This window comes from Photinus pyralis, unplaced genomic scaffold (genome assembly GCF_008802855.1).
Source record: "Photinus pyralis isolate 1611_PpyrPB1 unplaced genomic scaffold, Ppyr1.3 Ppyr1.4_LG3a, whole genome shotgun sequence".
NCBI lineage: Eukaryota > Metazoa > Arthropoda > Insecta > Coleoptera > Lampyridae > Photinus > Photinus pyralis.
In genome coordinates this window covers 4,848,651-4,992,829 of record NW_022170509.1, presented here as the reverse complement: position 1 = coordinate 4,992,829, position 144,179 = coordinate 4,848,651, and the positions used below count along the sequence as shown (strand labels likewise).

The window sequence follows — 144,179 nt, the reverse complement described above, 5'->3', positions numbered from 1 at the left end:
GCATACATACTATAAACTCTTTAAGTAGTACATAATGAAACTATATCAAATAAAGACCAAAATAAATAATAAAATAAATAAAATACGACATAATTACGACTGATTTTAAAACCTGAGCAAAAAATAGTATAAATTGTACTAAACATACCCTTTAATCTCCCAACGTTCTTTTTCGAATCCTTTGTGAATAGACTGCGCAATTGATGATTCCATTAGATCCACATATCTAACGACTAAAGGTGCAAATGTGTCTCGCAGATGTTGATGAAACCGGCCGTTTTTTAAATTATCTGAAATTCAAATTGCAATATCATCTTACGCATATAATTTGGTTTACCATCAGCTCTTAAATAGTCATTCAAAATTTGAAACAAAGGAAACGAGTCCCATGTATCAGGTGGCTGTTCTGCTAATACTCTGTCCATATCCACGGCGAATAATGACCAGAAGATTTCAGCGTGTTCCACCAACAAGTCGCTGAACCATGCAAATGCCTGTATGAAAGTATATATAAGAGCTGGGAAATGTCATAGCCAAGTCTATGTTGTAAGTTAATTTGCCGGTATGAATTTCGTCTGATAGTATCCGCGAAGTTAAAAAATTAAGTAAGGATCTGACGAGAGCCTCAGAATACCAATTTTAAAGATCCAGGTACAACAATAACCATGCACAGAATTTTCAGGCGCTGACTGAAAGACAACACAAATACGTATAGCTGAAAATGCAATGGCATAGTCATACCATTCAAGCCAATAGAAAGATAATATAGAGTGGTCGCAGACTAGACACCAATTCAAGCAGAAGTGCGATTCCATACACTAAAATTTGTGTGGAATCGCACCTACGGAGGAAAGTGTAAATGTAGCAAAATACAAACACACATCAAACTAAATACATCTATGTGTTTCAGACAATTTTGTAAATGTGTCTTTCGTTTCTATAATTTGGTTATGTAGAGGTTCGTGTACATTGATGTGTTAATCAGTCGGCACCTGTTATTGTTATTTAAATTTGTCATCAACAGTTTTCTATGAACAGGAGGCAAATAGTACGCAAGAACGAGAGTTTTAAAGGCTAACAATGCTTCAATGTCTACGGTATAAGTATTTAAGAAAAGCATAGAAAGCTGCTGACTTAATGCATTTTTCGTACGAAATCTGAATTTTTACAGTCTGAATTTCGCGAAATTACGCACATTCACTTCAAGGACAGATATTACAGCTTATTTCTTGGATGTATATTTGTAATACATTTGTAAAGTCCAAGAGCTGGTTTTGAAATGTATTGTGTTTAGTTTTCAACAAATGGCACGTGAAAGTGTGGCTAGTATAGTTTCTTTTCAGTTAGACTGCGATTGTGTTCTCTAATGCCGACAATGTATGTGCAAATTGGATAATGGTCACATTCAAAAACACAAATTGAGTAGATACAAAGAGATAAACTTACCTTCTAATGGATTTCTGAAAAAGAATAATGACAAATTTAAGTCGCAAAATTATGCCTAAGATATATTGTAACATACACAGGGCTTAAATTATAATACCAAATTCTATGCTAAAAGTGCACGTGATTGTTGAAAAATTAAAGTCTGTAGTGAACAGTTTCAGAATATGATAGAGAGGACGATACCTAAGTGAAACAATAATAAAAGCTTTGAGGTAATACAAATGAAATAAACCATTAGATTTGAACGCGCGATTACAAAACTTTTGGACAAAAATATTCAAGGGGTTGCAAATTCTTGCCATTTTCTATTAAAATATTCTATATTCACATATTCTGTACGTAAATGATCTAATCGTACGAAAAATGCACACCAGTAGAAAAATTAGAAAGAAGAGACATGAAGATGTACGTGCCGTGGGGTCTGGTGGGGTGTAAGTGGCATGCGGTGGCATGCAATAGCGCAACACAGAGCTTTGCTGCTTGGCGTCACGACTCTGAGAACCCACATTTGTTTTCGCACATGCGTTTGCATCGGTAGGTTGGGGTGACGGTCGCCGTTCAGCCGTACGCAGCTGCTATACACATTACACACAACAGTGAAAAGTTTTATATAACATATATACGTATATCATTATGATAAGCAGTCACATTCATAATAAACATCACATTTTGATTGGGTATCTTTAGAAGAAACCAAAATTGTCTCCACTCGACAAAAGCTGCTTATTTAGATGTGAGCTGATAATTTTAATTAGGCAACTGGAGACTTTCAAAGAAGTGTTCAATTGTTTTAATTTGCGGTAAATCGGACACACTACTTAACACATTCACTGCAATTAACATTAGTGTAGCCTTTTTGTGAGTTTTCACTTGGAACACGATTTGTACTGTTACAAAGGACCTATTCATACCTATCACTGAGTAGTAAAAAGTGAGAATAGGCAGAACTGTAGAAGCTACCATTATCATTTGACACCCCTGTTAAAGAAGTGGCGATAGATGACAAAAATGGGGAAGGTCAACCATTTTCATTACTGCGTGAAATAAATATGGACACATAAGATTCACACATAGACCACTGTTTGTTACACTTGCAGTGAATGCCTTAACAAGGTAGTGAGGTGTAACAAAGTGTGAAGAAAGTTCATGGTAAATCACACTGCGTAAGGAAAAGGATATTTACACAGAGAAATGTTGCATTGTTTTCTAACGACTGCTGAGTCAGAAAAAATTGCATTCTCACCTCCGCGTAATGTTCCTCATTTTGCTGCAGAAGGTCAACGCAAAGTTCTGCAAGATGTATTAAATCGTCCAGTTTCTTATTGGGTGGTACAATTGTTTCTCCCCTTAAATCTTCTAAAAGTTGTAACGTAACATGGTTTGTAATATATAAACATTTTGAACAAAAGAGAATAGTAACAATAGCAAACCTTCTACTTTAGCTTCAGTGGACAGTCTGGAATAATTAACTAGCGCGGCAGTTTCTAAACTTTTTTTAATCATTCCACGAACTTCCTCAGGAGGCACAGGTGTGACGATATCTTTCATAAGTACCCTTTCTAATAACGAAAGAGTAGCCTTCAAGGCCCCTTCAGGCCGCCCAAATGGGAAACAATACCTAAAACACTATTTATTGTAACACGCCTATTTGATGATTTATTGGACGAATGTCAATTTAAAAAATGACGGTCAGCATTAATTTTTTCTTGTAGACATACCTGAAATTGGTTATCTGGTGCTCTAGAAGGACGCGAAGTTTCTCTTTTACGTCCTGAAACTTATCCTTTTCTTCGTGAGTTACACTCCCAACACCATCAGGCCTAAGTTCGTTACTTTTATAATCTACTAATTAGGAGTTTCTAAATCTAATGTTAATATGATACACACCTATTGCCATGAACGTGACTGGCGCAAAACGCGAAACTGTAATGAATTAATGTGGGGTCGATCATAATATTCTTTTCCGCGCGATCTAAAAGATCCGAAAGGTAACAAAGATGTCTATAGCAACCTCTAACGCCGTATCTCGCGCAATATTCGTCCAAGACAAAAACTTGCCCTGGACTGAACCAGCCCTATAAAATAACTTTGTTATTATCACAATGGTCCAATTAAACTTACCAAAGAACAATATGGATCATTTAAACGATACTCGAGCGTAAGATTTTGTAACAACTTAAATAATGAGGCGTGATCAAACTGACAAGGATCTGCAGAAATGAAGTCTTCCATTCCGTGTTTTCGAGCCCTATCAGCATCTAAAAATACTATTGGCTTGGTCTGCTTATCCATACATCATATACCTCCTTGAATTTTCGATATCGTTGAGTTCTTATCTTGGAGAGTTAGAGGAGGAGTTGGTTTATGGGATTGTCCTGTTGCGCGATACATGGCCATTACCCATATGTGGCACTCACTTTCATCATCACTAGCGTATAATATGCTATCTCCCTCTTTGACCGCGTTAAAAAAGTATCGCCCTCCTTCAAGATCTAAAAATAATTGATTTTAGTGGAGTAACAATATACAATTATTATAAAACAGAGCGCCACTTACGCTTACCCATCCCAACCATCAAGTTTGCTTAAAAATTCGTAAGGATTAAAATGCAAATGGCCAGACAAAATTAGGTTGCGAAGACTTACCACTCGATGCTTCAATGTAGTCTACAGTGTATCCATCAAGCTGCATCATTTCCGACGGTTCAGATTTCTTTTCCTTGTAACTACACATTGCAAATGTGTACTGTGAAACCTGCACTAATACGTAATAGCGTTTTTTCCATTTTTTCCAAACCGTTTTTCCTAAAGCATATAAATAACCGCAATGTTTCATATTTAAAGGTTTATCCATGCGACACGCTATTTTTATTCTAAGGTCTTGATCTGGAAGATTTTTCGTTACATTCATTTTGTGCCATTCTGGGGCCTAAATTAGTACATCGTTAATCGCACCGCTATTTTACTAGTAGATATTTAATACTTTTGAGGATAAAGGTGTTGGTTTCAGAACAACTTTTCCTAATTCCTTATCTTCCAAGGCTAACATGCCTGGATTTTCAGTGTATAATTTTACTTTAACAGCTGGTAGTGGATGTGTTGTGCAAAAATCGCCTTGCGTATCCCACATCGGTTTCGATGCTTCTGCTTGATCCGTTTGTAGTTTCTCACCCCCTTCAACTTCCATCGTACAGTAAACTATTCTATTAGGGGCTAGAGACTTTAAACCTTTTACTTCCATTACTACTACCTGAATATAATTGTTAGAAACAGTAATATGCCAAATCATAATACCTCTAATTGAAAAGTTAGGACTACATCTAGCTTCGTAAGTTGTGTATCACTGTCTGCGGAATCACCTTCCAGTTTTGCTAAAGATCCTTGGGATCTAAAATAAGTAACATAAGAGATCAAAAGATGCTTCATAGTATATGGTTTATTGTGGTTGTGCAACCTGTGGTTATAGCGTTTAAGCTTTTGCAAGCCATATTTAGAGTCCATAGATCCCTTTGAAACCGGTAACGATTCTAAATTCGCCATTAACAAGTTTATGGAGGATTTCAACTCTTCGACATACAAAGATTCCATCTCTTTTAATACAAATTTTGGCATTAATTTCCTATTCTAGAAACACTGACAAATAGAAATATGTCTGCAGTGTACCTACGCAGTAACCTTTTCCATTTCTGCAACTTTCTGCATTCTTCCATCTAGCTCTCTTCTTATTGCAGCTGCCTGCTCATCGGCAGAATCGAGCTACAACACTTGTATGTTAAATTGCACTTGCTTAAACTAGAGTAAGTACCATTAGGGCATTAAATAATAATTGGTGTTCGAACTTCTTTACTCCTAGGATTTGTTGAAACATATCATAGAGCTGTTCTTTTGATAAAATTAATTCAGAGTTTAAAGACTGTTGTTGCATACGGGACGGCCTCTTTGAATCTTCGTCTCCTAAGCCTGCGAATATTATTTTCTTACTATAATCTCATCTAGAAAACAGTTTACAACCTTTTAGGATGCAGTCAAATTTGGCCATCCACGAGGTGAACACTGTCTCTTTACTCAGTCCTTCCATTTCAGGCAGAGACCTAACGGACGAAAAATGGAATAGTCAAACAAATTTATAATTAAAAACAGAATGCTTCTAATACCTAACCCTTTTTTCTATGTTATTCCTGAACACCTCCCTAAAATCATATTGCGAACAGGCACCAGACTGTACCATTTTGATAACGCGCTCAGATTTTAGAAATACGTCATAATAACTTTGAACTGCGTTTTGAAAAGCTTCGTCTGCCATTATTTGCGTTTCACCCTTTAAAAAGCTCTGTAATGTGCACACGGTCAGAAGGAGTATTGATTACGGGACACAGTGGTACCTGAAATCTGTTGCCTATTGTTTCTAGTTGGTGTTTTGTGATCTTCGTCTGTCGCCTCGTCATATCCGTAGGTTGTTTTGCATTAAACGGATATGCTATGCATCTTGAAATAAATACGTAGAGCTGTATTCTCCTTTTCCTTTCTTCCTCTTCTCTTTCTTGTTTTTCTTGTAAATCGACTTCGGTCTTTTCAGAAGCTACTGATGGTGAGGGACTAGTAGGTCTTGGTAATGAGTTTGCGCGGGATGAACCAATACTATGACTAAGTGTTTCTGCTGAAACAGCACTTGATGGCGACAATGACCTTGACAGTCCTGCAGAGTTGTTCGGAACATCTAAGCTACCACTTCCCGTATCGGCGGGATGTGCATGATGATATGGTGAGCCTTCAGTCTGCTAAGTTATACAAGTATATATATATATATACCTTCCGAAAACTCGTAAAGGCTGCTAAATTAAAAGAATGAAAGCTGTATAGGTATATTTAAATAAGTAAATGAGTTCTCAGTTGATATTATTTTTCTGTATTTTTATTCTTGCTTTGCCATTGTATTGAAGGTTATTGGAAAATAAATGGTTTTATAATCCATTGGTATAAATGAACAAGTTATTTATATAACTGATACTTCAAGTAACTTGAAAATAGAGATGTAATTTGATTGAGGTAGAATGATGTACTGAAAATAAATGCAGCGGATTTTGAAGTGACATTTCCGTACAAATATATGTAGCTAATACTCTAATTACTAGGTCCGGCTGACTCTTTGTGTTTCACTGTGATATATTTAATTAATTTGATCTTCATTTATAACGCTACTATAACAATGACGACGAGTTTTCCGAACATCAAGTAGGTAACTAAAAAATTTCAATATCATTCTCAATAACGGAGATTAATCATAGATTTCTATTATTCCCATCCTGTGGAAAATGTGACACAATTTGTGAGATAAAATTTATTTGCACGCTTAAGAATGAAAAACGACAAGTCGGTCGTAGTTCATCTATGGCTAGACAATCCACATGTAAAAGGGATTCTATAAATGAAAATGCCTATACAAATTACAAAGTTACGCATTACGCATAATATTGTGAATAATATCTACCCTTCCAACTGGATGATGGGCCCCATGATGGGTGTGTGTTCCATGATGGGGCCCAGAGTGTGGAGGACCATGATCTTCATCACTGTCTTCTTCTGATGAAGATGGATCAATCATCTTGGTTCTTCCTCGCTAAGCTCTTCCAATCTAAAATTAAAAAAATGTATTAATACAAGAGTAATAATGGGCACCTTTACCTAATGTGCGGTATTAGATAGTAATTTTATTTAGGGTGCTGTTAAATTAAGGTATGTCTCGGTTAACAACGTATTATTACTTTTATGATGAATGAATATTTCGTATATTAGTCATTGGTAAACGACTGATGCGTAGGGAAGTTTTTATCAGTTGACTCATCGAGTTACTGTCTAGTGTAAATCAATATAGCGGAATTACAGTATTGATAGGGCAGTTGCCAGCGTTTATTTTTGTCTTTTCAATTTTCATGCAAAACAACTATAGACAGAATATGGTAAATGACATTCAATAATCACGAAATATAATTTCTGTGCATTACAAACTTGAAGCAAAACTTTCGCTCTGTGAAAATAACTATTAAAACGAGTACATTAAATTCGCTACGTACATTGTTTCATTTCAGCGAATACACACATTCCACTAATTAAATTAGAGTTACATTGGTAGATACTCGTAATTAGTAAAATATGGTAAAATGCGTAAGTGAAAAATGTAGCGGAGCTGTTTTGGTGAATGCAAAGTGCATTTATAGAAATCGATCGGACTTGAGCGAATTCATTCTCATTTTATATTGGCGATCACTAGCCTTGTGGCATAGTGTAAATACTATTCTTTACACTATGGTTGTGGTTAGCACCTAACCATAACGCAGAGAGGTTTAGGTCCTATATTGGTCTCATCCCTTCCCTACCAAAAAAAAGGAGATATGTTAAAAACAAGTAGAGTATCCAATGTAAAGAAGCTTTTAATGAACCTTGGACTCTTACTAGTTATCACCATCTAAGTTGAGTATTGTATCGTGAATTTAATTACGTATTTTAGTTTGTTTACACTTAACTAACAATAAACTTATAATCCTCGTAAAATGGATTCATTTTTAATAGTAATTACTACTTATCACTTACAATTTGTAACATAACACACGCGCATCGAAGTTGGGACTGAACTGAAATGCGCTACAATTTGCTAATATAGTAAACGATAATTGTTCTAGAATGTACATTTCAGAATGCTGTCGAATAAACACGTTATTTTTCACGGAAGGATTGAGCTGAGCACATCCGCCTTCGCCATTTATCTTCGAAATATGAGTGAAGATGCATCTTTCAAATACGGATCGCCCACTCTAACACTGCAAACTCGGTGCCATTATACTAATATTTTTGAGTTTTCGTTAATAGGGTTTTCACCGTTGAAGAAGTACCTGTGATCGGTTTATATCGTTTGTTTAGCCATGAAATTGAAAAAGTCGTGAATACGAAGAAGAAAATAGAGCCGCTAGTGATTGCTGAAAAAAAAGGGCAATGGCTGGTGAAACTATTTGAGAATTGATTAAGAGACACAATATGTTTATTGTGAAGAAAAACTGAAATTGAGTTACAAATCGAAGAATGGCCGTTATTGTTTACACATACCAACTTCCAGCTACGTCAACCATCCAATCCAATTCCAGTTCTAATAAATCGCTACAATGATCTGTTCACACGCGACGATAAATTGTAGCATCTCGATAGTTACGATAAATTGCTATTTGCTAGCATACATCGTAGCGTGTAAACCAGGCTTTAGATCAAAAAATCAATGAGCACCTACGGCGTCTCTCGCGATAAAACTATTCCACCTAATTTACAAGATGCAAATGAAACTGTTAACAGCATGTGTGAAAATATTAACATTGTAAATTATTATAATAAAAAATTTTTTCTTATAGAATGTGGCTTGTAAAATCCATAATTTCAAACAGTTCCAAGATTTGGCTACTAGTTCAAAAGTTACAGCCCTTTGAATTTTCTTTCGAAATTGGTTTTTAGTCTATAACTTTTGATTGAGAAGTCTGATCGAAAAAGTACGAATTGTTTTGGATTCTACGCACCAAAATTAATAAGAAAAATTGTTTTCCCGAGAAATTTTGGTGCAGTCGATTTTTGGTAAAAAAGGAAGGTTACTACGAACCTACGATAGACTTCCATCTAGGTTCTCATTTTCTTTAATAGATGCGACACTATAATTGAAAAGATCTTATATAAAATTACCGCAAAAGCAAGAGGTTGTGACGGAATAAAGATTGACGTTGTGTTACCCGCATTTATTGTCTCACATAGTGCATACAGTAAATTATTGCATTGAATTTTCAAAATTTCCTACCGTGTAGAAAGAAGTATGGGTCACGCATATTCCAAAAAAACCCATATTGACAATTAATCAAGATCTACAACTAATCACCCACTTTGTCTAAAGGTGTTGGAAAGCCAATTACGACAATTTTTAAATTCCTCCGTAAAGAAGGTATCGAAATTTATTTTTATTGGATTAAAGCTCACATTGGGATAAGCCACAACGAATCAGTGGACAAATTAGCGAAAGGAGCTATGGAGTCGAGAATCATTTTAAAGATCCCTCAGTCTAAACAGGATGAAACGGCATTCGTGAAGCAGCAAATTCTTCGAACGCAATGGGTAGCCGAGTGGAGGAGAGAGCGATGCGTTAGAAGATCCACGCAGTATAGCCGTATAATGCCCTCAATAACAATCAACCCGTGTTACTTTAATCACAAATCCAATAGATTATATCAATCAAGCATAGTCAGGCTAAAACAAGCGCACGGGATATTTCCAGCACATTTGCACAGAATAAATTTGATTCCCTCGGCACAGTGCACGTTTTGTAATCATGGCTCATGAGGTATCCGCAGAATACAAATTATATGAATATCATGACGGAAGGCTTACTCAAGCTGGGTTTGACACACTCTTTCGATGTACCAACAATTCTAAGTACCAACGATAAGGGAGATTATCACATTTAAGTCCGTTTTGTAGCTGCAAGTAAAGTACCGTTGTAACCCGTATTATGTCATCCTTATGTGCTACCAACCTTCCGTGGCCTACCTATGTTTTGTGTGAAGTCGCTTTGATCGTCCCCAACGCGTGAAACGTATAAATCCTTGTTTAGTCCTCTGGTTTCTCTGTAGGCTAAAATGGGCAAGATCCCGAAAGCCTTAAAAAAACCTCAGAGCTCCTTTTCTAAATCCATAGCACTTATTAGTTGTTACTTACAAGTCTAATTTTTTTGTTTTAACAAGAGGTGCGGTCGATTTTTTATATTTTCAGTTTTGAAAAAGTTGGGGTTTGTGTGTAACAAAATGGTTATAAGAAATATTTAAACATTCATTGCTCATCGAGAAAGATAAAATTGCCTGTTTTCCGCGCTACATCTAACTTTAGAGCCTCGTAAGAAAAATGCCTGACCATATGTCATAAAATTGTGGTAGATTTACAACCAAATCTTAATTTTTTCTGCTGCTTGAGTTGATTTTGTCAAACATTGTAATTTTCTAAATGAAATTATTCAACTATTATAATTGGTGTCTATATAACTGCTTTATGATGCCTTCATAGTTCACATTAGCATTGAATAATTCAGATTTATTATTCAATGACATTAGTGAAAAATACAACAACTAAAGAGTTTTCTTGAAGAAAATTGTTTCGATGAAATTGTTACACTGTTGCATTTAACAGAAGTTAAAAACTTGCTATTACATTTTTTGGGAGCTGCAACTTGAAGTTGACCAAGACTTTCATTGTCATTTCTTGCATCGCTTACCTAAGAAACATAAATGACGCCTACGAACCTTTTTGTACATAAATTCGCCGAGCGTCGAGTTGTACCAAGCAGTTGCGAACTGAAAGCATACTTTTTGCAGTTTAGATGAAATAGGTATATCGTTTTCTGAGTAGCAGTCGTTAACTGGCGGATATTTCGTGCTTATACATTATTATGTCAAGGGAGAAATTTAAATTCATGTTGAGTTTCTATTATTTATACATTTTATCGCATGCTTTGATGAAACTACTATTAGGAATCAATTTAAACCAAGTATTGATCGGTGTAAATTTGCTATGCGTTTTTAATTCATACGAAAAAAACAAGCAAAGGCATTCTACTAGTAGACTGAGCTCCATCCCTCCTAGGGTTTAAATGTATAATCATTAATCAACTATCGAGTATTACAGTTTATTACTAAACTATCTTGAAATGCAGTGATTTTTGTGCTCAGTGACTTAACTGCTGTACCCCGCAGCGCAGAAATATCTCATGAAAGCAAAGAGTAAAAAATCTCTATACATGACCAAAATATACTGAGAATGAAATGAAAATATAGAGATATGCATTTGTAGGTATATTACATTAGGGAAAAAACTAGAGAAAGAAGCCACGTCGTGTGACTGGTTCATTTTAATACAACTATATCTAAAACTAATACGAATCTTAGAACCAATTTTAAGTTTATCGTCTAATTTATAACATAATCGGAAACCAAAAATCCTACACAACGTAAGAGTAGCATAAAACATATTTTGTTTTTCATCACCGCATCTTTTAATCTGTAGAAAGATATGTATCTATTGGGCCGACGGGTCTTTATGCATAGATTTCGAGGGAATGTGTGAGCCTGGTTAGAAAACACTAGCAATTTACACTTTCAATTTGAAATATGACCTTTTCGCGAATAGCTCTGGTTTAAAACGTGGCAAATAGAAATACGCACTGTGTCTGGGAAAGAGTATTTCTACGGCAGAGAGGTACTGCATGCGGTAAAAGTCCGGCCACACTTCGTGGTTGTAGCCTGTGTAGAAGAGGACACTTTACCGGATTTGACTTTATTACGATTTTATATTTCTCGATTTGGAGTTTTATGAGTGGTGGGTATTGTAGTGCAACTTCTGTCAACTCAAGGCAAACTAGGAGATAGTCTTGTCCCAAACCCGCCAGTGGTTGGATCGTGGTTGGAATAGACCGTAATTGTTCCATGGATGTATTTTTTGAAACTCTGACAGGTGATCCCTTCGCATTGATAGGTGGTTGATTGGTTCATGAATTAGATAGTTAGATAGTTCGGAACTGAAACTCCTTAAGTATGGTAATCACTTGGTTCTTTTCTTTGACAGTACAGGTAAATTCTCATATGTAAAAATAGTTTAGGATATGGATGATTCAACAGTTTCTTTCGCAAACAGTTATCTTCACATTAAATTCGAATTTTACACAATCCAAAATTGATAAACTGGAGTTTTTTGTCTGAAAATTGCATCAACGCGAAGTTTGACCAAACTTTTTTTTTCTAACGCGCGCTCTTGAACGACTTCTCTGGTCCAACCGCAAAACATGATTTTTAAACTTTATTTTTCTGACGTCCCCTCTTTGACAATCTCCCTGGTCCAGCCGCAAGGCACGATTTTTCATATTCTTTTTTCTAACGCGCGCTTTTGTACAACTTAACTGGTCCAACCGCCAACACGGAATTCCCTTTAAACTTTACTTTCCTCAGGCGCGCTCTTGGACAATCTCCCTGATCCAGTCTCCCGCACAGTCTTCCAACACGAGACGCAATATTAAGTTGCATATCCAAAAATGTTTTTATCTGTTTATAAAATAATCATATTGTTTGAGCATCGAGAAAGGGTGGTTGATGCTATTTCCAATCAAACTGCAGAATGAATAACGATTTAGTAAATGTTGTGGAGAACGTTTTTCATAGTATATCTAGCCATATTAGAGCTTTACTTAAAGTTTTCGCTAGTGAATAAACATGACTATATTCTATTCTGATTAGAGAGATAGGTCTCTATACCTACAACACATGCAATCACATTGTAAAGCCTGTATCGTAAATTCGTAACTCGTTCGAAATTCGCTTAGTGCAACTTCTGCCCATCTCTGCTTGCACGGGCAGAAAGTGCTTACAAACTTTCGGTGCATGCAAGTGCACCACCACCAAAATGCTGGAACGCGACTTTAAATCCGAGAAGTAATCCAAGCAAACCAAGCAATACAATTTATTAAAATTGTTGAAACTATTAGTTGTAGACAACATTTTTATTCTAATTAAACGGCTCATTCAGCCAATCGAGTAAACGCTCGGTTTTTTAAAATTATATTTTCGTAAGGACAGATCTACTGCAGAAATCCAAAATTGCATACGCTAGTAAAAGATAAGCATCCCAAAAGATGCCGAAGATCCGTAATTTTGTAAAGTGAAATGAAAAGAAATATATCAAGAGCATGTGTTACGTCGTGGAAAGATTAAAAACCGGCGTCCAAATGGTAAAATGCCTGTCGCATTTTTGAAGATACGTAGCTCAAATTTGGAATAGAGTACCTACCTTCAAATGTTGAGGTACAATATGTCTGAATTAGAATATTAAAAATCGCGAGTGTTTTTGCAAAAATCTACTCTTGAAGTATGACTTTAAAGCGAAATGTTTGAGATACTTTTTAAGGGGATAAAATAATAAAAGTGGATAAACAATTCAGTCATAATGGAGTTTAAACTGCTATTTACCTTTACAAAAAAATTGCGAGTCAGAGAATCAAATACTTCTGGGATCGGGTAAAAGTATGTTTTCGTTGCAATTTTTGCGTGATCAAGTATTAGTTGTTAGTAAGAGGTTTGATGTCTACAGGGACTGGGTTACCATTCCCAATTTTTACTTTCCTCTAAAAATGCGGCGGGAGAAGAAGGTTCGAGAATTTCTCCTTTAGAGTCTGCCAGCCGACTTCACCGGTAACGTTACTTTTGGTTGCATAATGAATGTGCATTTTTTCCTCGAAAATTTTGATGTAGCGTTCCAGCTGAGCACAGAACAACCTTACACATGCAACACCTGCCTTCAGGCAATATTTACCGGACAACAGTGAATTTCAATTTAGGTACTGACAAATCCACGACCGAGAACAGTCCCGACATACCGTTACGTAGACAAGACAAACAGAACAGCACTGTCTATTTATTAACGTAGCGCACCCCAACGGCTATAACACACATACAAAGCCGAATAGGACAAAATGAAATGAAAAAAACAGGGTATGTTAGAAAAGCTTTTCAACCCTGCCTGCTGATTTTCCTGTGGAGCAAATCGTCCCAAGTTGTATAATTAAATAAAAGCCATAAATAGTCTGTAACTATTCGCTGGCAGACACATATGCATAAATAGCTGTCTGTCTCTTTGCTTTTTTCTGCTTGTCCATGCAGTGGTTGTATTTTTTGATTTTGTTTTGTTTTGCAGCTAATTAAGAAATCATTGAAAATTCTAAATTAGCGCGTTCAGGATTGAAACGGTTATTGAAAAAAGTCGATATTCTATTCTAATCTAAAATATATTGGCTCCTATATAAGGTGATTTGTCCGGTATACTGCGGTGAAGCTACAGGGCGTGACATTCCATAACACCTGTTTAGTTACATATGAAACGTACTTATACAGTTACATCACTGTTTGTTGACTGCCACTACTGTATATTTTTAGATTATACTCATTGCACGAGTGGTGCATGGCACATTAATCTGATATTTACAATATGCGATACGTTCGCTTTTACTAAAAGCTCTGGTTAAAATTTCAAAGAAATATCTCCGTAAATGAGAAAATTGGCATTGCCCAGTGTGGTTTTCACTATATGCGATGTGTTTGCCTTTACTAGAAGTACCTGTGGTTAAAATTTCAATAAAATATATTAATAAATAAGAAAGTTGATATTGCGCAACCTACGCATGCGCAAATTAATCGTTAAGATTTTTATTGGCTCAGGTGCCAGAACTCTAAGCTACCGAATTCAAAAAGAACGAACTAAATATTCTGAAAACTGTGGGAGTAGTTAAGGGCTCAGACGGACGGACGGATGGACAGAGAAAGTGACTCCAATAGCGCACCCAACTTCGTTGGAAATGCCTTCCTCACATTTAATCGACGAAAATCAGAACAAACTAGCACTTACATATGTGACCTAAATATATCAGCCCATTGTCACGGCTGGTATACGACTAATAATGAAGGAAATACATGCATAGGTAATTGAAAGTGAAGATTGTTACATTACACTATTGATTAAAACTTGTAAAACATGGGTATTAAACAATTTTGGGCTTCAATCCCCATTCCACGTGTTATTCACGTTTTAATCAATGTTGCAATTAATGTCAATTTCGAGTATTCCCTTCGTTATTAGTTATAAGTTGATGAAAATGTTTTTGTCGTAGTCACCTTTGAGAATTGTCTGCTATATTTAGCTATATAAGGCAACCAAGGATTCTAAAAATCATTAACTTCAAACAGCCTACTCATTTACCTGGTGAAGCTTGACTTACCTCGTTAATATAATAATCATTCCAGTTCACCAGCATTGTTGCAAAGCTGAGAACCGAGAAACAAAAATCAAATCAACGGAAGTTGAAGGCAAAAAAATTAAGCTCACTTTCGCATAAAGGAAAATATTTTCAGTGTTATTTGCAAAGGGCAACAGGTGTCAGTTTCCTGGAGGTCCTGAATGTTAGTGTATCCATTGATTGGTTTCAACCGTTTACCGTTACGAGAAAACCTTGATGAGTTGAGTAGGGTTATGCTCCACTCTCGAATACTAGACGTCTAACTAGGTGTCAAAACATAGTGCCAAGTGTATAAAATAAGTGTTTTAGTGCAATGTATAAGTAGCAAAATTGCACTCTTTGAAATAGTGCAGAAGGATACCAAAATGGGTTAAAATGCTAAGGACGAATTATATTGATTTATTTGACATATAAATGGCAGGTGCATGCCTAGTCGAACTATGCACACACAGATATTCAGTTGGTGCTTCTATAAAAAGCCGATATTAGCGAAGTTATTTCAAAAGTACCTGATACTTAATTACTTCACGGGAAACCCCCATTTCGATAGTTTGAAACACACAATTGAATGAAATAGAAAGTACTTCCTAATTTGCGAATAATAAGACTAGGATTCTAACGGCAGATTTGAGTTATTCATTTTCAGATTGAAATCATGTCAATGCATATTAATTTCATGATCTCCAAAGGGAATTAAAAACGCAATTTGCCAAATTTGATTTGTTCCAGTATTAAAAGATTGTATATGAGCGGAATAAAAAGTATACGGAATTTGTCATTTCCGTCACCCCATTTCTACAATATTCTAATGGAAGAATGCTGAAACTTTTAGAATAAAGTTGGTCGACACAATGTAATTAATCACGATTAAAATTATGAGCAGCAAAAAGTTCCGTATAATGTCACTAACATTATTTCGATTGATAGAACTTTTTAAATTTTACTTGCAACTGTCAACAACAACACCCCTAAATTAATTAACCAAGGCAAAACCAACAGTTTTATAGTACGATAACAAGATAAGTACTTACTGAGTTTTATTTTAAAACATATCTGAATGGGGTTTATAGTCGAACTGCTCAATGAGTTCGGTGGGAAGGTTTTTTTGATAACTGTGTTCGCGCGCGAGGGTTAAACGCACGCCAATATTTAACTCATAAATAAAAATAAGTGTGAATGTGGGGGAAATAATCAATGTAGTACTTTTAACAACACATACACAACTTGCACTAAATTATAAACCTCCACAGATTTACAATCTAGCGTGTGCGCAATGGCATCCAGAGTGGGATACATCTATATCCCACGCGAATACCGCATTAAGTTCAAAATGGAATAGAATAAATGTTTCTTCCAAGAGAATTTTAAGAGTGCGAAATAACCAAAGAGCAGCGTCATTATACTTGAAAATTATCGATTCCCATTTTTGTGTTCAATCTGAATTCTTAATTCAAACACATTTAGAGCAGAAATTGAGTTTAAGGGTACATCTAATTAGCAAATCAGGAACGTCATTCAAAAACTGAAAGCTTTCCATTCAACGGTAAACTCGTTTAAAGTCACTCGTTTAGAAGTGGAGGTAGGAAATTATGAAAACATGTTTTCGGTTTTTACCTATAGTCACTATAACGAGACACTGCAATTGCAGACACGATTTAGAAAACCGCACAGTCCAAAATCGTAGATAGGTAGGTATCTACGATTTTCGATTTTCGTGTGATTTTCTTTCTATAAGATAGTCGTAGCGTAATGGCTTGTGTTCTGAGTGTTTTTTTTTTAATTTTAATTTTTTTGTTATGTGTGACTTTAGCATATCTTTATTTTTGAGTGTATGTATAAGTAAGTAGACCTAGTGAATATAATTGCCAGAAATCTACTTAATTTAGTTGTTGAAAGTAATCACTTAGGGTTTGTGCTATTGTGTCATTATTATGCAACCGAATGCAGAGTTATTTTCTAGGTTATTTTTCTAAGTTTATATGTTTTCCTTCAAGTGAACTACTCAGTGGCCAGTGCTATATTTATTTCGACAAATATGATATAAGCAATCCCCCCGTTACATTTGGACATTAAACCACATCCCTATCACCTTTTTGTGGTTAAAAATGTATTTCTTATATAGCATATTAATAACTGTCCTTAATTCTTAATTAATTAATTCTGTTGGGCAATAATCGTATTACCAGTACTGCATTGTTCAGGTGTGTATGGACCCTGAGATCAAAATTTACGATATGTGGCATACATGAATAATTCCCAATTTCACCATATTGAATGGTGATATATATAAACTACAATTGCTGTACTGTCATTTTTTGAAGATACTTGATATACACAACTATACATGGTTTGAACACTCAAAAGTGAAATGTGTCAAATTTATTTATCTTGTATTGGATCATCAAAATTTGAGTTTGGTGACATTTCCGTTGTATGGCCTTTGTATGGCCCTTGTTTAACTGTAGAAATAGAGCAGAGCGATTTTTGGTATACGCAAGTTTAATCATATATCGTACAAACTAGCTGATGATATACTGGCTAAATATTTCACTTTAGTTCGTCATAATAAAGCAAAGAATTGATACGCGGACCACCGTTCTAGCCTAGTTCAGTGGATCTTAGGTATATAAATACTGCTACAATTAAAAGGTCTGCAGCTTTAATGCAGCAATATGTATAAATAAGTTTTTGATATTTCCCTTTTAATATACCTTATTTTGTTATTCACAAAGTTTAGTTGGCTTTAAACACGGCTCATTACCACGAATTGTCTTTTTTTTTAAGTATAGGGTTTAACATCTTAGGTCATATCCCCTTTATACAAGTTCATTATTATTATTATTTGACTTAAGTAAATTGCTAAGTGTGTAGGGAATGTTTATATAAATTTAAAAAGTAGGACCAGACAAAACTTCACCAGACGAACGACATACAGACAGACACTATTCGTTATTTGATTTTAATCCCTGCGATTAGTTAACCGGCTAGTCCTACCATACTAATAATAATAATAATAATAATAAGTATGTTGGTAAGTACGAATTACATTATCCCTAGATGTCCAATGTACGTGTGTGATTTTTTTTTTTTTTTTTTTTTTTTTTTTTTAATGACCCTACATAACTTCACCAGACACAGACACAGACACTAATCGTTACTTGATTTTAATCCGTGCGATTAGTTAACCAGGCTAGACCTGAGTTCTCACAAGAAACACCGATAATAATACTATACAAACCAACAACCAACCAACAAATGCATTTAGAATTACGTAGGTATGTATACATTAATAGGTTTTGTTCGTCATACATTTGTACACCAAGAACGATAGGAGAGTTCGCGATTAGTTTTCTTTTAAAAGTTGGGATTTTAAGGTCATTATTACGTAAACTATAACTAAAATTAGTTTATGGGAATAAGTGAAGATTACTTTACAATTTTCAAAAATGTATAAATTATGAACCGTTAGATTTTTAAAACTTTAAACAGGCCTCTGCAAGAATAAAATTTTGACACGTTTGCATTTGTTTTAATAATGCGCTTTTAAGCAGGGAAAATAACATGCCAATGAATAGACGAACTCCACATACCCCATTTCGTAGCCTTTCGTCCTCCACAAACAAATGCTACATATTAACTAATTTAATGATTGATGCGCGTCTAAGAATTCTGATTATGAAATTGGTTTTGCTTGCCTTTAAAAGCTTTCTTAAACCATTGTTTAAATAAAGTTGTTGCTTAAACCAAGCTATGTACTTACTAAGTTTGTGAGTGATTTCTCGACCGTATACCAGCGATGATGTATCATCCGCATATGGAAAGGGGGGTTTCTGTCCCGACTAGATTATTATTTGTTTTATAATCAATATATAATATAATATAAACTATATATAAAATGCAAACGTATATCCTGCAATAAAGATAAGTTTTCGGAAATTCCACTAATTTAAAGGTGTATTACTTTCCTGAAATGTGTAAAGACATTAGATTTAATTTTATGATCGCAAGTTGGAATAGCGTAGTCGTTATACGTAGGTAGTCAATAAAGCTCAACGAAATCGAAATCAAATTTCATTTCGAAGATCATTTTAAACGGAGATCATGCAGGACTTCAAGTTAAATTAGGTAACAGCATTGAATAAAAACCACATTCAATGGTAAGAGTGAAAAACATTGTGAAGTTATTTAATTATTTTTGTTAAAACCGAGTAAGCAAGCATACGAACTAAGATCGTAAAAACGAGGATAATAGGCGTAGTTTCAGCTTGGGGTACTTACGAAGTACCAATCAATGTTACTTGCCTTTCGTCAAGTTTGATATTTCAAAACTTGTGAAAATAACAAAAGCAAATGCAGGGGTTGCGTGCTAATTCAGAATAATGAAAGGCAATTTCACGATGAAAACATTATTAGACTGGTAAACTATTTAAAGACTGTTCGCTGTTACAAGCTTAAAAAATAGAAGCGAGTATAAGTTTGTAAAATGTCGTTTTAGTTAACGATCGATAAAGCCTGAAAGTGTTTTCTTGCAACTGTCAAGTTTGGTAACTTTCTGTGGTTAATATTGGCCATTCTACACTTTAAAGGTATGTATTGCTCAAAAGCGTTAATTTGAAACTATAAAGAATATACTTTGGCTCGTAACTTAAAGCTAGAGCTGAAAGTTTAAATCAATGTGTGCAACTGTACATACGTGCATTGTTGTGTATAATTATTGCTAATGAGCGTTACGATAATGGCGTTATCTAATTAGTCTGACTTAAATTTAAACTTCGAGTGGGTTAGAAGCTGATATGTGCAGCAGGATGGGCTTTATCAGTGATGCCAAGGAAATATTTGTCCCTGTTTGTTGTTTAGTTGGGTATGAAACCAACCTGTTATTAAGCTCTTATAACGCGAATTCTTGAAAGAAATTAAAAATGAAAATGTGTGTTTAAATATTTCCCATAGCACGATCAAAAAATAAAGGTTCGATTACCACATTGGTGCACCAAATGTCAAAATTTTTATTTACCTATGGTTCAACAGAATTAACTGGTTTTAATTTTTGACTTTACATCCAGTATATACGACCCGGTACTCGACAGTCGATCGCTTATTTGTAATATACCTAACTGATTAGGCGAATGCCGCGAATGTGGTGTTTAACTAACCTTGGGGGTAATTTTTTATGGTAATTTAAAAAAATCTTTTATCTTTATGTAATTTTTCACTTGCAAACATATTATACAGAGGCATGTCTGTTTTAGGTCTCTTAAGATTTAAATTTTTGTTTTTGGGTTCAAGGTTCTAGAGCCAGATGGTGGACTTTATGGCATGGTTGCATGTAGTAGCTGTGGATTGAAAGATGGTGATGTGATAAATGTTGATATTAGGGAATGCAATCCCGCAGCAAAATCTCAATCCCGGTATTTGCGGGATTGTTAAATGTTAATCCCGCGGGATCCCGGAATTTGCGGGATCTGTTTTGGATTCTACGCACCAAAATTAATCAGGAAACGTGTTTTCTCGAGATATTTTGGTGCAGTCGATTTTTGGTAAAAAAGGAAGGTTGTACAACGCCTTTTTTTTAGGCCCTCAAAAAAAATTGTCTCAGATCGACCCGGAAAAAAATTTTCTTATAGAATGTGGCCTGTAGAATCCATAATTTCAAACAGTTCCAAGATTGGGCTACTAGTTCAAAAGTTACAGCCCTTTGAATTTTCTTTCGAAATTGGTTTCTAGTCTATAACTTTTTATTGAGAAGTCTGATCGAAAAAGTACGAATTGTTTTGGATTCTACGCACCAAATTAATAAGAAAAAGTGTTTTCCCGAGAAATTTTGGTGCAGTCGATTTTTGGTAAAAAAGGAAGGTTATACACTGCCTTTTTTTGAGGCCCTAAAAAAAATTGTCTCAGATCGACCGGAAAAAAATTTTCTTATAGAATGTGGCCTGGTAGAATCCATAATTTCAAACAGTTCCAAGATTGGGCTACTAGTTCAAAAGTTACAGCCCTTTGAATTTTCTTTCGAAATTGGTTTCTTTTCTAGTCTATAACTTTTTATTGAGAAGTCTGATCGAAAAAGTACGAATTGTTTTGGATTCTACGCACCAAATTTAATAAGAAAAAATATTTTCTCGAGAAATTTTGGTGCAGTCGATTTTTGGTAAAAAAGGAAGGTTTGTACACTGCCTTTTTTTGAGGCCCTAAAAAAAATTGTCTCAGATCGACCCGGAAAAAAAATTTCTTATAGAATGTGGCCTGTAGAATCCATAATTTCAAACAGTTCCAAGATTGGGCTACTAGTCCAAAAGTTACAGCCCTTTGAATTTTCTTTCGAAATTGGTTTCTTTTCTAGTCTATAACTTTTTATTGAGAAGTCTATCGAAAAAGTACGAATTGTTTTGGATTCTACGCACCAAATTTAATAAGAAAAAATATTTTCCCGAGAAATTTTGGTGCAGTGCATAATTCAAACAGTTCCAAGATTGGGCTACTAGTTCAAGAGTTACAGCCCTTCGAATTTTCTTTTGAAATTGGTTTCTTAGGGAATGCAATCCCGCAGAAAAATCTCAATCCCGGTATTTACGGGATTGTTAGATGTTAATCCCGCGGGATTCCGGAATTTGCGGGATCTCGCAAAACTTTAAATAAATTGGCAGATAAAAAAGTTTAACAATTATTTAAAAAATAATTCGCCGTTATCAGTTTCATTAACAAAGTAAACAGAGTCGTCCCCTTGGTCGACAAATTCCTCAGTCCCGCAAATCCCGCGGGATCCCGCTCCATTTATATGCGGGATTAATCTCGCAAAAATGCTGCGGGATCCCGGTATTTCGGGATCCCGCAATCCCGGTACTGCATACCCTAGTTGATATAATAGGCCAGTCAAGCCCCCAACTTGTTAGTAGAAACATTGCCTTATTTGTTCCTGCTGATAGTGTGTTGCAAGTTGCCTTTTAAACCTTTCTTAGTGAGGAGCCGAAATGACAACATTTCTCGGTATGCCGAATCCTCATGGCGTCAAAATTGGCGTATAAATAACATTGTATGCAAAAGTGGTGTTCTTCCGCTTACGATGGTCGATTTTGACTTTGGAATATTGCACCCTCTGGAAGGTAAGGAACAGCGCAGTCTTATATGCTTGGATGGGAAATCAATACTAGCTTGTAAAATTTTTTCGACTGCAATGTCCACACAATGTTTTAGTTCAGGAATGTGTACCTAAGTCGTTAAAATTGGATGGCCACAACAAACTGTCAAGGAAGTAGAGGAAAATATATCAATGCAAACCCATAAAGTTACCGAAGGTCACAAGATGCCGCATGTGGTCCTAAATTTATTGGCGTATCCACGTGGTAGTTAACGCTAATTCATAATCGATTGTTGCCTGTGGTTATTAGCTTGGAAGAAGGATTTTGGCATTATGATTAACTGAGATTTCTCATGCTAAATTCGTGACTTTTGCGTTCTTTTCCGAATACATTGTAACTCATTCATTGCCACCAAATTCAGATCGTGCACAACAAACAGAACAAAAGTGGCACATGAAGCCTTCAAACTTAGTGCAATAATTAACAAACTCGTACATACACTGGATATCTGTATCACACATTAATTACTTGGTGTAAAATACTAATACTAAATATCTTCGTGCCAACGGGAAATTCCTGGGTGTCGAGGTTGAGCGAAATTTAATATAAAGTAACATTTATCCGCTTGTATACAAGAGCCGATGCCTTGCGCGCTGTGAAATGAACACGTCAATAAATAATGCCAAAAACGGAAAACCCATATTATTATACGTACCTTATTATAACAAAATACGATTTTCCGTTACAAATTTCTAGCAAAATTTGCGTGAGATATTAGAAACAAGCGTGAGCAGCTAAATGTCCCTGGGCATTATACCGAACACGTTAATACTAAATTTACTAAAATAATAAAAAAACAGAGTTAAAACAAAATTCATATATATAAATACGTTCATATTCTGAAAATTCTAAATGCAAGGCGCAAGCTTTTAAACAATCATAATCCAAAATGTAACAAAATGTAAGCAGTAGCAATGTCGTCCTTTACCTTTGCTGAGAAATACATACTAGGACTGATTTACATGTTTGTCTAACATGTATAATCCACAAACCAAACTGAGGTCATTTCCCCAAAAGAGATTTTATTCAGCATCACCTTCTATACGAAATTTACCCCTAAATGGGACGATTTACTCAAAATTGTTTTAAAAGTACACTATTGTCACACGAAATAAAATTTAGAATGTACGTTAAGAAAGGTTCAATTGACAACTTGGTTGTGTATTGTTCATAAGGCTGTAGCATGGAAAACTTCGGAAACACAGAAGGTCCCCACAAGTTATTTTTTTACTAATTTACAGATACACCTGTAATTGTCCACATTTACTTGAATATTCGAAGCAGTTACCAGATCTTTCTGGAATTTACAAATCAATCTGGTAATAAAGGTAGATGTACAACTTTCGCTTATATCGGAAATTGACTTACACTTTGTTATTTTAACTGAAGTACCTAGTTCTATTAGTTTGTTTTAATCTACGCAAAATTTGAATTCAATTTGACACAAAGGACCAAATGAAATTGAAAGGTTTCTGAACGAATTAAAAATTATTACAAAATTTTCGAAAAAGAAATTCTTCCAAAAATAAATGACCTTTTATAAAGCAAACAGGACAGATCCATTCTTTTCATACTCCATAAAATTATGCTTATGAATACATGTCATATTTCCGAGTTTTGAAAATTCGAAAGAATGTTTTTAATAAACACATTTTTAATATATAATTGACGTTTAATAAAATAAAGAAAGAAATGCTGTAATCTCATAAAACAAGACACAAATCAATTGCACGCTTAAAGACACGTTATAAAGTAAGAGGTTTTCAGACAAACGGTAAGCTTGGGCGCAATGTATCGTACTTCCATTAGTGTAATCTTAAGGAGTTTTCTTATGAAAATTACGATAGGCATATATATAGTGGAAGTCGCCTCGAAGAACTCTGTGTATATTCAAGCTTTTTGGACTCTTTATTATTGCAGAAAACATATTTACTTACTTCTAACATATACAAACTCGGAAGAGGCAGAATTTGTAGGTGTGAGAACATTGGTCTGCAAGACTGTGTAGGTTTTGCTTTAAAAATGCATCTTATGATACGTTTTGTATTATAAAGACGTGTTACAGGAACCCCAGAAACACAGCCCGTACCTTAACCGCGATTCAACGCATGCCTGATACGTTTTTAGTTGCCTCAATTCGAGATCAGAACGAAGATACCTAATTTAGTAACAACAGGAGATTAATATCTTTATTAAGTGTTGATTCTGTTGTTTCCAACTCAGTGTGTCATCAAAAATAATTCCATGTTGCAGAATAAGTTGCCATATGTCAGCTACTTTAACAACTTACTGCAACATCTGTAACTACTACAGCAGAAATATAAATTTCATTGGGGAAAACAACATCTTGTGTTATCAAATAATTTTTGTTGGATAACTCTTCTACAAATGCCCCTCTATCTTTCGTTCTATAGAGTGCTGCTTAAAACCATTCGATATTTCCACTATCAGGTTACCAATTTGTCGGCGTTGAACCAATCTTACAGCACCTGGAAATTATAATTTATAAAAGTATTATAAAATTGCACAAGCCAGCCTTCCTATAGACCTCTAGTGAACACAATTTTGGAAAACTGCTTAAAATGAAAACTAACGTAAATTTTACTACAAATAAAGAAATTGTAAAACGATTTATGTTCGAAATTCTATTCACCAGTTTTCTGTAAATAGCCCCCTCCCCATTAATCATCTACCAAGAACGTAAACTACGATATGACATGCTACTACCTTATAACCAAACCATTTATTGAGCTATTTCGGCTGAAAAATGCGCTTTATCGGCACAGGAGTTTGCCCAATTTGTATTTGTTTATTTTACATTTTAAATACTCCTTCAATGCATTGTGTGTTTTCTACATTACATTCATTTTTAAATGTATTTTACCCACCTCTGCCAATCGCATCAGAGTTTATAAATGATCGAAATCGGGAAGTGAATGGTTGCTCGGTAGCATAGGTAAATTCCCGTAAAGTGTTTAAAACACTTTGAAAGGTTTAGACATTCCTAGATATTATCAGCAAACAACCAGAAAGATATAGCGGCTTTTACGCTTTTTCGAATTCCCAGATAAACGCGTAAATTTACAGTTGGATCTGTAAATTAATAAAAAACAACCATCTCATTCGCCTCCAAAATTTGGTATTCAAATAGCGTTTAATCAGTTTTCGGGCCTTCATTTAATATCATTTCAAATTCTTACTTTTCTTCTGTGTTCGTGTTTCAGTTACTGCGCGCCGATACTTGTCTAAACTGAACACTGCACTGCTTGGAACTATCGAATGCATAAATTGCTTACAGCAGGTATGCAAATCAGTTTCTGAGGTTTCCTATTACAAACATAGAGCTTTTCTGTTAGTAAGTACAATTAAGTTAGTGCACTTCGCGTCTCAAGAATTCCATCGGGAACAGCTTCCAAACCACTGCATTGTTCTTAAACGAACAGCCTACAGTATGTTAATTGATTCCTTGCCGCACGTTTGTTGGATCTTTATTTGCCAAATGTGCATCTCCTATCAACGAGCTAAAAGTAAAGGTAAATCACAACCTAATTGAAATATTGTTTTGATGTACCAGGAATGTCGCCTGAGTGAACTGTTCTGACCAGAATACTAGGTCAGATGCAAAATCACTAGTTGGATGTATCTCTCCTAATATGTGGGATCCAGTCATAACATAACATTGGGTTAGTTTAAATATGGGAGGTGGTAAAAGAAGTCTTCAGATATGATGCCTACGTGCGTGTTCCTTAGGGTGCTTTTAAATCACAATCTCAAATATGCTTAAATAAAGCAAACATGGTTTAAATTTCAATTTTTAGAAGTGTACAATCATGGGTAAATTATATTCTTTCTTAATTCCAACCGTTTATCATTCGCTCTCTCAAGCATCCCCTCTCCAAATTCTAACAAAGAACCAACTTTGATAAATGGAGCTCGGGTTTATTGGTGTGTTAGAGAGGCTAATGTTCGTAGGGTTGCCAAAGACATAATTATGTTATATTATCCGTAAGCTATTTATCTACCAACAATTTAGAATACCATAAAAAAGTTGTCTATTAACTTTCCACCGATTTATTTATACTAGTTGGCAAATAGCCACTTCGAAACATAATAACAAATAATGTAAAGTTAATCCTATAATCACTTCCATATGCTGAGCGGGATGATTATTCACATGTCACGAATTCAGATAAATTACACTAGCTGGAAAAAAGTTCGTTGCACTTGCAGGGATTCTAACGCATAAAAGGATGCACCGGCCCATATAAAATTGGACCTATCGTCTGATATTGATAAATACAGAGGTGCGCCGGAACGATCGAATATTTGGGTTATCTATGAAAAGATTTTTTTCAACTTAGAGTAACAGCCTAAAGTAAAAAGCAAAGAATTCATTGGTAAATAATAAAAGTTTTTTGAATTCCGGTTTAGCATCATTTTACCAAGTAACAATACCTCCAAACGTCGATCTAATTAAAATTAGTTAAAAATCCGATACAACTGAATACCGAACGATCCTCGAGATCTTCACACATACATCATTTTTACAACACACCTCAAGGGATTGATTCTGTCCCACCCGATTAGCATAGCTTGTAAAACAAATTTTTGAATCGGCATTAGTTTTCCTTTTATTTCAGGTGCCAACGTACAAAATTTCATTTAAATATCTGAACATATAAAAAAATTGGGATTGCGCAAATACAAAAGTTGGGTAGCGCATGCGCAATTTTGTTTTATTCATATTTACTAACATAGAAAACCGTACATTCATATGTTCTTCTATGTAACAAGAATTATAAAAGAAACCCTTTTTTTGAAGTTTGGGCAGTTTCTGGGCTGTAACTTTTTGGCCCGTTAGTCTACGTAGCCGAGAAACAATAGCGACCTTTCTTATATCCTTAAGAACCTGTGTATCAATTTTCAAAGCGATCGGACGTTTCTACGCAAAGTTATCGTGCACACGGACAGACAGACAGCATTACACAATTATAAACGACCTCGAAGATTGTTAATAATTTCTTTTTACATGGTGGATAAGAATGTTTGTCACAAGTGTCTTAAAGCGGCCCATAAAGCTAAACCTCGAGCTAAACTTGAAATAGCCTTTAGCTAGTATGTTAGCTGTGCGGTCCGAATTAAATCTGGAACGTTCGTTAATGAGGACATATTTGATTGTTGCTCTAGTGCTGATGTAAAGTTGCTTATCACCTGATCTGCAGTACATACAAGTGATCTCTCCCTTCACTGTAGTGTAAATAAACTAACTAGAGCAGATAGTTTCTACCCTGGTGGCAGTTCAGTTATTGAATTTATTATCAAATATCTGCGATACTAAATAACCTAAATTTAATTAGAGCTACTCTAAAGCACTAGATCCATTGTATTTTTGAAAGGAAGATGCCTCCTTCCAATCTTCCAATGCAATTCTAAAGCTTAATTTACACGCTACGATAAATCGTAACGATGCGATTGCCAAATTTATTGTTCAAATACATCGAAAGAGCGAGTACTGTTCACATAGGCACAGATTAATCTGTGACATAGGTAACACTTTCTTCTTCCAATATTCGCTGTCGATCGCGGTATAGTCCAGTTTTCGTTAAAACGGTTTTCGCCATGGAGGAATTACCTGTACTGTTTTGGTCGGTTTATACCGTTTGATTAGCCATGAAATGGGTGAAATGGGGTAAGTTAGTGATATTCCCATCTTTCATTCTCACCTGGTTAATAGCGTGGGACTTTGTACCCGTCGCTACTGCCTTTATCTTCTCCCATACCTGAGATATGGAAGTGTTTGGTATAATTGTCGAAAGGAACCTGTGCCAAGATGCTCGTTTGCGTTCCAGTGAGACAGGTCATCATCAAGATACATGTCCGCAGGTAATTCCTCCTCAAACACAGGCCATTCTGCCCTTTCCAGGTTCTATCGGGCTTTCTAGGAGTGTCTGTTTCAAAGGCGATAGGGCTGTGTGAAATGGCGACTCCTCCTGCAGCTCTAACATTTTCCTCATCGTCCTTTCTTACAGTCTTGTAATTTCTCAACCCGTGTTTTAAATGCGTTTCCTGCATACACACACACACACACCCTCACCCTCTCACACACACACGCATACAGGTTCATGTTTCTTCAGTACCATCTTGAGGTCACAGTACTTTTGCGCGACTCCGTTGCAATTCCATTGGATAATCGAGTTCATTGTTGTTGATTAAATAAATGAATTAATTTATACAGTTTAATAAATAATGACGATTAAACTTTAAATTGAAACCAAAGACAAATTGTCAAATATCAAAAATAAACTGGGTTTTCTGAAGGCGTTCTATGTGTTTTAAATTTGAAAAACAGCATCAAAAATACGGAGGTTCTAACTTCAAAAAATTGGATAATCGTGACCATTTGTTTACGATTTATTATCCAAAATAAAATAAAATATGTAATAACCAGTAGAAACTGTTGTCACTGTGCCTATTACTCTTACTAATTAATTATAACTATTCTTACCCATATGATTATGTTGACTGAATGCGCGTTCGGTCATGATTACCTGGAATCAAAAACATTATCACAGTAAAGATTCATGTTGCAGACTAATGTGAATGAGATAAATCAATATATTGGTTTAATTAATAATGTAACGCAAATACAAATAGATATTGTTTATTGATAATGTGATGATATTGAAAGGATTTCTCGAAAAACATCGTAGCTAATTTTCCTTAGAACATACTCGTATATGGTCGTGTGTTTTGAGCAAATTTTCCTCAAAGTGAAAAATCGCTATTGGCTGCACTTTATCGTATTGTGTCATAGTTAGAATCCACAGTTTATGTAAACGCTCTGTAGAGTAGAATATGTAATTGGGTTGTAGATATTGCATTAATTACCTATCATTGCGGAAATTGTCAACTATGCATCCTACTTAGGTACATGACTTGGAATGTAATGACGAGGGATATGACTATGAACCTTCAAGCATTTTAGGTAAATTACAGTAGGATTGTTATCCAAAATGGGTACGACACAATCGAAAAGGAAATACAATAACGGAGAAATCGTAAATACCATTGTAATGAAAATCCAAATATATCACAATTCGGGAAACGGGCAAAACCCAGAGCCGCACCCTCTGGGAAACAAATAAACCAATACAGAGGTGTTAATATTTTTCACATGAAATTATCTTATTCTGATTATGTCATTATTTACTCTCCGCAATGTCATTCGAATTTAAGTTTTGTAGTAGATACTCAGGCAGATATATCAGTTATTAATCAGTTATTAAAGGTGGATCTATAACGGATAATAATTCAGTTAATAAGGAAAATTACGTAAATATAAAAGGAATAACAGAGAACACTGTTACATCAATTGGTTCGATAATCTCACCACGTTCAGTTAATTCTCATGATTTTGAACATACATTTCAGGTAGTAGAGGAAACTTTCCTAATCCTAGCGGACGGAATTTTAGGTAAAGATTTTATAAAGAAATAGTATTGGAACCTTGTTTATGAAACAATGATTTTTACAATAAAATTTCCATATTTTGAAGTTAGCTTACCGTTACATCAAGGTCCAGATCAGGATGCAATAGTAATTCCACCCAGATCTGAAGTATTTGGAGTTTTAAACTTAAAGGTACTGATAAAGTTATAGAATCACAAGAATTAGCTCCATGTGTTTTTATTGCGAGAACTATTACTTCATCTAAAACTCCAATTTTGAGAGTTCTAAATATTACTGATAAACTCGTAATTTTAAATAATAACATAAGATTAATTACAGAAGATATATCCAAATTTGATATTTATTATGTTAGTGAAGAAACATCCAATAGAAAAGAGAAAGTTTGGTCAAAATTATCACAAGCAAATAACAATTATAATTTGGGTAAAGTTTATGTGTGAATTTGCAGATATATCTGCATTAGAGGAGGATACAGCTTCAGTCAATAATTTTTATGAGCAAAAACTACGCCTTAATGATAATTCCCCAGTGATTTTAATACCTAAGAAATCCATAAACGGTGAGTGGAAATGGAGGATGTGTATTGGTTTTAGATTAATTAATAAAAAATTAATTCCAGATAAATTCCCATTACCACGCGTCGATGACATTTTAGATAACTTGGGTAGAGGGATTTCATCAAGTCACACAAGTTACATACAGATTCTCGAAATATTACTTCATTTAGTACAGATCAAGGTAGTTTTCAGTATACAGTTTTGCAATTTTGACTTAATGTTGCTCCAAATTCTTTTCAGAGAATGATGTCAATTGCTTTTTCTGGTTTATCACCATGATCTTGTTTTTTATATCTAGATGATTTAATAGTGCTATAGGATCTTCCGAAAATCATCATTTGAAAAATTTTAAAGAAGGTTTTGAAACTTGTAGGAAATTCTTAAATTAAATCCTATAAATGCCAATTCTTTAAAAATGAAGTTACTTATTTAAGGGACAATAACCCTTCCGTCGTCCGTCCGTCCGTCACATGTACTCTTCCTACGCCACTGAACCGATTTGGGCGATATAGGGCTCATTTGAAAGGGTTCTCCCTTAGGTATGAACCTAATTACATGAAATTTTTTATGTACGCACCTCGAATAAAAGTAAAACTAAAGCCGATTCCAAAATTTGTTTTACATATGCTGATCTGATGGGACAGAATCAATCCCTTAAGGTGTGTTGAAAAAATGATGTATGTGCGAAGATCTCGAGGGTCGTTCGGTATTCAGTTGTATGGGATTTGTTATGAAGGTATTCAATGAAATTTCTAATGTAGACAATGCGCAATGCTATTTACGAAAGCATTTAAAAAAAGTTTCATATGTAGACACGTCGAATAAAAGTAAAATAATGCCCATTTAAAAATTTGTTTATATTTGTATACGCTCCACTGTTTTTCAATAAACTGTATAGACTTCGACGATAGGCGGCTCATTTGAAAAAGAATGGGGTAACGTCTCGTGCCTACCGGTATTTTTTCCTGGTCCTAGCATTAATATTATTAGGAGGAAAATACGCTCTCGTCATTTATGTTTGCACATAATGAGTTTTTAAACTTGTATTAACGTTTCCTTGGCCTTATCCTTTAATATCAGACAACACATCTTGACAGACAGTAGTCTCAAATGTTTAGATAGTAATGAATAATGGTTAATCTTTGGAAACGCCATTTTCTGTAAAATGAAAGTGTACAAAGACATACTACAGCTAAATTACCCGAAATGTCAAATTAAGTCACAATTGTATGTGTATAACGGAGCGTGCATTAAACAAGAAAACGGAAAATACTTTTTAGAAAAATTAAAAAAATTTTTGTGGATAAACTGATACTTGCAAAAAAGTAATAAACATTGTCTTAGTGTGAAAGATATTAGTGATAAGTAAATTGTTCTTGAATGGAAGTGTTTATCAATATTTTTTATGTCCGATCGATACATGCGCCAAGTCACTTGCGTCGTACCGTGTCGATGCGTTTACATTTTTACATTCTGGTGGATGCGTTTCCGTTATATATGTTACCGGCAAACTGCGAAATCCGGCATTTTGCAAAATCCCTAGGCATTTCGCGAAATGACCAATGCAGCAGGCAAAGTGAGAAATGGAGCTCGAGTTCGCAGTTTGCCTGCCTCTCTTCAGGGATTTCGCGAAATGCCCATACATGCAGGCAAAGTGCAAACGCTTCGTCATTTCCCACAGATGGCGCGTACAGCGTTGCCATTTGATTGTACGACGATTGTGATTTTATATAAGTACATACGAATTTCTTCTCGATCAAACATCAATATGGTTGAAAAACAAATATTGTAATTACACTAACGTATTGGGTGTTTGAATGCAATTACAATCTGTACTCCTTCTCTTAAGGCTAACCGGTGCGTGGTAAAAGAAATAGAATTAATACTAAAGATAATATAATTTTCCACTTAGTATGTTTGCTGGTTTCAAAAATAAAGTCATGCGTGGAGAATATCTCAGATGGGGGAAGGTATACTAACGCCACAGGTTTACGTTTGACACCGCTGTACCCGCAGTCTGTGGAAAATGGCAGAGCATTCTCACTTTTCCTGAATGTTTGGGCATTTTGCGAAATCCCTAAAGAAGAGCAGGCAAAGTACGAACTCGATCTCCATTTCTCACTTTGCCTGAGGCATTAGTTATTTCGCAAAATGCCTAGGGATTTTGCAAAATGCTGGATTTCGCAGTTTACCGGTAACATATATATACCCGTCAATATCGAGCGTGTGAAGTCGCAGGGGAACATCTATTTTAATATAAAAGTGTTTCAAGACTTAGATCAATAATCAAGACGCAAACCAAATCAGTGTATCGTAGGTACATTTTTTAGGGAAATCCTTTGTTCGTCAACGGAAGGGCAACACTAAAATACCTGGTAAAATGCACCATAACATGTGTTAATGAGTTTATGACTGTTATGAGTGTTATGACGACAGATATGGAAAAAAGCTCGAGTATCTCCTGTTTTGAAAACATGCGACTCGAACTCAATAATCAACTATCGGTCGTTTAGTATATACTTTCCACTTTTGAAAACAATTTTAAATGGTAATATACGCAAGTATCCAGTCACAAAATAAAGGAAAAAATTATGATTAATTTATGTAATCAGCAAATAATAAATTCACACTTTTCACCCACTTTCCCAAATAAATAATGTCAGGAAATGAATTTTAAAGAGGTAAATGCAATTTGGAAATTCTATAAAATAAAGGCAGAAGCCTGAAACAACGAAACGATGTAAGCGAGGGTGACCATAAATTACAAACCGAGGCAATTGTGGCAAATGTATTCAAAAGACATCTACAATGAGTATCACGATATGCATTGACGCTTTGTGCTGTGAGCTCTGCTTTGGTGGTGGTGCAGTACTTAAAGTGAGGTGATGGCGAATGATAATCCTTGGTGGTTAAATTAAACGACCGTTCAGCATAATTCGATCATTTTTTATGTAGCATTACATTTGGAAAACAATGATGACTTGTGTAGGCGTAAGCATTATGACCAGACTGTTCAGTCTAAACGTGCAAAAATACGAAACAAACAGTAAGGATTGGGTTTCCATGAAGTAATTGATTTCGACATGTCCCGTGCAGAACTACATTTATCGCTTGCATCAAACATGAAGTTCAGTTTCCACGTCAAATTTAAGCGATAGTAATCGATTGGATAGCCTGTACATTCACAGGAAAAGCACTGTAGGGTTGAAACGAGGTAATAGAGGGTTTGAACTGGGAGTTCTACTTTTACAATTATATATTTTAATTGACCGCACAAGTTCCGACTCTTTATTCTCATCGTTACGCCCAGTAATTGTCTGAATTTATCTGCACTGCGTCTCTGGCTTTTAAATTTATACAGCCCCCTGTCAATGGAACAACAGAGGTCTCGTTGACTGCGGACAATGAATAGAGTCCAAATATTAAATATACACCCAAAAACTATATCTGGTCGAATACTCACGTCAGAGAATACTTAATAATTAGTTACTCTTTACTCACGTAATAAAAATTTAGGTACAATATAAAGACAATGAATCACGCGGAATAGAGTTTCGACAGCATTCTCTCCTTCACAATGGGCTTTGCTTTGTTTAATCTTTGTTTAATGGAAATTTTGATTTATTAAGTTGAAACGTAATATATTTCGACCTTCGTTTTACAACGCTCCATGGTCACGTTTACAATTTATTAAAACACGAAGCAAACATTATTTCAAAAACTGGAGCATTTAAACACAAGAGACCACTCTTTTTAAAATCATGCTTTTATTTTCCCGTTTCGTAATTATTATTCATAAATTCTTATTCATTTTCATTAATGTTTTACAGAGAAACTTAACTGGCGACGTATAATTATTCTGGGCTATCTAGAATGTTACAAACCGATGGTAAAGGTTCTTAGCAAATTTTTCTTTTGAATAAATGAGCTTTTGCGGTTCGCCGTCTGCCAAACTCTATTTCAGTGTAATAATTTCCACCTTGTGGTGGTGTTTAAGACAGCCCACAGTCGAAACCATTCGGTATTGAAATACTGACACAATTTTCCAGTCGAATTCACTTAGGTACTTTGAGAATGATATGATTTTTATGAATTGTCTGATGTGAGATGAATTAGGTAAATAGATAAGTACCTAACAGCTACAATTTTCTCAGAATAAACTTTTTGACAGATATGGCTGGCAACCTGATTACCTATTGTTTATTTCCATAGTAACAACCCACTTGATTAAACATTTTTTTTTAAATGGGGCCTAATTTTATGTGAATAGAAGCCTACTTGATTAGAATGTAAAAACCGTTGATATAGCTAGTATCTTTTGTTCAATCTTATATTCTATCATAGGTCGTTGAAAAGAGAATTAAAAATTCTATTTAGTAATTATGGCGCCTATTTAACTTTAGGAAGTTGGTAAATGTTCCTCAAAAGTAGCCATCTTGATTTTTTTTACATCAATTCTAAATTAAGCGTATCAAAGGTAGTAACTTTTATATAAAACTTTTTATTTTATCTCTTATACATACTTTCGATGATATATGACATTCAAGGAAATGACCAATTTTAGTTGTTTTGAAATTACGTCCAACCTCTTCGACATTTTGAACTGTCACAAGCAAATTTTAAATAAGCATCTAAAACTGCAAAACATTGCGCATTTAACCAACTCTCTATCTTTAATGATAAGAAAGTTACCCATACAATCCCACACACTGTATATGTATAATTGACCAAGACCAGAAAGTAGGTGCTGCCTTAATATATGTGTAATTTACGAAAGGCAGCAAAGGATACCATCAAACATGCGCGGCAATCTTTTCCAAAAAACAACGTGATTCTCAGAGTCTCAATGCCTAGATATAAGAGGATTCGCTTTGTAAGGCGTACTCTTTACAATTTAAGAAAATGATTATAAACGAACATCATTTATATGTAAATATGCCTTACATTCGTAATTTCCGCCGAGGATCTTAACAAGGTAATTGTATGGACTATAGCTTAATAGCATAGAATATGTAGGAAGTTAGGATATCTAATCTTATGTGTAAACAATAGTTAAAACTACATAAACTCGGCGACTGAAAAGGAGTGTCGAAAACTACATTACACTTAACAGCGTCCCAGATTACGAAAGGCTAAGTGCAAATCCATTGCAGGCAAACGCAAATAGCCTCGAATCCGACATCGTAACTGGAAACCGCGGTCACAAACGGAAGAGTGCTTGAAACAGCGAGAAAGGTATGGTATCTGAACAATTTCAATTATTTTATGAAACCGTTTCGAAAATAATCATTTTAGACAAACAAGTAACGACCTATCAAAAATATGACGAACTATAGAGCTAAAATACTTGTACTTATGACCTCTGTGCCACAGGTTAATTTGTGCCTGTACTTATCATAAGAGCATCCACAATCAATTTCGTTCGAGAACTTGAGACTGATTGGATTAAATTTCGGTATAAGTACGAGTACATACGGTTGCAAGTGATTTATCCGGAATCTATCCTCAAACGCTTCCACGCAAAACGGCAGCGGAAAAGCTTGATAGAAGGTGTCTATAAACGCAGTGTAGCACCGGGAAACCGCGAAATTTCCCGATATTAGCACAAGTGCCCCTTGAGTTCAAATTATTACGTTACTTACGTAGGAAAACAGATATAACGAAAACAAGCTTCACCTCAACAAGTCTAATATGCAACAAGTAGCTACATTTTAAAACTTACCACTCCCAATATTTCATCATTTAATTTATTTATTCGTTGTTACTTTACCTTATAGTAGGTGGCAACACCGTGTCCCTAATACATACAAACAATATACTTAGCATAAATACTAAAATTACAAAATGAATAACATATTAAAACAAACCGACACATTAAAAAAACACATTAAAATATCCCATTCTAAAATTGTGACGAACATACAATAAATATTTTAAAAGGTTTCAAATGTTTAGGTATTCATTTAGGTGCTTTTTCTACTAGAAATTGTTTTAATGCAAATCTAAATTTTTTATAGGTTTTAATGGCCTTAATATTTGGCGGTAGTGCATTAAAAATTTGACACGTTCGAAACGATAAATTTTTTTGAAACAATGATGATCTGTGTTTGCCAGGGTTGAAGTACATCTTCTGTCGAGTGTTGTAAACTTGTTCAGGATTAAAACAAACGATTTCTTTCTAAACGCTAAGCAACATCTCTCCAGAATGTAGGTGTCTATTACCGTCAATATCGTTAATCCAATCGAAAACTGAAATGTATATGTAAAGACAAATAAATCTTGTTTTCGAACCGACATTTTTGTACGGTTTTTTTCTATCAATTTCTCTAGTCGAGTTGAAAACCAAATTTACATGGAAAAGGGGTATATATGCGCTTTGACACATGTTTAAGAAGAAGAACAATTTAAGAGAAGTGAAGTAGGAAACTCGAATAATCTGAGGTATCAACTTATCAAGTATTCCGAAATATACCTATAATAAAAAATTATAAATAATTCTTTTTTTCATTTTTTATATCAGTTAGTTAATTACAAACACAGCATCAAGATTTTGAAGATTTGAAACACTACATGGAAGCAAATCTGCAGTTAAAAGAAGATGTGGTCGCTAGAGGTCCTATAGCTAACATCAGACCAGATCAGATGATGCATTCTAAATAAATTATCGTCTATTTTTAATCAGTAAAGGAACATTTAATTTAACTATAAAACTAACTTTTTAACAAACCTCAGTCTTATTCCATACTTGCACTATGCAGAGCCCTTCAAAATGCTTTTCCCGATGGGCAGATCTCTTCATTCACAAGGTGCATTATATCGAAAAATAGCTGCGTGGAAAACCATGAAGAACATTTCCTCATTCTGTGACGATAAGAAATGTAAATCTATTGCAAAGATAGACGATACATAATGTCTTTAGTAAAATAATTTGATTAAAACCAGTTATGGTTAGGTTTTAAACGTGTTCAATGTGTATAAAAAAACCCAAATTAATTAAATTGATGAGTTTGTAGGTAATATTGATACAAATTATAAAAAAAGGTAGATACTAATCGTTAAGTGATTTTAAGAGAAATTTACCAAAGAACTGATATGGAATTCAAAATTAGTAATTGAAAGCTAGTGTACATAAGAAAAGGAACATATGATACCAATCTGATCTGTAAATTCCCGTTTGAAAAAATGAGTATTGTGGGGAGGCACATGTAGCATTCTCCTATGGCGCAGATATTTTAAAGTATGCAAGTCAGTTCTAAATCTTAACCTCGTGAGTAGTATTGCGGCAATGGGATCTTGTATAATTACGAAGAATGAATGTGTCTGCGGTTATTTATATTCAACCACCCTGTCGCCTTAACTGTTGTATCTGGGAAGATTGGGCAGTAAACTCCAGCATTAATCGGTTTTTTTCACACGACAAATTAATGAATGAAAGGGTAGAACCATACAGTGCCTCATATTTTTATACTGTAGTGTCTCTATCAAGCCGAAGAGTAAGTAACTGTATACATTTGAATAAAATTTTTATTTTATTTAATTACTGCGATTTTCAACGTATACTGACAAAATTGCGAATAATCTGTAGACAATGTGCAGAATTTGATACGTAACATTTCAGCGTAGCTTTAATTGCATCTTGCATCCCTCTTTGATATTTAACCGGTTTTTAATTCCACATATCAGTGATCATGATCTGGCATGCTGTTCAGTTGGGTTGCCACATAAAGAATCGTCCGTCCCTAAAGGCGCGTATACATATGAGCATTGGGTCCGAATGAGCAAGGCGAGCGCGAATGAGCATTCAAATGTGGACGACTGAGCAACGTGCGCCGAGCACGCTCGACCCGATCCAAATTTTGTCGGTAGATTAAAGCGAGCGCTTGCGGCGAACACGCTCATACGTGCTCAGTGTGGACATCGACAGGGAACGGAAAGGACATACCATATTGAAACGCGCACTACGAGCATTCATTGAGCGAAGCTCATGTGTCTCGATCGCGTGTCCCATTCAGATGTGTACTCAGCCCCCTTTCCAAATGCTCATTCGCGCTCGCCTTGCTCATTCGACCCAATGCTCAGATGTATACGCGCCTTAAGGTTTAATATTAGCAGGAATGTTCGTAGATTTGATTATGATAAATCTAATGCAAACCTTCAGTATATACCCTGGAATTTGATTTATGATTATCATGACATTAGCGAATAAGTATATTTCTTAAACCGACAACGTCTTTTTTTTTCAAAAACGAGTGCAGTGTCGTGTGCATTATCAAGACGTAAAATTAATTCTTTAATTCCCGCTTAATTTCATTTCCCGTAATTCCCGGAATACTTGCCACTGTTTTACTCACACTGCTTAGGTCTCGGCCTAGGGAGATTGTGGCTCGATCTTGTTTCTTTGCCCCGTCCCGGGCCGTCCACTTTTCGTGCTACCTACCTATACACCAATTCCAAAACCGAACATAGGGAATTAACATGGGAAAAACGTTTTTTGCAGATCGTTGCTCCCCATGTTAACTTAAGGGGTTTATAATGACATCAATCAAAAGAAAATTTTTGATATACGAATTAGTTTATTTTCAGGTGTATTTTTCATTATTTTATCAAAAATTCGGCAATAAATTCAATTAGCAAAATCATGTTAAGCCATGAAAATTTCCTAAAGAATTGAAATAGGTTTTCACACAGACGAAATGGGACGCTCATTAAAATGCACGGAAAACAAATATCGCGTACTAGAGTAAATATTTCCCGATATTTCCGCTGTATACGTTGTTTCCTACAAATACTTTTTCCTCAGTGAACCGCAATCTGCTTTTTGTCTTACTAGTCATGGCTTAACATGATTTTGGTAAGTGGATTTATTGCCGAATTTTTGATAAAATAATGAAAAATACACCTGAAAATAAACTAATTCGTATATCATTAGACGAGCAAAAATCTTCTTTCGATTGGTGTCATTATAAACCCTCTAAGTTAACATGGGGAGCAACTATCTACAAAAAACCTTTTTTCCCCTGTTAATTCCCTATGTTCGGTTCGGGAAAATTTACCCGGTTTGTAATTTGGAGTTACAAGATACCTGAGATGAACTGTTTTAGAAAAATCAATCTTGTTTACATTTAGATCGTACCTCTATTTCGTAAAATGAAATTTAGTAAAATCTGGTTCAGTGCCAAGTAAGCATCAAACTAAAAGATATGTCCTCAATATTTCTATGGAATGTCGCGTATGTGCTCATTTAGTGTGGATGAAAATATCAGAACTAAACAAATTATTATTTAAGTTGTGTTTAAAGGAATTTATTTAATATCTAATCTAGAACACACCTCCCCTACTTCAACCGCCTGCCTATGTATTGCTCGAAATAAGGATTTTTATTCCGTTGAAATTATACTCTGGGACTCTTGAAAAAAATTAAGAATTATTAAATTCTACTTCAAAGGTATTTCATCTCATTCCAATATGCCGAGTCAAACATGTGGTTACGCTACAATTTGTTGTTAACGGTCCTTGAGACCGTTTATTTGTGTGCAGTATAGAAGTATCCTAACTTGATTAAAAGTTCTAAACGGAAAATTACTATTGATCTATGCATGCCATTAAACACGAGTTCAAAGGCAGTCGCCTACAAAAGGCACGTGTTCATATCATGAAGTACTTTTTTAAAAAGGAACGAAGTCTAAAACTGTTACCCAGACTTTAATAAGTACTACAGTACCTAGTTCATGCTCTTCGAGGAACTAGTTTTCATCATTCCTTCCAGTTTGTAAATAAAATTTACAACCGAAAAAAGTGAGCTGCTGTGTAAATGTGAAACAAGATTCACGAAGGTAACCGATTTTTTTGTCTAAGTCCTTCCAATAAGAAGCTGGCTGAAAGCATGGGGATTACTATTATTATAAACCGTACCAAAATTGTAATTTGCATAAATTTAAAAAGGAGCAGTTGGATGGGCAAGTTGTCCGCAGTAGTAATGCACACATGTTTCCGGTTTAAAAACGGTGGGCCTTTTTTTTGAGATATTTGCGTGATATATATGTAGGTACTTGAATGAATGTTACGAAGTGTAATTTTCATTAGGCACACAACTGCCGAAAATTCACTCTCTGTAAAACCAATGAAAGAGAAACGGAAATGATACCTTACCATTTACGAGTTTTTATATAGTCGTAAACGTGAACTTTCCCTATTAATTAGAAGGCCGCAGCAAATTACTAACAAGCACGAGATATACTGATTTATAACGGCGGTACCTAATTCTGTAAATAAGTAGGCAATTTGATACCATCAAACCAATTGTGCCTGTATGCGTATTAAATAAATCGATTTGTTTTTTCTTCGGAGCCTTTATTGAAAGCACACACACACACACACACACCCCTCACACATACCCTCACACCCTCACACACAATTTAATATTGCTCAGTTATTTCGACTCGATTCTCATGTAGAGATGTTTTGCGATCGATCGATCGAATACATAGGTAGATATATTCTATTATTTGTATCTATTATATAAAACCTCTCTTGCCGTTTACTAGAATACGTATTATTTGACAAAATAAAATTCAATTTAAAAGCGTTTCTCCTTAATAGGCAATTCACGTAAAAATGTCAAAAGGTCATACTAAATCCCAAAATAATTGCATTTGATATACTGGAAAACATTTAACTGCGTAGAACTTATATTTGAATTTCAGTAAATGTATAGAAATATTCTCCCGTGTTTTCGAGGTACTTATGCTATAGCATATGTTTTACTATTTAGATCCCGTAAGACCGCACGAAACGTTAGATTAAAACCTCTCTTCGAAATGCGCTTAGTCGAAAGAAGACGTGGTTTATCTTGTATGTGCTTTCTTCTTTTGGATACCTCGATGGTGAGGTATCTTTTTTTGAATATTTCCGATATTTGCTGATCCTAATTGGTCAGGTTCCATTAGAATGCACTTGAATACACATAATCACGTATTGTAAGTATTGTAAGCACGATTGGATCGTGATTGTAAGTAAAATAATGAAGTTTGTTAACTGGTCACAGCCAAACTCCGCCCGATTTGGTGTGGTTTCGACTTCCATGCTTGCTTCCGTTGATTGGTTTTTGGCAAATGAAATCTTTTGAACTCTAGAAAAATACAAAGTGCAAGGGACAGCTAGATCAAAAACATTACTTACTTATTTAACCCAAAGGAACGATACTGGCGAAGAGATATTATTGTAATGGTTCCTAATTGAATCGTTTGATATTCCCTATAACTATAAATAAACCCAGATCTGTCAGAAATAATTATATAAAGAGGCGCAATCCACCCGCCCTTTAAATTTGGTTTTCTTTAGTCCTAAAGCTGTATGAGGGCAGTACTGAATCCAATAATCGTAACAGAATTATCCAAATAGAATACATTTATGTAACTAACAAAGATAAACTCAATATTATTTTAGCGTTTGTACTTGTTGGGGTAACCACACCAAGTTCAGAAATTCAAATTCGATGCAATTAGCCAATTTTTGTTGGTATTTAATTATAGTTGCATTTGCATTATCAATTCTGTGGTAGCCTATGACTGGATGGAATTTATGTTATACAAAGATCGAATTATTAATTAATGTTAAAAACAACATTGATGTAATTACAATCCTCTAGTTCGTTTAACTACGTTCATTTAGTTACGCGAGCAATCCCCGTCGCGTATTGCCAATGTACATTGTACAACACAGAGCGGTCCATTTTCTGCAGTGCTCTATGCTTTGGCAATGGTATACGCAATATGGCAATCCATCGTTCGCTACAGATCACATTATAATGACGTTACTCTGAAATGCACATTATTTTGTAATAGGCGGAATCGCCTGGTGTATAATAATAATAATAACTTTATAGTCATAATAAATTTATAGTCATTTAAGAACAGTGTAAACAGTTAACGCTAAAGTACATGTTACAATTAAAAATCACTTATTGAATAAAAACAACGTTCGACTAGGTATTTTTTTAGGTTCATTCGATACTTCTTAATGTTGGTAATGTTTTTAATATACAGGGTGTTTACGGTCTTCTATTTATCCTTTTAAGGGGGGGTAGTACAGCTCAAAAGGAGTCGAAAAAACCCAAAACACCTTAGTAAAAGTTTTTTAATAAGCGAGATAATAAATGTTTTATTTTTTATTATTAAACGATTAAACTGTGTGCACATCTAGCAATCTACTACTTAATCAACATTGTCCAATTGTTTTTAAGTTTGTTTGACAGGTATAAGTTGATAACAATTATTAACCTATTCTCTGAAAAGTGAAAATCGCGTTGGTCCATCGATATTCTAATATCGAATTAGTTGACATGATGCTGATTTATGGGGAAGTGCATCGTAACACGGCTGCTGCAAGTCGGCTTTATGCTGAACGATTTCCAGGTAGACCAAGACCCAGCCCTCAAAAATTCAGCAATCTAATCATACGTGCTCGGGAAACTGGTAATTTACAAACTCGTCAAGGGCGTGATGGGGGACCTGGTCGGAACCGACGAATTTTAGATGCCGAGGAACACGTTTTGAATCTGACTGATGAAAACCCTTCAACCAGCACGCGGCGAATTGCTCGTCAAGTTGGCGTTTCAAATCGTGTCGTTTGGCGAATTTTACGCGAGAATCAACTGTACCCATTCCATGTGTAACGGGTACAAGCTTTGCAACTGCAGGATCGTCCTCTGCGCGTAGATTTCTGCAGATGGTTTTTGCGACAACATCATGAAATTCCCAGTTTTGTCTCAAATGTGTTGGCGACTGACGAGGCAACGTTTACGCGTGACGGCATAAACAACTTTCACAATAATCACCTTTGGAATGTTGAAAATCCACATGCGGTTCGTCGTGGTCATTTCCAGCAGAGATTTTCTTTGAACGTATGGGCCGGATTAGTAAACGGGCAACTTATTGGCCAATTTGTATTGCCAGATCGATTAACTGGAATTGCTTATTTACATTTTTTGGAAAACAATTTGCCTGAACTTTTAGAAGATGTTCCCTTAAATGTCCGTCGCAACATGTGGTTTCTGCAGGACGGTGCCCCAGCACATTTCAGTCATTTAGTTCGTCAACATTTAAACAACATCTTTGAAAATAAAGTGTAGGTCGAGGTGGTCCTGTCCCTTGGCCACCACGATCACCGGACCTAACACCATTGGACTTTTATTTGTGGGGTCTTATGAAGGCCATGGCATACAATACCGAAATTGTCAACCTCGAGGATCTCCGCAACCGGGTGCAAGCAGCAGCGGCGGAAATTCGTCAACAAGGTTTGGGCCTTGCAGAGTATGTGGGGTCCTGGGTACGCCGAGCGTGACTTTGCATACAACAAGAAGGTGATAACTTCGAACAACTTTTGTAAAGATACCTACTAAAAAATAATTGAAGAATGAAGAATAGACAATGCTAAATAAGTAGCAGATTGCTAGATGTGCACACAGTTTAATCGTTTAATAATAAAAAATAAAACATTTATTATCTCGCTTATTAAAAAACTTTTACTAAGGTGTTTTGGGTTTTTTCGACTCCTTTTGAGCTGTACTACCCCCCCTTCAAAGGATAAATAGAAGACCGTAAACACCCTGTATAATGGGAGTGGATTGTACATTTTAACTCCATTATAATATGGACCTCTTTCGTACTTCGCTGTGGCTGTGACGCCATTCTATTGGCGGGCGCAATCGACTCATTTTTATTACTATAGTTATAACAGTCAATCTGCAGTATTTGATGTTGCAGATAAAACTGCTCCCTGCGGAACTTCAACTGTAATGTGTAATATCGTAATATCTCAGAGAAAGCTTGCTGTTTGGTGTTATATGCGTGTTATTGAGTTGTATGGGATTTTTTTTTAATATACTTGTCAATAAATTTCTATTAATTCTTGGTTTTGTGCCATTGCCACCCAATTTATAAATAGCTTACGAACGGTTAATTGCACAGTTTTGTATTCAGTAAATTTTTGCTATTTCCGGACGATAATAATGAAAATATTGATTTAATATTAAAGCTATTGTTAATCTGCCTTTTTATGAGGTTGTTAAGTGTATAATTAGTTCAACCATAATTCAATTTTTCGATAAGTAGGTAAGAGGTAAGTATTTTTATTGAAAGGCATTTCAATCTAATATACTGGGGATGACAGCAAGTATGTTGATTATTTAAACACTTAAATGTGAATACACTTTTTAAAGCACCTGTAAGCCCAATGAAAAATTAAAAAAAAATTTCGAGATAACTAAACGAACTTTGTAATCTTAGCATTGTACCCTAATCTCCAAAATACACCGACTTCCTTAGCTGTACACGCTAGGGTAGTAATCTGCTCTTTCCTACCCCACTGTGTTCTTGATAAAAACTTAATAGTGTGGCTCACGGGGTTTTATTGCTACTACACATTTTATCATTTTACACAAGCAATTAATTCTCATTCCTCGTTAAATTCTGCCGTTTTTTTCAGTTTTCGAAATCAAGGTCCTGTATAAGAGGTTAAGGATTAAGATAGAGTTTTACGTCCCATTTGCAACAAAAGTGATAAAATAATGTTTCCAAAATACTTATTATTTATATAACAGTTATAACTTTAAAATTTGAGGAAAAATCGATTGTCTACTAACACAGTGTATGCATAGGTACTTTTTTGAAATTGTTGTATTTCATCTCACTCGGATTTCTCAAGTGAGACTTCAAAACTTTAACAAGTTGAAAGATATTGATAGAAAGTTGCACGTTTGTTGTTTGCCAAAGGTCGTTATATAAAATGCACATTTTAAACTCGTCTATTTAAAAGTGATGAACCACTGAGGTAAGCGAAGCATGGTTTTAAAATTATGGTTCAAATTCGAAATGGAAAAATTTCGAGATATAGGCACCTACTTTTTTATTATAATTTACTATATTATAGGAAAATGACCTTTTGAGAAAATGTAGTTTTATGATAATGAACGCTGAGGGCTGTAAAGAAATAAAGGGATGTACTTCTGCCAGATATACTATCTTTTAGAAATATTAATTGTTCAATCGTCCTAATCCCTTTGCTATATTTTTTGGTAGTTTTTCCATTGTACGTCTTTATATCTAATCAATATTCAAATTAGCGTAATTTCCGCCAGCTCTCCAGGTTATAATCTTTGAGAAATATTCATGATTTTCCAGCCAATCTACAACAATTCGATTTTCCAAAAATGTGAAGACTGAAGAGACCTTTGCTATATATTTGGTGGTCTTTCCATTGTATCTCTTAGAATAATATAGTGTAATTTGTCTTTTCTCAAGCAGCTGTCCAGGCTATAATCCTTCAGAAAAGTTTGTTCATCAATCGATCTAGAACAAATGGACTTTCTTTGAATTTTAGGGGCAGGACTATAGCGTTTGCTATCATTTTTGGTAGTTTGTGTACGGTATCTCTTAATATAATCAAACTTAAATGGAGACGTTCATCTTAAATATCAACAAACTGGAGATATGCTACTAATACTATGCAACACAAAATATCCTTGGACAGTATTAGACGAAGAAATTCCTTGCAATGCCAATATAAAAATCGTTAAAATCCAAACTTAATACCTCGGTTGAGTAATTATATTTCTGATTTACAAAGTTTTGTGTTGCCGATTCATTCATCGTAATCCTCATTGTCTATTTAAAAAAACACGTAGTTTTTAATTACTTTCGAACATGTCCGTATTGTGTTAGAATGTAGGAGAAATACATCATAAATCGTCAACAACATCGACCAGAATTTCCTCGTCGCGAAGTTCGTTATAGTAGCATTTCGCAAAGTATTGGAAAAGTAAACCCATCGAATCTAAACTTTAAAATGGAACACCGAAAATCAGAAATACTTCACAATGTGATGCTGTGATCTATTTTAAACTAATATCTTAATAAATACACAATTCGAAAGGGTATAACGAGATAACTGGAAATTGTAACTACGGTAAGGTTATTCTGATTATTATTCTCCATTGCTGGGAAGTGAAAGTTGAGGCTCTGCTTGAAAAGATCGCCTGCTTCTTACTTTTATGCATTATTGAGAACCGAAAATCTATTGCCATAGAAAGCACTTAATGTTAGATCGAGTCTGTACGGGCGCTTTTTGAAAGAGAACCTATTATCTAAACTAAATGAACAAAATAGTTTAACCAAAATGCTAAAATTTGAGATCTTTTTTATTTTTTCCCATATATTTCATTGTGTGTTTTGGGATCACTGCAGTAGTCTCCAGCATTCCATTTCGATTTCCAGATAGCTGCTCATTTATCGGCAATTTTACCACAAACTTTGTTGACAGCTACGAAGCGTAACATGCAATTAAACTGAAATGAATGGATCAAACATGAATGTCATTTTGCCCGTAACTCTCGTTTTTTTTTTTTTTTTTTTTTTTTTTTTTATAATTAAAGAGCTTCGACTGCAAAATAGGCCATTAGCTCTTGTACGGTTAGATTTTTTCAAATAAAGATATGTTTTTGAGGAATGACATTGTATTTGAGCGTCCCTCACCAAGGGCGTCCTTTAAGTTATCTTTTATGCTATACAATTTCCTTTGATTAGTGTATTCTGTACATTCTAATATTATATGTTTGACAGTGATAATTTTTTTACAACGTTCGCAATAAGGAGGGTCGTCCTTAGTGGTAAGATGCAAATGAGTTAATCTCGTATGGCCTATTCGCAGTCGGGTCCAGACTACAGATTCTCTTCGGTTTTGGAGGTAGGTTGTCTTCGATTGCCGCGAGACTTCTGGCTTAATTTCTTTTAGTTTGTTGGCAGTTGCGGACCATTCTTCTTGCCAAGCGGCTTGGAGGACGTGTTTGTAGTGGCTCTTTAAATCACTAAGGGTAGTGTCGTTGATTTCCGCTGCTTCCGGAGAGGCGGATGCTGTTATTGCTGCCCGATCTGCCTTTTCATTCCCTTTGATGCCTACATGGGATGGAATCCAGCAAAACCTTACATTTTTCTTAATCGAAACTGTGTGTGCATACTGAGCCAGTATTTTGTCGCTTATTTCATTGTTGGGGTCGTATTTTTGAATAGATTGTAAGGCACTTAAAGAGTCACACACAATTAAACAGTTTATAATATTATCTCTTTTAGCTACATAGATAAGAGACTGTAAGATAGCGAAAAGTTCTCCACTATATGCACTACTGATATGCGGTAATTTAAATTGCAGTTTTTCGAATTTGTCTATTACCGCGCAGCCTACACCGTCGCTAGTTTTCGAACCGTCCGTGTAAATTATGTGGTAGGTTCGGAACTATGTTGATATTAGTTCTTTGAAAGTTTTGTAGGAAGGTATTGCTGTAGTCGTGTTTAGGATAAGGAAGCATATCATAATTAACGTTTGGGATTCTCATTGCCCAAGGAGGGATTATTGAAGTATTTTGGTTACATTTTGTTTTCTTGATTTTTTCCTTTAGTTTTTCCAATATTTTGATGCATCTAAAATTTATGTTGTTATTACATGACTTATTTGAGTTTTTGTTATGTTGGATGAGGAAATGACAGTGGTTGGGATTGTTTGGATTTGAGATACTTGTATATGCGTAGTTTAAAGTTAAGTATTGTCTTCTAAAACGTAGCGGTAATTCCGATGATTCGCATAGTACGCTTTCCTTAGGGCTTGTTCTAAAGAAACCATTAGCGATTCGTAAAGCTGTATGTTGGATGGCGTCGATCGGTTTTAATAAATATGCTTTTGCCGCGCCATACACGATGCAACCATAGTCGATTTTGGAGAGGATCGTAGACTTGTAGAGAGAAGTTAAAGTCGAGCTGTCTGCTCCCCAGTTGTGATTAGATAGAACTTTCATGATGAAGTCTCTGTTTGCATTCGTTTTTTAAGTTATTGAGATGTTTCGTCCATTTCAATTTTTTATCAAATGTTATTCCTAGATATTTACAGCATTCGGAGTATTTTATTGGATGAGAGTTTAGGTACAGAGGAGGAGGAGGCAAATTTTTCTTTTTTGTCGAAAATAGCATTGCTTTTGTTTTCATGGTGGAGAATTTAAATCCAGTCGCTTTTGTCCACTCTTCGAACTTGCCGATCGTTTCTTGAAGAAATTTTCCGGAAGCGTCACGGTTTTTCCCTCGACAGTATATTATTATATCATCTGCGTATAAGGAGATTTTGACTGGGTCTTGTACCTTGCTTGCGATGTCATTTATCCCTACTAGAAACAGTGTCACGCTTATTATCGATCCTTGCAGGACACCATTTTCTTGTTTAAATTTTTTGGATAGCGTGTTGTTTACCCTGACTTGAAAATATCTATCTTCTAAAAAGGTGCGTATGTATTCCAGTATATTGCCGTCTATTCCGTATGTCTGTAACAATTCGACTATTCTCGTTCTGTATACACCATCTCATACGCCTTTTCAATGTCAAAGGTCACTGCAATTGTCTCTTGATTGTTTGTAAACCCGTTTCTTATTTCTGTTTCTAATCCCACAATGGCGTCAAGGACTGAACGTTTTTTGCGGAAACCACTTTGATATTTGGTCAATATATTTTTGTGTTCCAATGCCCATACAAGTCGTTTATTTACTATTTTTTCCATTATTTTACCCATGCAGCTGGTTAACGAGATTGGCCTATAGTTTCTAGGATCTGTGTTGTTTTTTCCTGGTTTAGCGAGGGGTATTACGACAGCTTCTCTCCAAGAAAAAGGGAATGTGAATTTGGTCCAAATATAATTATAGATTTTCAGTAGAAATTGTCTCCCGTACTCTGAAAGTTTTTGTAACATGGCATAGGGTATACCGTCTATTCCCGGGCTCGACGATTTAGCGGTTTTCAATGCTTCTTCTAGTTCTATAAGAGTCAGTGGCTTGTTTATTGGTTCCTTGTTGCCGAGGTCGATATGTAACTTATCTGTTCCTCGTTCGGTTTTAAATTTTAAGAAACCTTTTTCGTAATTTTCGTTACTTGAGTTTTTGCAAAAGTTCTTCCCCAGTAATTCTGACATTTCGTGTGGGTCACTTATTATTTTATCGTTGTCGACTAGTACTTTAATATTGGTGTTGTTGGAAGTTCCTTTTATTTTTTTGATTTTGTTCCAAATTTCGGATACCGTTGAAGTGCTATTCATAGAAGATACGTATTCGGTCCATGATTTGCGTTTACTCTCTTTGATCGCTCTTCTTTTTATTGCCCTATGTCTTTTGTAGGTAATCATGTTTTCTACAGTTTTGTTGTTTCTATATGTATTGAAACTAGCTTTGTATCGCCTGATATGTATTTCTACCTCTTTATTCCACCAAGGTACTTGCCGTGTTGTACTAGTAGGAGGTTTTGTTTTTTGTATCGATGAGTTAGCCGCATTTTTGATGATGGTAGTGAAAGAACTTATGACGGAGTCGATGTCATTGCCAATTTCCAGAGTTTTTAGCTCTTGGTCGACTAGACTTGCAAATCTTTCCCATTTGGCGGTTTCAAATTTCCATCGTGGGGGACTGGCGAGAATTTGGTGTGTTTGGTTGTTTCTTGTGTGGAATTGGATGTTGATTGGAAAGTGATCGCTCCCGTGTAAGTCGGTTAGTGTTTGCCAGTTAATGAGTGGGGCGAGAGTTGGTGTACAAAGGGTTAAGTCAATAGCGGATTCACTACCGCTAGACATGTTCATGTGTGTTGGGGATCCGTTGTTCAGAATGATGAGGTTTTTATCGTCTGCAATTTGTTCAATTGTGCGACCTCGGGTGTCAGTTTTAGAGCAGCCCCACAAGGTGTTGTGGCTGTTAAAATCTCTCATAAGTATACTTGGCGGAGGGAGTTGGGATATAAGGGCGTTTATTTCATTTGCTTTTAAGTTGATTGCATTCGGGAGGTAAATGTTACAAATTGTAATCTTCCCATTGGGCAGCACCGTAGAGATTGCAACAGCTTCGATGGTTGTGTTCAGTGGAATTTCTAGACTAGAGTATGAGCTTTCTACAAGTATAGCTACTCCTCCGCTGGCAATATTTTGATTAGGTCTATTCTTCTGGTAAGCGTTAAAATTTTTAAGTTTAATTTCAAAGTCTGTTGGAAAGTTTGTTTCCTGGAGGCAGATTATCGCAGGATTGAGTTCGTGAATTAATAGTTTTAGATCGTCTATTCTTTTAAAGTATCCGTTACTATTCCACTGTAAAATTGACATTTATTTAACAGATCTCCTGGTCGTCTGAGAATGTGGAGTAAATTGCATCTTCTTCGTCCGTGATTTCTGTGTTGATTTTATTTCGGATCCTGGTGAACCGGTTTTTTAAGTCTCTCGATACATGTGGGTATAGTTCTCTCATCATTTCTATTATAGAGCTGATGTTAGATGTATAGTTCTTTGCAATGCATAGTATGCTTTTTGCGCCTTGTGTGTTTATCAGAAAGTCTTCGAATTGGTTATAAGATAGAATAAATGTTTGGGACTTTTCAATTAGATCTTTTACTTTTGTCAATTGATTGTTGAGGCTAAGAGGTGAAAGTTTTTGAGGAGAATTTTGACTAAGTTTTTTCAGCTTTGCAGGTTTTTTGAAAGGTACGCTAAGAGGCGGCAGTTCTAATTGGAGTGAGGTTCGAGGGGATGTAAAATTTTCTGTTGAATTTGTTTCAAGAGGTGATTCTGTTGGTTCCGGTGGCGATGATGATATTACGCTAGACGTTCGTTTCTTTTGTGACAAGGTAGATGTTGGGAGATGTACATCCAATCTTAATTTTGTGGCTTGATTACACTCGGTGGGGTTGATGGGTGTGGGGATATTTACATTTGGTTGTTGATTATTAGAATCCTCTGTAGGCACTGTGCGGTTTCCAATTGAAGGGCATGTTGAGGCGATGTGATCTTCCTTTTTGCAAATATTACACCGCATTGTATCAGTTGATATGAAGATTCGGTGGTTTATTCTATCGTGTGTTATGATTAATGTGTCGGGTATTGAAATTGTTTCATCAGGAGTAACGTATATTTGCCTTCGGAAAACTTAAGATGTGAGCGTACTCTGTGTCCGTTATTCCAGCCTTTAAAAACATTAATGGGGATACTAATGAGATGCCTCTGTTTTTCAATTCTGTTTCAATAACCTCGTGTGGAATCGAAGGGCAGGCATTTGAAATTACCAGTCGTTTTGCAGGGGTAACGAGTCTTCTAATTTCCGTCTCAACGTTGTTAATAATAATTTTCGGATGGTTAGTTACTAAGTTATCGACTAATTGTTGTGATTTTGCGTAGACCTAATCAAGGAAAACATCATTCTTTATAAAGAGAGCCTCTGCGTAGGTTCCATTTTCATCTCCAGCGACTTGTTGAACTATGCGTATTGTTTCTGCTTAAGATCTCCCAAGCGATCAATATAATTTGATGCAGTAACGTTCAATTTTTCTGTCATTTACATTTCCTCATACAATTATTTTTTGCAACAGATGACATTTACAGTTTGAATATGGAACATCCTGGGTATGAAGCTCCCTGCCGCCCGCAACTTTACTTTGAACAAAGATAATTTATCTTTGCATTGAAGGTGAGGATGTTGCGGATCAAAGGTAATTAGATCAAATTCTGTAAAACATAACTCTGGATCATGTGCCCTGTGTGCCATTTGTTATACCTACACTCCACATCAGTTTAGTTCTTCTATAATTATTGCTTTATCGTCCAATTCGCATTTGGCATATACAGGGTGTTACACGACCGTTCGAAAAAAAAAAATCGGGTTGTAGAGGGCATCAAAACAAGCACTTTTTCCAAATAAACCGAGGGTCCAACGTGTTTCGTTTGGGAGCCACCCCCCAAAGAGTGTTGAAATCTGCATTTCTTCTTTAATTTTTTTCTCAGCAACCATAAGAGTTACAAAGTCGGGTGGCATGTCTTTGAATAGGTTTTTGGGTATGCTCTTTCCGATTTTGCAATTTTTTTTTCAAAATTCCTACCCCTAAAGGGCGCACCCCTAAACTAGGGTGCAAAAAAAAATTCTGATTTCGACGAAATTTGGTATCTGGGGGTTTTTTAACATGAAAATCACGAATCTGAAATTAGTTTTTGAAAATTCGAAAAAAAAAGTTCCACTGCAATTCTTGGCGGGACAACGAAAATAGAGATAATTCCACGAAATTTGTTGTGTACATACTAAACGAGTTAAGGAACAAAACTGTCGAACAGTTTTTTAAAATAACTTTTCAAACAAAAGTTATACTCATTTGAATGTTGGTCCTTCGGGTCGCGAAGTGTCCCAAGCCTACTAGTAAGCCATAATTTCGCATGTGTTGGTTGACAATGTCGCAAAAACAAAAGATTAACGGTTTGAGTCGATATTTTGTTATTTGGAATTAATTCGGTCATTAAATGATTAAAAAATTCGATGTATCGATTAAAACACCTACCAAGGTACATAAAAGCGCTGATTTGTCCTTAAAAGGAGCGTGTTCTTTTGGAAGTTATTTTTCAACCTAAGATTATGAAAATTTTTGATCATAGTGAAAAAGTATCATACGGAAAGTGATTTGACTTTTTCCCCTACCTTATTTAGATAATAAATAATCGATCAGCGCTTTAAGATACCTTGGTAGGTGTTTTAATCGATACATCGAATTTTTTAATCATTTAATGACCGAATTAATTCCAAATAACAAAATATCGACTCAAACCGTTAATCTTTTGCTTTTGCGACATTGTCAACCAACACATGCGAAATTATGGCTTACTAGTAGGCTTGGGACACTTCGCGACCCGAAGGACCAACATTCAAATGAGTATAACTTTTGTTTGAAAAGTTATTTTAAAAAACTGTTCGACAGTTTTGTTCCTTAACTCGTTTAGTATGTACACAACAAATTTCGTGGAATTATCTCTATTTTCGTTGTCCCGCCAAGAATTGCAGTGGAACTTTTTTTTTTTCGAATTTTCAAAAACTAATTTCAGATTCGTGATTTTCATGTTAAAAAAACCCCAGATACCAAATTTCGTCGAAATCAGAATTTTTTTTTTGCACCCTAGTTTAGGGGTGCGCCCTTTAGGGGTAGGAATTTTGAAAAAAAAATTGCAAAATCGGAAAGAGCATACCCAAAAACCTATTCAAAGACATCCCACCCGACTTTGTAACTCTTATGGTTGCTGAGAAAAAAATTAAAGAAGAAATGCAGATTTCAACACTCTTTGGGGGGTGGCTCCCAAACGAAACACGTTGGACCCTCGATTTATTTGGAAAAAGTGCTTGTTTTGATGCCCTCTACAACCCGATTTTTTTTTTCGAACGGTCGTGTAACACCCTGTATATGGTACAAAGTACCTCTAGGGCCGGTGGAATGTGCGAATTCTACCCCTGAGTCCATTGGGCTATACTTTGTTATGATGTGAAACACGACTGCTAGGTTGATTTTTGTGCTACATTATTAAGGATCCTCAGATCCTTCATAGTTTTGTATTGTCGTCCGTCCGTCCGTCCGTGTGCGCTCCAACTCTTTTTAAAAGTGGTCGATTGTGTTGAAATTTGGTGTACGGGTACTTTGGACATTAAGGACGGACGCTATTGATTTTCAGGTAGGTGGTTCAACAGGAACAAAAGTTATAGGATTTCGAGTGAATCGGGAACAGGAAAAACTGCGGGCTCAATATAATAGAAATCAGCATATTTCATTCCCTAAGTCATGTATCGAGTTCGCTACATTATTGCCTATGACTCTTAGATGTGTAACAATTCAATATAAACTCCTCTCTGTGGTATAGGTCGAAAGTTTTAGAGCAAAATGTTGCCACAATTATACTTTATACATGAATTTAGAGTTTTAAAAGGTTTCAAACGCATTATCTTGATGCTGAAAGAATACATCACGTGCACATTTGATAACCGCATGTCATCAAGATCATTGGGAACAAGATTAAGAGCATTATCTTAATGCCCGAGACATGAATTTGATGTATTTTGAAAGATTAAATTATCGTTAAAAGTGATTGTAATACTGAGGATCCTTCGATATTTCGTTGTATCGGTTTATTAAGGATCCTCAGATCCTTTATAGTTTTGTATTGTCGTCCGTCCGTCCGTCCGTCCGTCCGTCCGTCCGTGTGCGCTCTAACTCTTTTTAAAAGTGGCCGATTGAGTTGAAATTTGGTGTACGGGTTCTTTGGACATTAAGGACGGACGCTATTGATTTTCAGGAAGCTGGTTCAATAGGAACAAAAGTTATAGGACTTCGAGTGAATCGGGAACAGGAAAAACTACGGGCTCAATATAATAGAAATCAACATATTTCATTCCCTAGGTCATGTATCGGGTTGGGACTTCCGCTAGATTATTCCCTATGACTCTTAGATGTGTAATACTTTAATATAACTCTTCTCTGTGGTATAGGTCGAAAGTTTTAGAGCAAAATGTAGCAAAAATTACACTTTATACATGAATTTAGAGTTTTAAAAGGTTTCAAACGCATTATCTTGATGCAGCAAGAGTACATCACGTGCACATTTGATAACCGCATGTGTGTGATTCAAAAATGTTAAATTATTGCCATATGGGTTTTGATCAAAATAATCAAAATCGTTATTTATGCACCAAGATCGTCGAGAAAAAGACTAGGGGCATTATCTCAATGCTCAAGACATAAATTTGATGCATTTCTGGCGACCACATGGATTTTGATCAAAACATGTCAAAATCGTTATTTATGCACCAAGATAGTTGGGAAAAAGACTAAGAGCATCATCTCAATGACCAAAACATGAATTTGATCTATTTTTGGCGACCACATGAATTTTGATCAAAACATGTCAAAATCGTTTATTTATGCACCAAGAACGTTGGGAAAAAGACCAAGAGCATTATCTCAATGATCAAAACATGAATTTGATCTATTTTTGGCGACCACATGGATTTTGATCAAAACAAGATTAAAAGCATTATCTCAATGGCCAAGACATGAATTTGATGTATTTTGTAACATTAAAATAAATTATCGTTAAAAGTTATTGTAATACTGAGGATCCTTCGATATTTCGTTGTATCGGTTTATTATCCTGTATTTTGTTAATAGAGTAAGGATTCACTACTTGAATCAAGTCAAACATTTAAATGTCAGGCTACTTAAAATATCGAGCCAAAATCTGTGCAAGGATTCGCAATATAAACAAAACATCCCCCAGTATTTCTAGAGCAATTTTTATTGGTCGCGAAACGAAAACATGGCCCTTGTTTTTTATTTATTTATTATCCCTCTCTTGTTCTGGGCCCTCAACAGGCTTGCGCCCAATTACAGTGACCCGCATAATGCTTTTTTTAGAGGTGCCTCTAAATATAATATAATAATGTAAATATTTACTTTTCAAAATTCATCTTTTTTTATACGGCAATATCGTGTAGGAAGAGGACGCATCATTTACATTATGTAGTATTTAATCTACCCGATCTATTCAACAGCGAACGTTAGAAGCGTAATTATTTTCTAGCGCTATAGAAACTTCGACAATAAAGGATTAATTGAATGAATCAGTTGAAGTTTAGTAAATTTTCGTGTCATACAATATTTGTTCAACTACAGCATTGTAAAACCAAATCTTATACGAAAATAAAACATGGAAACTCACGGCGATAAACTCGACACTGAAATTGTTAGCTCACGCGCCGAGTTTTTTTCTCAATCGTCCTGTTTCCGACTTTTCTCCACCTACTCGCTGCTTTCTATCGTCAATAAAACCGTTTTCTTTTATTATAGACATTTATGGGTTCTTCGATATTGTATACATTATGACGAAAGCATGTAATAAGCCTAATTTACAATAGCACCCTAATTCGCTTCTATATAAAAACTAATCAAGAGACGCAAATTCTCGACATCAGATCTATGACATCAAAGTCTTAATTACCAAATTGTGTGCCGCGTTTAATTATCGTTTATAACAAAAGGAGCGTTAATCACAAATCGTTAGTTTAGGGTAAAAAGAAGAATGAATTTGACTATCAGATTGAGACTGACGGCTTTTAGTTTAATGACACTATTTAACCATTCTTTCCAGAGATTAGCATTAGACTGAGGGAGAAAGTGTATATATTCCACTTGATGTAGGTAGATAAAAGGAGAGATGATTATTATCACATTGACCGATGTGTCGTTGGCCGAAGATGTTTGGATATAGTCAAACTTATAGGTATAGATCACCAGTTGTATATGGGGCCAATTTTCAGTGCGATTGTTGTAAAATCCCATCCCTGTCCAGCCTGGACCGAGTGTTGATAAGCATTATGTGATGAGGAATACGAGCTGACGAACGACTACAGTGAATCATTCCGCCTTTTATTTAAGGTAATAAGCGACATGGATCGAAAGTTGTTCCATTGGATCTGCAATTCGCGAGGGCGCTCTATGTCTACTAGTGTTGCATCAAGTAGCTTGATGATTTTCAACACTAGGTACTTGACTTGACTTAAAAACAAGTTTTCAAAATCTTAGTACTTCCTATTGTATAATTAAACTGCACCAGTACTCATTTAAACCGAGAAAAATGTCATAATAATCGAATATGCAGTGTGTAGGTATATGCCAAATAGAATAAATTCGATAATGGATAAACGGACACTTGTTTAAAGAAACGTTCGAATGTTATTTCTAGTTGCGCATTTTTTATCAAGAAAAACTGTTTATATAGGGTATGTGATGTAACAGTGCCAACACTCATTTATTTTCTTCTTTTAAATGAAATACTCTGTATATAATTCCATTTGTCCACACCGAGGTCCACACCTTCTAGACATACCTACCTATTTCATGTTGATTTCTGTTAAATGAACTATTTTCCTGATAATTGATCTGCTTTATTGTTAATTTTAGGGTAATAGCCTTTGGTATAACTATGCAAGTGTGGAAGTTGAAAATTTTTGCTTTTTACATTGAAACGTTTTGTAGCTGTTTATATACTTTTCTCCATACAATTCTTATTGTTCTTAGAGTAAGATCCCAGCCGAGTTTACGAGTACAGTTTGTCTGCACGATTTTGGGGACCCTTAATTGCACCCGGTAAAAATTCATTAATGGTGTACAATATACGCCTGGTCGTTTTAAAGTACAAACATTTTGTAGTTACATAAGTTCTCGTAAATGGCGTTCAAACCTCCGTCGGTGATGTACAGGATATATTAATACGCATATGTATCCGTACGAGCCGCTTCTGTTGCATTCGTTTTTGATCAGTTTGTCCATGATTTTTAAAAACATATCAACCCTTAAAAATATCGAAAAACAAATAAGGACGCAATGAAATAGTGATTGGCTGATTGCATTAAAAATTTAAAACTTTGGGCTATCATTCAGCAGCTGATGTAGTGAACATAAAAATCATTTCCACGCCACTGATGGAAATGTAAAAAAAACTTTTCTTTGCCATTTTTTTATATTTTTTGTAACACTGGAACTAATACTGAACAAAATAACGTTATTCCATTTTTCTTTGCTATGCAGTGGCGTATAGCCATTGATGACCAGTACAAACAAAAGTATATCATGATTCCATGTGTACTAAGAATAGACATTTTTTGCCAATTCAATTGACATTGCAACTCTAAAACGATTTCAATACCCCAAAGCTGTGCACAAAGGTTCGAATGGAATACTACCTAGTTGATTTATTATCATCTGTCATTTTAATAATTGAATTCAGATTAATTAATTACCGACGCAAATAAAGTAAAAGCCTCTGGAATGTTTATTCAAGCAATAAGACCTTCACTAACAAGACCTACTGGGGTACGAGCACAGGAACTACTAAGAATGATGAATGTTGGGCTGCCAACAGTATTACCTGTAGGATTTGGAGAAGTTCCCCCCTGGATGGTTCCTGAGATCGTTTCATGTTTTGCTCTGACCGAATTTGAGAAAGAGAACACGTCTGCTATAAAGTTTCAAAGGAAATTTAACGCCATTATGGAAGAGTATCATAGCCCTAAGGCTATCTATACGGACGGGTCGCGGACGCAATCGGGTGTGGGATGTGCCATCTATGTAGATGGCGAAACACATGAGTGGACTCTATCTTCCTCATGCACCATCTTCAGTGCCGAACTGTATGCCATATGGCAAGCTCTGCTTTTCTGCCTTATGAGCAATACAGAGGAGAGCTTTGCTATTGTAAGTGATAGCCAGGGCGCATTAAATAGTATTAATTCTCGATTTCCTCGGGACCCACTAGTGCAAAGGATTCAGGCTGTTTACAGCAATGTTGTCGAGGTTGGGAAAAGCATATTTTGGATTTGGGTACCTGGCCATGTTGGTATACGTGGCAATGTGATGGCAGACGAAGCTGCTAAAAGAGCCACGGGAGTGAGGCATCTGGACCTAAAAGCAGCTTTAAGAGCAGCATTAGTACACCCTAAACCGTGGAGACCACCACTACTTCTCAGTAGGATTGAGCGAGTGAAAATCCACCGCTTAAGAATCGGTCATACGCAAATAACGCACGCCCATCTGTTACGCGGGGAGCCTCCTACGGTTTGTGTACGCTGCGGTAATCAAATGACTGTTGAACATATCCTAAGGGAGTGTCCGGTACTGGAGCCCATCAGGCAATCTTTTCATTTAATAGATGAAGTAGGAGAAATACTCAAACAGCCACAACATCTTAAAAATGTAATAAAATACCTAAGGTCTGCAAATATATTCGACATGTTATGATTTATACAGTATTTACAATAGGCTAATGACCAAGTAGTCGACGCCTTAAATAAACAAAAAAAAAAAAAAAAAAAAAAAAAAAAACGAAACAATCGTTTAACAAATAAAGTAAAACGAATCGTCACATGGAATATGCATTCCCAATGATAATCGGTAACGGGAAACATAACTATTACCATTGTATTTATAAAAATACAATGCTATTACCATAGTGTAAGAACACTAAGCTATTACCTACACATTCCGGCACTTGGTTCTCTATATATATATATATATGAAAAATTGAAAATGAATTTTACCTCTCATTGTATTCTAATTAAAGGTCTCAACAAAAGGAACCGTTTTCTACCAACTACTGCCCTACTTTCTGTCCTCTTATCAAAGTACGGGGAGGACGGGGAGGGGGGTGGAACTAGTTTTATCCTTCATGGTACTCTAATGAAAGGTCTCAACGAAAGTAATTAATTTCTACCAACAATAGCCCTCCTCCTGGACCTCTTATCGTGATCGGGTATATTCCCTTATACCTCAAGAACGGATTGTCGGAAAAGGGTACTCACAAAGGACGATTGAGACGCCTACAAGAAATATATCCATTGGTGATGTCAAAACAAAAGCTATTTCGGTTAAAAAAATGCGCTTTATCTGCACAAGAGTTGTGCACAGTTTATACTTGTTTCTACATTTGCAAAATTTGTAAAAGACACAGAAACGATCTGGAACATATACAACGTCGGCTCTTAAAATATCTAGCATTTCCATGTGATGGATACAAGTACTACTCTACAAGAGGCTACCCACAAAATCTACTGCAAGAAAGATTCAACTTTTTACCCTAAAGTACCAGACGTAAAAGAACAAGTGTGTCGTTCTTGTATAAATTATTATGGAATGAAATTGATTGTGTCTCATTACACAATTATTTAAATTTGACTGTACTTCGTGCTTCCTCCAGACATTTCCTAACTCTTAAATTACCATATTGCAGAACAAATATTTTACAGAATTCGGCAATGTATCGAATATTTCATAAATATAATTGTATATGCGATACTGTTGGTATTTCGAACATTAATTTAAATTCCTTGTAAGTATTATCCAATAATTTCTGTTTTGTTTTTTTTTTGCTTTTCCCATTGCACTACTAATATAATTTCTCCTGTTTATCACTACTGTATTTGAATTTATCACTTTATTTTGTTTATCGTTGGACTCAACAATTTTCTTTTACCTTAGTTATAAATCTATCATTATAATTAATTTGAGTTAAGTTCAATTTTGGTTATTTTTTTTATTTCTGCGCGGCTCTTTTTGAGCAGTATTTAAATTTTCATCGCTTGAAGCAGCTGATGTGTTGAAAATGCTTCTCAAATTGGTATCGACGAACCCAAAAGTGTATTTATGTGAAAGCCGAATACTTTTCAGAAAAATAAAATTCGAGAAAAAAAAACGTTTCCAGCAATCCAGCAGTTTTTTTTCCGAGGTCCACGGTTTTGTTCAAATTTTGGATATGTATATTAGGCATACTGAAACGAAAAATAAAGAGCCGGATTTTTGAAAAAAAAACTTTGAAGCGCCGGCATCGAACTTTTTTTTCAAATAGCATCCTAAAATTTTGGTTCGAAATTCGAAAGACCTTATTTTTATGTGTGCAATCTACAAAAATATAGGCATCACTTTTTTGTATAAATTAATACAAAACGAAACGGACTGCAGTGAGCTGTTACAGTGTTTAAGTTTTTCCGTACCTAGACTGTCGTCAAGGCATGTTTTTACATTTTACATACCGTTGGCGAAAACCAATATTTTAGAGAAATCTCCGATATACACCATGTGTAAAGACTACAATTTAATTTCGAATACAAGTGATATTTTTTGTATGAAACTTAAATCTATTATTCAGTTAATTACAAATTAAAGGTCGTATATTTTTTATATTGTAAATCACAGGTTATGATATCTACTTACTCTATATGTGTTCATTTTGATTTAAATTATTTAAGTATTTTTTTTTTTGTGTAAATTATATTATTTATTTGTTACTCAGTTGTAAACGTTCGTTAACAAGACAAAACGCAAACGGGTAAACGTCATGTTTAAACGCTACTGACTTGTAAAACTGACAGCAGACTTGTAAAACTGACAGCAGACCTGTAAAAATTTTACAAGTTAGTAATCTAGTAATTTCATTGTCCAGAATTAATGCGAAGTCTCTGTTACATGGATAACATGATATTTTAGACATTTCTTCAAGATTAATTTAAGAACTCATTATTTACGTTTACTATTGTTTACAAATGAGTAACAAATAAAATATTGTACATTATACGCCAGGTAATAGCCTAACGGCTCGCTAGTCAACTTCTCCTATCGCCAGTAAAAACTCACTTACCTGGCTAATAATGTAAAATACTATAAGTTATCACTCTCTACTTGAATTTAATTTAATTTTGTCCTGTTATTGGATTTATTCTGTTTGGGCAATAAAGCATTATTATCATTATGGTCGGTGTATCTTGTGAGAACTCAGGTCTAGCCTGGTTAACTAATCGCACGGATTAAAATCAAGTAACGATTAGTGTCTGTGTCTGTGTCTGGTGAAGTTATGTAGGTTATTATTATTATTATTATTATTATTATTAAAAATTGTGCCAGGTTCCATTACAAAAAAACTGAGAAAAAAAATGTCAAGGTTAAAAAACTAAAAAAAATTTTTTTACCAAAACGGTTTCTACGATTTCGTTAAAATTATCTTGAGTTTTTATTCGCATACGTAAGGAAAATAAAACTATTTATATTATATTTATAGTGTTATTTTGATCATTCTGTGAATTCGTCCATTTCAAGAAATGGTGTGGGTAACATAATTATGTGTCATGCAGCATGTCTAATTCAAACACACTATCATTGTTTGAAGTTTAATCACTACCAAGTGGTACTCCCGAGGGTACTCCCCATTTTTGAACAAGTATTATGTCATTTTTGCATGAGCCATATGATTTTCAGCTGCAAAGCGGATACTTTTAACCGATTCAAAAATCCAAAGAAGATGGTCGTGAAACCAAGATTACAATTGCAACAGATTTTCGAACGGTTGAGACGTACTTTGGTTATAGAATTCGCCAGAACGTCATAGTCAATTACGTCAGATCTGCACCAGACATGAAGAAATATACAACATTCGACGAGATCTCTAGTTATAATTTCGTCCACGTCCATACAATATACATATATTTGCCAACTTGCGACCGCGGAGGTTGAATACGAATAGACAGCAAAAAGCGTTTGTGTTCTTTTCATGCTAAAATATTCATCTCATTTAGGCATAGACAATTTGAAAATTAGTTCATTGGATATATTGTGGTAATTTATCGAAGAAGAATGTAAGGGATGAAGATAATATCATTTATGAAAGATGCATTAGCATTCTACTCGAATTCAGAATGAATTTGTAGTGTCCTTCAAGAATATTGACGATAGACAAAAGAGCATGACAAGCAGTTACTTTAAAGTGTCATTTAAAAATGAAGAACGTCATGTGATGTGAAACTGCATTGTATTGTTAAGTACAGAATATGCTGATAAAACGTTAAGTGGTACACGTAGAATATACCTACTATGCTTTCTTTTATATGGAAAACCACCATTACATTACATTCAGAAGTGGGAAAGCTTGCAAAAAGTAAGGTTTCTGACTTTTGAGTGGATACACAGACTGCGTGTTAGATATTATTAAATATTAACCATTTTGAAACAATACATGTTTGCATAATATTGATTCCACGCCACCGCATGCACGCATTAGCTTTGTTGCGTATATGCTTATTGCTTATAATCACGACGGTGAGGTTTAGTGCAAATAGAAAACGTCAATATTAGTGTAATTTAATTAATTCGGCTTGCGCTATTATAATACATATGAAATGTTGCTCAACGCGGAAAACTTATGAAACTTGCAAACTATCTACTTTTGTTACGCGTCATGAAATATTAAAACTTGTACCACTTTGGGATTGTTTCTTCCAACAAACTTTTATTAAAAACGAAGTCCCAGAAAGAACTTTTCTTACTCGACGCTCGATCGCAATTAAGTATATCTTTAATAGAAAGTATTAATCGACGTGCAAGTTTGGAAACTTTCAGAACTAGATGAAGACAAGATTTTCCATGTGGAATGCAGCTACAAATATTGATTTGGTGTTTTAGATTCTTAACTACTGTGCAATAAATGTTAAGAATCGACTTACCTGATTGATATAGACTGTCACGGCGATTAGTCGCTATCCCATCCCTCTAATAAGCGACTTGACGGTAGTCAACACGATACCGATCGCGTCATATCACTGTGGTGTCATGCCAAAACGGCGTAGGACGGCGGTAGCAAACCTCAACTTCTAATGTGGGGCATTAGGTGCTTCTAAAAAATACTAGTATTGATTTCCCATTTCTCGCTGCTTTCGAAAATGACGCTCGTGGAGTTACAGCGCAGAAACCTTCTTATTTAAACGGTGCGCATGTTACATAACCGGCGGCATCTCCTTTCAAACACCCACATCTCTGTTCGAGCAGCGCAAGTGCAATGCTCCAAGTATTTACTTTAATGAATAGAAGTAAGAATGATCCTTTCGATTAAACTTACAAATAAGGCCCACTACATTACAATTCGAAAAATTATTCTCACTTTCTGTACCCCCCAAATGAACCATTTCATTTTCTTCATCTGCAGACTACAAAAATGTCTGATTTGAGCAAACCAAAGTACTTTTTCCGAAATACAGTCACTAATTTATTACAAAAAATGTTCATAAAATAACCGAACGTCAAAAACAAGCATAGGTTTCTCATAAAATCACTTCCATCAATTGGTTGAATCCAAACAGGTAATTAATTATCTGGGTCTAATTACACATTATACACTATTAGATACTTCCCAGATCCCGTGTAAGTGAGTAGGTATGGATGGATGTTTTAATTGCATCGCGTTTCAACACCGACATATCTCTTTCCTTCCAATTAAGGTAACGTCATTCTCAGGTATCAGTATAAATACCAATTGAGAACCCCTTTAATGCTATTTTCCGTGACAATATTCACAACATTCTTTTTTCCATCTTCTTTGTTTAGTACCTTGTAATTACACGTCTAATGAAAATGTGAAACCATTCGCAAGCCTAGAAATCACCCACATTCAATAAGTAAAATAGATCAGCACCGATTTATGTCTGCAAAATGAAAATAATAAACATGCAAAAAATACGTTTTTCTGTGTTTGTAAATGCAGTTCGCACACATTTATTTCAACGAAGGCCTCCACCGTATTACTAAATGAAAATGTTCATTCTAATTTGCTTGTGAAGTTACATTATTTCTGAAATTATGAAGAACTATTTCATTTATGGAAATAGTCAGATCTCCCGACTTTTGTTGTGCTTTGCTGTGGTATAACACTTTCCACACAAAAAAGTGTAATTCGTGCTAAACAAAATATGAATGGCCACCATAAAATATATATTTCGAAAAATTATTCGGAGGAATCGTGCAAATATGTTACGAACCTAAAAAAAGGTGTGCTGAGAACGCCAAAATTCGACATACTTTTTGTTAAACTTATACTAACAGTGAGACAACCTTATGGAAAAAATGGAAGCTGAACATCGAGAATACGTAGTTCTGGACGCGAAAATTTGAAGAGGGGGCGGCATCTGTCGCAGATTTCCAATGTGTCCGGAGTTACAACCCTATAGAAATAAATTGTGACCTTTACTAATACACGAACAAAGATAACTCTTTTTGCAACATAAGTACAGATTATTTACAGAAGAGAAGTTATACTCTAGCATTCCACTTTTGTACATAAGAAAGACACAGATATAATTAATTTAGGCAAATATACCTACCAGAATTATAATGCTTCCGGGATATCAATTGAGTTAACACATTCTGCAGACTGCTTCACGGTAACATTGTTTTGAAAGTTGAAGGCGAAACTCTTACTTGGCCTCCTCGACCTTTAACATTTTTTTATTGCCGTGGATTTGACAAACGATATACCATATAGGTAGCTCCAGACCATATGAACAACTATAGGCCAATTTCACTGCTATCGCGCATATCAAAAATCTTGGAAAAGGACATGAAAGCACGGCTAATACGCTATCTTCAATCTCACAACTTAATTGCAGATAATCAATACGGTTTCCAGCAAAATAAAAACCCTCAATAGCGATTTGGAATTTTATAGAGAACATAGTTAAAGCTATGGCGGAAAAATGATTCTTTCTATGCGTCTTATGTAATCTTTCCAAGGCGTTTGATTGTGTTGACCATAATACCATGTTAGAGCAACTATCAAACTGCGGCATTAGAAGTATAGCTGCTTCGTGGTTTATATCTTACCTTTGTAACAGTTTACCAGATATCACCATGTTATCAGAATAAGGTATATTTAACAAAATACAATCCGATAAAAAGGCATCAGCGTGGTGAGTCTTAAAACTCTGCATGATTATACTAATGCGAATAATGTGTGAAACTTCTACAGCACAGCAGTTTGACTTCCATTTAAACGTTGAAATTCAGATAGGTAATTAAATCGGTGGATAATACCAAATACTCAGGTATAGGTATTACGATAGATGAAGCTTATGTATCGTGGTCATCACAAGATCAAATAATTGTCCTTCCTACATAGGCATCAAAATCTTCTACCATCTATCCGATTACATAAGATCTAAGCACTCAACAAGCAAACAACAGCAAATCACACGAGTTTTACTCATTGTAAAAGAGCTCTATCCCTTTCATGATATACGAATCCTTATTTACGAGCTCCTAGCGAGTTTATAATTTTGCGGTGTCTGTCCGTCTACCCGTCCGTCCGCTAAAGGAATTAATTTCTACCAACCATAGCCCTCCTCCTCGACCTCTTATCGTGATCGGGTATATTCCCTTATACCTCAAGAAAGGTAAAGTCGCATAGTAGAGGAGTGAGGATGATGTGTATGGTGTTTTGTTAATAGTGTACGGGTGTTTCTCACTTGATTTTAATCCGTGCGATTAGTTAACCCGGTTCTGACAAGAAAGACTGACCATAATAATAATGTCTTTATTATGCAAGTTGTTTGAAAGTAAAGAAAATTAAAGAAGGAAATAATTTAGGCGGAATTCAACACGTTGACCTAGACGTACAACTATTACTCTACCACTAACCTTGTTAAACATGGATGGTAAACTAAGTCACAATGATTAAAAACATAGCACTAAAGAATCGCATAATAATTTCACAAGTAAGGTAAGCACCGAGGTATGCACGACTTACAAAGATTTGCGATTCGTAAGACACAGGTTTGTTGTTTCTTCAAGAATGGAAGATGCACGAGGGGACCGTCGTGAAAGTACAGCCATCAAGTTCGGGCTAGAGAACAAGAGTTGCCTAGGACTGTGTCTCCGCTACAACCGTCGTCGCAAACGCAACAGTTTTAAGACGGGGGCAGTGTAGCGAAATGCCAGCAATTTCGATAAACTTCGAGGCGCCATGATAGATGAGTCATCGGTGATAAAGAACGAAGGTGCGAGAACATTCTGAATCGTACTTGATGGCTCGAGAACATTCTAAGAACGTTCTAGAAAGAATGTTGTTTACTATATAAGCAAATCGATTGTGTTTCGACTTCAGTTCCTACTTCGATGCGTTCTGGTTATTTATTTATGATATAAATTGTGAGTGATAAATTGTAATTTCTGTTATAAATTAATCCATTTTTCAGACTGTTTATTTATTGTTAGTTATTTGTAAATAACGACGTAATTAAACTTACGTTACATTAATTTAATGTACTCAAAATTAAAATGCTAAGAATTACTACGTATACGCACTACATGGTAGGTAGTAATAAAGTTCATTGGCTACATAAATTGGTATTTTTGCAAGCTTATTTTTTCAGTTATAATCCTCGTGTTTAAGTACAGCGCTGGAAATACTAACGCAACAACAACAATATAATTCTTATTGCTAACAAGGGAGACTAGGAAAAAAAATAGGCTAAAAAGGAAAAATTTAACCCTGGAGGAGAATAGTTTTGGTTTAACGTATACAAGAATCTGACTGGTGCACAAGTACAACGTGTACATATGCCTGAAGAGAAGAGCAATCGTTATATATGCAGGTGCTTATAAATTAGCTATGTCTTGCTCTCAATTTTTTAACTAGTGGCGGGTCTGTAGGGTTACACAAACACACACAAAACTTTGCTAAATTTTTGCTGTTAACGGAGAGTAATGGAGAAAGAGATGGTGATAATCCTACGATACGTGCATACAATAGCGGAAGAAATTGAACTCGTGATTCGTGGTACATAAAGTAAAACTACGGTAAGCGCCAAATTTCATAAAATATAATCGATCTGAATATCGTTCAGACATCTGTCGTGAATATAGTGAACTGAATGCTACTTGTTGCCCAAAATGCAGGGCTCTTAATTATTACCATCATAATGTTGCATCATATTCGCACAGGCGTCGCCACCCTATGGCAGAAAACTGCACCTAACGCATTAGTAATAATGTAATTTCCTGCACGTAGTGACTTCAGATACAATTCGATTCAGCAAACTAACGTTAGATGTCAGAACGATATATTTTTTAAATTTCAAGGCCCATCCCAGAAAACAGGCGGCATATAATTTTGCTACATTTAGGCAGTACAAGTAAACAAACTAACAAAACACATAATCTTTAGCGTTTATACTTGGCTGCTGTGTACTTCATTGACTTTTCATGTACCCAACAGGTGCAATGTGTTTAAATGCATATATACATATTTTCGCATTATAAAACCCCTCTTTTACTTATGTCTTGGTATGTTATATAATTTCTTTCGCACTTACCGCCACTTATTAGGGTCACATTTCGAATTGCAATTGAAGGTAAAGTGAATGCAGTACCAGAAGTCCCACAAGAACCTTGAGGCAAATACCCACAGAATATTCTCTTTTTTTTTATTAAAGGCCCTCACGGGATCAGGTCCATGATAGCCCTACCTGTTTAACAATAAGGAGATAACACTGTCCACATAGACTTCACGCAAAGGGGCCTCTGTCAATGCGACTTACACAGACAACACAATGCACTAGACCACTGTTCGGTAATTAGGTACTATAACAAAGGGCAAGACAATTCTCTTGAAAAACGAACACATTCTGCTATGGAAGACAAGAAACTGTTTAAATTTGCTTATAAACACGTAGCACATAATCAGCATGATATCCCATTCTTCACAAGATGCAAACGAACATTAGTACATTTTGTAGTTAAATGACCACATGTGTACTATATTTGTTTATCTGCTGTAGAAGCTAGGTATTGATTGAGAAATGTATTTATTTTCTTAGGTATAAATTTTATATCATTTTAAGAGGTTCAAATTTAATGGAAAGACAGATCTGTGTAAAAAAAGGTTTAAAAATGGCGGCCATTGGCAATGAATGGATAGGTACCAAGTTTGTTAAGAAATGCTGCGCTGAAAAAGAGTGCATAATGAATAAAGTCGATCATCCAGTCTTTTAATTAATATTTGCAGTGTATTTAAGTGTACGTATTTAAAAGTGGTTGGAAGTTTGCAAAGTACCTAATTGTCATTCTGGTGCACCTTACAAATGAATCTGGCCAAATTCATATGCAAATGGAATTGAATTGAATTGAAAACACTTCCTTAAGCTTACTTAATTCATTTGTAATTAAGCAATTGACGTAATAAAACCTTAAATTCAAACTCCATCTGCTACAGCGCCTACTAGCAAAAAGGTAATAACATGTTTCATTACTACATGTAGGACAGAGGTGGGATGCTCGGGCTTTCCAAAACTTCTTCAGCTTGTCACATGAAATTCACGGATTATATCAAATAAAAAAAAAACTTTAAGCCATGGAAATGTAATCAACAACTCACAAGAAGGGATCAGGTAGTGATAACGAAAATTAGGATCTGGTATACACTTTAGTGGAATGTCCTCTTTATAATGCAAATAGAATAAAGTTAAGAAACCGGAATCGCATGAAAGAGATAATGAAAGACGAAGAACAAATTATTGATGTTATCAGATTTTTTGAAGGAAATACCATTTACTAGAGCCAGTATCATTCAGCAACTCCCTTGTGTAGATCAAAGGGTATGCTGGAAGGCAATACTAGTCTAATCATTGTAAATGAAGAAGCACATGCATCGCATGGACTTGACAGAAACACTTTCCTGTTGAAGACACAATAGAGGGGATGGTTCACCACATTCATGGTGAGTGTTCCGTACTCGTCCAAATTAGAGAGTCCATGTTAGTTCTGGTGGCGAAACATGGTCAGGATTTGAACTCGTCGCAAGCGTGGGATGGCTTGAGTGACGTCGGGGTCGGACAACTCTAATCAAGGAGGTAGTACAAAGGGAGGCCTGTATACGCGTGGATCTAAGTTCAGCTTCCGCTATAGTAATCCAGAATCCAAAAATCTTTGACGGTATTTAATGATAATAAAGTAAGTGTTAAGGCGGTCCCACATTACATGGCAAACTAGACGAACGTTGGTGATGCGTCGAGTTTGCCATATAATGTGTACGACTGGCACATGGCCAACGTTGGCGTTTGTCAAAGTTCGCCCAGCAGTCGGTAAACGGACCCACTTCAAAGGACATTCGCCATGAAAATTTGTAATACTGTAAGTGTAGGGAAGTTCGACATATAATGTGTATGAACCACTTGACAAACTTTAATTTGGCCGCCTTAATGTGGGGCTGCCTTTAAGCGCTTTCTAGTGTCACAATCTCAAAAGCAGTGCGGTGGATTAGTAAAGTACACTGTTCGCTGGTGGTTGGCCGTTAATGTAACATTGTGCTGTTAGAGGGCGACTGAATCGTGGTACAAGACGATGTAATCGTAAGAGTTTGAAAATACACCACAACACAAATAATAATGTGAAACCAGTAAACGAACTTAAATGAGACTCGAGGTAAGTTCGTGAACGACTTTGTTAAAAATTACGCTTGCTTTGTTAATTGTATTACGCGTCAGTTTAGTTCTGTTTTCAAATTTTTTTCGGTGTGTTGCAAGTGGGAAGTGAAGTTCGCAAACAATAATAATGTTAGTGAAAGTTTGTTAAAGTAGAATTTTTGCTTAACGCCGATTACCAATTTCCAAGCCGGTGATTGGCCATGGATGAAAACGAGCAAGAATCAAAATCGCCGATTAAACGGCTTGGCTCGACCAGAAAACTTTTAGTTTTCAACAGTAAGTACCTATTTTTTGTACATCCTTTAATAACGGATTTATGCAAAATATTGAATTTCAAGGTCAGCATATCCAATTATAAGTAATCGTGCAACTATCTTTAAAAATCCCCATAAATTCTCTCCTATGCAATTTGCCATTAGGTATTTTCGAGGGTATTTTATTTTCCAACGAGAACTGTTAGTAAATGACAGTTTCGCACGTTTTCGTTTGGTCGAGATAAGTGCCGGACGGAATAGAAGATAATTTTGTTATTACATAGTTTTTGCATTATTCCTCGCATTATTCCATAATATAAACAACGAAAGTGGGGGTTTATGCATTCTAATTAATCGGTTATTCCGTCTTGCAAGTCGCAGGTTACAAATTTATTTTCTATAAGATTGCCGATTAGGAGCTTTCAACTCCAATCGCCAACATGCCTGTTACGTTTAATCTGAAGTCCCATTTACGTCCACATTTCAGAGAGACGTTATGAATAGACGTCAAGATTGTGTTCCATTCCGATTTAATTGTTTCAGAGATCTATTATTACCTACCTACTATACACAATGGTTACCTAACCCTCGCTCGACATTGTATTTAACATTACTTGGAACGCGTGCACTGAAAAAGGGAGGTTTCATTGAAAATTTACTGTAAACTGTAAGGGATAGAGCAGCGCGATTATATAAGCCTGGTGAACCATAACGTGCAGATTATAGATAAAAGAAAGGTTGTTGCACATCACTGAGTTTCTCATAATGACGCTGGAAGCTAAATATTTTTCTTTGCTAGTCATATACAGGGTGCTTGGCTGTATTTATCTTTTATGCTACGTTACACAAATCATTGTTGGATGTGATTCTGTTAGCGCATTTCCAAGATGAGAAATTTTAAAGAAACCCAAACTTGCAAGAAGAAGTGCCTATAATGTTAGAATGTAGGTAATTTGCGATACTGCGTGCAGATATGCTAGATTTACCTGCAAATTGTACTACAATGACCCAAAACTGAAACTGAAGTATGCATAACTATGTTGAGTGGCCTTTCCCTTGTCCTATATCTGTTTAGGGTCTTTTGGATAAATATATTATTATTATTATTATTATTATTATAACATCCCTCAGTAAAATTAAGATTAAATCTCGAAAACTACTGAATTTCAGTATAGGACATTATACATGCAATCGTAGAACCCTCGGTAGAACCTACAAATTAAATAATATAAAGGGTGTTACATTTAAAATAAGCAAGATGGTGTCACCTTCCGGTATGACCGGAAATGACACCAACTTAAAATATTTTAGATGCATGTCTCTTATCGACATAAAGTATAATTCGAGGTATAATTTTAAATTTTCGAAATATTCAGAGGTGTACTTTTCTAACCAGCATTGATTGTGGTACGCCCTGTATATACCCCTCACTCTCATCCTGATGACATCCTTGACAAGCGCGCCGGCGGGTTTTTGGTTTCTTTCTTTTTATACATATTTATTTGAATACACAATCAATGAAATGCCTTGTGGTCTGTTCGTCTTTCTCTGCCCACGATAACTCTAGAACGCGAGAATAGCCGACCATCTTAATTTTCATATTAGGGTGCAAAAAACAGTAACAGCTAACAGCTTCTTGGTCCAAGAAATGAAAATAAATTGTTTGGGTTTTTATCCACTTTTACACCCCACGATCGATTGGCGCGAATCCCTTTGGGAAAGAAGTTATGGTGTCGATCTTCCTTTCTTCAGGCACTTTTTCTGTACATGGCTAAGATTATGATCTTTGGTGTACTTCTTTTTTTTGTATCTGTACCTATAATATAATTCGGTCTAATCTAATATGTAAATAGCTTACGTTGCGTAATGTTTGCATAATTTGTGTTCTAAAAAATTAATTTTCCGCTAACGTAATCTTAGTAATTTTCACATTCGATGTATAACAATGAACTCTCTTTCGCTCCTCTCGTAATATTACATTGCAGTTGTATTACTGTTATTAATATCTCATGCTCTGTCCCACTATTAATTAACAAACATAGACACCTTAATTATTGTTGGAAAGAATGCAATTATTCTACTGTTCTTATAAACAGATCGAAACAGATTAGAAAATGTACACCTGTGTTCTCTGTTTTTGTACCATTTGAATGCAAATTAAAAGATGTGCAGCTGTCTTTTTCAATTATGTACCGACCCATTCTTTTAGCAAGGGTATTACTAAAGAGTGCTTATAAAATACCTCGCCATCTTTGTGTGCGCTGCATTTGAAAGATTGCATTGTCGCACACCTGATACCTGACTACATTTCTCCCTTCTGGCTTCTAGAGGGTTTATTAGAGGGATAATGCATAAATTGTATTTTTTCCAGTTCCGATCCTTATCCAGTCGTATAAATAAACCTGGAGGTGTTCAGTTTACTCGTGGCATACCAATTTGTTATAAGGACACTGTATTATGCAAAAATGGTAAACATAAGTATCGATCATAAGTCAAATGCGTGCAAAATGTGTAAAAACTTGATCAATTGATATTTATTCCAAGATATGTGGTAGATCTCCATGGATTTACACACCAAATGGATGTTTGGTACCTATATGGATTACTTTCATCTGCAACGTTTATGGGTGTATATTTAGTTGCCTGATCATTTGTACAATTGATGAGTTAAATAGTACTTTACTTGATAAACTCCACTCCAAACCTAACTTTCCTTTTTTTCTTGCTTCCCTTATAAATTTCTGCAACACTAAATCGTCGTTTCCTGATGTTTGGAACGGGGCCGGGGGCTTAAATCGCACCCATCACGTTTCAAATCCTAAGGAAATAAATATGTGCGACCAAATTAGTATTTTGGTCACCTTGTTTGGAGGGGATTATGGAGAAGCAGTTGCGATTTGACATTAACCATGCCGTCCATGCTGGATTTAAGGCAGGAGATAGTTATACTTACACTACAGCATTTGTGACTGTCAGCAATGATATATTGAGGGCAAAGCCTTTCATACGCGCAATTATGATCTTTTGATTGCAATCGTAATTAGATTTGTCTCCATCAAGTTGTTATTCATGGGAAAAGAGAAATCAATACCACCACAACGCCTGTCTGTCATGCTTCCATTATTTCTGCAACTCATCCACCTCCTCTTTCGGTTGGGGCAGTTGCAATTGAAACCAAAGTTTGATCCATTGTTTATAGAGGAAAACGTACTTATTACCGGTATATTATTGTCAGCGTCAAGTAAGTAGCAGACGAGGTAGCAGATTCGGACTCAACATAGACTGGTCTGCAAGCGTTGTGACGACACTTCCCAAATTGGAAATAAAATTTTCTTTGTCGTGAGAGAAATGTGAATGAGATCTTTCATATTGTTTTGATAGTGACATTAAACTTACGGCGCCGCCATTAAAAAAAAGTGTAATATATTCCTTGGCCTAGTCAGTATAAAAATAAATGTTATTTATGACACATATTTTTTTAATTCGTCGAGGGAAACTTAAAATGTGGCCTGCAGATGTTTTCAGCTATGTATAATCAAATCATTAAATCTCGTAGATTCAACCAGGAGCACCAGAACCCTAGCGTTAATTTATTACAAGTATGCGCGCGACTCAATAGATAAGTTACAAAAAAAACTTTTAATGAAAATGATTATCTAAGTATAAATTAAATCAAAAGCTTCAAATACGTCGCTCGCTGTCGGGTTTACCTACCAGTGCGTGGAAGTGCACTTGATGACTGAAACAGATACTTTTTCTTCAATTGATATCTCTCACTAATAAAAATTAGAAGATCTTAATTATATACAGTTTTACAACCTTTCTACCTATTTTTTATCATACTGACCCCACAACTGCACCTCCCTCATATCTGTCAAGTGTAAATTTGTCTGTCTAGTCTGTGCACCTGCATTTTGTATTAGCTGTAACTGTACGCATCAGTGGCGTATTTACGGGGGGGGGGGGATGAAGGGGATATATCCCCCCCCCCCCCCCCCCCGAAGAATTGAGTTATCATCATACCTATTAGGTATTTAGGTAATACTCCGCTATCCGCTCCGCCCACTTTAAAATAAAGGCAATAATATATAGGTATATATATATAGAGAGCAATTTTGGTTTTGGTTAAAGTCTAAAGCCACTAAAATCTAAATATTCTGTAGTATTCAGTATTCACTATTCAGTGAGTGATCAGTGTTGGCAGTCAACGATTTGGCTATTCGGCATCGATCGGCAATTCGCTACATTGATGCCCAGAATAACAAATAGGTATCTAGGTACTTAGTACTGCTACTGAGGTGAGGTACCTGCGTCCTGCCTTTCACGAAATGACGAAAATAAGAATTTTAAATTTTAAAAACAGGAATTTTTTTGCCCATAACTTTTGATTGAGACGTCTAATCGCAAAAGTACGAATCGTTTTGGATTCTACGCACCCAAATTAATACGAAAAAGTTTTTGCCCGAGAAATTTTGGTGCAGTCGATTTTTGGTAAAAAAGGAAGGCCTTTTTTGCCCAGAAAAAAAAATTGTCTCAGATCGACCGGAAAAAAATATTTTCTTATAGAATGTGGCCTGTAGAATCCATAATTCCAAACAGTTCCAAGATCGGACTACTAGATCAAAAGTTACAGCCCTTTGAATTTTTTGTCGAAATTGGTTTTTTGCCCATAAATATACTTATTATTCAAAGTTTTCGTTGACTAATTAAAGCAAAAGCAATAAAGGGGCCTGTCAGCAGTAAGAAATAAAATACCGTTCTAATCTAATCTTTTTCGCCTGTACAATAATAAATAGATAAATGACTACCAGCATCAGCAACCTGCAACCCAATTTCTATTTCTTACCCTCCCCCTTCTAGTACGCACTGGGTGACTGTATGTGCCACGAACTTGTTTAATCCCCCCCAGAATACATTTCTACGTACGCCACTGGTACGCATTAAACCGCATGCTGTATTTTAATAACAGGAAAGTTCCTACCCTACTCTCGTAATAGGCGGCCTCGGGGTGCCGTCACGAAAACACTCATTCGTCGTAGCACTTTATTTATTAATTTTATTTTTTTAGGTATATTGGTGTTAATAACAGTAATAAAAATATGAAACATCGCATTATAATTAATAATAAATATAGATAGATAAATATATCAAACTCACAACATTAAACATATAAGACACAAATACATAAAATACGAGATAAAATATTGCAACAATCCAAATCACAGCTGACATTCGCATTTAGAAATTCATCAATGTTGTAAAATGCCTTTTGGATGAGGTACGTTTTTAAAATTTTTAAAAATTTAATCCTCTGGAATTGTTTTATAGAAACTGGTAGTTTGTGTATAAACTTAATCCTTCCCTATTTTAAGCGGCCTTTAGCATTAACGATCTTGGAACTCATTCATCAACAATAAAGGAAATCTTGTTAAAGTTTGGAGTACACCTCTAAGTACACATTACGTAGTACCTGCATCTTTATAATACTATATGTCCAAATAATAATATTTAAGTAAAAGTTTATGAATGCAGTGAAAGAACATGCCGAAATTTAATTGCTTCTTTTTTGGACATTACTTATACAAATATTTCCTTTTTTATTTGCATTTGCTCAAATAAAGTCTTATTGTTATTATCTTTGCTTTCGTAAAAATCTGTCAAATGTCACAGTTCAGATTAGTTTCTTGTCTCTTTTAAAATGCAGTAACAATGTTGAGCACATGAAGATCTCATGACGAGGTTAATCTAATAATCTTTACAAGTCAATTTCGTTTACCATCGACTACAGAGTTACCGTTAATTTAAGTTGCTCATTTTTGCTTTTAATTTCATATTAATTCATTAGTAATGGTAGTTGATAAAAGAATAGCAGTATCAATCCATACTAGTACCACAGATTAAATAGTATTTTGTCTGTGCTAGTACATTCGAGAGTACATTACTACACGACACTCGATTTCAAATGTGCGTTCCCAGTGGCGAGTCAGCTGTGTTGTGGCATATTTCGGAGATGTTAATGGTTGTTGATAAATGATTATGCACAAATAAGGCACAAACGTACGTGATTAGAACTTTTAATGGGTTGCTAGTTGCACAGATTTTCAGTACCGCGCCCTATAATATGAGTTACGAAATTGGTCGATCTTCATGCCTTCAAAAGGGAGAACCGAGGGGAGAACTCAGTGGTCGGACATTTTGCGGAAGAAGAAAATATCCGCATTTTTGAGTGCAATCGTAAATCATTCGAGCGAATCACCACACACGAATTCAATCTGGATACGCATTCAACTGTATCAATAATATTCACATGATTTCACATAAAAATGTTCAATTCTATTAATAAATTCAAAAAGCAAGACGAGTCAGTTATATCCGTCCCCATTATGACACAGTTCAAGGGAGTCGATACTGTTGCGATTAAAACGGAGTTCTTACTTCAATTAATGATTTCTCAATAGGGAAATGATCTTAAAAAGTTGCAGGTCGACAACCTCTTCCAACAATAAAGTCGAAGCCGTGTTTTGAATCTTTATTGAGCATATACATAGTTAGTGCAAAGGTGGCTTCATTTGTAATAGAATTACCACACGTAGCAATTTTCTGTTCACAAAAAATTGTATTTTATTTTCCCCTGACTTGCTTTATCAATGGAAAAGCGTTCAATCTCGATTCGGAGGAAAGATCCAAGGATGTTGGTGGTGTAAGGCCCAGCACGGAAATACCTCGGCAATAGCTTTAAGACGGGGACAGTGTAACGTAAACATGCCGTATTCATTTGTGTAAGACACCACAAAATACAGCTGGGATGAGCAGATCCCATTGTTAAACAACAGCAAATACAAGTACATGTCAAAAATACGAATGCCCAGACCTTCTTTTCAATTGGATATTGAAAACTAACGGTTTTACCTAAATTTTTGAGTATATGCCTCTTCCGATTTTGTCTCGGATTTTGTATTTTCCAAAATTCCTACCACATGATGACGATAGTAGAAAACACTCTGATCTTAATGAAATTTGACATCTCGCATCCATTTAGAAAAATCTGAAATTGTTGGTCGGGGACAGGAAGCGGATATCATTTAAAGAAATAAAAATTATCAAAAAAATCATTTTATCAGCTTTGATTGTATTGCGTTGATCCACAATTGATCTTTCAGTTTCACGCTTCCATTCAAGATTAATAAAATTGTGGGAGTATCAAATCAAAAGCTTATGCAATTTATTTCTCCTTAATTTAAAACAAACCCGAAGGGGAAGGATGATAAACCCCCATAAACGCGTTGATTAAGTTGATAATGACAAGGCCGCGTTCATCCGCCCAACCTCTTGTTTTATGGTGTAGCTGTAGTAACGTTCTAGAAATATGACCGATCTCTCACTATATAGCTAGCTCTTTGATCATATTGTTTTATGTTTATCAGCCTACGTGTACTTAATTATAATTAAGAAAATTTTATGACCGCTACGCGCAATAGGCTCGTTTTCCATTTTACAGGCTATTACGTGTTACTGAAATTGAAATGGTTTTTATCTTGGAATCTTGCAATGGGCAGGTGTTGCTTACTTCTTGTATGTTGTGATGAAAACGAGTTTCAGAACCACCAATTCCCCAGATACGACTTTAGCACAGACCGCGTTTACTGTGATAGCAGATGTAGCTGTCGAATAAAAATGCTGCCAAATGATGTGCTATACCTATACCTAACTGTTGGGAAATAAAAATAATACATAATATCTGCAATAAATCTGACGAGAGGGGCGTTCGATCTTTGGATCACTTTTTTCTCTTCTTACGGAACTGGAACAAGTATTCCGTTTCCGTACTAATATGACGGATCACAAAACTTTTTATTATAAAAAAATAAAACATGTTACATTTGAAAAAATCAATTTTTAAGGTTTGACTTTGAAGTTATTAAAGATCCTTAGTTTTAAAACAACCTGCAGAAGGGCGCTCAAAATCAAAGCATTCTCATGTAGCATAAAGTCAGTATTGTTGAATGTGGAACACTTTTTGAAATTCAAGTGAACAAGAGTCATAGTAAACAGTAATCAAACGTGAAAAATTTTGAAAAATCTTGATGATTTCGAAAATGCAGGGTTTTCTATTTAAAATAAGAAAGTTGCTATCGACTTCCGGTAAGACCGGAAGTGACACAATCATGATAGTATTTTCTTTCGATAGATCATAAAAAACTATGTTGGTTTGCAAATTTTGACATTTAATTTATCAATTAAAGCCTGAATACTTTTAGGTAACGGTTTGCGTGAAACACCCTGTATAGGTATTGCCGAGGTTGAGCACCTGAGTAGAATAAATTTTATTAGTGACGACCTACATTTAAGAGGATATAAATTCTGTAATTGATATGTATTAAAAATTTAATTAAAGATGGTGTATGATTTTGACCTTCGCGTCTTTCCAAATGCATTCAAGTATTGTCTTGCGTGACAAGTTCAACAACTTCCTGCGTTGCAGCGTTTACTAAAGTACTCCGTTTCGAAGCAATTAGTGTCCTAATTTTTTGTTTCAAACAACTACACCTAATTTTGGATTTTCGCCTCAATAGCTTATAGTAATCGTACTTGATTCATTAAATTGTAATCAAAGTGGGAGGAAAATTGTCAGTAATAATTATTAAATATTTTCGACCTGATGAGGATTATATTCAGGTATGGCGTGATATCATCCTTTCCACTCTTTTGTGCCCCTGCGGGAAGTTTTGCGCAAAGGGATGGGCGAGATGGGCGTCTTCAGTCTTATTTTTTTTTAACAGCAATTTACCACAACTGCACGCGTCAGTCAGATAGTGCGTGTTCCAACATCGTATTTACCGTAGTAGTGGTTTTGGCTCCGGTTTTGGGTTATCGAATGGAAATTGACTTTTGGTCAGTTGGACTTGTCGCTCGTTGCCTATATTGGTTCGAAATAGTTTATTTAGGTAAGAATTTCGTTGGAGAAACGTCCAAACATTAGTTTTTATGTCCGAGAAATAAATTTTACACATTTTTATCGTTTGGTGGCGGGAATATTTTTCTTCCCGACGAATGTGCTTTAGTTAGTGTGTCACACTTGGCCACGTTTATACATTTTTTACATCTTTCGATACGGCGAGAGGAGCTTAAAAGAAAAACGCCATTGCTGATAGCTTTATTAAATATAGGTACTTCTATTCGCAAATATTCAATGATCTCACAGTTCTATTTTTAATTTGTAACTAGTATCAAAATCAAGCCGGAAATAATTTCAGTGGTGATCCATTATAACAAATCTAGGATGCCGTTTTAAATATATCACTCAATCAAGCCGCTGCTTTTAAACATACTGTTTTGTATGTGAAATAAAATACCGAGTAAAATACCCTCAGCGTATTGTCCGAGAAGGACTGTTAACAATTTTGACGAGCACACAAATGATGTTTAAATGTATATTTGGACACTCTCGATTTAACGTAATGAAAAGATTGTCGGCGACACCAACTCACTATAAGAACTAAATTGTTAATTTATCCTCATTCATCTCACTCCGTTAACGACCTTCAGCTTTAGTTAACTTGAGACGGGACTTCTTTCTGATCTATATAGCTGGAACAACACCGCTGTAGATCGCACTCTTGCATTCTTTACACTAGGTACCACTTACAATCCTGGGCGCGTCATCTTGTGGCCCGCGAAGCTGAGGAAATTTGATGCATTTTCTAGAAAGTGTTGGTAGGAAAGTGGTAGATTCTGATGTCTTTGGGCAAGTCCTATAACTAGGTACATTAAAAATTCATATTTTTAATGAAGCGGCAGCATTCACATCTATCGGCTAATGTGCTACTATAATGTAAAACGTTCAAAATAGATAATATTCAGTTTTATAAATAAAGGATGTCATGGGACGCTTATGATTTCATTTTCTATGGATAGAGGCAGCGCGTGCTTGTAGAAATTGGAAATTGAAGTAAGTAATTGTATTTTTATTGAAAAAAAGGTACGAAAATCCCAATTTTTCATCTTCGATTTTGTTTTCATGTAAAATTTTTCATAAAAAGTCAAGTATGTAACTAAATACATCAAACGAGCTCCTGGGTCACTAAAAATTTAACTAGTTGTTCCTTGGATGATGATAAACATAATTGGAAAATTCGAAATCGTTCACGGTCATGTACACAGACGGACAAACGGACAGAAAGGATCACGTCCTTTTCAAATTAATACGAGGGAGAATGTTTCCGCCGCGTTTCAATAAATTATTCAACCAATGGAACTGATTTACTTGTTTCCGAATATTAGGTATATAATATAAGTAATATAGCATTGCATTGTATTGCCGAGTATTGAGCGTGGCGAAAAGTTCTTGTACAGGACTCTCAATATTTTAATAACAGAAGTAACTAAATAAGCTTATGCAAATTGTCATTGTTGTTTAAATTTAGAACGGAGACGACTCTTCACCGGCCGGATTGTGCAGGATGAATGCACCCGTCTGGCTATTGTCTTCGATTCATTTTTTCTCGGCACTTTAAAAACAAACGCGTGACTAATGTAAATTATTTCTTACAAGTTGCGAACATCTGCATTTCATCATCGTAACGAGGTGTAATTTGGGAAAGTCCACCGTTACAGCTCAGGGTTAAAAACGTTGATTTTTTTATATTTCGGATAGCTGTGGCATCGTCGAGAAAAAATTGGCGAATTCCGTGGGGTTAGTAGTTTACGAACGCTCCGCTGTCTATGTAGGATGTGGTTCGAGATGTGGTTTTCCTGAAAATTGTTAAGATAACTAAAATGCATTGTTTAAAGTTAGTGTTTTGGAATTCGCCGTGTTAAGTGCGCTTTTTTGCTCGATCGGTATGAAGGTTTGGAAGAAGAGTAATTTTGAGGTGTTGGAGGAGCGTGATGGTAAGTGCTTGTTTTTTGTTTAATGTTCGTAATTGTTGTGAATTTTTCGCCTGCGGGAAATGCTTGGCTTATGCAGAGGTGTGACCTGAGGAAATTATTGGGGTTGTGTGATTGTCTGTCTGTGACGAGAGCGTGCGCAGAAGGAAGCACGAGTTTACGTTCTGCCTCTGTACGTTTCTGTTACGATAGATCGGAATACCTCGGTTTGTTTGGTGTAAAGACCTTTTCAAGTTATAGTTTACATTTTACGTCCATCCTGTCGTCGGTGTAAATTTAGAATTCACGTGCATCTCTGTACCTACCTCGTTTTATATACACATTCCATTCATTTTTTTTATGGTTATTAAAGTTGTGCGGAATGGACTTGGAGTTATACGAATGAAATGTGAACGATTTAATTTCAGTGCGCAGCATCCCTACGGAGATGTTTCAGTGCATTATTCAACAAAAGAATGGATGGATTCATCCCCATAACACCGAAACGAAAGATGTTTTTCCAGGTTTGTTGCCGTACCCTCTGTACATTGCAATTATTCAACTTGCCTAACTCAAATTTAATTGCCGACTACCTGCAGTGAATCCACTGTCAAAGTTGATCGTTTAGCGGCTTCCCGTGTGTGCCGGATTCGTTTTGATTGATTTAATAAAGGAAAGTTTCCAATAGTGCCGTTAACGAGATCGTTAGAGAGTGATGCATAATAAGGTTAAATGTCGATAATTGCAGGAGCGAGCTAGTAGTAGTAAAAGCAAACATCACGTTACGAAAAAGGAAATGTTTTTAGATTCTGCACGCAGCAGTGGAAGAATTTTTTGCGAATCTGCAGCGAAATATTAACTACTTTCATAACACGTTAGCAGTAACAAAATAAAATGTTTTCCCATTTTCGTTAGAATCGTCAAATCTGTGACTTAGGGGTTGAAAAGAAACAAAGAAAAGGGTGGTTTCGTTTAGTTGCAGTATTGACCTTCATTGGCCCTATTTTTAAATACTACTCCAAAATAGTGTATGATAGAAAGTTCGAAATAAACACTGTTTTATGCATGGCGAAACCTAAACGAATTTTACGGTCCAAACTCCATGGAGTGCATCGAGGTAACGTTTTGATTTAAACATACATCGTAAAGACTTTGTGCTCTTTACATACAAGTTTCATTGCCATATCCCGGGGTTATAAGTTAACTAGTATAAAAAGTGCAAGTAACTAAAGTTCGATTTTTTTCAAATCATTAACGCGTTCTAAAATTAGACTGTACTCAGTATAGATAGAGGATGTGAAACGGTGAGTGGGAGAGGGAGAATACTCGAAAAGCATCGGCGTCTTTTAACATAAAATTAAAAAGACGCAGTGGATAACAAATGACATTGCACTGTACACGTTGATCTCGTTCAAAAATCTTCTCATTAGTTGCGCTCCAATTTCCACATATGTACAATGCGAGGTACAATGTACATGTTCTATCTTACTACAGATGAAAACTTAGTTTGCAGTTGCTATGCTTGTAAAAGTTTAGGCTACTCCTATCATTTTAGAAGAGTAGCGAAATTAGTACCACGATTGACGATTTCTGTGAGGGTCATATGAATTTCAAAGCTACGATGCACTAAAATCTAATGTCAATAATTACTAACGTGCTTTTCTCATTGGAAGGTGAAACATATTTATGTACGAGCTCCGAACAATTTGTTAAATATAATTTCATATATGACATTACGATCTATCCGATCGCATATTCAAACCGCTGTTCTCACTTCCTGTTTAACCGGAAATCGATGCAACTTTTGTTTTTCAAATGCATGCCTTGTTTTTTACCATATTTGAAAAGAGCGATTTATGCTTTCTGCCTTAAGTTCGTTAGGAATACATGACTACGATTTAGTTGGATATGTTATTTCGTGAGTTGAATACGTCGTGCATTTTTACCAGCAGAAACTTGTATTGACACGGGCCTTATACCCAATAATTCATGGTCTTATTTAAGTGCGCTCTACCATATGGTTATGGTTAACCATGCATTGTTGGGTATGATCTACCATAAATGGTGCTATAGTTACGTGTAGTCTACCTTATGGGACCATGTTTTCTTTCTCTGTGCCGTATGGTCACGTGTACGGTGGTACGGATATGACACGTGGAACAGACTTCTCTGCACATCGTACACCAATCCCCCAAAGTATGAGTAGACCTTCCGGCATGTGCACTGACAAGCAACTTCTGGTATCCATCAAAGAGTAATAAACAATCTCCAAAATTACGCACAAACTGAAATGACAATGCAATTTATTGTTCAAATGAGTATAATGCGTACAATGCACGGTTAAACACGAGGTTAAACATAACCATAAGTTAGACCGCGCTTAACAGCAAGACCATGAATCTAGTAATAAATTGATTGGTATAAGGCCCGTGTGCATCCAAGTTTCTGCTACAACAGCCGATGACGCAAGAGACATACTTATTTATGGAAAATAATAAATCAAAATTGTTTGTTTCGTGTATAAGTATTTTTTAATAAAACTTGTTCTTCACGAACGTTAATTTTATGGTTAATCTCTCGGTTAATCTTATCATCAAATCCTATGATCTTATTATATTTTCTGCATCACTTATAACGAATGTGGTTTAGATCACCATTTACCGTCTCTTTCCTATTTTCCGTCATTTTGATACCATATAGACTATAGTAGTAATTCTTAAAGATCGTCTGCCGTAGTGTAAAAGCATTTCAGATCGTCTATATTCTTCAAATATTGTTGATTATTTTTTATAAATGTCGTTCACCATATTGTAAGCAGTCCCTTGTTAAGTACCGTGACTTGCGGTTACAGACAGTCGATTTTACCATAGCCCATCGGTTAAAATTTTGATCACCCTCGTTTAGTGGACTTCGGACTAGCTAGATTACTAGAAATTTACGCCAAAAAGTAAGGAAGGTCCTTTTGGCATCTCCGTTAGTTATGAACCGAATTGCATGAAATTCAACATGAACATATAGCTTTAGCTCAGCGATACCCATTCCCAGGAGCACGTTTACTATATATATGTTTACACATTTATTGTCAAGAAAAGGGCAGTGTTTTTTTACAGCTACGTATAGAAATTCAGTTGAGTTAGACGTTCGTTCATTTTTAATATGACGGCATGTTTCAAAGTGTAACCCTCGGTGTAACCTTAAAGTCTGAATAATCCACTAAAATAAATTTGAGACCTAAATGATCGTACGTGCAAATTGTTGATTGTCAACAAACGATGCGCTCGCTATCTATGGTGTTACTCTATGATCTCCATCACTAATTGATATATCCTAGAGTATAAGATTATAATTAGAAATCCACGTGTGTTCGGTATGTCTAGCAACAGACGGCGTAATTATCAAAGCATCTAATAAACTACATTAAAAGTTAAATTATTTTTACTACGCTTGAAATTGTTAGGAGTTTCACTGAAATTTTCCACGTTTCCTAAATTGCCAATTATCTAATAGAGTCCCCGGTGCGCTTATTTTTCACTCTATTTTAGTTTCACTCAGACTCTTTTTTTTTAGACGGCACTTATCTGAAGACAATAATACGTGTCTGACATACATCTGAAAATTCCTTTCGTGGAGTGCTTTCAACTGAAGTGCCTACACTCTTCGTCTTTATATGAGGACGCCCTTGGGGAACAAAAACAGGACAAGAGACTTTAAATTAATCGATGATGTTTCGAACAACAAAAGGTCCATAACTAGTAAGGCCAATTCGAATGACGTTCGTCGCGGTTATTCGCGCCACCGTGGAGCGTCCACGTGGACAGAGCGGATAATAATCAAATTTAACTCTCATTAACGAGTGAGAAAAATAACCCTTATGTCTGCGGAACATTTCACGGAGTCATTTTTTAAGCAAAAACATAATAATAAACCAAAGCGACCAACATGTCGGTTTTTATCTGAACTGAAGAAATGGCTAGGAGGTCAGCACTTTCCAACTACTGAGGACCTTCAAGACAAGGTCAAGACTCATTTAAATTAATTGGCGGCAACATTTTATGAAGAGGGATTGGAAAGCTTCTCCACAGGTATGACAAATGCCTCAATCTTCATGACAATTACGTTGAGAAGTAAACATAAGTGTACCTGCCTTTTGGTAATTAAATAATGCCACCCATGGCTTGCTATCCAGTGTGCCTACATTGACAGCGACGTTGTCAAAAACGAAATGGGAAAATGTTTCAGAAGGCGGAGAGAGTGGTTAAACCTCGGGTTAAACTAAGATAATACAACAGTTCTGGCTATGTCTATAGATCCGTGGAGCCACATTTTCTCGAGATGAGCGCACCAAATTCCACTTGAAGGGGCGGAGGGAAACGTCGTGGCCGTGTTGTATTTTGTTTTTTATCTTTGATTTTGTTTCCATCGTGTCTCTTTGAAAATCGTCCCCTCCAGGAACATGTTAAGGGTTCTCATTCCAACATTTCCAACTAGGTGCTGCAATGGTTGACACATTAGTGTCAAAACAAGTCTTTCAGAGCTATTGAAAAAAAACTTCGTGTATTCCGGTTATTGTGGTCCAACAAAATGACACTTAGTGTCAATCGACGGCAATTAATGAGTCAACACATAGACCGGTTTTTCTATTTATGGGTTATTTTAAACGATTTTTAAAAATGGCGTAGCAACGAATATTTTCCTATGGTATCCAAGATTGGTCCAACTTTGTCCTACTACAGTTCGGTAAAGGGCTATCGGAATAATTGTAGTTGGTGTAAAATTCAAAATTATGAATGATTTACCTCCTTTCGAAAGCGTTCTTATATTTTGGGCATGAAATTTCCTTTTTTTTTATTCGAGTGTAGTAGGTAAACACGTGGAGTATAAATAACTAGATACAATCTAACTAATGCGAACGGAGGGAGCCGTTATCCCTTTTAGATTTAAAAACACGCACATTTTCATGTGCTTGATACGCTTACATTTTAAGCAACCGAAACAACGTTTTGATAAACCCAAATGCTTCTTTGGGCGTCGGAAACAGATGTCCACTAAATAATTTTACTAAACTCATGACTTCCTTACTGGTTGCGTGTTTTTTGAGTCCTTTATTAACGATATGATAACCGAGGCCACAGACATTGGCGCTAGAAAGAAGGGGGGTCCTTGAACCTGTCCCGAAATTTTATGGTGCAGCCTCAAGTCCCTAGATTACTAAAGTAACGCGATTCATTAGGCCAGTGTATTAGACAAAAACAAACTGCTAATTGAGCCAAAATGGCCGTTTAACACCTAGTGTCAAGTTTGACATTTGTTGTTTTGTATTATAATAGTTGTGTGTACATTCAGGAATCAGGAGAGTACTGATATGTAACCATTAATTCATTAGAGAAGCGGACTAGGCACTTTTGCAAGAAATCAGAAACCGTAATATAAATTACTCAGAAGTGAAGACACGATTGAAAAATAAGTACTATTACTCGCAAAAGGCCAAAGATGATGAATGTTGGTTTCAAGGGCTCTGAAATCGTGGCACCTGAAACTGAGGTCAATGGGTTTCGCTACCACATGGGAAATCAATATGGCGAATTCTGTTGGGATCTTTAACATAGTAACTAACTATTGAAACGATTTAACATACCTACGTTTGTATAATTAATGAATTTTACAGGTACCGATTCTTAAAGTAGAGCAGAATTTTTTAGAGAATGAGAATTTCTTTCATTTTGGCGCTTTTAAAATGAATAATCTAAAAAAGCGGCAGAGCACCTCGGTGTGACCCTACGGGATCATTGGATTTGACTCATTTTCAATAGGCTTGTTACATGTGGTATATTATATGTGAACTGTGCAAAGTTTGAACGGAATAGGTTCAAGCGTTTGCCAGAGATAGAGAGGCGTGACCCTACAGGGTCATTTGGATTTGAACCATTTTCAATAGGTTTATTACTTGTGGCATATAGGTCAATTGTGCAAAGTTTGAACCAAATCGGTCCAAGCGTTTGACACTTATCGTGTTCACGGACAGACGGACACCGTCGACTCCCCTATAAAGCTTGCATCGCTTTGCTCTGCCTCTTAATAGCGGTGAAGAATAAACGCTTACAACTCATTTTAAAGTTACTTTGTGTTATTGTAATCACTCGTATCGCACAATTGTATTGTAATTATTGGGAAGAATTTGCGGAAAAATATAAAATATATTACGCAACCTTTTTTTTTCTAAAATTCTGTTCTATATGTAAGTGTGTTTCGGGTTGTAGGCTTACATGCCATGCCGCCGATAAAAATAGATATTTTCTTATAGAACTAAAAATATCGAATGCGCTTATTATTTGTCAAATATAATAGATTTAGGTCATTGCCAAAGATGTTTCGAAAACATTTGCAGCGTTGGGTAGGTATATATTAATTTTGAGCCTCAACAAGTATCGTTCTTTGACATTACCAAAAATGTATCCTGTATACGTTTTAATATACTAAACTTATTTTCCTGCAATTTAAATCAAATTGAGTTTTTCATTTAACATTAATGAAGGTACAGTTAATAAAAAATTTTAATATTGCTGACCTTTAAACTCGTTTGAATATTGAGTGTAAATAAACCCGCCTTTTATTAAATACGGTAGCGGTAATTAGTTACATATGTATCCTTTCCATTTTCCAAATTAGCATATAAGCTTAAAGACATTTACGTCCACCTGAAATAGACGTCGGTTTTGAATATGGGCAGCAGACAAGAGGAGATAATATTTCGGCTCAAAGAACCAATTTATAACAATCGGGTCTTTCACGACGAGCTTCAGTTAGACGTTTTTTGGGAAACCGTTCAAGATAATTTATTTAAACACATAAAAGTAACCCTAATTTTCCGTTTTTTTCCGGTTTATTGACTGAACTGGAGACTGAACTTAAAAGAGTTCATACTGTTTGATCGGAAAAATTTCACGTATTGATATTTTTTCATAATGAAGTTCCATCTTTCGTGTATCTGATCTGATGTTTGAACGGTAGGAAATGGAGAGGGAAATGGGTTGAGTTGCAACGCTATTCAGTGGCGTTCGTCCAATTATAAAAACAACGAAACCTTTATTTTCTTGCATTTGAAACGCCGTAAGATTCTGCTGCTTTTCATGTGAGGTGTTCCGATACCTATCTTTTATAGTTATATAGTTTTATAGTATGATTGCGTTTTTTACACCACCTCCACATTTTATTAGTTTAAAAAATGCATAGGTGGCTTTGATATCTGTCTCCCAAATTTCTCAACTTGTTAAAAATAACTCTGTTCATTTAATAAATGATTACCTATAATAGTTTAGCTTTTGACATGATACTCTTTGTTTATACAAAATTGTCTGTTTATTAACGAGCTCAGCGAGTTGAGTTCATCGTTTTTCGGCGCCTGTCCGTTAGCACGATATCTCGAAAACGAATGGACCGATTGCGATGAAATGTTGCAGGTGAATTTCTTATGAAATTTGTACATCGGAGTTCGTGAATTGGCAGTGTAGGCCAAAAAATAAGGAAAGCCCTTTTGACATCTCCATTAGTTAGATTGCATGAAATTCAAAATGAGCATAGCTGTACCCATATAATACGCAATGCCAAGCTATATTCATACCACGGATACCACCGTGATTCATACCCAGGACCTCGTTTGATGTATTTGTTTAATTTATTAAATGGTGATTTAATTTAAAATGCATTACGTCCATAGTTGAAAGAAAAAAATACTGCATGTATTGATTTCATTACAAGTCGTGCGGGGAAATTGTTAGCTAAAGTAAGTTTTTACTAAGAAATCGAGTAACAAATGCAGCGCACACGTGTCGAAATTGCCTCCACTAGCGCAAAAGTTTTTATTGACAGAAAGTTTGCTCATTTATACATACGCTCTTGCTATTAATTATTGTGGTAATTAACTGATCTCTATTTAAAAGTGATCGCCAGGGGAGGTTTAAAAATCCCTTTGTCGGTGAATGTTACCATTGACTAATACCCCCCCAAATTAGTCAATGATGTTACTGCGCATCGACGACAGTATGTGTGCATTTTTAGGGGTGGAAATGAGGACTGAGTAGATACACATTTATGAGTTGACTCGACATCGCGTCTAACCCTTCAACCTCGCCTTCGACACTAGGTTTACTCGGAGTTCTCTTGTGCGCGAAGTGAGTTGACTCGGCGTCTCTTTCAACTCTTTAATACTAGATAGTAACCTAGTCCAAGTTCTATTGTGTGTGATTTAATTAAGAATATGGATCAGTTAGCGTTTCGTTTAAGAACCTTAACGACTTTCTTTGGTAAAAGTATGTATCACTGTCAAATTTATTTGCGTTACCTGTTATGCTTTTAATCAACTGAAATGAAGATTATTTAAACAAAAATAGTTGCAATTCTGACTAAGTTTTTAGTATCTACTGTTATGTCGAAAATTAAGAGAAAGCATCTGGTATTTAAGTTCTATTTTGCGGAAAAAAGCTATACTCGATTTATTCAATTTTTATACTTTAAATAGAAATACCTCGAGAAATACTTTCTGTATTTTTTGGAACTCCGAGTTGGTTTTTAAGCCCAAATCGCGTGTCATTAGCGCATACCTTGAAGATGGGGCCTTAAATCATAATCGCATAGAACTGGCTTTTACGGTTTCCTTTCATTCCGATTTCATTTCTCATTTCCATTTTTTGGATTTCACTGCATGCTCCGCGGATTCGCCATACTTCAGATCGTTTGGATTCTACGGCTTCCTTGAACTTCTCAGATACTTCGGTTTTCTACACCCCTGAGAACTTTTAGATCATCCAGATTTATAATATTTCTCAAGCTTGCTCAGATTACATATATATTTTAGAAATTGTTCGGATTCTTTGAATTCAGCTTTGATGGATTTTGTAGATCTTTCGGGTTCTTTCAGCTTTTTCAATTTTTCCAATTCTATAATAATATTAGTCTGCGACTTTTTGTATTCTCAGATTCTTAAAGTTCTTCTTAGTGTTATTTCGACTATTGCTCAGATTTTCTCCTCATTCTTCAAACTCGTGAAACTCTAGAGGTTCCAATTGCTCAGAATCTTCTTATCTACCTCAGATTTTGTACTCTTCAGGTTTCCCAAATTCCTCACATTTTCCATATTCCACAGATGTCCTCAATTACTCAAATTTGTTCAATGTTGCGGATTCCCCGAGTTTCTCAGATCCTTTGGGTCGTTTGGATTCCAATTTTCCTGATATTTCGAATTTCTCCAAGTATTCGAATCTATCAGATTGTTTTAAATTCCTCTGATTTGTGTCTGTCCGTCATTTGTCAGGATTCTCACTTTGTACAGAATCTTGAAAGACCCTTCATATCATTCATACTTCTACTAATTTCTCGAACTCTTCATTCCTAGTTGAAGGTAGCTAAAGGTAATCGAGTTTGGTGCACCAAGTTAGACCAAATTAGGAAAAATATTTGGATGTGTTACGATAGGATTGACAGACTACACTGTGCTGTAATAGAAAGTTCGCTTTGTCACACCATACAGGCATATAGAGTAAGGTTTTTTATTGGATAAAACCCATGCGGTTTTTGTAGGGAACGCTAGCAATTGCTAAGCATGCGAAAAATTATTATCGAAGATTTAAATTTTTAATTCGTGTGTTTCTTTCAGATATTCGTCTTCAATTAAATGAACAGTTGCGATGTCTGGACTTACGGATGGAAGCACAAGTTGCGCTGGTAACGGAGCTTCAGGATTTCTTCCGCCGAAGAGGTGAACTTGAACTCGACTATTCGAAAAATTTGGACAAATTAGCAAAGAGTCTTCAACTTAGGCATAAGGAACAGAAGCAAAAGTGAGTGATTTAAATAATCAATAATTCATTTATAGCCACTTTCAGACGCGAACAATGGCCTCTCTTCTCAAGCTACGCTTGCTGGCAGCAACTTGTTAAGCAAACAAAAAATTTAAGTCGCGATCATGGAGCATTATCCGAAGTCTACTCTACGCATTTAGTTAATAGATTATCGCAGGTTATGGAGGATGTGCAAAGGATATACAAACGGGTGAGAATTTTAAAAGCACATTAGATTGAACCTCCCCCGAAAGGTTTATTCGAAAGGGCGAAGGTATTTTGGAATTTTTTGTTGTTACGAAATAATGTCATTTTCGACAAATTGGACATTTTAAAACTATATAATTGCAATGGCTAGACACAGGAGTCAATTGAAGACAATCCCGGAAGGAACGTTTTGTGCGACCTAAAAGGCTGCGACAGATACTTAATTTGGTCAGCGATTGAGTGGTATTGTAACGTAAATTTAATTACGCGCTTTATTTATTTACCATTAATTAACAATAAATTTTTACCACTCACATATACAAAATTTATAACAACGCGAACTGTTTATTACTTCGGCGTTGAAATTGGAACTGAATTCAAACACGCTTCAATTTTCTCATATAGTGAAATGGAACGTTTCTCGACGCATTCCTTATAGTCGCGCGCCGATGACTAATCTTTCACGGTGCTTCGATGTCCATTGGGACTTTTAGAATATTCGATACACTGCCCCCCTCTTAAAAGTGTTGCGTCAACACGGACGACGCTTTAAATGGAAACAGCTATCTTGATTGCTTCGTTCATCTTCCATTCTTGAAGAAATAGCAATCCACCGTCTTACGAAACCGTTACTGGGACCCTCTGGGGTTACATCAGCAGCTCAATATTTCCAGCCGGGGCCCTGGAATACCGCCTCCATAATATTGCGCTCGATACGCCAGTCCAACTTATCAAGACCACATCTGTTCTTTGGATTGCCAGCTTTGTAACACCGTGAATTTGTAATGGGCGTTTTAAGTGCTGTAGCGCATTCCAAAAATCCTCTTAATTAGGCTTGTCACAAGACCTGTCTTTTTTACCAGATAATCGAGGAATCGGCAATACCCCGGGACATCTTGACATCCTTAGCTACGCAGTGAGCCAAAGCGTATTTGGCTTGTGCTTCAAATAAATCTTTTGATTCCTCACAGACAACACCAAAGTGTGTCTTCTGAGTTTCGGGGTAATGTTCCATACATTCTACGAAAGTAGATTGTGGTGGGTTCGTTTGCATCACGTTTGCTGCTTCTGGCTTGTTCTGTTCCGCGTATGGGGTATACCGATTTATATGCATAACCACAGGTTATCCTCGTGGTAGTTTTCATACCTGATATCGTTTATTCTTTTCACGACTGTATATGCTCCTTTCCAAGTTCTTTGTAATTTCGAAGATAGCTTATGCGCCTGCTCTGGGGACGATACAACCAAACCAGATCTCCAGGTTGATAACTACCAGCTTGAACCTTAGCGTCCTACTGCACTTATTCTATCGCTTGCCAACTGCATATATAGCGAACTTTATCATTGATAGCACTCAATTTCTGACGCAGGTTTTCCACGTATTCGTTTAGCACAGTTCCTTCTTGGCCAGGTCTTGTACCAAATTTCAAATCACAGGGTAACCGGAGTTCCCTGTCAAACAACACGGAAGTGGGCGTTTTCCGGTAGTTCCCTGCACTGCAGAATGGTTCGCAACCAGAAACTAATGCAGATATTGATCCCAATCACAGCTGGTAGTCGGACACAAGTTTTGACAAGTACTTTCCCATTGTCTACCATTCCGTTGATACAGGCTTTAGAACAGCGTCGTAATTTCTTCTGTGTCAGTTTTTATCACAGCTCCTCCATATGGTTACCATTAGATGTTCAAAAAATTACCGCTACCCCCTTATCTCACTCATATTTTAAGGCGCTTTGGGCTTAGGATTGAGTGGTAGAACACGTGACAGTATAGCAAATTATAAATTTTGAATGTCCTTTTTTACACTAATTATTTTTAGTGCCGTGAGATTGGTTATGAAACTCATGAAGAGATTCTGCGTGTTTTACACGAACTGCATACCACTATGAAAACATATCATAGTTATCAAGCGGAACTTAGGCAAACTGAGGCAAAATTGCGAGCGGCTGAAACTCAGCGAACAAAGTTAGAGCAATCCCTATCACAAGACAAATTGGATCGTTCGAAAAAGTACAAATTGATGGAGAAAGAAGTTATGAAGGTAAAAATTTCACACAACATATTCCTAAGTACTGTTTCATTGCAACTTTTTAGAGGAAAAATAAATATACCGATGCAAAAGTGAAAGCGCTAAAGGCACGAAATGAATACCTCCTATGCTTGGAAGCTTCTAATACGACAATTCATAAGTACTTTGTTGACGATTTATCTGATCTTATAGATGTAAACGTCTTCTCCTTCCCTGCAATTTTCTACATGTATTCTTGTAGTGTATGGATTTCGGTTTTCATAACTGTATTGCACGTGCTCTTTTGATGCATGTCTCTGCAGAGGAAGGTCGTCAGAAGTCGGTGCAAAATGGACTGGACACACTACTAACCTGCATTAATTCTCTAGACTCTAGATTAGATAAACAAAGGTTTTTGGAGTGCAATCACAGCGCCTTTATGATACCAAAAAAATTCGAGTTTCAAAGTCAAAAACCGGAAGACGTAAGCACTTTTACTTTTTGTTCTGTATTATTGCAAAATTATTGATTTTTAGCCTCCCGAACCAGAAATCCAGAAAGTTCTCCATCAAGAAATGGAAACCAGGTTGAACCAACTGCAACAGCGAGTTACATCTTTACGAACGGAATCGGAGGAAGTTTGGAAGACTTTGGAAACGGCCGAATCTACACTACTGGAAATGTTAAATGCGAAAGACTACGATTGCAACGCATACTTTGGCGAAAGTGCTGTCCCCACCAGCAAACCCCCCGAAACTGTATTGATAAAGTTACGTGCGGATAGGCAAGAAACTGAAGATTTTTATTTATCCGTAAGTAGGGTCGCAACATGCGCATTGGTTGCCATGCTGAATTTTAGAAATTTCGAGAATATTTATTGGGGTCAACACGAATTGCGCGATTAGATGCAAAACACGAATATATTAGGCAGTCATTGCTTGCGGATAATTGCGAATCTACAAATACGTTAAAATCGGTCACGAAGGCGCCAAGGAGAAAAAGGATTGGAAGATTGCAGATGAGCGGGCAACCGAAATTGTTTGGGGGTTCTCTTGAGGAGTACTTGGAAGCTACAAATCAAGAAATTCCTTTAATAGTTAAATCTTCAATTAGAGTTATAAATTTGTATGGTGAGTATTTTCAGATACGGTTGCTCTATTCCCACCTTTTTCAACGTCTTCAGAAAAACTATTTGTTTAAAAATCTATTGTCCTTTGAAGACAACTGTTGAATACTTCCAAGTTTTAATAAATGCAATTGAATGACATTTATTGCGAAAACCGATACATAAGACATTGTCAAAGTATTAAACATAACTTACTGCTATTTCTTCGAGCCCCAAATTGCGATTGCTTAAAATTACTAGTATTTTATATCTGAGAAAAACCGCCTTTTCTGTGTCCATGTGGCTTGGCACATGGTCACAGGTGGCTGTATTAGGTACATTTTAAATCTGAGACGGGTACAGATATCGTAATTAATAATATTATTGAAGTGCCGCTTTACTTAAAAACCTTAAATCTGAGACGGGTAAGGAAATCAAATAGTATCATTACTGAAGTGAAGTGCAGCTAAACTTAAATCTGAGAACATAAATCAGTCAAATCTTAAAAGTGACATAGAAGGAGCATCTTTACACCCTACAACTAATATTTCTCACACTGCCACAACAACTCTAAATTAATTTTTTTGTAGTTCTTGACAAGACCAGCTGACATGATGGAAAGCTTAGAGCTGTCTCCATCATTTTTAACAATTTACAGAAAAAAGTATAAATTTACTGAAGTGTTAAGTTTTTCCAAAGCCAAAGATTGGTATTGGACTACTGCAAAATGCAAGTTGTAGATAGTGCTATTACAATTCAAAATAATGTACCACCATCAGGATTACGTCTTCTCTATGCTCTTACCTGTAAACTGAAAGATGGTTCCTTAGATGATCTAGAGATTATCTCAGTGGTAGAGCGTGTAGTATTGCCACCACACCATCATAGAAAAACCTTTTTGTTTTTTTTATTACAAAGTTTTACCATTCAATAATGTTCTTATTTGGTGGGCCGGGTTCCTTATAATAATTAATAATATTTCGGGCACAGTGACCCAAATTACTTAGCTTTAGTAATTGGGTTCTTAACTATGTACAATAATTTATAGGGTACCTTTTTACCACAAAAAAAATCAACAGATCTTAAATACCAATTCCCAATTAACGAATCATGTTGGCCTCTCTTGCGTGGGACCCAGAACCAACTTTTACCATTGTAATATTTTAAATACGTTCCGATTCATACGAACCAACGAATAATAATATGAATCGGTTGGAAGCTTTGCCGGGCTGGTCAATCCTGCACGAAGCGTATTCCAAAAAGCATTAATAATAATATTTATTGGTGGTGTTTATACAGTAAATATTTCCACACGTCACAGTAAGGAAGTATGATTGCCACTTTATTGTTCGGAGCAATCAAACTTGTAGTTCAAATAATCATCAATACTATAGAATGCTTTGGCACCAAGGAACACTGATTGCTTTTCTGAATTGTTGTTCTTCCAGATCCCTGATGTAGTCAGGAAGAGCATTGTTACATTTCTTCATAGAGTAGTTAATGTCTCGTCCTTTTACTGGCACTTGCATTATGCGAATCACTCTATAATTGGGCGACAGCTTGTTGAGGGCCCAGAACAAGAGAGACAATAAATAAATAGTCGGGAAGGGAATTGTATAAAATGCAGAATTTTGTGTGTAAGAAATGAGCAAATAGAATATATTATATTCACAACAAGGAGATATCAGGCAAACCTTCAGGACAAAAACCCCAACACAAATAAAACATCTCAAAATGTACGATAAAAGTCGGTAACCAAATTAAATGCAGTAAATCAACAAGAACGAGACACAAAAGGCATCATAAATAAAACTGGAAAACATGACCATTTAATTCAGTACAAAAACGCATTACACAAATCTACGATCAATTTTGGCAAAGCAACTCTTTAAACAGTAAATTGCATGAACGGTCATTGACAAGAGTATATAATATTCGCCGAATAGGTAAACCGTGCAGCATAGTCAACCAACATACCCTTTCCCTTAAACATTGTGCTTCGTCGGTTTCTTCAAGGAGGAGTAATTTTCAAGTTGCGCATTGAACATATTAATAAGACAGTATAAACATAACAACTCCCACTTAAGAGGTAATTAAAATCATGTTCCGTAAAAAAGGGCCGTAAATTACGATGGTATTTGTTCGTGTTGGGGTTTTATTACTTTAGAATTACCTTATCACAGTATATGAGAAAAGTAGAGTATCTATTTGTGTATGAATTTATCTTAAATTTACAGTGTAATTATTTTTATACTCGACTTCGAACCAAATGTGAGTCTTGATCTTGAGGTTTTTTAAAAGTTTTGTAACTAAATCAAAAATCCGCTCCCAAAACCTTAACCAGTATCATATCTATTCCCGAATATTTTTTCCAATTTCTGGAAAGAACGAAAAAGATTAGTTAGACAAGGATCCGTTTGAATAGAAAGTTAAGTGGTCAATGTCCTTATTAAGAAGAGATTAGAATAAAGCATCATATTACCCCTTTCTTAATTATGATTATGAAAACCATACAAATTTTCAAAGAAACTATTACAAAATCAATATTTAGTTTCCCTTTTTTGACTTTATCTAAACGAAAAACTACGCCAATTTCCTATGCATGAGGATTATACTTTGCACAACTGAATTTTTGTTTATGTCCTTTTATTCAAAAGTATTATTTGTTCCTGTTTATTTCACATTTGTTTGGGTTTAACCAAAAGAATTATTTGCAATATTTTAGTCACATTTGATGCAGAAAGTATAAGTTATAGTACATTTATATTTATATATGTATTTATATTTACTTTATAGCATTATAGCAACAATTTATTGACCGTCAAGTGGTAAATATCTTATCAAAATCGGCCCGTAAAATGTCCCCAAATAAGCCTTCAAAGGATGTGAATGAAATGACTAAACGCGTTTCCCATTTCATTAATAAACAATACCATAATGCAAATGGTTTGCCAAATAAATTAGTAAAAGATGTGCGCAATTGATATCATTAGGGTCAGGTAATTATTAGCTCACGCAAATTCCATGTAATAATATGCACGAACTGCCGGTTAGCTATTGAATATTGAATTATGCGAGACCCTGCGGTATGGTCCTTCTTTAAAAAATGTGATACAATCGCCTGATAATGAAAAAAAACAACATGGTGAAAGATCATCGTGCGACCACCTTGATTGCTTGATTGCCATTACTCCTCCCCAGCTCCTATTAGAATACATTTACCCAATGCTACTTTCTCCCCAAGCTTTGTTATGAAAATCCCCTGGTCTTCGGCATCTGCGCAGAACTGTCGAAATCGAAAATGTAACACGGTTGGTGTATACAGAGCGTATCATATTTTTGTTTCATATGTAAAGCCTAACTGTAGGGGTAGGTTATCACAGTATTTATACTGTTTATACAGGAATATATGTTGAACAATTCTTAGGAAGTTAGTGTAATTTCTATGGGTACTTTTAACAAAAACAAAACAGAGGAACCAGTTCAATGATTCTCTTGTACTACCTCAGACCCTAAAGATGAAGCAATCTGATTGATGGTGCGTGTGGTTATTATCCCATGAAATGAAATAATAATAAGAATAATATAAGATAATCTCAAGGCGCAGTTCAGTCTCCATAGATTGGTTCTTTCACTGAACCTTGATATATGTAACATCTGCAGTACCTACTTTATGTACTTGCCTCCATAAATCTTCAAATGATGTGGTCACATGCACCTTATACAACAATAACGGCAGTTAAAAAATTATAGATCAACCCTTACCTACTGAAAAATATGTTTTTGACCCAATGTGAATTTTTTTTAGTGATATAATTGTTTTAACAGGTTTGCACCACCAGGGAATTTTTCGGGTTTCTGGATCTCAAGTAGAAATAAACAACTTCCGAGAGTGGTTTGAAAGAGGCGAGGACCCTTTAGCGGATATGACAGATGCTTCTGACATAAATAGTGTAGCCGGAGTCTTAAAATTATATTTACGAGAGTTAAGAGAACCACTGTTTCCTATTATTTATTTTGAGCACTTTATGGAATTGGCACGTAAGTTATTGTGTTTCCATTCAAAAATATTGGGTCTAAATGATTTTTGTTTGCAGAATTGGAATCTAGGCGAGATTTTATTTTGAAGATGAGAGAGTTGGTTCAAAGTCTACCAAGAGCTATTATGGTTGTAATGCGTTATCTTTTTGCTTTTTTGAATCAGTAAGTATTGATTTTGATCATTACTGACACCCTTCATTCAATCTTCCATTACACTACATATAACACCATTTAAATTTAATTCGACGTAAACTCACTTTTTCGACACCTTTTGTTACTTAAAATTTAATACAATTTAGTTACAAGGAAAATATAATAAAATCAATATATTTTAAAGATCAAACCATTCACAGTTATGATATTTTTACTTACAGTTTGTCCGAATTTTCCGATGAGAATATGATGGATCCGTATAATTTGGCAATTTGTTTCGGTCCCACCCTTGTTCCCGTACCAGACGATAAGGATCAGGTGCAATATCAAAATCAAGTGAACGAATTAATCAAGAATATAATAATGTTCAATGAGGAGATATTTCCGAACGATGGTGGTATCATTTACGAAAAATACATTTCACCAGAGCCGGAAGATCAGTAAGTCATTTCATCTTTTTGTAATTGTAAATTCCATCAGGTGGTTTGGCAATTTTCTTAATCATAACCAGTTTGATAACTTCAATAGAACAAACGGTCTTTGTTTCTGAGCGGATGTTTTTTATATTTTTTACCAGTAGAGTGTTTTTTTATCTCTTTATGAACCAAGAGGTATCTCATTGTGAGCAACCGGTTAAAGCGATCACCAAGATTGAATACAATTTGTACTGATGAATTTTTCCTTTTAGTGATGTGGGAGATTCACCGTCAGATCATGCGACGGAAGATATAGATTCTGAAGTTTGTCCGTCGGAAGATGGTGAGTATACAGATTGCTTTTGTCCCGTTGTTCTAAAAACTGGTTTCAGATTCTGAGAGTATTGAAGCAACAGCCCAGTTCGATTTTATTGCGAGATCTGATCGCGAATTGTCTCTAAAGAAAGGGGATTTTGTCACTTTATATTCTCAAGTTTCTAATGATTGGTGGAGAGGATCTGTCAATGGACAGGACGGTTTAATTCCCGACAAATACATATCGTTGAAAATGAAGTAAGTGATTATGCTTATTTTTTTCAAATTAAATGAAGTTTAAATGTTGAAGCTTCATCAAAGCAAAATCCACTCTCTTTAACCTTTAACTAACTCTAAACTTTTGTAATCTGACGTAAAAACTATATACTCCATAGTCGCAGATTACCCATAAGGTAGAATAGGTCCGAGTGCCCTAGATAAGTTAATATTTTAAGTTTGAATTTTAATTTTCACATGATATTGTTCTCGATTAGATAGGAGGGTGGGCAGGGTAGTCCCAAGAAACTTGTTAAATTCTCTTTTTTGGTATCAAATAACGAGATTGTTCCTTACAATCTTGTTCGAGTTTAACAATCAGAAGCGTATTAGAATTTTTTATTTATTAATAGAAAGTTTATTTCAGAGACGATGATAGGGAAAAATTGGACAACTTAAAGTCAAGTTCATCTGAAGAGTCGATGCGAACGAGACCCTGTAGTTCGAACGATTCCGTCTTACCTGATAGTTCTCATCCGATAACGGTGGCTCAGAGTTCGCCAGTTGCATGGAAAAGTTCGTTAGACTCGTCAGAGCCTGTGCACAGTAATACCACTTCTTCTGTGTCTATAAATCATTCTAGAGAGGTATTAGAAACTACAGTTTAATTGCACGTATTTTGCAGAAATGCATTTGTTACTATTGGTATTATCTTTATGTGCTTGCTTTGCAATTAAGGACAACTTTTACTGGTTTAAATGTAGCGATAATGGAAATTAAATTTTATATTAATAGAGAATTTATATATTTATGATCTCTGATGTCTTCCAAAATATTATAATTTAATCTAGTTGTATGCGTAATTATAAATGTCTTGATGTGTATGTAATAACACTATTAAATTTATTGTTTTCGTTACAATTATAGTTGTGTTACTGTGGATGTATCGTGTCCTACAACTGCTGTCTGCGTTTCTCCTGCCAATTTGCATGACAGATCGCATGACATTTCTCTTTTGGAATTTACGATTTTTCCAAGAATTGATGTTATGACGCAAAGTATTTGTTGGCAGGTATATGCATGATGCTTGTAACTATAATATTTATTTTAAATTGATGTTTTTAATGTTTCTGCAGTTTTTAAATCAGTTTGTTTGATTTTTAATGAATACTAGGCAAATAAATTGAAGGAAATACAAACACATTATAAATGAAACACGCTGAATAAACGTAGCATAGGCTTTAATTTTTATAAGTTTTTTTTGTTGATTTCATAGTACATTTACTAGACCACAGTCCAAGTCTTCAATTTTAAAGGTGAGCACTTGGTGCATGATATTAGTCTGTTGTGATTGGGCTCTCTGTCTTTTCTGTATACAAACGATTTCTATTCCTTTCACTGTACATAATATTTCTTTTGAAGTAATTTTAACAATGGAAAAATCACAGCACAAGCACATAAATGTTGTGATTTATATGGGCAATAATGTTCTGATGTAATGCATGGTGTGTGATAGGGATTGGCATATTATCTCGATCATCTTTTACCCCATTACTGTATGTCTTGTTTTGAAAACCTTTTGAAGCAGTGGTAATGTGTACCTACACACAACATAGCAAGCACACTACTTTTTACTACTTTTAATAATTGTTGTGGTTATGTGTTGCATGCATCAGATTTATGGGGCGAAACTCGCCCGCTATAATGTGACCAATCCCATCTTTGTCAGTCACTACTACCTACTAATCGAGAAAGGGTATACTAAACAAAGTTATACAAATTCTAAATTACAATTTTAATGCGATATTACACTGTACCGCTTTTTATAGAATAACAGGCGATTATTGTAAGTTAAGTAGGCATACAACTCAAGTGGTATGGTTACTTTATTATACCCTTAGATACTTAAAATGTGAGCGGACTTTCGATTATTTGCGGCGTTTCTGTGTGACTTGGTGAACAATGTTCTATTTGCATATCTCGCACTCTTACTCCTCCTTACATTTATTGGCTCCGGGATTTTTGGAGTAATTATTTGAAATTCCACTTCTTTCTATTAATTGTTCTATTGCAGTCTGTGTTACGAACGTAGAACTCTTGACCGCGGATTCATTAGAATCAATAATTCCGTTTTCTTTTTAATCTACTAGTAAGTAAGTAAGTCAGGTAACCATTTTTCCACGATTTATTCAGTATTACACTGAGCACTTTTGATTTTTTCTCATATTTTTGGTTTTCATTTGATACTTTTAGTAACCTTTTGGGTGTCCTGTGTGTAGTATTGTTTCTCTTTTTATTTCTTCTTTTGTATTTTCTGTTTGTCCATCAGTGCATGTTTTAGTTTTTATTGTGACTATTATGTTTTTGTTTCTACCGGTTTGTTCTGTTCTTTTGATATTTAATTTCCTACTTTCTTGTTTATCATTGTTGCTCAGATTTATCTTGAGGCATGTCTTTAAAAATGTTCTTTATCTGCTTCATTTTCTTGAAGCTCAAAAAATTGGTATCTTTCTTCATGGTGCTATAAAAGTTACACAAGATTTTGCTTCTCGTTGACTTATACCTACTACTCTGTGACTACTTTCCTTGACCAGGCATTGGTATTCCATGGATTACGAATTTTATTAATCGAGAATAAATAATTTAAATTACATTTCTCATTTTCAGATATCACACGAAATGTAGTCCAATTGATTTGAATCACAATAAATTCTAGAAGAGCAGTTTGCAGTCAAGCATTTTTTGTGGTACTTAAACTCTTTAATTGCAGTTTCAACTAAAACCTGCTTTAACATGTGACCCCTGGGAAGTTTAGGCTAATGCAAGATTTTTTGTGATGATTATGATGTTTTCTCTTAAAAAATATTTTAATTATAAAATTCCTTATTGTTGTCTGATTTTGTTGGAGGGCTCGCTAAGTTACATAGCAGCAAAAAATTTGTTTGAAATTTAAAAAAAAAAGAGGATTTCGTAGAACAAATTTTGATTCAATATGTCGGTTACATATTGAAACCGACAACCTGAAAGAATCAGTTTTAGCTAATTACAATTGCGCTTGGAATACCTTTACCCCAATACTTTTTCAATATTCCACGTGGAAATCCACAATTTCAGAAAAAGTTTAAAAAAAAAAATACAAGGTACAAAGTGTTACTTTACTTTTTATAATACAGCTTGCAGATTGAAGTGTACTTTACTTACATTTTCTAAGTGTTGTGTACTTGGTAAACTTTGAAACTTCAGTAGATATTCGTAAGTCGCTGCAAAAATTAATCGTGCACAGTGGACTTTCAATACGCTGTGCTGATTGAGGGGAATACAGCAATAATCAAAGTAATTACTAAAAGTAATGTTTATTTTAATTTTGTCATTCTCATTTATTAAATCGGCAGTACCAAGTTGATTTATTCATTAACTTTCAAATTTGTTATTGTAAATGTATCAATATATGAACCGTTAAAGACATAATGACATCTGAAGTGCTCTGTATTTTTTGTTTTTGCCATTCTGTCTCATTTTCTGATTATATATACTTTACTTTCTTAACTGTTCTCTTTGATTTCTGTTCCAAAGAAGGTGTTTTGCTTACCTTCTCACTTTTCCTTTTTCTTGCTTCGGTTTTCTTTTGTTTACTTTATTTTTACTTTTGCATTAATGATATTGTCTTTCCATCAGTCATCGTGTCATCCCTAAAAAAACATAGTACTTAGTTTTACTACTTTGTTGCTTCACAGGGGGTACAGTTCATTTTTGGTAGATATCTCTTTTGTGTTCACTGCTTTGATTATTAGGTTTTTCTTAGTTCTTCTCATATCTTCTGATAGCTTATCTTATTTTTTCTATTCCCTTTTTCTGCATATTTTTGTTTTTTTTGTTCTTGTTAGTGTGTATCCTTTTCATGTCTTGGAAATGTGTCCCAGTGTGGGATAATTTCCAAAATCATTATATGTTCGAGTTTAGACTGCTTGGGTTTTGGACCTCACACTTAAATTTACCTACTCCAAAAGTTTGTTCTTCACAATATAAAAAGTACTAACAATAACCTCCTGTGTAAATGGGAGTCCACTGTAGTTATCTTGACTTGCAACAACTTATATCATGTAATGAGTATGTCACTTCCCATTCATTCTAAAAGCGCCAATTTTTATGAGAAACGATTTCGTAACCTTGGAGAGGAGTGTACTAACATGAAGTTTATTTCTTTGTTACAGATAGGACATGTACCTTACAAACCAACAGATTTATCTAACACTAAATTAAACACTAGCGGCTCGCTTGACGAAACAATTCTTTTCAATTGCACCTCAAACTTGAACAAAGTTCATCTGTATGAACCCACAACAATAATAAATAGTAAAAACATTGATCACCACCCAACTATTCAGGAACCGGTCATCAATCCATCCATCTCAGTGGAGGAAACAGATTTTGTGGAAATAGATAAATCAGTTGTCAACTTTAGTCAGAACCGCGAACAGTGGCAGCGCCGCGCGAGTTCGCAGACCTCGCTCAAGATCACCCAAACTCTCAAGCAAAATCAGCAACAAACGGAATGCAGGATACAAAGACAAAACCACACACCCGATTTAGTTATGGATTTGCCATTAGTACCTTCCAGTAGCCCCAAACAGTTGACCAAAAAATCCTCAAATCTCTCTGAGAACTCCATGAATGAAGATACAACTTCCTTAAAATCTGTAGAAAGTCCAACCGGACCAGATAGCCCAGATATGCAAACGGCTGCAGAGAGATTTGCAAAACAAAATCAGTGCACTTTGAAGAAAAATACAAAAGTTCATATCACGGACACTGGTAATGTATCGGACAAAGCGGATATCGGCAGTCCTGTAGCCGAGCGTAAAGGCATTGAAGGAAATCGGCCGCAGGTCAAAGCGAAACCTCCCGTGTTAAAGAAACCCAGCTTTTCCGTACCTTTATCCGTTGTCCCTCCCGAACTCTCACACCAAGAACAGCCAGATCTCTCCACATAACCTTTACGCTCAAATTTTTGATTCGTGACCATAGAATTAGTTTATGACAATAAGTCTCACTCGGCTTTATTTTAATGGACAAAGTTTGAGCAAAAAGAAATTATTTTTTTATGATGTGGATTGTTTATGTTTGTTTAATTTTAGCACGGTTTTCTGTACAGTGTAATTTATGCCGCCTATTGGCCGGCCGTCTATTTATGTCTTTAATTTGTCATGTCATAGTGGAACTCCTGTAGACGAGTTAGATTTATTCTAAACAAATCTTTTTGGCTATAAATTGCTCATTTTGTATGTGTGTCGCATGATGTTTAAATTTAATGGTATCTATGTATTCTGTGGTGCCGAAATGTTTCAATTTTGCAGTCGGAGCGCTTTATGCTATCCTTTATTGATGATCATATACAACAGGTGTAATCAAATTGCCATATTTTTTGCTAATTATTGTCTTTTAACATTTACAATTGCATGTATCGATGTAGTTCGTTAGTGTTGTTATCGCCATTCATTATTCAGATATATTAATCAATCATTACTTTGAATCTATACGAATCGATAAAGTGAGAACTGCATTGGGATCAAATTTTAAAGAATACAAAAGCGACAATTTTTTTTAATGTTGAATGAGTAGATTGCTTACTATAACTGCGTTAAAATATGAGACTGAAATAATCGAGAAGTATTCGCTACTTGTATTAGATGATAATTACTTTATTTTCGTTCTTAGATCGTACCTTCTAGTACTCTTCTATTACGTACTTAGTCAAGTTTTATAAAAGTAACTATTTAGATTAATAAATGATAATACTAAAAATCTTTTAGACTGATTCATAATTTGATGTGATGTTCACAATAAGATTTATAATATACTTGTGCATTATTTTCAATTTAGCAAACAAAAAGGTACTTATTACATTATTGTCAGTGTGTTGTATTTTAGATACTGTCAATTTGGTGCCTAATTATCTTTGTTTGTAATTTTAGTAAACAATGCAACGTTATATACATGTATACAAAAATCTAATAGTTTAATTCTTGCCTTACGTACGACTTTCAAGAGAGTGATTTAATCTAAACATAACTTTATTTACTATGGAATGATTCTTTACTAATTCGTGTTTCTTGTATACTTGGTATATAATCATAACATGCTGTGCATATAGATGATACAATGCTATTGTAATTAAACTCAAAGTAATATACTTAATCCTATATACATGCCATCTTTTATACTCCAAGACTGCTAACTTTTCCATTTATCTTTTATTAATAGTATTCGCTAAGGAATATACATGGCGACCCGGGACAAGTTTTTGTGGCTGGGCTACAGTATATTGTTATAAGCTTTAACTGTAGTAATAATATTTTAATAATATTTATTTATTTGCCCAACAGATATACATCCACTTATTGGACAAAGCCATATTACAAAACAAAATACATTTAACAGGGTATGACAAAATTAAAAATAATCAAAGAATAAACATACAAATAAAACTTAATCTTAATATTTTAACTGAATAGAAATAGAATTATATATATATAAAAAAAAGGAGCTGTATCAATATGTGTGCATTAACTAAAAAATAATCATTATCCAACCAAAAACTAAAATACGATATGAAGGAAAATGTATTAACATATCGGCATGAAGCTCTGCAAACACTGCTTATCAATTATCATAAAAAATACGAATAGAATAGGAAGAGAAAAAAAAAAAAAAGGCATTTAATGGACAGAGGCTTAGATTTTGCTGTGCACTTTTTCTATTAAAATAATTTTCAAATTACTCATTTAGTATAGGCAAAAAAGAAAAACTTATAGACTTGGCCAAATGTAGAATTGGATCAGTTGCTAAACATGACATCCTTTCGGTAATGTGGCAAGCATAAAAAAATACTTTTAACAAACGTACTGATTTTTTCGATTTTCGATTATCCTACAAGAAATTAGGAATAGCCCTGATAAATGTGTTAGCTGTTGTGCTGATTGTTAATGAATTTGGACTTATCAGCTAGATATGGGTAATAAATTCAAGTCTGCTATTTAATGAAATTTTTAGTCCATATAAAAAACGATTGTTATTTTTAAATTTGAATGTCATACATAAAAAATAAAAATATCTTCATACCTTATTGGCCCTTGAACGTGTTGGCTGACAGGTGTTCTGACAATAGGATAATAATTACCAGCACGCATTCTCGCATTGTAGAGAATGCAGAAGGCATTCTGGGCTACATTAAACAGCTGGGAAGTGATATTTCAGATATTGGCAATATGCTGGTGGCCAGAACGGTACTTCAATCTGTGGATGACTGTGGTCCAAGTTCACCCAAGTCTAAAATTATCTTCTACGTTTATGTTCAATCACATGTCATTACAAAATTAATTAATTATTTAGTGAGATTCTCCTAGAGTTTTGACTTTAAATACAGGCTTAACAAATTAATAAAATTCATGCAATTTTTTGCGTGGTCCTGATTTGCAGTTGGAATTTTAATATTCAAATTTTCAAAAACTAATTTTGGTTTCGCTATTTTACAATAGCATTACTAGATATGTGCAAACAATTTTGTTCATACCTATGGTATTCGATATTTTAAGCGTCTCTTTCCATAATGAAACGTTTGAGAACTTCGTGCACAAACATTACAGTGGAGTAAATTCGTCGCATAATTCTGACCATGACCAACAATGGCGTAGAACCAGGTGAAATGTATATTTTATTTATTTATTTTATTTTTGATTGGACCAACCCAACCAACTATACTTGATTATTAAGCGGCAGAGAAAAGTGATGCAAGCTTTTTAGAGAAGTCGACGCAGTGTCTGTCTTTACGGTTTATTTGTCTCGCAGTAAAAAGAGCCTATTTGAAGTGAGAAATGGTGAGTGGGTACTGCTTTATATGCAATGAGCTATTAGCGCAGGTCGCAAAGACGTGTTATTAAACAACCTATGACAATAAGGAAACTGTTGAAAATGATTGAATTTTCCAAATTATAAAAAAGCACTTTTGGATGAGCAGGACGGGTTGATATGATTTGGGAAAAATGATGAATTTATGAGGGTTGCGGTAGAGGATTTCCATTACTTGCACTATGCGTATTTGTGTCGGTGAGAGTTAGGGTGTTTGTGTGTGCTAGGTTTAAATTTAAAACTTACTAAAAAGACTGCATGATAGGGAAAAGCTAAAGTTGTGCTCTACTACTGTGTATTATGTGGAAAACCAGCTGTGGCTGAACATGTTACCCTTTGGGCTTGTACCCAACGTATTATTATTGTGTAAACAGAGACAGGTAAACCGACAAGCTGAAAGTATCATTCTATAAAAAGTATATCAGTTTAAATCATTTTTCTGTAAGTATTGAACGACATATTAATTCAAATTAAGTGCAGAATACACGGAACTACAAGTGTCTATCTACCAGTGTAAAATGTTTTTTCCTGATATTACCCACCACATCGATACGCCACTGGTAAATTTAAAATAGTTCCTACTCTTGCCGTCTTTAACATTTCACTGTTGACATAGCATAACCTCAACCTGTCTACTGTGCTGTCTACAACAAACCATGCCATAAGTTAACCCGTAGGTAATAGCTCTGGTAACACTATTTATGAATCATGGGAAAGAGTTCAAAAGATAAAAGAGATGTTTACTACCGTAAAGCAAAGGAGGAGGGTTGGAGGGCACGGAGTGCTTTCAAACTGATACAAATCGACTCCAAATTTAACATTTTCGAGAGTATTTCTTAAACTTAATGATTGTGCCCTTTAAATTGTCAGACTGTAATTTCAGATGTAACTAAAGTCGTAGATCTGTGCGCAGCACCGGGCAGTTGGAGTCAGGTGTTGTCCCGAAAGTTGTACATGGGAGAAAATATTGAATTGAAAACACATTTGAGCAATAAAGAGGCGATAAATATTTTAATGGGGGTGGAAAGTGTGGCAGAGAGTGAAACTTCGGCATCTGTGGCTAAAGGGAAAAATGAAAATGTCAAAATCATTGCGGTCGATTTGCAACCAATGGCCCCTCTGCCGGGTGTCATACAGATTCAAGGTGATATCACGAAATACTCAACTGCGCAAATGATTATGAATCACTTTGAGGGCACAAAATCCGATTTAGTCGTTTGCGATGGTGCACCTGATGGTAATTTGAAAATTTACTAATTTTCTCCTTAAACTAATTTTTTTTAGTAACTGGTCTTCACTCAATGGACATTTATGTGCAGTCTCAACTGCTATTAGGGGCATTACACATTACCTGTAATGTTTTAAAGCCTGGAGGAAACTTTGTTGCGAAAGTTTTTCATCATAAAAACAATGATCTGTTAACGAATCAGTTGCTACTTCTTTTTAAAGATGTTGTTATTGTAAAGCCATCCAGTTCCAGGGTTTCGAGTATAGGTTTGTAAATCACGGTGGCTATTTTAAAACTTCCCATGTCAGATTTGTCCGTGGGAAAATCGTCATATCACTCTGAGTCTTCTGATTGGAAACTGTGATTTGGTTTTAGCATAGATTAAAACAGGTATATCATGGTATGCGAAAATCTGCTGCGTTAAATTTGGATTTCACTACTAAGTGCTTTAAAATAAAAGCGAGCCAAATATTTTCTTTACATAATTTTATAGTCAAGAATATTATGTTATACCGCAATAAAACCATATGGTAGTCATACTCGTGAAGTTATCAATAACAGGACAGCAATAGATTTTGCATATTTCTTGTGCAGTTAGTAATTGCATAATATAACACAAATAGTAGAACGCGTTTGAATTTTCTTAGTTCATATCCTATTTGTGATTGCTCTCACATGGACATGTATTTCGCTCTGGTAGATTGTTAGTGATAGAATTTTTTCTAAGGTAATTTACCCCGACCACGGAGGGGTGCCGCAAGTTCCTTTTAATATTCAGAAGCTAAAGAGGGTTTACTGTGTGAATTTTCATGGCTTTTGAATTGGTCACTGGATCTTCGTCTAGTAGTAGTATGCTGTTGATGTTTCCTTTTTAATAAGTGTTTAATGGGAACACACATAAAACATTGAAAGGTTGCCTGGTACACCTTCAATATCTATACCCTACATAATGCAAGTAGATATGTCTTTCCCAAACGTTCCACTTGCCCTTTATGAGTACTCTTTTTCGACACCCTATCGAATTTAAAGTAAAAAAGGTAAAGAACCTACTTATAGTGAAGGCGACCTTAAGATAGTGGACACTATCATCATAGCAGCATAGCCATCTAACCACCTTTCTGATTTGGAATACCTATCCTGTGAACTAAAAGATCAAAATTTATTTAGATATGCATATATTTTGTAAAAGTTAGAAGCATAAAAAGGGTGAGGGATAATGTACACCCCGTAATGGCTCGATACACTGCTCTGCTTTTCATCTGCCTTGCTTGGATGTCACGTACGAAGTCCTCTATGTGCGGGTAGTGCACCTGTGGTATAACTACATTGCCTTAGCGAGCCATAATGATGTTTTCACGTTTAACGAAATTCCGCTTACATATTTAATTACAATAACTGGCAACTAGATGTCATGTGTAGTCTAGGAGCATTTTCCACACAGAGCTGCGTAGGAAAAGAAGGCCTTTGCATTGATGGGTTAGCTATGTGTACAAATATTCCATTGGCTGTAGTAGAAGTTGAAGGGAGATTCAGGTGGATTAGTACAACCCCTTTGACATCGACCCAGGCACACGCAATGATTTTACATATCCTACTTTCATCATCACCATGCTCTCATTACTTAATTGTTTACCTAAGTATCTTAAAATCTATCATCTCGTTACAATATCTAACGAAAGTTTTAACAAACAAATGGTCGATTTTCCTAGGAAAACTATTTGAGAATGGGAAGTGACAAAAATTTTAATTAATATGTCAATTATTTTAGAAGCATTTGCTGTGTGCTTAAATTACTCTCCTCCTGAAGGATTTGATCCTGTTGCGATTACCCCATTCTTAGATTTTCATAATAAAAATTTTGATTCTTTAATTGGAATCAATAGGATTATAATACCGTTTTTGGTGTGCGGCGATGTGAGCGCTTGGAACGAGACTACTACTGAAGTACTACCCCAAACAAGTCGCCTTTTGATGGAAAACTTGCGTTTTTGTCAAAGTTAGTTTAATTCATTCATTCTTTTTCTATTAAGACATTCATCTTTAATAACAAAATGATGAATCGACAAGGAACATGAACTAATTCAAGACTACTCAAAACCTATTGGTATTTTTCCATCTTTGACAGAAACATTAGCTTCCTTAAGAAAGGAAATTCTGTACAAGTTTGTAACCTTCTAGTTTTTAGACAAATGAAGCACAATTTAAACTCGAAGACACCCCTCCACATTCATTTTTAGCCTACAAACAACAAAGTAAAAGGGAAATAGAGTCTGTGATCCAAGAATGTGAAAAATCTATTCGAACATTTAAGGAAAGTGGTTGCAGTATTTATCAAGGAAGTAAGGATTCTCTTCAGCAGTTTAAACATTACCTAGACAAGCCAAAAAGCATCGACATTTCACATGGCCTTGACGGTACATTCACTTTCAAAAAGCTTCCAGATTATGATTTCGTAGATTTGCATGAAAGGCTTTCGATTTTACAAATGCAAATTTCCAATAATAAATGGGATGGGAAGAGTAAACAACTTATTAACCAAAAATGAATACCTATATAATTGTAACTAAATAATATATGTATAATTTATGTTTCATCATACTTATTGTAGTTTCAGATTATGTTACCTGCTTCAATATTTATTCTTAGTGAGGAGCATGAGACTTTTTCTATTAATTTGGTTCCCACTATACCAAAACTACGTTCACGAAACTGAGCACGTCCAACGTAGGCTTTTAAAGTACCTATGCTGCCGAGAAGATGGATGTTATCCCCCAAGGGGTTTCTCAGTCGACTATGTGTGTGCGGTTTGAACTTTTCCCTCTTAGTACCAGAAGAAAGTGGCTATGTGTTACCTTTCTCTACAAACTTTTGTCCAATGCTGTCGATTGTCCTTCTCTACTAAACAAAATCAGGTTCCGCGTTCCAAGATTGTCGTCAAGATGCGCAGCAACATTCAACCCGTTTAGATGCAAAACTGCTGCGTTACAGAGATCACCAGTTCATTTAGTGTGCTCACTAGTGAACGAATTATCATCCACCACAGATATATTTAATATTAATTTAAACGAACTGTTACAATTCGTAGAATGAAATTTTGTTGTATCTGAGTTGAATTTTTAGATTTGTTTTTTTTGCTTTTTTCTTATTTTGTTTAATGAATAGTTAACGACTCGCAATAACTTTAATATTTTTCTTTTAGATATTGTCCTGTTATAGAATAGGTATTTATTACTTGTTTGGACAATATATATTATTATTATTATTTAACCGAACTACGCCACACGAGCTAGCGGGCATGGAAGTGTGGTTGTTGTTTCTGGGCTTCTTTTAATATAGGTAAATCGATTTCCCTAATACACAAAATCTTCAGGGGATTTATATCGACTTATCTGGTAGAATATGTTAATTTATTTTCCCTACACCATGATGGTAGAAGGGTTTTGATTATAATAAATAATAGCATTACAATTCTTGTTGTATATTCCATATCATGCTGTAAAGTGTAAAGGATCATGCAGGTTGCTTTCAAGTTTGGGCTATGATGTAACTGGAATTCACAGTGATGACTAGGGAATGCAATCCCGCAGCAAAATCTCAATCCCGGTATTTGCGGGATTGTTAGATGTTAATCCCGCGGGATCCCTGTATTTGCGGGATCTCACAAAACTTTAAATAAATTGGCAAATAAGCAATTCTGTGCGGTTAACTTCTGTATTAAAATAAATCGCTAGTATCACAATATTTAACAAAAAAGTACCTTCGGCCTAACTTAGAACTCAAAAAAAACCTTACCTGTAAAGCACAAAAAGTCTTCTAAAGTGCCTCAAAAATCATAGTACATTTTTAACGAAAAAAGTTTAACAATTATTTAAAAAATAATTCGCCGTTATCAGTTTCATTAAAAAAGTAAACAGAGTCGTCCCCTTGGTCGACAAATTCTTCAGTCCCGCGGATCCCGCTCCATTTATGTGCGGGATTAATCTCGCAAAAATGCTGGATCCCGGTATTTCGGGATCCCGCAATCTCGGTATTGCATTCCCTAGTTTCTAGTCTATAACTTTTGATTGAGAAGTCTGATCGAAAAAGTACGAATTGTTTTGGATTCTACGCTCCAAAATTAATAAGAAAAAGTGTTTTCCCGAGAAATTTTGGTGCAGTCGATTTTTGAGCCCCGAAGAAAAAATTGTCTCAGATCGACCCGGAAAAAATATTTTCTTATAGAATGTGGCCTGTAGAATCCATAATTTCAAACAGTTCCAAGGTTGGGATACTAGTTCAAAAGTTACAGCCCTTTGAATTTTCTTTCGAAATTGGTTTCTTTTCTAGTCTGTAACTTTTGATTGAGAAGTCTGATCGAAAAAGTACGAATTGTTTTGGATTCTACGCTCCAAAATTAATAAGAAGAAGTGTTTTCCCGAGAAATTTTGGTGCAGTCGATTTTTGGTAAAAAAGGATAAGGTTGTAGGTACCTCAAGGGAGTGTATACGTGGTCCACTTTTCCTTTTAATGTACAACAATGCTACAAGCACAACATGCCTATTATATTTCAATTTCAGTTCTCTACAGGACAAGCTCAATTACGAAGAACGCAAAGTGACATAATCAAACTTAAACTAAGTAATGTCGTTATACCTAGGTACATCAACTAAATTAGCTTTTTCTTAAAAAAAAGAAAAAAAACAAGCGCATAAAGGAAAACTGTACATTTACAAAAATTACACTCATGACGCACTACTCAACTGCACTCTCATTATTTCTACCATGTATATGCTGATGATGTCACATTATTACTTGAAGACGATGAAACTGAACGTGTGCAAAGTCAATATGAACCTAATCTGGAACTTGCGAAGAAATAGAGCAGTTTAAATGAACTAGCCATTAATGAGAATAAAAGGCAATACCTACCTAGGGACTGCTGACTCTGAAGCATCATAATGTGTTAAATCTGATATCTGTCAAATTTGTTGGAGTGCATTTGGACCACAAGCTGTCCTTTGAGTTCCATGTTAAATATCCTTACTTTCCAGGGTCTTTATCTTAGTTTGTGTTTGTCACATGAAATCTAATCTTAGTAATTTTGCAACTCAGTGATTTGCATTGTTATGATACTAGATTTAAAAGTCTATGTGTACCTTTTTGTAGGTTGTCTAAATCTCAAAACGGTACTAATGTTATGTCCCAGAAACTATTTAACCGTACCTCATTGCATTAAAGAAACCAACTATGCTCTATTTAAAGGGAAAATTTAAAAAATCATTTTAACAAAGGCCTTCTATTCGATTCAGGAATTTCTGGGCCACAACATACACCAAAACCAAAGCATTCCTTATTTAATTAAGCGTTTTACTCGTATGAGGAGTTTTTCAGTACATAGTTCTTTTCGTGAAAATTAAGTATTGTTATTTATAATTTTTGTTTACCCTTATATTTGGACTAGTATTTTTAATTTGCTTATGTATTGACTAATGTATATGTAGGCTGTTCTACGAAACATTGAATAAACTTTATTATTTATTATTAAGAGCTAGTTTGAGACGAATGTAAGTAATTTTGTATTACAATGCATGAAATATACTATTACCACAGATTACCCTAATGTGTGCCATTACTAACTGTTGGGGTGGGTAAAATACATATAAAAACATATTTAAAATATACAATAGGAAATGATTGTAGTACAATTATGTGAAATAGACAATATGTAGATAGGTGATTAAAATTTCGGTCTTGATGATTTATAGTTATTTGCAATGAAACCTACATTTCTTATGCTTCGATTGCATACATTGCATTCCCGCATACCTATACAAAGATGTCTTACAGGGTTTAGCAATTTTATCTTATCTATAACTTTTTTTTCTCCTCGGGTTGAGCTATTTCACCCCTTTGCCAATTGACCCTTGGATTAATTGTGCGTGCTCGGTGTCTTGCTCCAAGAGAGGCATTTTGTTAAAAAAATCTAAGGATCCTCTCCAGCTGCAACTCCCTGGTTTATTATTAAAGGGCTGTGTGAAAGTTGGATAATCTATCAAATAAATAAAAATGTTCGGTGTACTACGTAAAGTTTTACAACACCAACTCCAACTGAACGCCTCTCAAGAATTAACACTCACATAACGTATTTCCTACATGTAACTGCCTTATTTACCTACATTCCGAAATTAACGTAACATACATGCAGTGTGGAATTTTCCACAAATGTTGATATCATTGTACGGTCTCCTAAGAAGCTCCTTCATCAACGTTCTCAACATGAGTATCAGCGATGACGAATGACGACAAGCCACTTTACCTGTGTAATTGATGAAGGAACTGACCTTCAAAAAATTTCCGACATAGCACTCCCGGCATGGAGTTCTTTAAATACCGAAAAAATTCACATCATAAGCATTTATTAGGATATACAAATACTCCACAAAATATACCACGAATAACATTGTACAATCAACACAAAAATGCAACACAGCCTTTGATTTGCTTTAGGAAATGAATACGAATAACAAGAAATACATCCAACAATCAAAACATAGACAACAGAAATAATTAAAAAAAGGTACAAAAATAGGCTGCAAAACAAAAAAACTTTTATAATTTTGTATGTTCCGCTTCATAGCTTTTAAATGCTGTTAATGCTGTATGTATTCTGAAGTGTAACCTAGACTCCAAAGAATACCCGGTGTAATTTTTCCTGCAAAAAAAAATTATAACTAAACAGAGTAAATAAAGATCATTACTTTGCATCCTCCAAAGCGGCAATTGCTTTCTCTCTATTATTCTGCTCCCATTCAATCAATGCTAATTCGACAATGGCGTATGGAACAATATAATGATCTTCTTGGATATCTTTAAGCATCGAGATTGCATTTTCCAAGCATTCTAGAGCTTGCAATGGGCTATTCATTTGTCTAAGACATGCACCTTTCAAAAGTAGTACTAAAGCTGTATTGTCAGCATGATATTTTCGTACTTTAAAATTGGTCAATTCGCTTTCTGCCTTCTCAATTAATTTAAACACATTTTCCGCTAATGTAAATTGTTTACCTAACACTTTAAATAGATTCCACAAATACATTAATTCCAACACGGGAAGGACAAGCGTTTGATTTTGACTAAAATATCTCTCAGATTTCTTAATGACAAATTTTTCCATTGGCAATGATTTTCCGGCAATACGTTGTTTATAATTAGGAAGCTCTCTAGAATTTGAGAATGAAATGGTAACATTACTACACTTGTACCAACTTCATCAAATTATCGGTCACCATACGATCAGAAACACTTAACTCTCCCCTCATCATGTATAATAGAACCGCCTTTTGATAGCTGTAAATGGTACGAGACCAGCGACTCCCTTCTAGTAAATGAGTTGCATAGACTAACGCCTCTTTCCACTGCGTTCTCATACTAAAACAAACAGTTAAAATTTGAAAACATAAAGCAACAGTTACCAATGAACCCAAGTTAACTCCCAGAAACACATATGGTGAAATTGTGGCCATTTCTCTTGAGATTTCCATGCTCTGGTGTACCATCCGATACACTCGTCAATGTTAGCCTTCATAAACTCTAATCGTCCTTTAAAGAACAAAAACCAAACTCCATCCGGATGCATCTTAAGAAAATTATCTAAAATGTCTTCACAAATGGCAAGATCGCCTTCACCATGGCTAAGTACTTGAAGAACAATTGAATTATATCCAAGCAGCGTCATTACGCACAAAATTTTTCTAAGACCGCCCATTCTATACCCCTTTTCCAAGTCTTGCAATCCCAGTTCCTTTTATAATAATACGCGATTATTACTCAGTACAGGTTATTGCGAATAAATGTATTACTTTATTTCCAGAAAAACCGATAAATTCTAATAGTTTAATGATTCTCGATGGTAACAAAGATATCATTAAGTTAAAAGCACCTATGCCCATGCGAACACCACCTTCAAAATGCGGTTTTGTTGCACAATTCTGCCAATCACGATTTATCAAAATATTTTGGCATTCTCTAAAATAATACTCATTTTATCTTTAGTAGAGAATACAAATGCAACACATACAAAAAATAAAGCAATTAAAATGTTATTAGTAAAGGTCATGCTGTGAGAAGTTGTTAGTAACACCAGTCAGATTTTAGTTTTATTTTGAATAGTCTTGGAAATTTACGCAATTGCGAAATATCAGTCAGGTATCCATCACGCTTACTATTTGAGGTCAATGCCCTAGATAAGTAAATAAATCATGAGACTGTGCCCAGATTGAAAAATATCCAACATTACACTCCAACCACAAAATCCACTCCCGAACCTGGGACGATCAACGGTAGTCACGTATCTAGTTAACAACGTCAAGCAATCCCAACTCAGTAAAACTGGGCTACAACCGAACTGTCACTACAGGATAGCACTTAAATCTTGTCCCTTTACCGATACTTTCCACAAGCCAAAAATCTTTAAAATATTTGGAAGTAGCTACATATTGAGGAAAGTCAGATAACGAAGTTAAACGTTGGGTATTCTTTCACATGGACATTACGGAATAATTTGATGGCATTATTCCTTCAAACAAAACAACCATTAATTGCGTTAATAATAATACCGGATCCACTAAAATGGACAGAGTTCAGTGACCGGCTCTGTGAGCTCACGCAATGCGCAAGCTCAGAAGTGCACCAACATCTGATTCAGGCAGAGTAAAGTGTGTCATTTTGTTTTCGCGCATCCTAACCCATTGGCGTTCTAGTTTGTATATAACTTCTGTGGTTCTACTAGCGCAGAAACATGGTTCACTCTCTCTATGTCTTTCACTCTATTGCAATGCATATTTAAAACAACAAAAAGAAAAAGAAATAAAAGGCCTATTAACACTCAACAAATTTTTCTTGTTGCCTAATCAACACTTCAAGATCAAACCCAGAAGTGTTGTGCATTTTCACAAAACCTCGCATCAAATTCCAGACATTCATTTCAACCAATAATAGAAGACTGTTTCACAAGACAGTTCAAAAAAACCGTGTAAATATATGGATTTTTGATAGTCAATATTGTCAGTATAGGAGATGTAGTAATACGAAAATGAATGACGTGCAACAAAACAAAATAAATGAATCGCACATTACACTATACATACTTGTAAGATCCGTAACAAGAACGTATTTTAAACCCAGCTTTAATCAAACTGCTCAAAGTTTCATCCTCCATAAAGCTCAACATCGATCGCAACAATAAGCATTCAGCATAACAGAGTTCGGCATGCGCCTCAACATCCGTATACTGCTCGTAATTAACCTTTTTGACCATTTTCCCGAATGATTCGGTGATTGTGTTTTTACGTCTAAAACGATTACAAACAGCGATACACTTTTTGAGCTGCTCCACAGCTCGAACAACCGCCTGATGCTCGAATGTTAACAGTGCTTCTAAGTACACAAATACGGAATAACCGATTGAATGATAAAGGCTTGAATTCGCACTGTAAATAAGAAAAGTCGTTTCAGCACAGTTGGCTGAAATTATACGAACAATGGTCTCATGAGCTCGATAGCTTCCTCAAATTGATTATTAAAGAAATAATTGATAGCTAGCTGCGCTTCCTCCATTGATTTTTCAAATGTCATTCCTTCGGGCCTAGAAAAATCTGTTAACATTTTACTATCTTGTTGCCGTTGACTTACACTGGCGAAACATCGCAAGCGTCTTGAAACTGGAACAAAAAATGATAATTACAAATCACTTCGTACTTTTTCGATCAGACTTCTCAATCAAAAGTTATAGACTAGAAACCAATTTCGAAAGAAAATTCAAAGGCTGTAACTTTTGAACTAGTAGCCCAATCATGGAACTGTTTGAAATTATGGATTCTACAGGCCACATTCTATAAGAAAATTTCACACTTTGGAAAAAAAGCTAAATTTTCCCATGTAGACGAGATATAGTAAATTTAGTAGCGCCGTTTGTATAGGTAAATTGCTTATGAGAAACAAAAGTGTAGCTGTCATTTCAATTTCGTTTAAAACTAAATTTTTTATTTTTATTGGTAGGCTCACTAGATTGCAACGGGGGCCTATAGTTCAATCACAAATGTTTCTTAATTGCATCCCTGTAAAACTTATAGACTTACAAGCCAACATTTTTAAACACAAAACGAAACGCTTTTTAGTACAATGTTGTTTCAGTCCAGAAAATGCAATTTTAATTAAATATGAGCCTGCGATGAGTAATTGTTTGTATGTCAATGGGGTGTTTTTTGTAAATTTTAGTAACATATAAACTTTTTATCTGATTTACTGATGACGATATGTAAGTACTTTATGTAGACTAGCATGAATAATAAAAGTAAATGAAGTACCTACCTAACCAACAAGGAACAAATACAATACAGGTTTTTCAAATGTTCAGAGCGCTGGTATGCAGATGATGTCATCCTTTATAGGATTCCAATTCAGTACACTTGATTATTTTTGTAATTGGCAAAGTTTATAAGCTGTAGTAGTAGGTAAATGAGAGATCATATATTTAAAGAATTCTGAACGATAATTAATATAATAGAAAATCAATGAAATAGGACAGGAACACAAATAATTCACAAACGTTATAAGTGCTACGATTTAGGATTATGTAGGAATATATAATTAATAGACTATTAATCTCCTTGCACAGTATTTTAATAAGATGTTCGTGTGAACTTGATAGTTCTAAGGCTTTTGAAAAGTTATTAAAATTAAAACCAATGCAGAAGACCTCACCAAATGATCTGAAAATATGAAACTATCCAGAATTCCACAATTCCATTCAAAACAAAAACGAATTAAGTATGGAATTTCATAATCATGTCCTTTCGCCTACCAAAATTCCCTCTGCATTGTTTTTACCATTTGTATCTACAGTATGTCTCCGGATTGAATTTACAATAGGTATTCCGCCCTGATTGGTGTGTAACTTATTTTTAGTTTACTTTCGTTTTTTTTTAAGTCAAGTAAGTAGGCCTGTACAGTTGAGCAAAGACTATTTTCGTTCCAGGTAAACTACCGATTTAATTTTTTTTTAATAAGTGGAACCCGTTTGAGTGTTTATCACTAAACAGGCTAAGATTCCCATTTACCCTTGACATGAAAAATTCTCTCAAAGTGGCAACACTGTAGGAAAACGCTAGTTGGTTTCATCATTGAATATCCAATGGATATTCAATGGTTTCATGATTGATGATGACATAGTTCATACCGAGGTTCATACCTTAGCTTAGAGTAAGAAATAAAGATAGAGGACGCATACGCAATATTAACACGAACATTTGTTTTGATCCAACATAACCCACAGTTTGACAGTTGAGAGAACGAACGGTAAATACGAGTACACATTAGTAATGCATTAATTATTCCACAAACAGTACACTGTTGCCCCATGTCAAAGGGTGCTGATAAATTATTAAACACAATGGAATAAGTTTTAATCTATAAAATGAGCTAAAAATGCAGAAATTACGTTTTGTAGAAATAAACAGAAATCCTCTCATCTGTCTGTGACACACAATTATCATACATTTCCTTATTAAGCTGTTTAATTTCGACTTATAATTGTGTGTTTTTCACAACTCTTATAAATATTTAAAAATTTAGATTAGTTTAGATCCTTTCAAATATATGTGTTATTAATATTCCCTTAAAAACCGTCTCGGGAAATGTGACAATTTCGCTGCCTGCAATGTTTACAAACAGGACAAGATGATGGCACGTTTTGATAAGCATCAAGGTTCATACCCAATGAAAGGACAACTATGTCTTTTACAAACATCATATGACGAAGATTCTGCACAGATAGAAGATACCAAATACCTAGATTGAGTAAACTCAACAATCAAGTCAGTGAAGTGGAGCCAACAAATAATGACCACCTTCCAAGTTCCAACGTTGTGCCGCAAGGATCCATTATATTTATTAGCTGCTTAATGACTTAATAGCTAATTTCGGAAAATCTTTTGCCAATGTGTGCACATACTTCCCAATTTCCACACATGCACTCCGGTTTTGATGGGGATCATCGTTAATACAAAAGTCTAAATTAGGACAACTTTTCTCCCTAAAATACAAGAAATTGGAATAATCGCTTAGAATAATTATTTGAAATTTACTCAATGCCTTTCTAATATTATCTTAATTATAGAAATAATTGTAAAAAAAAGGGGGGTACATATAATTCTGCTGTCAAATTTACACACAAACGATTTCATGTGTCCTAAAACAAGTACAATAAACTGAAGAACTCTACCGACACTTTGACAATTAATAACTTGAAAGAAATGACCGATTCACTATCCAATCATGAAAGGATGCCTGGTATAAAAGTGAAATTATTAAAATTAAACACCATCGAGTACTTAGATTTCAATTAAGTGTGCTAGATTAAGTGGAAACACAATTATTAAAAAAACTACGATTTGGCACACAATGCACAAAGCTTTTGCAATTGTTATAACCTACGTTTGTTATTAGAAAACCGACCAAGAAGTGAAAACAGAGACAAGCAAAGCATATATACATATTATATCCTTGAGCAAATGAACAAAAACTCGATATTTGTCCCATTAACTAATAACAAATTATATAATTACCTCATCAAAATCCGCATCGATAGATGTATCATCAGCAGCCATTGTGAAGCGGTCGCCTTCTGGAAAACAAATTGGTTTTAATTGGAATCTTTTATTTAAACATGGCCTTATCTTTTGCACTGTCCCGATTAGCTTCCATCGGTACAGATATAAAACACTTCAGATATAGCAAGTGGATATTAAATAATGGTTAAACACAACACACCTGCTTCCATATCTGCTGTTGCACACACTAGCTTCACTCAGGTTAATGTGGAAAATCAAGAATGAATAATTTATATATAGGAAGCTAATGAGAATTATAAAACGATGGTTGTTATCAATTATAACAGAACATCTTCTTAATTATAGAAAACCTTATTAACTATTGACCTTTTTAATTATACAAATAATTGCATTAATATCTCTCATTAAAAGTGAGTTAAAAGTAGACCTGAGTAACAGTAACATTTGCTTTACAACTAAAAAATAGAATGCCTAATACAATAAACAAATTGTATGTACAATTTATACTTACCTTAAAATTAATAATTCGAACTACAATTAATGATAGGAAAATTATGCATGTCCCAATTATTCGAATTTTCTAATCCCAGTGCAGAGTGCTACAACTCGCTCATTTTAGAAACTGATGGATTGTCTAAAGGTATGTAATTTACAATCACGATGGAACAATTAAAATATTTATTCTAAATTGTTTATAGTTTTGTTTTTTTTTAAATGTTGACGTGAAATCTTTACACGGCAATATTTATAAAGACGAACCATTTCTCATACCGGCGTTGTCAGATTTTCAGCACTTTTGACGCATTTCCAGTAATGCACGGCAGCAAATACAAATTCACTCTGGAATTATATAATCTTATTATTCGGCATTGCTAATCACAAATACATCTTTTTTGAAGATGTTTTTATTTGTTTGACAAGTGTACTGGGCAATATAATTCCACTATTTAGGTGTGTGTGTGCCTGGGTGAAAAATCCTTACACTCAAGGAGATTTTTTGTGTATATTTGAAACCCTTGTCCCTGAAAACCGTGAAGGCTACTTTACTATATTTCCTACGGTGTTGTCAAAATGTTAGTGGTGTCTCCCTTAATCGTGAAAACAGATACCTCTAAAATTGATATGCATAATTTGATTCAATAGTTACGAGAGGATGTTTCGTACCAATTCACTTTACTCTTCATTCATTCATAATTTTAATCGGCACCCACATTTGAATAAAATAACAGGTGTTGCAATTTCAATTGCTTCCATCCTGTGATCACATTCTGTTAATATCTTATAATAGTGTGTACCTATATTCGAAATTGTGCAGTTAATTTAAAGTGGAACTCAAACAGATACTAGCATTCAATTTGTAATGTATGTGCGTATTAGAAGAATTCCGATACTAGATTTATTTTTATGCAAACGAAACTTATCTTGAAATGTACTCGACATATTTTTTTATCAAACTGGGCGGCAATATATAACCTTAGTGCAAGGTCATAAAAATATAAATTACCCAACAGAATATCTTATTATTGAACAGTACATACTCTACAAAAGACTAATAAAAAATTGAGAAAAGTACAGTAAATACAAAACTGTTTCATATAAAGAAATGTGTCAAATCTATAATTATAAAAATAAATATATATGTATATATTACCTCTATAAGAAAAACTATTTGATAACTATAAAGGATATTAAATTATCCTCAATAGGTGTTTGTGTAGCGAGTGAATCACCTTCGAGGCAAACAACCCTTTAATTTCTCTAATGGTTGTTATTATCCTGTACAACGCTTAGTTACATTACCTATCAATATTACACTATTTACAGTACATATTTATCACATTACCTGCTTTATTTTACAAAGGGAACATATTACAGTTAACAGTTTAAAACAAATGCAGCAATTGACATTAATTAAAGGGGTAAAGTATATAACGAAATATTTGGTATAGTGACATCAAGTGCACGCTTGAAACTTGTCTATACTATACTTAAAGAGGCACAAAGATAAATGTAATAATAAATAGCACTTGTGGAATATGAAGTATGATTTTATCCATTACAGTGCACATATTAGCGCTTTGTAGGAGGTACCAGATGATCAGGTAGGTCAGATGGTAAATCATTGCCGTCAATTTTTATATTGATTAAGTGCATTGCGAGAGCAAATTCGTCAGCGTCCAACATTCCATCTTTGTCGACATCAGCCAATTTCCATATCTTCCCCAACACTGAATTGGGCAATTTTGATTTCACCATCTCCGATTTCGCAACTGCAAACAAAGCCACAGTTAGTCCATTCATGGTCAAACAGTGCAAGAGTCCCTTTAGATTTCTTGACTGATTCACGAACTTGACCGAGATATTTATGAGTTACACAACCCTTAAACTTTGATCGAAATCGTTTCATAATTACGAAAGTTAAGAGTGTTTCTTGGAAGTGATATAAATATACTGGTACCATTACAATACGTAGCTAAATAGAAATCTACCTAAAAGAGAGATTGTTGTTTTCAAAAAGGTTCAAGAGATTTGTAAGATTCCTAAATGTTGTACTAAAGATTTATAAGAATTTTTGGGAAAATGTTAAACAACGTTTTTAATAAGGGTACTACCTTAAATTGAGCACGTAATTCTCGGTACCTTGCAGTCAACTCAGCATCCCCACCATCAAATTCTATTAGATGTATTAGCATTTCGCTGAACTTTTTTTCAAATTTGGAGTAGGGAACAAATGTAATACCGACACTGTTAATATAATCCCAATAGTACAGATGATGCCAAAAATGTTACTTTTATTAGTACTAAGACTATCAAGAGTATGTACTGCAGAGTACAGATGGTATTGATTGTAAAAATTACAGTGTAGGTAACATTAGAAAATTTTGAAATTTACTCACATTAATTCAAAGCTAAAAATTGTAAGCATAACATCCTTTACATTTAGCAAACCCCATATTTGACCCAATATTATCATAATACTCACTTTTTCCAATTACAAACTACCTACTTTCTTAAATGTAACAATTGCGCCCGAAACATATAATACACCCACACCTCCTCCCCCCACTATTTTTCATGACAAGTTGAACTTACCAGCTCCTGTGATTTTACCATCCATTGGTCCCAATCCATAAAATATGGTATCATATTGAGGTTTATGTTTACCAACGACCCATTCTGGTTCACCATAGCCCTCATCGATGCCTTCGCCACGTTTATATCCGAATGGCGAGATCGTATCCTCGACGCCCTCAAAAGCACCCCCTTTGATAATCGTCTCGGCCTCGACATGATTCACCTCCTCTTGTGGTATTTTCGCCATTAATACTGATATATCGTCGGCTAACATGCGATCCACAATTTCAAGTAGTTTGGGCTTAATTGGATGGAATTTTGTGAAATCTTGATTTTGTAGAACATCCTGCATTTTTTTTATGTCGGGAAAGTCGCCATACGATATTTGATGTTCCCTCTGTAGTTTGTCATAGATCTGACCTAAATTCTTGATTAGCTCCTTTTTCTTAGAGTCCTTGCCAAACATCGGCGGCATATTCTTCCTTAGTTCCGAAATGATGTAAGCGTGTACCTTGGCAAGCCGAGCACGCTTGATTAGATCGTTTAATTTACGCAACGCCGCGTTACGAGGTAAAGATTGTAAATCCCTAAATAAGTCTTGTTCCTCATCTTCAAATAACCTACGATTAACGTCATAACGTAGGGGTTGATCCCAAAATGAGCCAATATAGACGCGAGCGACTTCGGGAGTCTGTAATACTTTTCCTAACGACCACATGAGAGCACCGTACACCCGCATCAGTTGTTGATGGTCGATCATGTCGGCCTTATTGAGCACGATCCGTATTTTGTCATCGTGTCCCCTTAAAGCTTCAATTGATCTACGAAATTCATCCGATATATCTAACTTATGTGCGTCGAATAACAAGATTATACGATCGACACGTTCCGCAAACCACTCCAGCACTCCCGTAAAGTCGTAACCACGATCAACGCGTTGCTTTTCGCCCGATAAAATACCGGGTGTGTCCACTATGGAAATATTTTTCAGCACAGGTGAAGGTACCAAGGAACATTGTAGCCTGTTTAGAAAGGCGTTGCCAAATTTCGATAAGGGACGAAACTGTTTTTTAGGATCAACTACAAGAGCATTTCCGGGGATCATACCTTCCTTATCATCGTACATAACCGCTATAAATCTATCAGTAGTCGGTTCGGGTCCAATCCGGATTCCAGGAAAATCACGTTCCAATAAATATTTGATAAAGGTTGTTTTTCCTGTAGAATATTGACCGACTAAAAGAATCATAGGTTTCGCATCGAAATCTGAATCTTCCAATTGGGGAGAGTGAAAATCGTGGAATTGGTGATGCAGTTCAAGAGGCAGCAACTTATTTTTGTAAATATTTTTAAGACCCTGGACCACATTTTCGTACACTTCTTCTTTGTCGCTACTTCTGGTTAACCAACTAAACATTTCGCCCACTTATTACCAAAGTAGCACTATTTACATACGAACGTACACCTAAAATCAGCGCACGTATTCAATTAATTATTAAATGACTAATGAAATGGAACGAGATACAGATTACGGAGTAGATTTGACGTTTTGATTGTCCAAATCGCGATTCGCGGTGTTGCCACACTTATTCAATTTCGCCCAATTCATAGGCAACACATATTACACACGAGGAATGATTAAATCCGAATTGTGCTTCTAGCACATTTTCTCCCATTATCCTCTAACACTCTCAACAAGATTTTTGCTGTCTGTCCTACCAGGCCGATTGTTCTATGCTCACCATCACACTGCCTTTGTTCCTTTCTTTTTAGCTCAGAGGTATCATCAGTGATTAGAGTCTTCAGGCCATTCCCCTGATTCGTAAATATCATATAGAGATGTTAATTCCTTCTTCCTGACGACACCTTAACATTTCTACTGGAATTCCATCTATCCCTGTAGCTTTACCTGATGTCATATCTTTCATTACTCTTTCTACTTCGTTAAACATAATCTTAGTGTATTCTTTACACTATGACATAATGCTGGCTCCTATATTGTCAGGACAGACCCATTCTTCGGTTTCCAGTTCCAATTGCCTTCGTTATGTGCTTTATAGAGATCTACCATATACTCTTTCCATCGACTTAGAATTTCTTTCTCTTTTCATTACTTTTCCATTCCTGTCTTCCACCCAGGTAACCTATTTAATCCTGTTGTAAGTAATATCGTGCCTTCCTATCCTATCAAGGTTTTCTATTTCATTCCAATTGATTTTCCCATCACTTTTTCTTAGCTTCACCAGTTTCTTTTCTCAAATCCGTATTTAGCCTCCGATATTGTCTTCTACCTCCTTCGGTATTGATGTTTTTGTACCTTTTTCTTTCTTTCATCTTTGCTATGATTTCCTGATCAAAGGCTTCTTTAATCGTATTCCTTTCTTATATCCAACTTTCAGCTGCTTTGATTATTCCCGCCTTGATTCTGTTCCATCATTGAATAAAAACACTATAAGAAGCCTAACCCCGTGGAAATAAAGCGCGACAGAGATTGAACTGAGAATATAATGGGAACACTGTCAATAGTGTCGATTCTTGAACTGAGAAGAACGAGAATTTGCTTTCCTCCTATTTACCGCAAAGAGAGTTCGGTGGTCACAACCAATGCGGGTGCAAGGGGATTTGTCGCGCTTTCTTCCATAAGCGTTAGGCTTCTTATAGTGTTTTTATTCAATGGTTCCACTTACATTCTACATCTTCCTCGACTTGTGGCGACTTTTATTTCATCTTGGTTAATCCATCAATTTCCCTACTCCTTTGTTTGTCTAGTGGCCGAGTGCCTAAAAGGCAACTCTACTATGACTATATTCTTATTTTTTGTTCTCAATATTTTCACTGAGAACTTTACTATAATCGGATTTTCCTAAGTTTGTACGCACGTCATTCGTGTAGTACATCTGAACTGAACTTTACATAGTATCTGAAATCGATAGAACAAAATTAACATATAGGAAACCATATGAACATCAGTGCTGCAGTGTTTGGTATACTGTAGGTAGAGGATGGTTGGTGTAATGGCCTTAGATCATATACCGGGTGTGATGGCCTTAGGTTAGGCATTGTTTAAACAATGCCTTAGGTCATATACCGGGTGAATATTTCAAAACCGAATGGCAATTAACATGGGAAAAAGCTTTTTTGCAGATCATTGTTCCCTGTGTTAACTTAAGAGGGTTTATAATGATATCAATTGAAAAAAGAGTTTTTTCTCATCTAATGATATACGAATTACTTCGTTTTCAGGTCTCTCGCTCTCTCTTCTTACACCTGAAATCTTCCCTTGGTGGTCAACACTTCAACAATGATGACGAAATGAAAGAACATGTTACGACATGGTTGAAAACATAGGCGGTAGGTAACCTTCTATAAAGAAGGCATACAAAAACTTGTGCTACGCTATGACATGTGCCTACAAAATTCCGGAAGTCATATAGAAATGTCGATTTTTGTACAATAAATATTTTTCCTGTATCTGTGCAGGTTTTTTTTATATAACCAAACGGAACTTACTTTGTGGACATACCTCGTATGATTGAAAACATTTGATATCCGATTGTTGTGTTTCAGGTTTCACTTTTTTTCTTTATGCAAATAATAAAAAAGTTTCCCATATGCTGCGAACTTGTGGTCACACTGTATATATATTTTTTCAATTTAAGATAAAAAAATGCTTTTCTGACAAAATTAAGAATGGTATAAACGTTTTATTAATAAAACTCGCAACGAAATTCAGTCATCGAGAAAACAATTCTACATAAATAAACGAAACAAACTACCACTATTTTATACACAAATGGAAGACATATTAATTTAACACAGACAAACTTACTTCTTTTTTTGAGATGATACAATACAATTTTCAGGTACCCCGTATTTACCTGAAAACATACTATTAACTCCAACGAATACTGACAATGACACTTACTAGTTAACAAATTTTTTAGAAAAGTAATCTGGTTGCCCTGTAATTGCAGTTCATTACCTATGGAAGGACGAACACCTGGATTAACTTTTGCTCCTGTAGCCTTCCCAATTTGGCACTCTTTGGCGAGTGTGAGTAAATTTATAGTATACTGTTCCGCGTTATTTACCAAAGTTACACATTTATTGCTTCGGAAAGCAGTGGTAATCTTTATTGGTTCAAGTTCACCTTTTTTAGTCGTTTCAACATCTCCAATTTTAAGTGTATGACCTTTTGTCATGCGATCCAAGATGCGTTTCTTCAAATCTAGATAGGTTAATATTATTCCTTCCTTTGGCAAGAGGGATTTGATAAAGTCGGTTATGTCAATTGCGCTAAAACTAGAAAAATTTAATTTACTGCAAATTACATTAAAATAGATGTTACTCGAGCTGGTTGCCTTGCAATGCAAGGTTATGTGTTTTAAGGTAATCCTTAATGGCTTCGTCTATCTGTGGAACAGACACTGCAGTGCCAGGCCTAAAATAAATTAAATCTTAATACTCCAAAAGCGGTCCATGCATTAGGGCATAAAACATGAAAAACGAATTAAGCACGAATTTTTTCGTATATAAATCAAAATTTTCTTTGTACATTGGAAAGTAATGAGAAATTATCATACGTTGCCAATTACATTGGGCCTTACGCGATTATCTCAATTCGATATCCCTAAAAATTTGACAAATTTTGAGTAATGTCAGTATATGTTTTCTTAAACACTTGAATTGTTCTTAAGAATCAGGTGCAAAATAAATTGCCAAATGCCAGACCATACGTCTACAGTAGTACTGGGGAGGATGAAGGCAGGTACAAATAATTGACAAATGTTTTTCAATTTAACTAATAATACAATGAAAGCACCTCATTCCCATCTTCTGAAAAAGTGGGAGGACAGGTTGCGTGATGAAATAAACATCTCTAACAGTCATCGACTTCGGTTTCTCTTGGGTCGGTACAGATATTTTTGGTTCTTGTTCAGAATTATATTCGAACTCCTTAACCAACTGGTGGTCGTAATTGAACTCCGTAATAACATATATGTGTCCTTTCTTGCTTAATGAGATGAGCTCGTCCTATAAAATAATAAAAAACAAGTTTAGCACCTTACAACAATTTTTTTTATTTTTATTTTTTTTTATTTATTTTATAATTTTTAATATAGTCCATTGATTACATAAAAGGTCATAGAGGGGGATCACATCAAATTAGTTTATGAATGTCATTTTGAAAATGCAATAAAAAGCTTCGCATTATTTTCAAATTAAAAAATTGGCTAATTAATTAACTATAAATGGAGCGATTACACACGGTATTCTTTCATTCTTTTGGTACTTTATTCAAAAGACATTCTAATTGCCAATGGGGTCTAGAACACTTTTAAACATTCAACAATTTGTTGATAATTTTTTCCAATCGGAAACTTTTCACACGCTGCCTGGCCGTACTATTTGGTACAGTAGCCTGCAGCAAATACTCAACTTTATCATTGAGGTCTACACGAAGATCGTCATGTACTTTGCTAAACTGGGCCCAAAATGAAAGTCAGTTTTTAACATTACCATCTCAATTACCATCGGAAGTTTTAAACTGCATAGCAGGAAGTTTAAACCTTCACTTACCTATTCTGCTGATGGACCTAGTGCTAGACAATGTGCGGGAGCCACCTTGCTTTGTGTGATCACATTTGAGTGTGTTAGGGGAATACAGAATATAAAGGAGTACGAATATCATATCATATCACGCACAACATTACTGCTACTTTTTCACATCTAACACGTATGTGCGTTCAGTTGACCTATCTAGCATTTTTTACCGCATACACTCGCCTACCGGAAGACCTGTTACATGTGCTGACGAATACAATCATTGCTTCCTTTAGATTCAAATGGTTGTTCTTCGCGTAGCACAAGTTTGGATCTTTTTTTAAGACTTCTTAAAACTTTCAAATTCAAATAAAAATGAGAGTTTAAAGAATTTTGTCATATAATGTATACGGAGTGTTACAAATTAGGTGCAATAGTATTGCTATCTATAAGAAATAAAGAGTTGGTTAAATTGAAGTAATGTTCATGCTGGTTAATCTGTTAAAACTGAATATTTGGCACTTTTCAATGCTCTCTGCTCTGCTACTTTCGTCTCTAAAAACGGCGAAGAAAATCTGATTTTCCTCTCTATTGCCACGTTAATCTTAATAATGTTAATGACATTTAAAATTGAAACATACCCACATCTAGACTGCTATGTGTCAAATTTCATTATTGCATACGATAATTTTTCAATTTTGATTGTAGTTTCAGAAAAAATTATGTGTAAAACTTGAGAAGAAAGCGTTTTGCAACTCTCGTTCAATTAATACATGAACTGCAGTTGAAAAACTTCACTTTCTTCTCTAGTTGTACAAATAACTATTACTTTCCCGATGCGACGGTACCTTATTTTTTAAATACTGATTTTTTCATTTTTCAGTAGCTTTTGATCTCCCAAAACCAATAAAAGCTTTCATTTACTCTTTAATAAAACTAATTTACCATTAAGCGATTCAGAAAATTTTCTAGGTGTTGTAGTTAGTAGAGTAATATTTTCATTTGTTTTAGAAAGAATTTCTGGTCTAAAAATCTCAGAATCATAGATCATTATTTTATTAACGATGTGGTGGTATTCAACTTTAAAACATTTACCCAAAGTACTTCCAGGACAAAAAATTACTCATTAAGCGGCAGTGAAAAATGATGCAAGCTTCTTAGGAGAATCGATAGTGGCTGTCTCTGTACACAATAACTTGCAAACGCTCAGACCAATTCAGTTCAAACTTTACACTATTGACCTATATGGATTAAATCCAAAGAGCCTGTAGCGTCACTCACTCTGTTGCATTTCTAGATCCGCCTTACACGCGGTTTATTTACTTTAGAAACATTTGTCTACTTTAATATATGTTTTTGAAAATCTCATCCCTCAGCTTCCCCTTAAAATTGCAGGATAATTATGAAATTTCTTACCTTGGCACATTTTTGTAGGAACGCCGTAATACGCCCATAGGAACTTTTCTTTATGTCAGCAGCGGGACATGCCTCCTTTATATATGTATTGCAGAAAGTCGAGACCAACATTGGTATTTTTATATCTTTGGTAAATTTCATTGCAACCAATAAGCAGCGTAATAATAAGTCATCCATAGCTTTTATATTAGCCTCTTCATTTGGAGAAGTTGGAGTTTCATTGGACGTCGATTGCGTATTTGGTTCCTCCAGCACAGGTTGTAACATTTGCAATGATGGAATTGGAAGTTGTGACTGCCCCAATTGGGGAATAGGAGAGGTAGGCATATTATTTATTTTACACAGAAAATCGTCAAAAGAATGATAAATAATGGCACATTTGCCCACTTTACATGAACGTAGTACCGAAGCCGAGTCTGCCGTTACACCGACAGCGACTGCAGCTTTATTATTTGAAGTATTTACAAAAAGTTTAGTTCCACGTTCAAACGTTGCAATACTAAGACTAGAATATATCTCAGGGCACAGCCCGGGCAACATCAAATCTGCACCATTTTGCAGTTTTCGTACTACTTGTGAGTGTGTCGTGAAGTATAATAAAGCATCTGGATGGCGCCATAAAAAATAGACAGTGGGGAATAGCTGCTCATCATACTCAAAGAATAAAGGCACTTGATTCACTAAATAAGCATTCACAAACTCTCCACCATATGTGAGCAGTTTGCAAATCGTTACTCTGTCTTTTCTCGTTATCCAGTCCTCATAAAAGTTACAGTCGCTGATTAGCGGGAAACTCTTAATGCAAAATTTCTTCAATTCACGCCTAGAATACCAACTAATAACAATTCGGTTGAACAGTCTACCACTTACCTCTCAGTTTTATTTAACTGATGGGTTGACCTCATTTTGAAGGGTTTAAGAAACATCTTACTTATAATATGGTCGACGAGTTCTTAATTTCCACAAGCTTAAACACAAAAAAATAAATAATTAAAGCCATTTTAAAGTACAACTGCATACCCGACCACAGACCTGAGACCATCATAACCGACATCGGAGGTTCGGAGCGCAACATAACCTCCATTAAACAAATACCGCGAAATGCAGCTTTGGGATTGGCTGGGGGGGTTGGTACCACAGGATAGTAACATTTCAAGTGCCAACTTGATATATTATATTCAATTACGGATTATTACGAGGGGCCTGCTGAAAATTAAGTCTGCTTTACGATTTAAGTTCGAAATTTGTTGGCAAACAGGGGCGGACTGGGTACTTACGGGCCAGGTGGAATTGCATAGGTTACGGGTCATTAAAGTATTAGTGTAGTAATGTAGGTGGCGGGGGTAGCTCTGCGGTGCACCACAAAAACATTTTTTTGCTTCATTTTAGTATTCCTTTTTTCGGAAATCAATTACAATACAGTTTTTTTTTTAAATTGCAGCTGATAATTAAAAGTAACAAAATATACAATCCAAACGAGGCGCGTCGCCTATCATTGTATTTCAGCACTTTCATACTACGACAAAAAATAGTAAATTCCTTGTAAAACACTTCAATTAAAACAGAATTTTTTAATTTTTTAACAACCTAACATCAACTCCAATTAGAGAAACGTGTTAATTTATTAATAGTGCAAGAAACTAAATACAACACATACTTATAAATTTCCAACGGGCCATTATGACGTACAGGCCAGGTGGCAATTGCCACCCGCCCCCCCGGGCCAGTCCGCCCCTGTTGGCAAATGATTGATAATGAACCATGCTTGTCCCTCTTGTGGGATATTCAAGCCTACAGTTGAGATTCGAGATCAATCACACGTTTAGGTCGTGTCCATTTTGGTTACAGTATTTCCCATCCCTGCGACTGTCTATCCACGGCGTAGTGTTATTACAAACAACAGAACACACATTAAGCATCCACAAATTCAAACGAATGACCAAAAATATAAATTAAACTCCAGGTCATGACCGCATGTAATCAAAGCATAACCATAAATATCGAGCAAACATGTACACCAAAAGTGATTTCCATGGTACGATATAGTGCTTTGACAATACAGAATTTCCCCAGGCCTCCCTACCTTTTAATTTACAGGGTTATTAGTCACTTTATATTTGTTGCACTATTTTGTAATATAAGTGCATTAATGACACTTTCGATTGCATAGTTATAGTTAAGTAATTCGGTATTATAGTTACGAGAGCCTGCTAATCTTCTAGGAGCAAATTCTCTGGAGGCGAGTTTTCTTTAGGCGAATTTTTAGTCAAATTTTTTTAGGGTGAATCTTCCTGGGGCGAGTTTTCCGGGTCCAATTTTTTCCACCACGTTTTTCAATTCAATTTCAATTGAACTTTCTGCCAGTGCAGAATGTACCCTTTTAAAATATACTTACTTTAGTTTTCATGTAAGGGTTAGAATGAGATATAAATTCAAGAGTGCAAGCTTGCGCAGCGCCCTGTAGGAAGACTAAAATGTTAAAAGGGGGCAAAAGAGCTATTCCAGTGTTGAATGAGAACGCGAAGGTAACATTTTATTTACACGGTCCACAAACCACCATTTAAGTGCACAGAAATGTATATTCCTTCCACGTTATTTTTTATAAAAGCTTCAAATATTTTTGTCTCCTTGTTTTTGTTTACCCAGTCTAATTGTAGCTGTATGTCGAGTTGTGTAGCTTTATATTTTATACTTTCTAAAGGAACCATTAAAACTATTATTACCATGGTCCCCAAAGGGAGCAAGACCATCGTTCTAGGAGGGGCTGAATTCCGCCTGCCCACCCCCTGACTATAAGCTTGCAGTAATGCCGCAAAGGCGAGCAAAACAAAAATATACAGGGAACATACAGAAGAAGACGTGATGTTCCTGTAAATAAAACGTAAATGAAGAGGGAGGGGAGGCGAAGCAGATACATCTCAGAATAATCTGAATTGAACACATTAATTAATAGGTCAAGATAACAAGTATGGCATAGACAATGACAATACAGTGCGATTATTATTTTTATAACTATTAGAAGATAAATCCTTTACAAGTCTGTTGATATGCAAAAGTACAAAAGATTGGGAATAGATAGAAAGCAGAGGACGTATTACAATAAAAATATTGTAACATATTTCTACTGGAATAAGAAAAGACAACTATTGTGTACTATCACAAAACACAATTTCAAAATTCGAATTCTCAATCCACCCTACTCTAGATGTAGGTAAGCTACACCTAAGTCACGTAAGTATTGAGTAAAATACAGTAATAAAACAATTTATTATCAAAGTACTTATAAAAGAACGACAATACAATCTATTGTAACTAACGTGAGTAAAACATCAAGTACACAACAAAGTATAAGAATATGAAATCAGTCTTTATCCTTTGTGTACCTACGACAAGTAGTTAATATACAAAATTTGGGATTGATTTTTTAGTACAAAAACCTACTTTAAATAAAATCACAGCCACATTACCTTCATTTGTTTTTTAAAGCATTACACAACTCTCTTCCCAAACACATAACAACAATTTCTACACCTCAATAATGTTAGTCGATAGCACCTCAGACTTCGATCTTTATAATCATGAACAACGGCTGAAATGCAAACTTGATAACTTAATACTAAATTAAGACAATCTTGCAATCTTCACAGTTTAATGATCTGTAATAAGGAATAAAACAAAAATCAGTATACAAGAACACTGTAAATGAAAAGTTTCATAGATTCTGTTTTATAACAATTGCGTAACATTATCAACAATCAATATTCCCTCAAATAAACATAGGGATTTTGAGAGTACTCGTAATTTTCCACAAAATCATTATCGTTTCTAGAAATAGAAGGGCAATTATTTTTTGTGTGTACCTTTCCTATTGATGTATCCATGGTAGCTTTGTACCAGATAGCTTCTAGTATAGGCTGTACTTCACCTAACGGCGGACGATCTTCCGGATCGGCCGCCCAACATCGTTCCATCAAATTCCAACACCCCTTAGAAAAGATAGGTAAACATTCTGGACGAAGACCTACAATTTCAATCTATAAGTACAAACATTTAAACTGGTGGTTCCTAACCGGTGGGCCGCGACCCCCTAGAGAGTATTTTAAAGAGGTATAATCTCAAAACTTGAAAAACTTTTAGACTAGCAACAATGTTCAAGCAAGCCGAGTTGTCATGGTGTGGAGATTTTTACCTAGCATATAACTTGTTATTCGTTCATAAATAAGACCCACCCATGCAGTTTAGTTGAAGCTGGAGTGCGGTATTAAAGGGTCCCTGGTTTGTTTCTGGGTTCGGGCATGGATATTTGTAAATGTATAGTGGGTTGAGTTGGTAGATCAGCCTTGGCTGAAACCCCGCCCACTTAAAAATAAATAAATAACATTAAATAAAAAACAAATTGAAAATGCCTCTTTGTCAATGCCAACAGAAGTGACTATATACTTCTTTCTCTCTCCCACTCCTTCACTCCATTCTTTTTGCTGCGATGCATTACAGAAAAAAAAGCGCGCGCCTGGGTTCGAACACGCGTTACACGTGATGACCATAGGAATACAAAGCTATATTTTGTGGCAGTACGAATGAGATGATTTTACTCCCACCCAAAACATATAGTGCATACCAAGCAAAAAGAAGTAGTCACTTCAATAGCATAAAGTACAAAACGAAACAGAGAAAAGTGTACTAAGATTTCAATGATCAGTTGTCAATTTTAGTTAGTAGCTACATTTTGTTTGATTCAGGTTGGGAACCACCGATTTAGACGAATCATGCTACCTCTCCTAACACTTGTCCACAGCTGTTCCTTGTTAAGAAATTGCTCAAAAACATACGGCAATCGAACTTGATTTGCACAAATGTACCAGAATAGTATTCCAAAAGCGTACACATCAACACTGGAGTCGTAATGTCCCGATAACAACTCAGGGGCCATGTGTACCGGTGTACCTACAATGCTACCTGACATCATGGCTTCTGGTATGCAGAATCCAAAATCAGTCAATTTAGCGCGGTTGTTGTTATCCAGCTGCAAAAAAAGGTGAATATGTGGTGATTTTGAAATGTAAGTAAGTATACCAAAACGTTTTTCAGTTTTATATCACGATGAACTAAACCTTGCGAATGTAGATATCTTATTCCTTCAATAACATCAATGGCAATCTGAAGTCGTATCAACCACGATAAACCATTCCTCAATCCACAGTACAGATCTCTATTCATGCGTTCCATGACTAGCAGCACTGCCGCTGAAAAACCTCCGCCGTATTGATGATCGATTACAGAACCTCGTAATTTTACAATGCGTGGATGTTCAGCTATTGTTCTTTAGAAAAAAAAAAACATAATTAATTCATGTACAAAAAGTGGAGGAAGAGGAGATATAATGGATGGATGCGAAGCACATGTTAGAGGATGAAGGAAGAAGAAACTGTAAAAGAAAGATGAAGAAAGCGCAAAGAAGTATATTCAGTTATAAGAAAAAGGAAGTGAAAAAAACCTAAAGGAGTGTTGAAGGAGAGGTAATGTAAATAAAGAAGAAAAAAAGATGCACGATAAAAATTTCCAGAAGGCATGGGGGAAGCGAGGGCGAATAAGGTGAAAAATGATGGGGAGGAATGCTTGTAGGAGATGCAAAAAAGACATGAAGAAGATGTAGGGTTGAAGGTGTAGGTGATCGCATAGGATATGTAGAGATAGCATTAGGAAAATTTAAAGGAGACGTGAGTGAGATTTGAAGCATCTTTTACTATATTTGCCAAGATCAACATCTGTGGTTAAAGCTCTGCGCATGCGTGACTTTTAACATGAAAACATTAGTTCTCGAATTACAGTTTCAACTAAACGTTTTTCCCAAACTTACCTGGTATGATAAAATTCCATTGCTAAATCGTTCCAATGCCGATCATCGGGAGGCACAACTGATTTAACTGCACACGGATCTATGCCGCCCCACGGTTCGCAAGCAAACACAACTCCGTATTGTCCCCTTCCTATTTCTTTGCTTTGTATTGGCATTCCCCATTGCACAAGGTCACAAAGCGACGTGCTTTCTAAAGCGAGTCGGGCGAAACGCGGCGCGTACTGCTTTCTTATGGCTATTCGTTGCTCTTCCATACGCTCTAATTTGCCAGAGAGTTGATGTTCCAATGACCTCATAGCTGCCTGAAATGCTTCGTGTGACGATCTAACAACCTCCTGAAACTGTTACATCCATGCATGCGCAATATTGCTTGCTAAGTTTAAGAGTACTTTGATGGGTTTCTGCGAGCAATAATTTTGAAGGTATGATCAAAAACGTTCCAATTGAATAAACCCACCATCAACAGATGATCATTTGTCTACTCACTTGTGCCGAAACCGTTTTTGCTAACTTCGACGAGCTCAACGAATCCAGCATATTTGTGACTGTCTGCAATCGCCAGCTAAAGTCGTATTGCTGTTGAGAATGAGCCACCCACGGTAGTTGAAAGCTATGTATAAAATTGCGCAACCTTTCCATAAACGAATGCGCGATCGAGAAAGACGAAGACGATTTGAGCTCAATACTATAAGCTGCAGTTATAATTTTTTTAACAGCGTCGGATGCCAGTACATTGCCATCTTGGTCTTTACAATTTTTTTCCAGATTTTCTAAGCATCGCTGCAAAGTTCCTGTGAAGTTCTCATGTAGACAGCCGACCGACTGCACTAATTGGATGGCCACCGCGTTTCCCAATTTATTTAAAATGATCTGCTGAATTTCCGTTGAAACTGGTTTTGTGAATGATTGGTGCGAATTATTGCCGTCCATCTCTAAAATTTAATATAAAGAGCAGTTTAGTAACCCTTCAGTGCTGTTCTTTGAAGTGGTTGTATTCTGCCTTTATTTTTGAGTGGGCGGGGTTCCAGCCAAGGCTGTTCTACCAACTCAAGCCACTACACTTTTACAAATATCCATGCCCGAACCCGGATTCGAACCAGGGACCCTTAGCACCACAGTCCAGCTTTAACTGAACTGTGCCACACGAGTCGGCGGTTGTGAGGCTTATGTGATACAATGATCGATTGGGTGTGTAATATCAGGATGGCTTAGTTTATTCCTTATGTCAACTTGACGTATGACAACCCTAAGTGAGAATCCAGGCTAAAAGCAGACTCTCATGTTTGTACTTACTAGACACAAACCTAGATCTGCGTGCTGTTACCTTCCGGAGCTGTAGCCCAGACACCTCTTCCTGGGGTTTCCTGGCGGATGGGGAGCAAATGAAATAAGTCAACTCTTCCTAGCATGGATATTAATACTTTAAAAAACACAGACTGCGCGTCTCAGGATACCCCTCAAACTCAGTTGCAGGTTCCCGATCTCCAAATAGGTAAGCACTCAAATTTGGACAAAAAGAGACCGAGGTCGGACAACTCAATTCCCAACCCAACCTCACAAAAAGAACTTGTGTGGGTCAGGGCAAAGGGAAATAAGAAAGCTGTCCAACTAGCCAGAATGTACGCAAAATGCTGCTCGTAATATCCACTGTTGGGGAAATTCCGACTGAAAATGGCAGCTTCTCCTGCAGGCGTCCCTAAGTTTGCGACAAACTTGGGTGCTTAAATGACGCTGGCGACGGACGGACGACCATAGTGGAAGTAAGTTCACCCTCCACACAAAATCCATAAATATGGACAACCAGCTTAGTACCGTAAATTTTCAATTGTCCATAATCACGTAAAGTAATTTACTCTAGCAGGAAAAAAAGCTAATAATGATGTGCAGTGACGAATTTGATTGCAACAAGACACAGTATAAGGTTGTCAGCATTGCGACTGCGCGTAGCGAGCCCCGCACGTGTTATTGTGGCGTAGATATTTTCGACAGAGATAACCCTTAATGTATGCAAAATCCTTACCTTCACAATAGTAATCTTCCAATATTTGCTTAGCATTTAATTTCATATCATGTAGAGTAGACTGAATTATTCGAACTAACTCTTCCTGCTTTTTCCCCGCAATCTCCATTAAAGCTCGATATAATCCAGCCTCTGTAATTTGCGCATACTTGATTCTTTGAGGTGTTATTTGAATTTCTCGGGCCATGTCGAAAGTCCGTAGTATAAAATTTTTAAGACACTCATTGTGAATCTGCAACCGTAATATGAGTAAGCTAATCATCGAGGACGACAACACCTGCACATACCATACTTAATTTAGAAGACATATTTAAAAGATACGATTTGAAGGTGTGACGAACGAATATCACAAACTTGTCATTGAATTCGTAATCGTTCGATAACATATTGTTATATTCTGTACAGAACGGTTGAGTAAATTCACCTCCGTTCATTACATTATCGCGTATAAAACCTGAAATGAACCACTTGAAACATGAAATAGTGGAATCGCCGAACCACTTACCTAAATTAATAAGTTGATTTTTTAAGAGTATATATTTTTTGCTGAATTTGTCATTTTTTAAATGAGGCAATGCACGTAAAATGGGTTGTTCGGGCGGTGATAGTGTTTCAATGCCATTTTTTGTCATGTTTATAAACAAAATTGGAAGATCCTGATATGCTTCTTTTATAATACGTATTTCTTGAATATGCTGTAAAAAGAGATACGTAGTCTATTGATTTTTAAGATCAGTAAAAAATATTTTGTTTATGTATTTTGCAATTACAGTGTAGAGGACATTGGCAAATAATTCTATAGTCTTTAACTTATTGAGACAAGATGATACTAGTATTAGTCTCGCTCCCCTCCCCCCGATCCGGAGTCTTTGGCAAATGCACACTTTGATAATTTCAACTTAACAACAAATCAACAAATACTTATAAAAAATCATTTTGCGCAAATGTCAACTACAGTTTTAAGTTAATCAATATTTTTCACCAACATGTTTTAATTCTTTTTTTAATGTAAGTAAATTTAATTAAAATATGTATTTAAAAAAATCACGGCACCCTTGGGCCACCCTAAGGTGCCGCGGCACCCACTTTAAGAACTGCTGATTTACACTACCGTAGCGAATATTCTAGAAATTCCAATAGACATCGAGGCGCCATGAAACATTAGTCATCGGCGATAAGAAACTAAGGTGGATGCCGCCCATTCTTTCTGGGAAATACGACGTGTTTGTTCTAGAACATTCGGAGGAGTTCGGGAGCACTCGAAGAACATTCTAGAACGATCGTTGTTTGCTATATAAGCAAATCGAATTGTGTTTCGAGTTAGTTCTAACATCGATGTGAAATAAAGTATTATTAAGCCATGCTTGTATTATGTCATAAATCGTGAGTTACACCATGATATAACTCACAGGTCTCCAAACTACAGCCCAGAGGCCAAAACCGGCCCGCCAGCATCACCAATCCGGCCTGCTGCACTTACTTTTATTAATTGACCAATTTAACCACGCTGAAGGAATACAAACAAGTATAAATTATGCACAACTATTGTGCAGATTATGCGCATTTTTTTAAACCGAAATACCTTAGTAAATGATTGTGTTATCAAGTAGTAGGATGCTGTCGATGTTTACTTTTTTAGTGGATGATTAATGGCGAGGAGGCTCTTTACACATAAACATTTAAAGGCCGCCTGGCATACATTCAAAGTGCTCTGACACTCTATTCTGCAGATATTTGTACTAAAAACCTTGACATCACCAATAGATATGGCTCGTCGTGACGTTCCACTTGCCTTTTATGAGTACCGTGTTCTGACACCATTGTTATACATATACTAAATATGGATCTTTGAAAGACAATTACATTTATAGCCGCTCGAGAATTTAAATAGCCAATTCGAGGGCGACATTTATGTCCCATAGAAAACTATAAACAGTTCATAAAAAGATTAATTCCAGATAGTAAAAGAACGAATGAAACTTCACCGTATTTAATTTGATTCAATGTAACAAGATTAAAATAGCAATTCTGCTTTCTTTATTACCCCCATTTATGCTCTATTAATTGCTTTCATACACATTAAGAAATTTCAGTAATAGATACCTTTTGGAATCATTTTGAAACATCGTGTATATTGGTTTGCCAATGTCCACCTGCACTATCAAAGCTGCGGATTGGCAAAAAATTGGAATATCGGTATATGAGTATACTTACACAATCGTTAAGAGATTCATCTACAACATAAATTATCACAGGTAAAATATGGATAAGATCTTTCAAAGTATCTGATAGACACTCGGATGGATAATCGGGTGGAACGAGAATATTCACTTTATCTTTAAGAAATGCACTATTTAGTTTAATTTCTAAAGCTTGGCACGAATCGGCAGTTGATTCTTGCTCGGTACGTTTTAAGTCACTTTCGGGTACTGTTACCCATGGTCTCTGATGTGCTTGAAGATTATCCAAAATTTCGTATTCGTGCATTAAAGTGAGCCGTATTTCTTTTGTGTGTCCGTACGATAATCTCACCTACACAGATGAAACAGGTAAAAAGTATTTTAAGGTAGCAATAAAAAAACACACCCATCTCCATCCGCTACTGTTCAAAGGTAATATTGTTTGGTCCAACATGTAATTAATAAAAGTGGCTTTCACGTGACAACTTTGTCCAAAAACGAGTACAGCAGGTAAGCACTCTTCTAACATGTGTTGCAGACGGCCGATGACGTTTTCCTTTCGAAAATTTTCCCTAAATTCTTCTGCAATGAGAAAGTGAATTCATTCTGAAGTATAGTGTTAAGTGAGTTACCTCCTAAAGACAAGTTACACTGAATGTCCTCCAAGGAACGAGACGTGTCCTTCAGTATCATTCGTAACGTGTAACAGTGGCGAGAAAACTTTCGAAACTCTTGTGATACGCTGGTTAACATAATGCGCTTTAATACTGGATATTAAGCTGCCTCATTTATTGGTGTGGTGCCGATATGTCACAGTATTGAAAACTATGTTCCATTGGTGTTTGTATACATGAAGAGCTTTGCATTTCGTATACTAAAAGAGAAAATTCAAAATATTTGGCATGTCTTACTTGTTTTATCTTTACCACGTTAGTGTTGCCTACCGTTTGTGACAATTTAACAGGCAAATAAAATTTAACATTTATGCGAAGAACTAGCAGTACTGAAGAACATTAACAGAAAGATTGACGAAAATATGTAAACGATGTCACATATTTATTTATAAATTTCTTAATGCAAATAACCTGTTAATATTCATCTAAGGTGTGTTTACACCACCATGTATTCTGTAGTACACCATGGCAGACAACAGAGGGCACACTCAGATCAGCACTATTAGTCACTAGACCAGTGACTTTAAGTCGTAAGCACTATTAGGTATGTTTGATTATCCGTGAATTGTTTCCGCTTTACGGAGTACTGACACAGGAGGGCCCTGCATAACTTGATCCGACCGCAGGGCCGGCCCAGAGGGGGGGCGAGGTTCCTTACGGCGCAAAGGAGCAATAGGCGCCTCGGAAAGAGCACATTGCCGAAAATGTGCATTGCATTTTATAAACAAAATGTCCAAACTATTCACATTAAGGTACAATCCAAGTGCACTAAAAAACAACTACACGAGTTCAGAATATAGTAATGAGGTTGTTTTTGTTTTAATAACTCAGTAGTGGTATTCACTATCTTATTAAAAGTATGTTAATTATCTTCAGGATTGTTGTGTAAATTACGGAAGGTCAAGTAAAGTAAAAAATATGAGGAAATGAAAACCATCCGATTGGTTGTCCTGATGAATCACACTTCCTGGGACGAGTTGAGGGAGGTGTGTGGGTGTCGTCTACATCAGAGCTTCTCCAGGGTTTACCTTTAAAGCCATTGACCGAAGCCAAAGAGAAAGACATTTACGAAGGCGAGGTCATAGAGACGGAAGGGGATCTCTAACCTGGAACCACACCTGATATAGGTAAGTAGTCCTACCTATGACTAAGGTGGTTCAAATTAATCTACACCACTCAACAGCTGCAACAGCATAAGGTTGAGAGGATACATGATTCAAGAAACCTGCTGGGGTATAAAGGCGAGCTTGGCTTTATTATCAGAAATTGTCGTGATTTTTCCAATATTTTTGCTATCAAATCTCCATATGCTGCTTATGTGCGATCCAAACTGGAGTATGGTTCTCTTATTTGGTATCCTTACTATGACTGCCATAAAACAACCCTGGAAGCAGTGCAGCGTAAGTTTCTGAAGTTTTTATCGTTTAAATTGGACAGAGTTTATCCCGCAATTGGTACTGATCATCAACTACTGCTATCTCGATTTCAGGTACATTCCTTAGAAGTTCGCAGAACTCTGTCAAGCCTTAACTTTCTCTTCAATTTGTTACACAATAACCTAGATTGTCCATCTCTTCTTTCCCTTATTCGGTTTCATGTGCCACGTTCTTCGGCTCGTAATGTATATACTTTCAATTGTGCTAAGGCCAATACAAACTTACTTTGTAAATCACCTATATTTGTTATGGTAAGCAACTTTAACAAAATTGCTAATATGTGTGACATTAACACTTGCTCAGTATCTGATCTTAAAAGATTGATGGAATATTTTTAATCTTATTTTAATCTTATTTTTAATCTTTAAGTTTAATATCATTTAATTTGGTTTTTATTAGGTTAGCGGTTAAGACATTAGTATATTTAGTTATTGTGCTTTCTTAGATTAGTAATTGTCCTATAATTGGAATTTGATTCTGTTGGGCAATAAATCATATTATTATTATTATTATTATTATTATTAAATAGGTTTAGGCTTTGAATATAAAATATAGGTATATATTCAAAGGTTTAGGTGAATGTGGATGAAGCTCTCTGATCACATCAGGTAGATTCGGTGTAATCGAAAATTAGAAATTAGCCTAGAAGGGTACAGACACCCCTGGGACAAATTTGGGTCCTATATACGGGGTTTCAAATGTATTCAGTGATGG

At 35.5% G+C, this 144,179-nt stretch overlaps 7 protein-coding genes and 1 long non-coding RNA gene across 25 annotated transcripts in view; 3 read left to right on the top strand and 5 right to left on the bottom strand.

The window, feature by feature from the left end:
• LOC116165526 (calcium-dependent secretion activator) overlaps positions 1 to 63,625 on the bottom strand; it is a 67,609-nt gene extending 3,984 nt beyond the window's left edge. The window contains exons 1-21 of one of the 9 annotated variants that reach the window (XM_031480045.1): positions 63,361 to 63,622; positions 6,934 to 7,077; positions 5,828 to 6,223; positions 5,600 to 5,775; positions 5,457 to 5,536; positions 5,251 to 5,405; positions 5,121 to 5,201; positions 4,900 to 5,069; positions 4,740 to 4,833; positions 4,429 to 4,695; positions 4,092 to 4,374; positions 4,003 to 4,029; positions 3,750 to 3,938; positions 3,568 to 3,704; positions 3,334 to 3,521; positions 3,165 to 3,278; positions 2,877 to 3,064; positions 2,690 to 2,802; positions 1,860 to 2,021; positions 338 to 494; positions 149 to 290 (exon numbers count right to left, since the gene is read on the bottom strand). In XM_031480045.1, coding sequence (XP_031335905.1) covers positions 149 to 290; positions 338 to 494; positions 1,860 to 2,021; positions 2,690 to 2,802; positions 2,877 to 3,064; positions 3,165 to 3,278; positions 3,334 to 3,521; positions 3,568 to 3,704; positions 3,750 to 3,938; positions 4,003 to 4,029; positions 4,092 to 4,374; positions 4,429 to 4,695; positions 4,740 to 4,833; positions 4,900 to 5,069; positions 5,121 to 5,201; positions 5,251 to 5,405; positions 5,457 to 5,536; positions 5,600 to 5,775; positions 5,828 to 6,223; positions 6,934 to 7,047 — 3,233 coding nt within the window. In that variant the 5' untranslated portion in view covers positions 7,048 to 7,077; positions 63,361 to 63,622. Of the gene's footprint in view, positions 1 to 148; positions 291 to 337; positions 495 to 1,859; positions 2,022 to 2,689; positions 2,803 to 2,876; positions 3,065 to 3,164; positions 3,279 to 3,333; positions 3,522 to 3,567; positions 3,705 to 3,749; positions 3,939 to 4,002; positions 4,030 to 4,091; positions 4,375 to 4,428; positions 4,696 to 4,739; positions 5,070 to 5,120; positions 5,202 to 5,250; positions 5,406 to 5,456; positions 5,537 to 5,599; positions 5,776 to 5,827; positions 6,224 to 6,933; positions 7,078 to 63,360 lie in introns of those variants that run through there. The other 8 variants (XM_031480042.1, XM_031480040.1, XM_031480041.1 and 5 more) reach the window with 8 other exon arrangements.
• A 6,422-nt stretch (positions 63,626 to 70,047) lies between these two features.
• On the top strand, positions 70,048 to 105,688 carry LOC116165424 (SLIT-ROBO Rho GTPase-activating protein 1-like). 3 transcript variants are annotated; one of them, XM_031479862.1, is made up of 15 exons: positions 70,048 to 70,383; positions 90,877 to 91,060; positions 91,106 to 91,271; positions 93,088 to 93,309; positions 93,363 to 93,491; positions 93,539 to 93,760; positions 93,813 to 94,088; positions 94,136 to 94,406; positions 98,210 to 98,422; positions 98,479 to 98,584; positions 98,797 to 99,015; positions 99,264 to 99,334; positions 99,384 to 99,564; positions 99,950 to 100,169; positions 103,734 to 105,688. In XM_031479862.1, exons 1-15 carry the CDS (start codon positions 70,308 to 70,310, stop codon positions 104,511 to 104,513), a joined length of 3,336 nt encoding a protein of 1,111 aa, XP_031335722.1. In that variant the 5' UTR covers positions 70,048 to 70,307; the 3' UTR covers positions 104,514 to 105,688. The 3 variants fall into 3 exon arrangements, with proteins under 3 accessions (XP_031335722.1, XP_031335725.1, XP_031335723.1); XM_031479865.1 differs by lacking the exon at positions 70,048 to 70,383 and adding an exon at positions 81,139 to 81,251; XM_031479863.1 differs by lacking the exon at positions 70,048 to 70,383 and adding an exon at positions 81,473 to 81,751.
• Positions 105,689 to 108,047: 2,359 nt separating this feature from the next.
• Positions 108,048 to 112,123, top strand: LOC116165706 (putative tRNA (cytidine(32)/guanosine(34)-2'-O)-methyltransferase). Its single transcript, XM_031480366.1, has 6 exons — positions 108,048 to 108,256; positions 108,311 to 108,664; positions 108,712 to 108,921; positions 110,424 to 110,599; positions 110,841 to 111,214; positions 111,264 to 112,123. The coding sequence occupies exons 1-5, from the start codon at positions 108,136 to 108,138 to the stop codon at positions 111,198 to 111,200; spliced, it is 1,221 nt and encodes a 406-aa protein (XP_031336226.1). The 5' UTR covers positions 108,048 to 108,135; the 3' UTR covers positions 111,201 to 111,214; positions 111,264 to 112,123.
• A 2,910-nt stretch (positions 112,124 to 115,033) lies between these two features.
• Positions 115,034 to 122,007, bottom strand: LOC116165252 (tetratricopeptide repeat protein 39B-like). Of its 2 annotated transcripts, none has more exons than XM_031479523.1 (10): positions 121,775 to 122,007; positions 121,258 to 121,316; positions 118,325 to 118,353; positions 118,173 to 118,277; positions 117,781 to 118,122; positions 116,494 to 116,659; positions 116,107 to 116,435; positions 115,901 to 116,062; positions 115,393 to 115,854; positions 115,034 to 115,346 (listed from the first exon to the last, which is right to left on the bottom strand). In XM_031479523.1, the coding sequence occupies exons 2-10, from the start codon at positions 121,297 to 121,299 to the stop codon at positions 115,244 to 115,246; spliced, it is 1,740 nt and encodes a 579-aa protein (XP_031335383.1). In that variant the 5' UTR covers positions 121,300 to 121,316; positions 121,775 to 122,007; the 3' UTR covers positions 115,034 to 115,243. The 2 variants fall into 2 exon arrangements, with proteins under 2 accessions (XP_031335383.1, XP_031335382.1); XM_031479522.1 differs by lacking the exon at positions 121,775 to 122,007 and adding an exon at positions 121,463 to 121,664.
• Positions 122,008 to 122,763: 756 nt separating this feature from the next.
• LOC116165253 (EH domain-containing protein 3) lies at positions 122,764 to 125,900 on the bottom strand. Its single transcript, XM_031479525.1, has 2 exons — positions 124,357 to 125,900; positions 122,764 to 123,533 (listed from the first exon to the last, which is right to left on the bottom strand). The coding sequence occupies exons 1-2, from the start codon at positions 125,753 to 125,755 to the stop codon at positions 123,334 to 123,336; spliced, it is 1,599 nt and encodes a 532-aa protein (XP_031335385.1). The 5' UTR covers positions 125,756 to 125,900; the 3' UTR covers positions 122,764 to 123,333.
• A 1,059-nt stretch (positions 125,901 to 126,959) lies between these two features.
• Positions 126,960 to 132,387, bottom strand: LOC116166075 (eukaryotic translation initiation factor 2D-like). 3 transcript variants are annotated; one of them, XM_031480906.1, is made up of 8 exons: positions 132,319 to 132,387; positions 132,169 to 132,265; positions 131,299 to 132,121; positions 129,161 to 129,372; positions 128,687 to 128,779; positions 128,264 to 128,634; positions 128,168 to 128,216; positions 126,960 to 127,258 (listed from the first exon to the last, which is right to left on the bottom strand). In XM_031480906.1, the coding sequence occupies exons 2-8, from the start codon at positions 132,222 to 132,224 to the stop codon at positions 127,219 to 127,221; spliced, it is 1,644 nt and encodes a 547-aa protein (XP_031336766.1). In that variant the 5' UTR covers positions 132,225 to 132,265; positions 132,319 to 132,387; the 3' UTR covers positions 126,960 to 127,218. The 3 variants fall into 3 exon arrangements, with proteins under 3 accessions (XP_031336766.1, XP_031336765.1, XP_031336768.1); XM_031480905.1 differs by having other exon boundaries at positions 126,965 to 127,258; positions 128,264 to 128,640; XM_031480908.1 differs by lacking the exon at positions 126,960 to 127,258 and having other exon boundaries at positions 128,023 to 128,216; positions 128,264 to 128,640.
• Positions 132,388 to 134,933: 2,546 nt separating this feature from the next.
• LOC116165246 (dual serine/threonine and tyrosine protein kinase-like) lies at positions 134,934 to 142,448 on the bottom strand. 4 transcript variants are annotated; one of them, XM_031479518.1, is made up of 13 exons: positions 142,282 to 142,448; positions 141,988 to 142,229; positions 141,762 to 141,937; positions 141,390 to 141,707; positions 139,681 to 139,870; positions 139,463 to 139,629; positions 139,176 to 139,407; positions 137,642 to 138,087; positions 137,156 to 137,496; positions 136,372 to 136,618; positions 136,072 to 136,321; positions 135,159 to 135,319; positions 134,934 to 134,954 (listed from the first exon to the last, which is right to left on the bottom strand). In XM_031479518.1, the coding sequence occupies exons 2-13, from the start codon at positions 142,106 to 142,108 to the stop codon at positions 134,940 to 134,942; spliced, it is 2,664 nt and encodes an 887-aa protein (XP_031335378.1). In that variant the 5' UTR covers positions 142,109 to 142,229; positions 142,282 to 142,448; the 3' UTR covers positions 134,934 to 134,939. The 4 variants fall into 4 exon arrangements, with proteins under 4 accessions (XP_031335378.1, XP_031335375.1, XP_031335377.1 ...); XM_031479515.1 differs by lacking the exon at positions 134,934 to 134,954 and having other exon boundaries at positions 134,961 to 135,319; XM_031479517.1 differs by lacking the exon at positions 134,934 to 134,954 and having other exon boundaries at positions 134,961 to 135,319; positions 137,156 to 137,490.
• On the top strand, positions 142,419 to 143,744 carry LOC116165250. 2 transcript variants are annotated; one of them, XR_004144113.1, is made up of 3 exons: positions 142,419 to 142,781; positions 142,906 to 143,156; positions 143,213 to 143,744. It is a non-coding gene; the product is annotated as an uncharacterized LOC116165250 (long non-coding RNA). The 2 variants fall into 2 exon arrangements; XR_004144114.1 differs by having other exon boundaries at positions 142,558 to 143,156; positions 143,213 to 143,429; positions 143,519 to 143,744.
• The last annotated feature ends 435 nt before the right edge of the window (positions 143,745 to 144,179 follow it).

Coding starts and splice junctions, on each gene's coding strand:
- LOC116165424 (XM_031479862.1), top strand. CDS start 70,308: ATGGATGAAAACGAGCAAGAATCAAAATCGCCGATTAAACGGCTTGGC. Junction 91,061..91,105: donor CATAAGGAACAGAAGCAAAA/GTGAGTGATTTA, acceptor AGCCACTTTCAG/ACGCGAACAATGGCCTCTCT. Junction 99,565..99,949: donor TACATATCGTTGAAAATGAA/GTAAGTGATTAT, acceptor AGTTTATTTCAG/AGACGATGATAGGGAAAAAT.
- LOC116165706 (XM_031480366.1), top strand. CDS start 108,136: ATGGGAAAGAGTTCAAAAGATAAAAGAGATGTTTACTACCGTAAAGCA. Junction 108,257..108,310: donor CAAATTTAACATTTTCGAGA/GTATTTCTTAAA, acceptor CTGTAATTTCAG/ATGTAACTAAAGTCGTAGAT. Junction 108,922..110,423: donor TTCCAGGGTTTCGAGTATAG/GTTTGTAAATCA, acceptor CAATTATTTTAG/AAGCATTTGCTGTGTGCTTA.
- LOC116165252 (XM_031479522.1), bottom strand. Junction 118,354..121,257: donor TCGATGCGGATTTTGATGAG/GTAATTATATAA, acceptor TTTTTGTTCCAG/TTTCAAGACGCTTGCGATGT. Junction 115,855..115,900: donor GTGACCGATAATTTGATGAA/GTTGGTACAAGT, acceptor CTCAAATTCTAG/AGAGCTTCCTAATTATAAAC.
- LOC116165253 (XM_031479525.1), bottom strand. CDS start 125,755: ATGTTTAGTTGGTTAACCAGAAGTAGCGACAAAGAAGAAGTGTACGAA. Junction 123,534..124,356: donor TGGTAAAATCACAGGAGCTG/GTAAGTTCAACT, acceptor CTTTGTTTGCAG/TTGCGAAATCGGAGATGGTG.
- LOC116166075 (XM_031480905.1), bottom strand. CDS start 132,224: ATGTTTCTTAAACCCTTCAAAATGAGGTCAACCCATCAGTTAAATAAA. Junction 128,641..128,686: donor TTGCAAGGCAACCAGCTCGA/GTAACATCTATT, acceptor AAATTTTTCTAG/TTTTAGCGCAATTGACATAA. Junction 127,259..128,167: donor GTATCATCTCAAAAAAAGAA/GTAAGTTTGTCT, acceptor TATCGATTTCAG/ATACTATGTAAAGTTCAGTT.
- LOC116165246 (XM_031479515.1), bottom strand. CDS start 142,108: ATGTTAACCAGCGTATCACAAGAGTTTCGAAAGTTTTCTCGCCACTGT. Junction 139,871..141,389: donor ATGAATCTCTTAACGATTGT/GTAAGTATACTC, acceptor CTCTTTTTACAG/CATATTCAAGAAATACGTAT. Junction 135,320..136,071: donor GTGGACAAGTGTTAGGAGAG/GTAGCATGATTC, acceptor TTGAAATTGTAG/GTCTTCGTCCAGAATGTTTA.